This window comes from Lagenorhynchus albirostris, chromosome 5 (assembly GCF_949774975.1).
Source record: "Lagenorhynchus albirostris chromosome 5, mLagAlb1.1, whole genome shotgun sequence".
NCBI lineage: Eukaryota > Metazoa > Chordata > Mammalia > Artiodactyla > Delphinidae > Lagenorhynchus > Lagenorhynchus albirostris.
The window spans coordinates 79,399,283-79,543,461 of NC_083099.1; the positions used below are offsets into that span (position 1 = coordinate 79,399,283).

Below are 144,179 nucleotides of genomic sequence, written 5' to 3' on the forward strand. Positions count from 1 at the left end.
TAGTATAAAATGCTTTCATAGTCATTTCCCATATCATTACTAAATATTAAAATATTCTGCTCTATGTTAATTTATAAAATAAACCACATCAGTGACTTTCTACAGCATGCTATGCAGCGCTGGCCTCAGTCTCTTTGCTGCAGTAGCTCATCTGTGAATTGTGCAGCACAGGATTCCACCTGTGAGGGTAGCCGCGGAACCTCACCCTGAATCCTTCTTCCACTCTGTTCAAAGCAGCCACTGTTCTGTGGCTTCACATACACAGTTCTTCCAGAAGATGTTGCTTTCATTAAAGAAGTCATTTAATATTAAGAATGTATCTTTTCCAGCACTATAGTTTTCTGTAGTTGCTCACACACAAAAAGCAGTTCTTTGTTGATTTCATTATTGAAACAGAATCTAGCCAATCTTTAATAAGCAATGAAACATTTGAGGCATCCATATTTTCATCACTATATAGCAACTATGGATGGTGTAATTTGCTCTAATACTTGTTTTTCCTGCTGATCTTCAGGAGTGTGTGTGTGTGTGTGTGTGTGTGTGTGTGGCTTTTTGAATTTTTTTTGCCAATTCCAGTGGTGTGTGCTGACCAAAATATGCATTTTAACTTGTTATTATAGTGTTTTCCATGTACTATTTCTACTATTCCTGATTAGATCAGGAAGATAATTGTTCCCCCTCAAGGTATGTCTTTTGCTATTATGTAAGAAACCTAAAAGAGTGTCTCTAAATATTTAATATCAAATTGAGTGAAATTTTCTAAAGTACTGAATTGAGTACTGCATATCTTCAAACATCACCCCACCCCCCGCAAAAAAATGATAGGTATCTGTCTCAATGTCTTTATGTTCCAGATACCTGGTTTCTAAAGTTCTTGGTAATCCTAAGTACAACATTCCTAACAAATAACTCAAAGCATACTAGGCATGAGGATATCACTAATAATAATGAATGTGAATCCATATTTCACATAGTCTTATTGTTACTTTTGTGTTTGACTCATTGTCAGATCTAATTAAGTCGTTTGTTTTTATCTTGTTAATGTGTCAGTCAGCGAGCTCTTTTCAGAAGTAGGAAACATGTCAGCTCTGACCTTTTCTTATTAATAGGAAGAAGGTTTATCCTCAATTTATGGTTCTGTTCCTAAAATGTTTTTTTGTTTTGCGGTACGTGGGCCTCTCACTGTTGTGGGCTCTCCCGTACGCGCAGGCTCAGCGGCCATGGCTCACCGGCCCAGCCGCTCTGCGGCATGTGGGATCTTCCCGGACCGGGGCACGAACCCGTGTCCCCTGCATCGGCAGGCAGACTCTCAACCACTGTGCCACCAGGGAAGCCCCCTAAAATGTTTTTAATCTAGTTTAGTTAAAACTAGATCATATAATATGTAAATCCATTTAAGTGGGCACACTGCAGTATAACACAATATGTTAAAGGAAACGATGCCATCATCCCTTTGTGGGGAGAAGGCCCACTCTTTCCTCATGGTGTTTGGCAACAGGACATAACTCGTGACTGTCTGACATAGGGACTAAATATGGGCAACAGAGTCTATCTACATATTTGCAAAGTTAATTTCTATTTTTAGATTGGAAATAAGTAAAAATAGACATTCTAATATTTTTTCCCATGCCCTCGGGGGACCCTGCACCCCAACTTTGGAGGGTACTGGTTTCACAGTGTAGGTTGGTGATTCGTTGCTGCAGCGGACATTCTTGGCTTGGTCCCAGCATTCATTCCTGCTTTTCCTGTCAACATTACCCTTATTTTCTTTTGGGTGGGTCTTCATTGGCTCAAATTAGCCCAGACCAGCCTCCAATCAAAGTGACTGGTATGGAGATGTCAAGAAATTCAATTTATGCTTTCTTTTTTAAAAAGTGAACCCTAAGATTTTGTAGCAGCTCCCAAAAGAGGCTCTCTCCCTCACCCAGATGGGGTAGTCCAAGGGCGTGATGAGGCTGGCACTGAAACCAGTTTACCACCCTGAGAGCATAAACTGGAACTCTCAGAAGCCACCATATGGAACCCAGGGATGAAATAAGATTGCTGAAGGTAAAGAGGAGAGACGGCAAGAAACAGTATCCTTGCTGACCTTATTTGCGGTCGGATGAAGGCTTTCCTGAAGCCAGACTTACCCCTGGATCTCTCAGCTACTAGGTGAATAAATTCTGTTTAATTGCATAAGCAATTTAAGTTGGCCTCTTTGTCACCTGCAACCAAAAAATTCATCACTGATACAGCTATCAACTCCTTTGTTTTGTTGTTATTGTTGTCGGTTCAGTTTGTTTTGTTTTGTGTTTATTATAGAGAGTCAAGTTAACCATACTCTGTAGCACAGAATTATCATCAGTATCTGCAAGGTCCTTCCATTGAATTATTCCCCTAGCAGCACACATTAATTATAAGCTTATGTACCAGGCACTGTTCTAAGTAATTTACATATATTAACACATATAATCTGCAGAACAATCCTATGGAGTTACTATTATTATTATCCCCATTTTACAAATGAGGAAACTGAGACCAGAGGTAAGTAACTTGCCCAAGGTTACTCAGTAAGTAATAAAGCCAAGATTTACTACCAAGGCAAATTTGAACCAAGGTAACCTGGCTCCTAAACCCATGCTCTTAATCACTACAGTATACCAGAAAGACTACACTATGCACATACTAACATTTGGCATTGTCCAACTCTCTAATTTTTGCCACTGTAATAAGTGTAAAGTAATATTTACCATTTCTTATGTAACTTTGGACAAGTTACTTAAACTCTGTGTCTAAGTTTCCTTACCTGTAAAATGGAGGTAATAAAATAATACTGATTTTATAGGGTTGTTGTGTAGTTTAAATAATGCCAGTGACTGTGAACATCTTTTCTCTACTTGTTGGCCATTCAGGATTCCTTTTTTTGAGAAACTGCCTGTTCATGCCCTTTGACCATTTTTCTACTGAGTTTCCTGTCTTTTTCTTATTGATTTGCAGGGGTCACATATATATATTGCAGTTATGTCCATTTTAGATATTACACATCTCCTTCTAATCTATCACTTTTCTGTGGTGCCCTTGTTCAACAGGAATCTTTAATTTTGATATAATCAAATTGATCAATTGTGCTCCAGATGTGGAGAGAATGAAGACATGAAAAACAATGTTTATGCCCTCAGCAACTTAAAATCTGGCTGAAGAATCAAGACTAACAACTATTATGAACAAGTGTCAGACACCATATAACAATATGCAATAAGATGCCAAGTTGTAAGTCTATGTAATCAACTATTAACCTCGGAAAAGTACCCCAATTTTTCTGAGCTTCAGTTTCCTTACTTGGAAAGTGGACACAATAAAAAAATACTTCTCAGTTTGTTGTGATAATTAAATAAAAAAGACCTGGCTCTTGTGGTTAGTACCTGGCATATAATACCAACTGCAATTCAGATGCAAAGCAGATTAATGAAATAATAATGGCTACCATTTATGGAGGGCTGCTACCTGCCTGGCACTTTCTATAAGATACCATATTTAAATTTCACAACCCCCTGCAAGGCATTATCATCAGATGCAGAAACCTAGGTTCAGAGAGTTTCAGTAATCTGACAAAGTCACACAGCCAGTAAAAGGTGGCAACAAGATTGAAAGCCAGGTTCATTTGACCTCAAACCTCATGTGTTTTCCACTATGCCAAGTTATTGCCAGAAAAGATACCAGAAAAGCAATGAAACTTTGCTTGGATCCTGAAAATTTTTTTAAAAAGACAGAATTTGAATAGACAAAAGGAAGAAGGAAGAGAGGAGACCATGCCAGATTCTGAGAGCGTGCAGTGCATGGGCCAGGGATGAAAAGTATTGTGAGTTCTTACAGGGCAGAAGCAAAACTTGTACAACATAGTGCCCTTCAGTCCCAGCACAGAGATTGGGACGGGTAGCTGGTGGGGGAATGCCTATTCCCTACTTCTCTTACTTCCATAACGAGGAAGCAGGAGTGCATTTTCTGACTGGGAAGCTTGAAGGAGGAACTAGGGATGTGTCCCTCTGACCCCTCAATTTTGGGAAGCAGGCCTGCCCCAGGAAGCATGTATTTTCTGCTTTTCCAGAAACTGTAAAACTGCAGTCAGTTTTATACAAGCAGACTTTCCAACTCTGTTTGTGGCTGGTGGGGTATGTTCAATTCTGGGGTGAAGTACAAGCAGGTCCTTGTCCCTGCAGATCTAAAGCCACTGCCACCATTCCAGTTTTTACCAGGGACAGGCTGACATTTTGCTTTCCACCAGTCTGACTCCTGCAGCTATCTCAATGGATTCTGAACTTGTATGGGCGATATGGGTGTTATTTGAAGCCCCCTAAGACCACAACCGTCGGCACTCAATAAACCATGGTAAAAGAGTGAATGTGACAAATTCAGAGGACAATGAGAAGATGGCCTGATGTGAGCAGAGGACATATAAGTAGCTTAAGTAAGGTTAGATGGATGACTTACAAGAAAGGCTTTTGGATTTGACGTGGGAAGAGTGCTTAAGTTTCTGAGCAGGGGAAGAGCACGAGGAAGACCGTGTTTATGTAGAGATAATACGGCAGTGCGCTGCAGTGGAGACTGGCGGGGGAGAACTTGGAGCTGGAGGGAACCAGAGGTGGTTTCTATAATTCCTAAGTGAAAGAGAATGAAGGTCTGGCCTAGGGAAGTGGAAATGTGATGGCGGTGAAAGGATGAACAGGAGATTTCGAAGGAAAAACTGTCAGGATACGGTCACAACTGGGGTCTGAGAAGTAGAGATAACGTTTTTGAGGGAGGTAGATGAGCAGGCCCGGAACTGGTGGGAAGTGGGTCTCAGCCTTGGGCACATTAAATCTGAGGTGTCAAGTTGGTTTGCTCTCCGCACCAGGGACACCGGGCGCACAGTAGGAAAAAAGCTACAGTGGGAGCAGTTTGCGGAGTCAACGCTGTCAAAGACGCATCACGCATTTGAGGACCTCTGGGAAGAAGTTGGTGGAGATGTGAAGTATGAACATAGAGGGTGCACGGGATGACCGAGGTGGGAGTAGGGACACAGGTGAAGCTGGGAGGAGGAGAGCAGGGGGACCCCGGTCGCCCCTGGGCTTGAGGGAAGGACGGGATGAGGCTGCAGGCAAACGCTGGAATCAGGATCTTCTCAGCAGAGGAGGATGGCCTCCGCCTCCCACCCCCCTCCCCAGGAAATCCACAGTTGAACCCAAAGAAGCTTTCCTCAGGCTGGCTGGTCTTCTGGGCCCCGCGCCCCCTTCCTCGCGCTCTGGCGACAGTGATGCCCTGGACCCGGAGCTGCGGGGGTCCCTCTGCACCTCTGGCCCTCTATCAGCCGTAGGGGGCGACTTCAGCTCCCCACGCCGCAGGGCCTTTCCCCCAGGTTCCCGCCCCAGGGCGAGCCAGGGCCCCCAGCATTACCGCCCCACCTGGCCACTGCCGCAGCCCGCACTCGCAGCCTGCCCGAGCTGCAGCAAGCCAGCGGCCCCTCCCGGGGGTGGGGTTTCGGCTCCCACACCCACACCCCCTCCGCCTTTGTTGCAGTGTCCCCCAGGACCACCCCCTCTGTGCCTCGGTTTCCACGTCCTGGGGGCTAAACTAGGGGCCTGGGTTTCGGGAAAGGGGTTCGGCGGCGCCAGGACGCTCGCGGGCTCCAGGACGTAGCGAGGGGCTGGGAGGAGGGAGCGAAACCCTGAGCCGCGGGGGCCGCTGCTGCAGAAAGGGGAGGAGAATGGGGAGGAGCTGGGGGGCAGGCTGTCGGGGAAGGAGGGGTCTTAAGGGGCGGCGAGGCCAGGTCGGATTTCCTCTGAGGCTGGCGATCGGCGAAGCTCCCACCTTCCCTTAGAGCTCGCTGCAGCCGCCTGCCCCCGCGCCCTCCGGAGACCGGAACGGGACCATGGTGAGAGCGGGGTTCGCTGCGCGGAGCCAAGCGCACTGGCCCGAGCCTTCTGGGCGGCCGAGGGTGGCCGGGCGGAGGGAGCGAGCCTCCGAGGCACGAGGAAGTTTCCGGGGTCGACACGGGGCCCGGTGCCTTCACTCTCGCTCTTGTCTTTTCCGCAGATGTGGACACGCTGGCTCGCGCTCGCGCTGGTGGCGGTCGCCTGGGTCCACGCCGAGGTAGGTGAGCCTCTGAAGAGGTCCGAACTCAGGCGCCGGGGCCACTGGGGTCTGCGCGTCGCGCGGGCGGTGCGTGCGTCCAGGGGATGCTCTCCCCGGGTAGGACTGGGAGTTTCCATCTGCCGGGTGAGGGGGGCGCTCGGAGCAGAAATGCTGCTTACGAAACTTAAACCTAAAAATCAGGAAAAGTAGTTTGGGCCGTCAGCGGGAACCCCCCCGCGGCTAATATGGAGGGAGAGTGGGGAGGGGGAGAGAGGACGAGCAGGGCCGATTGGGATGCAGGCGGCCACAAGAGCAGGAGCCGAGTTCAAAAAGGCCCCTGAGTTCTTTCCTTCACTTAAGAGGAAATTGAGAATAGTTGGAGACTTTTCCCTTCCGAGTCTGTCTCCTGGGGGAGGGGGGTCGGGGGATCTCAAGAGACTCTTCCTTTAGGGCGGGATATTTTTTTTTTCTTTTATAAAGTAAAATGATGATTCTCTGGGTTTTTTTTTCTTTTTTTGTAAAGTGCCCTCGGATTTTGCGTTATTATCAGAGCCAAATAACGGCCTTTTAAAATCTCAATTTTTTTCTTAAACTGGCGTTGCGCAAGTATGAGTGATCCATTGCTCTGCTCTTTGAGGGCTCTGCGTTTCCAGTCAAAGTATTTCAGCGCCTTTTGGGTAATGTTTTCTTTTCAACTCCAGTGACCTTCCTGAGACACTACAAACAAACCAACAAACCCTTCGCTCACAAGCCCCTCCATTAACTCAAAGGTTTATGGACAGAAAATAAACAATTCTAAATTCCCTGGGCTCTAGTCTCCAGAAAAGTGAGGTCAGAAACCAAACATTTGATAATTATGGCAGGAAATGTGGAAGGAATTAAAAAGCATGAGGGAGAAGAAATGGAATGTACATTACAAAAGAAATAGCTCCCTGGTGGGTGGTTATTCTCCCTCTTTGAATTTTTTTTCTTCATATTACAGTTTAGCCCCACCCTTAGCATCACAGCTTGACTGCCCAGAAAAGTCATAAAAGCCTGCAAGGTCTTCACGATTAAAAAAAAAAATACACATTATACTGAACTCTCATTTAATTCACTACCACACTTTTGGTTGATCTGGAAACACGTGCTGTTTTTACTCACACTGAAATAAAAATAGCTAATGTTTTTTGGATATCTACTTTGTGTTGTAATAAAACTCCATTTGAGTGATGGGGAAACTGAGTCAGAAAGGTCATGTAATTTACCTAGTGTCCTAAGTTGTTAAATGGTAGGAGTGGGATTTGAACACAGTCAGGCATCGCACCCCAGGCTCTTAACCACTGTCTCACACAAGGACTTCATATTTGCTATGTACTTCTCATATAGCAGACATTGGTTGGGCTGCATGCCTCATTTCTTTTAAAGCTTCCCAGAACCTTGTAGGGTCAGTTTTGTTATCCACAATTTACAGAGGAAGAAACAGGTTCCGGAGACTAGGTAACCTGCCCAAGGTCTCACAGCTAGTTCTTAGGAAGGATCTGAACCCAGCTCCTTCCACTGGTGGAGCTCATCTTGAACTCCAGATCTGCTTCTAATGCATTTTGTTCTCCAGGGTTTGAGTTTGAGGGAGGATCCTTCACTGGCTGATTTAGTCCTGGCTGAGAAACAGCCTTCCATCCCTGCTGTTGCCCTCAAAAGGCTGCTGTAGTCCACTGATGGACGAGGTGAATCCCTGGTTTGTTTTACTGCAGGTTTAGGAATTGCCAGCTAGTGTGTGAAATCGCTCTGTGAACTGGAATGCACATTTGAGGAGTGAGGATGCCATAGGTTCACTCACCACAAGGCTCTGTAGCCCAAGGTCTGGGATCTATTCTCCCAAGCTGTTTGTACTATACACCCCCCCACACCCCACCCCCAGTGCATTGCAGGGAAAAGCTTAGCCCTCATAGGAAGTTCCCCCAGCAGCAATTTCCTGCTTGAGGTGGAAGAGCAGAAAGTACTCTCACAGAATTCCCAAGGCAAAATCGTGGGGAAAGAGGCAAAATCAAGAAGTGCTGAGGCATGAAAACGGAGGAAGTGGTGCAGAAAGAAGGTTGTGAACTCAGGGTATGTGAGGAGTAGGTATGATGTAGCTTTCATTTCATGACTCCAGATTATTAAGGATTATTTTTTTTATCAATACAATCTCTTGGTATCTGACCCTGGTAACATTTGGCAAGTTTTTAATCCGTGTTTCAATAATAATAAATGAAAAGGTAGATTAGCCCTAGCAATTTGGATATTACTTTCAGCATTTTATCGTGTAGTTAATGGTGCTTTTGCAGTGGAATTTTTTTCCTTGTTAGCTGCAACAACATATAGCAAACAAAGCCAAGTAATGGTATTTACTGTTTTTATTGACATGAATCCACTTTAGTAGACTTTAGGGCTGAAATCGTACAAATATTGTTGAACTTTTAAAATGAAATTTAGAAAACAAACTTAGTTTTCTTGGTGCTTTTTGATTTAATACAAGCACAAGGATTCAATTCAGCATATTTTTAAAGTATGTGATTGCACAACAAATTATGCTGATAGTTGAAGAAGCCAAGTCTTTGGAATAGTAGTAGACCTCTAGAATCAGGTGTCCCTAGCTTGAGAAAAGGTGGTTGTCGTCATTATTAGTGCCAGTCTGTAAATCCTGTTTGGTTAGATTCAAGAAACTATTAACAAATCTCATTAAGGAAAGTGTTATATTTTTAATGTTTTTCATGGTCTCTTGGCACCTCAGGGTTGATTTTTTGACTGCTTCTTCTTTTTCTTTCTTTTTGTCTTAATACTTCAGGCAGCCTCCATCAAAATTCCATCCCATCCACTTGAGCTCACAGCCATGTACTCTTTAGAGTCTGCTTGAAACGGGGTGTTGGCACATATCTCTTGATGAGCATATATTCGTATCTGCAATGGACAAGGAATGGGGGGTTGCAGCGGCAGAGCAAGCTACCTTGTTTCAGAATCTTTTGGGAGGGGGCTAGGTGGGCCTGCTCACTCTTCCTTCACCCATCCCCCTCCCATTGAGAATTACTGCAGTTCACTGCGAGGTGTGGATAGTGGAGGCTGGGAAAGGTTGACATGTGCCCTTGAGTCTCGGGAGGTGGTGGGTATGAGTCTACTTTAACACCAAAAGGCAGCGTTGGCAAGTGCCCAAGCACACTCCACTCTCCGTTGGTGGTTATCTCTGCTGGCACTCTGATTTCCAACATTCCAGGTCTATAAATTCATCATGATAAGTCACAAGTACAGGAGACTGATTCACAAATCAGAACACTCATTCCAGTAAGGGAATACTTAACCTATGAACTGTGAGCGCATCATTTAAGATAATAGCAGCAAGAACAATAACAATTATACAGATAGGCAAGAAGAGTCTTAGGGCATTGTCCCTCTGAAGCCAGGTTTCATAACCTCATTTATACCCTATTATCAACATACAGTTAAGCAACCACCAGGGGTATTATTGGCAGATGTGGGGTCTCCTCTTTATTCTTTAGAATTATTCTAATAGTGGATTCAGGAAGGCCTAGAGTGTGATTTTCCCATTTTGCCTTGATTTTCCCCACATCCTCTGACTGCTTCTTGAAGCTACAGAAAAAACTAGGATTTTAATATCCATCTTGTACATTAACCACTGTCTCTTGTTTGTTTATCCTTTGGCAAGTAAACTCCTGGCTGTGATTCTGGAGACCATTGTTAGAAACTGGGATGTTAAAACATGGCAGTGACTCTGCTGAATAGCCAGAACAGATGGACAAGCACCCTGCAAATTGAGGCCCTGGATGTTGAAAATGTCTTTAGAAAGGACATGTCACAATTCCCATAGACATCTCTGGATTGGGTAATGGAAAGCAGGAGTCCATTCTCAGGCTCAGAAGAATGAGTTTGGGAAGAGCTGTGAGGTGGGGGCATGGGCTGCTATGAATGTAATGTCGCAAAGAAAAAAATAAAGTCTTCAAAGTCAGTGAGGCAGGAAGACACATGTTTCCAGGAGAACAGGGAAAGGATGAGCTGTAAATGCCAGTGGTCACACATGGAGGATTGAAAATATCATGGTGTCTTTTTCCTGCTCCTTTTCAAATAAATGGACATCCAGACAGAAATTTCTAGTAGCCACAAATAGTATTAGCTTAAGGACACCAGATATTATAGGACTGAAAAACAACTTATACTTAGATGGGTTCATTTTGTAAGCTATGTGACTGATGTCCTGTAGGTCAAATGCATACTTTTCTCTAAGGTTCCATCTTCTGTCACTTGTGACTTTGGCATGGGGTGCTTTCTCCAGGAGTGAGTCATTAACAGCACAGGCCTTCACTTCATGGTGCCCATCAGTCAGTATTCCCTGAGGTAGGCTGAGCATGCCCTACACAGGGCAGAGTCATGGATGTCATAGCAAGCATAGCTATGTCAGAGTCATAGCAAGACATGGTCTCTGCCCTCAGGTTGCTTACAATCTAATGGTGAGCCGTTAGATTTAAACTGGCAGCTATACTGTATAATATTATAACTGCATGATGAACAACTATCTTCATTATTATTATTGCTTTTTTTTACATTAACAAGGACTTCCCCTGATTTTTAAAGTTATTTTACATTAGTACAATGCACAAATCTTTAATGTATAGTTTGATGAACTTTCACATGTGAATATACCCATGTAGCCACCACCCAATCAAGACTGAGGGAGTTGGTACAGTAAGGAGGCTATGAACTCAGGGTGTGTGGAAACAGTTAACATGAAAAAAAGTGAGGTATAGATATGATCGAGGTTACGTTTCATCACCTGATGATCATTAATTATCATTTAATTAGTCCAGTCTCTTGATGTCTGTCCCTACTAACATTTGGCGAGCTTTTAATTCATGATTTAACAATAATGAACCTTTAATAATTCATGAAAAGGTAAATGAACCCTCTCCATATGAGACTTGCACTTTGGATATTATTTTAAGCATTTTTAACTTGTAGTTAACAGTGCTTGCAGTAGACAGTTGTTTTCCTTGTTAGCTACAAAAACATAGCAAACACAGTTAAATACAGTCTTTATTGACATGAATTCATTTTAGCAGACTTTGTGTAGCTGACTTGACTGTTTTGCTGATGGATATTTCAGGGCTCCATATAATCTACGCTGAGAAACCAAATCAAGGAAAGAAACTCAGTTAATTCTGTTTGACCGCTTTGCCCTGGTCATTCATTATTACTTTTAAAGGGACTCTACATAAGACGCCTATCACATTAGGAAAGCTAAAAACTTAAAGCCTACTACCTACCTAACAAGAGGAAAAGAGTTAAGAGTTAACAGCAATATATGCCACTAAAAGTTATGTTTACAAAAAATTTAAGGCTCCGGCAAATGATGATCATTTAAATAAAAAAGCAGAACACCCCCCCACTCCAATGCCTATCCTCACAACTATGTAACAATTTATAGAGAAGTATGACAAAATGTCTTAAAATCCATCATGAGGATTCTTGTGACATCTCACCTTTTTCGAGAGGAATTTATCCTTCTAATATATGCTATTTTATTTAAATAAGAAAGTGTTATTTTCTGATAAAATATGGAAATTAAATATGTTCATAAAAAGCTCAGAGAATATAGAAAAAACTAGAGCAACGAATAAAGTTGCCCATAATTCTACCACCTAAAGATAAACTAGCCCTTCATCCCTCCTTTCAGAGAAATTATCAAAGTCAATTAACAGATGTATGTGATATGCCTACTAGACACTGTAAGCAATGAAAATTAGTGCCTCCCAACACTATGATAAATTGCCTGCAGAGATGGAACAAACATGGTGTGCATGTCACCACTACCCTCTCCCTTACTAATCAATCAGAATTCTTCCTTCTGAGCCTGGAGGAGTTTAGAAAATCCTTCTCAGCAATGCTGTAGACAGCCACTAGCAGTTACTCTGTGTGTGAGATAAAAGACATTTGCCTTTTCTGCTGGAAAAGTCAATCCAATTTGACAGACATTGGTATATCTTTAGCCAGAATTAAGACGATTAGAAGGCAGAGTTTGGGACTATGTGAAACAACAACAACATGGGGTAATAGGTGATGGAACTAGGGTAGCAAATGGATGAAAATGTCGAGAAAACAGCAGTTTGTTCCTGGCTCAAGCTTCTAAGTTCTCTAGATGAGTTCGAACACCTTAAACATGTAAGCCAAACTCTCTAATACTGGCCATCAACAAAAATATGAGAATTTTCTTGGCTCTTCTGCTGGAGTGAATAGTTGTTCTTGCTAAGGCTCTAAGAGCTGCTGCTGTCATAGATAACAGCTTCTGCATTAGCAGCCGCCTGGCAAGAAACTGCTAAATGGAAAGCTCTCTGGGTAGTTGGAGTACAAAATATATCCTGTAAATCTGCATTTTCTGCTGTGGTTGGAGGATTTCCATGTAATCTCTTTGCAGACTTTTTATATGCTCATTTGGAAGCCATCACTAGTAAGCTATTCCCAGGATTGTCTGAATTTATGACCTTTAAAATGTTTCCTGTATAATCCCAGACACTATTTGTGACCAACTAAGCTGTTGCCAAAACAAGTCATGTGACACATGGCAAAAGCATGATATGTTGCAGGCCCGGTTTATACATATGTGTGGCATGGGATATTGGCTTGAGGTAGGGAAAATGTCTTTTACTACTTTTTATCGTATTCAAGATTTAAAATCCTGTGTCTGAGGCAAAATTTGTCTTATTCCACAGTCTGTCATTCTGTCCCTCAGTGATAGTAAATGAATGTAATTTATTGATCTACAGCAGTGCCAGTTATACCAATCACTCTGCACATATACTGCTATTAAGAATAGTGTGGAACTAAAAGCAGTACCATATTGGTCCCTATTCTGAAGTAGCTGCTACCACCATAGCTACTGTACAGCTCAATGGACCTGGCCGTTAGGGGGCCAAATCTTTGGCATTCACAGAAATTACCACCCCCTTCCTCACCTCTTGCTACTGGTGCAGAAATCCCTGAAATGCAGCTGTGGGATGGATGCCTTCTCAGAATTTGAGAGGCTCCAAGGGAGCTGCTGGGGCCATTTTCAGGCTGTTCACCTTGACCACTTGACCAGTCTGTCCAGTAGGTGGCAGCTTTTTGTGTGGAACTTCATCTGAAATTGTGTCTGTTCCTGGAGTGCTAGCGCTTTTCTCTTATTTCTTGTTTTCATGTCACTCAAGCCTTCTACTGAGTTCCTTTCTTCATTCTCTTCTCTTGTTCTCATATCTGGGTGTTTCCAAGTCTTACCTTTTACATGGACCCTGTTACAGGACTTTCTTATTATTAAGAAGAACATAGTGAAAGAGTCCTTGATTTAGAAGTCCTGCTCTTTCCCTTTCTTGCTAATGTTACTTTTTTAAAGCCACCTAATTAATATCTCTGACTTGCAGCCTCAGTTAAGAGCAAGGGCTTTGGGGTAATGAATAGGTTTGAATTCTGGCCTTGTCGAGCTGTGAAACCATGAGCAAATGACTTTACCTCCCTGAGCTTACTTTCTTCATTTGTAAAATGAATAATGGCTAGACGTCTCTCTTGCCTGTCAATCCAATTAGATAATAAAAAAGCCTCTTCTCCTCATAGCACACAGTCAACACCAAACACTTGCCAAAAAAAAGTGCATCTTAAGAGTCCCTACTGGGCACTGATAAAGACTGTTTTTAACTCTAATGATTTCAACAAGAGAATTCTCAGTTTACACATTAACATTCACTAGGCATTGTCTGTATTTGTACAACCTGTGCACTGGCTCAGGTTGTTGTTCTGTTCACTGATTTATCGTTGAGAGGAAGCATAGCGTAATGGTTTAGCACTCAGGCCTTGAAGCTACATTACCTGAGTTTAAATCCTAGCGTAGCCCTTATTAGCCCTGTGAACTTGGGGAAGCTACTTAACCTCTCTGGGTGTGTTTCCTCATCTATAAAATGGGCTTAATATGGAGTATTTACCCCATAAGTTAGTTGTGAGAATCAAGTAAGCTATTCCATGTAAAGCAATTAGAAGAGTGGTTTGGCACACAGAGTACAGTAAATGTTAGCTATTATTATCAAGCTTGTGGCATCTCTACTTATTGGAAGAGCTCCAAAAGCTATGGGGTGTGTGTGTGTGTGTGTGTGTGTGTGTGTTTGCACACTCGCATGTGCTCATGGCTGGCAGAACTCCCCTTGCTTCCTTTATTCTCTCCAGAGATTAAGGATCACCTTTTAAAAGACAACTAGAATATTTATTTCAGTGGATGCTTTGACGCCCAGAATTCATATCAGAACCCTTGCCTCTACTGAGCCAATCTCGCCTTCAAACTTCCAGCATGTCCTCTGTGAAGCCACAGCTCTGTCATTCCTCCGGGAAAAGAGTTAAGGACTCATTGAGCACCTTCCTTGCACAGGCAGTGCATGTTGTAAGCCAGCATAGGTTTTCCCTGAAGACTGAGTGAACAAGGCAGAGAACTGGAAAGGGAAGAAGAGTGAGAAAAGGCAAAAAAGAGAGGTGATAAAACTCCTCTGGAATTTTTCCAGATTCAGTTTTTCTCCTGTGTCCACCCTTCTTACACATGGAGGTGGCCACCAGATATCTTGGATTTTTTGTGGGATTTGTCATTTGCATATTCTTGCTGTACCCGTAGCACAGCCTGTCCCCGTGCTACAAATACTCAATTTGGGGTTTAGAAAATAATGATCAGGCAAAGGAATAGAACCCTTTGCTTTCACTGTTTGAAAAATAAATACCGGGCTTCCCTGGTGGCGCAGTGGTTGAGAGTCCGCCTGCCGATGCAGGGGACGCAGGTTCGTGCCCCGGTCCAGGAGGATCCCACGTGCCGCGGAGCGGCTGGGCCCGTGAGCCATGGCCGCTGAGCCTGCGCATCCGGAGCCTGTGCTCCACAATGGGAGAGGCCACAACAGTGAGAGGCCCGCGTACCGCAAAAAAAAAAAAAAAGAAAAAGAAAAAGAAATACCTTCTCTCAAAGACAGGGTAGGAAATATCCCTGGAGCAGGCTGATTTGTCCATTTGGGAACCAAGGCAGTGCTTCGGGTGTTTTGCACACACACTTGAGTCCTCTGCTGCTGTGTCTGGCAGCCAGCCCTGACTGTAGCCTCACGTGGCCACCAATTCCCAGGCCCCGGAGCCTGGTCTCTTTATTGCTCCCTGCGTTGCTCTCTTCATCTTTTCCCTCTGCCTTCTTGTCTTTCCTTTTCTTTCTCATCTCCTTCCTCCACCATAACAAAGAGGTCATCGTGGAGTGTTTGGGCTGCATTTTCGGAGCTGCCAAAACATACACAGAGCACCAGGTTCACATTTCATGCAGAGAGAAAGCTGCACAAAATCTTGATGCATTATTTTGCTTCACCATCTGGGCCAAAGTAACAGTTCTCCAAGTAAACTCAAGGAAGGAAAGGTTTCCTGTTCTCTGTCAGGCACTGAGTTAATGCTGGTGACTAAGACACAGACCTGTCCCCAAGGAGCTTGCAGTCCACTGGGGGAGGCACACAGGGCGGAGTGACCCAGCATGGTAAGTGCTAGGACAGGGCTGACAACGTAACCCAGCACTGGGGGTTGCGGGAAGGCCTCACAGAGGGTGTGCCCCCAAGCTGAGCCCCAAATATGAGTGGTGTTAGCCAGACAACAGCAGGGAGAGGGAAAGAGCCTTATCTAACTCTCACAACATGATGATGCTGTTACTATAATCTTCATTTATCAGTGAAGAAACCATGGCTCAGAAGATTGTTAGTTACCCTAAATCAGTCACCTAGTAAATCGTAAAGCCAGGATACAAACCCAGGACTTCCAACTCTCAAGGAAGGCAAATACTCTGTGTTCAAGTGTGCTTAAGGTCCACTGAGTCTTACTTCTGAAAGTGACTTTGAAAACAAAGCAAAGACCTTTTCTCTCTAGGTTATGTGGACTCAAAAACAACTGCACAGGCTCTGTCATTTAACTCTTCATGCTCTATCAGCTGCAAGTGCCTGGATCAATACTTGAGGCCTGGTCATGGTCATTCTGGCCACATCAACATGGGCATGGCCTCAACTTGGTTCGGGTCCAAGTGCTTCTTTGACCCACATTGAAGTACAGTATAGTTGTTCCACCAGAGCACTTGCCTCATAATGGTCAGTGACTCAGGAGCTGCTTTAAAACAATTTCTTTGTCCTTCAGATGTATTCACAGCGATTCCACGTTGAATAAGACCAAACTTCAAGACAGCTCTAAGACTCCAGCTAAGTGTCTGGGTATGGTTGTTCAGACTGTCGACTGCACAAAAGTGGCTGGCGAAGGGAGCCAACTGGGCTGACTCCATCCTGCACTCTGCTTACCAGTCTCTGTGCCCTATCCTGGGCCTTGTCTGCCCACCCAGGGGGAGAACCACCTTTTTTCTAACTGATGTGCAGAGCTTCCCAGACCCAACATTTTCTCTCAGATATAAGATGCTTATTTGACTATGGTGGCCATTTCTCCTCTGTGCATTTTGTAAATTGATATCATTCAGAGTCTTAGAAAGCTTTCACAACAGGCTTCCACCAAAAGCCAGTTCTGTATTTTTGTGGATTTTCCTCATGGATTACCTAAGATGATACAAATGGAAATTTTAAAAAATCTGTCCTTTTACAACCAAAAATGTGCTACTTTTGGCTCTTGCCCAACTCAATTTAGTTTGGGAACTATGATTCCCCAGGAATTGAGAAAAGCATTCCTAGCTTCCCCCGGATTGCTGGATTAGCACAACTTCCCTCAGCCCACAGCTGAATTCCAGCGCCGAGGAAGAAACGTCTTAGACAGAGTGAACTCCCAGCCTGGAGCCTGTCAGAGGTTGTGTCATGTGTTTGCATTAGCTGAATAAAAAGCAAGCAAGCTTTCTGGCCTTACTCCCCCTCCTCCCCACACCCCGCTCTGGAGAGGCCGGTTAAAGTCTAGACAGTGTCTGCTTGGCAGTGAGCCTTTTCAGCACAGTCTGCACAGTTCTGCAGCTCTGACTTGGGTTGCCTCTCTTCACTCATTCCCTGCCCCCTCGCCCCCGTTTTCTTAGTTAGCCTTAAACTGTCTCAGGGGACTGGCATGAGCCTCACATGTAAGAAGCAGGTGACTGAATTTATGAGACCGTGAGGATTCAGCTGTCTTGAGAGGTTCAGAGTTGAGAAAATATCAGCAGTGCTGGCTGCAGCTGTGGCTGAGTTTACAGAGATTCCGTGATGTGAGCCAGCTTCCAACAAGCCTCCATTTATTGGCCAGAGATGGGCTGGAGGGAACCCAGGACAGACAGTGGCACCCAGGTAATGAGCCTTGGTGGAGTGAACTTGGGCAAGTCACTGGGCCCCTCATCTGCAAAATATGGGGGTTAGAGTAGGGGAGCTCTCAAACCCAGCTCTGAAATCCTATCCATATAAAAGGAGGCAGACATTTTAGGTTGGATTGTCAAAGTATTCTACTTAATGGAGTTAAGATATTTGATTAGCTCTTGTCTTAATTGACGGCCCAAGGAGGAGCAGTTTGAAAGAGAAGCTGGCCCAGGAATGGGAACAGAGAACGAGTAAAAGCAGGAGGCATTTTGTGTCCCTTGCTTTCTCCTGTGTGCGTTGAATGAAATATAAACGGTACATCACGTGGCACCCGAACAGTCTTCATGCCCAGAAATCCCAGTTGCTGTCTATTCTACAGAAAGGAATCACTTGATTTTTCCACTTTAGAAAGCAGCTAATCCACAACCCTGGGCAAGAAATGAAGGATGCTGGGTCTTCTTGGGATTGAGCAAGGAATCTTTTTTTAAAAAAGAAGACAACCCAAGATTCCAAAACGTGCAACTTGAGCTTTTACTGAACTTACAAAAAAACAAAAACAAAACTTTCTTCTGACCTTTGTAAATGTTCACGTTTTCTTTTCAAAATAATGATGCAGTATTGAAACAGCTTACAAAGATCATTGTCTGAAAGCGTTGCATGGACCCTATTTTGTTTTCCAGAACTCTTCTTGCCTTCTCACCATGTTGCCTGGCCCATGACCAGGATCCTGGGTTTCCTCAACAGGAATTGATGAAGTTCCTGCCCTGGTCCCCATGCCTTCTCTCTAAATCAGTTCAGGGCTCTTGTTACAGCTGAAGGCACTACTCTTTGGCCTTGACCTCAGTGGTTAAATCAAGTGACTTGAGAGGGTGAATGCAGTAAGGAAGCAGAGGCCGGTGCAGATGTTTTAGTCCTGTTTAATGCTTGGTACCTCAACTGCACTCTAGTTCCTGAATCCCACTAGACAATCCCAGTATGCTAAACTCTGCTGACCTTTGGTTCTGAATTGGGGGGCCAGCCCAGTGCTGTCTGTGGCTTTCCTAATAAGGCCACTTATACAGTGTCAGAATTGAATTCAAATTGGCTGTGCTCCAGGGTAGACTATATACACAGAGACACCCATAAATTTTACTACTTAACTGACTTAAGTTTCACTACTTGGAGAATGTGACCATCTACTTATAGACTACAATACACTCCCCTCACAAAAACAAATTCCTGTGGAAACTAAAGAAGAGAAGCATATATGTTATTAAATTTCCCTTAATTTGATTGTTATGTTTAATCTAGTTTGGTACTTAACTTCTGTTATAATGTCCTGATTTCTTTCTGAGCCTAGTGATATAGATCAGTGCTTATTTTTGTGGTTGTGAAGTTTGCTTGTTAACTTAATGTGTCATTCATTCATTCATTCATTCCCTACCTCATTCCAAAAATAAGAAGTATGTTTTTCTTCTCAAATTCTATGGCTAGCATGTCCTACTAGTTTTTGTTAGGGTCATGCTAAATAGACATATTTTCCATTTTGGTAAAGGACTCAAGTTTATGGCATAACAGTTGCAACAGAGAAAAATAAAATGGATGGAGAACTTAAAATTCCTGATGACTCACCATGATACCTGGCTCATCTAGATTTTAATGTGAAATTGACACACTAGTGTGGAATTCCTATTAGAGCAGCTACAACCTTTGAAGCAGAATTCCAGATGCCTGCACTGAGCCCAGACTCAGACATACCAGAGTTCCCGTCATTGTCAGGGTCCCTATCAGGAGGACCCAGGTGTGGCTTCTGGGGGGCCCAACCCAGCTCACAAAACCTTCTTGGGAATGGTGGCAGAATTCACAAATGCTCAGAACGGTCAGCTTCACTTTTCCAAGGGCGTTCCCATCCTTGGGTCTTCCCCCTATGCTGTGATTACAATGCTACAATTAATTGGAGCAGACGGAGGTCTACATCAGAAGCTGGAAATTCACCTGGCTTCTCCTCAGAGTCCTTAGGATCTTTCAGGAATCTGTTCATTTGTGCTTTGTCCCCCCTACCCCTCCTCTAGTCTTCTGTCCTTGGCATTTTCTTTCATTTCTTAGCCTGTGTGGCCTTGGCCTTGCCAGCAGCCACATGCAGAGGAGCAGACTTCCTAGTTTAGCTCTTTATTTTAAGGGTAAAGCCTTTCACTTTATGCATTAATTGGTGTCTGTATCATGTTGAACAAAAGAGTAATTTTCTGCGTGGCATCAAGGGCTGGCTAATGATCAAAGAAAACCCCAGCACAAGGATATCCACTTCAGGTATGAGTTTGTTTGGGATTTCTCAATTTCCTTTCCTGGGGGATGGGACTAGAAGGGAGAATGGGATTGGGAAGTGTTTTGAGCAGAGGCCAGACATTCAAGTCTTTGCTAAATGTTGGGTAAAATAAATTCAGTACTCACTGCAGACTTATTTCTTAATAAAATTTTCTAAGCTGTCTGTGGGCCGTATCGTTTAAAGGGCAGTTAAAAAGTTAACGGTTTTCTCTCTGAGAAATACAACTGGAAAAGAGTCTTTGTGTTTTTCTTTGTTTTCTGTAAAAGAACGGGTATAATATAACCTGGATGATAATAAGAAACTGTATTTTTTTTTTTGTTATATGTCCTATCTAGGCTTTCTCTTTTTTTACATAAAAATAAAGAAACCATGAAGGGGATATGAAATCCTGTAAGAACAACCAACGCTTGAGGATTATTAACCCTGCTATGTTGGTCATTTGACAGCTTAGGTAATTGCATTTTCCCTCTAGATTCCCTTTACACATCTGATCAAACAGAAGGCTCTTCATTTGCCTAAGTTGTTTCATTGAATTGCTGTGTGAATTAGAGAGCAAGCTGGGTTCCTCCCCGGGGGCTATATTTGGTTGGTGATTGGGTTATTTTTCTAAGTAATGCTATCATTATTTGGCCTAGGGTAAATAGCATTGTCATTTAGTGACCATAATTACTCACATTACAGTGGCCTGGAGTGCAAAGACCTCCTCATTCCCCAATGATCTGTTTAACTCCAGGAAAGTCTTCTCTCTAACCAGGTTGGTGAAGCGAGCGTGTGTGTGTGTGTGTGTGTGTGTGCGTGTGCGTGTGTGTGTGTGTGTGTGTGTGAAGCGAGCGTGTGTGTGTGTGTGTGTGAAGCGAGCGTGTGTGTGTGTGTGTGAAGCGAGCGTGTGTGTGTGTGTGTGTGTGTGTGTGTGTGTGAAGCGAGCGTGTGTGTGTGTGTGTGTGTGTGTGTGTGTGTGTGTGTGTGTGTCTACATTACCAATCTGTGGATTTACATGTGACAACAGCCATATTCAGAAAGTCATGACATTCTCTTTGGGGGAGAGACAAAGGATTCTAAGGCCAAGGGTGTTCAAGGCATGGAACTGTCCTAAAACAGTTTCTTGTTTAGAAATGCGTGGAGTAAATAGGAAGAAGGAAAGTAGTGTTGGGGAAGACTGCAGGGAGAGGAGGGAGGCGGTGGTGGGGGTGGGAGACGCTCACCGTTAGCTATAGTTGGGTACGTAAAGGAAGAAGGGGTGATAAAGTGAAGAATATCTGGCTTTTATCTTAAATGCTTTGTGAGGAAATACTGTGAGTGAACTCTGCTGATACATACAATCAGAAAAGAAAGGTGACTTTTTACTAAATGAATGTGTGGACCATAAGCAAAACTCACAACAGCAAATGATAACGCACAAGGTGTAAATTAAAACAGCACCTGTATATAGTGTGTATAGCAAGGGAGATAACGGTACAAAGTACCTTACATAAGGTAAGTGCTCAATAAATAGTAGCTACTATTCTCTTGTTGTTGCTTGAATTCCAGGGGAGAGTAGAACTACAGGGAGAGACATACAGAGCTTAAACCCATGTTTCTCAAACTGAGTACTGAGTGATGTTAATATATGTGCTTGGTTAAATGGTCTTTTAGTTGCAAGACTTCAGACCCTTATAATGTTCATGTGCATTATTTATCTTCCTCTCTAAAGAAAGTACTATAAGCAATGTTTTCCAGACATTTCACCACAGAAAACCATTTCGAAAAATACCATAAATATTTAAAGGCTAGTGGAACAGTTTGGAAGTATGGGTCAATTCTAGACAGATTTCCATAAGCAGAGTCTGTTTACCCCAGGTCTTCGTGAGCTTGGTGAACTCACTTCCTAAACTATAATTCAATTTCATGAAGAAGGCATGGGACTCATCGGGATCCCAGGGCCAGTCTGACAGAAGATTCTTCTGAGCCTGACTCTAGACGGGACCATTGGCATGTCCATGTCTATACCTACCTAGAACTGGCTGGGGTTTTTTATTATCAGCTTGAAGTATCCAGGAATCTTCTTTTTGATTTTTCACTTGCCCCATCCGTACCCAGTCAGTCCATCAGCAAATTCTGTCGGCTCTGCTGTCAGAGTATATCACCTCTCTATTGACTGTTCTGTCTCCATCACTACCACCTTAGTCCATGCCGCCATCATTTTGTACTTGGGCTATTGCAGTAGCATCCTAGCTGCTCTACCCCTTTGCCCTCTAGCTTTCTCCATCTACTTCTCTGCACAGCAACCTGAGCGATCTTCATAAAGCACTTATATAATCACGTCACTCTTCTATGTAAAACCCTCCACTAGCCCTCATCTCATTAAGAATAAAATATAAACTTCTTACCCGTGCCTACAGGGCCCTACATGCTCAAGCCCCTGCTTGCTTTTTCTAGCTCACCTCTCACTGCTCTCCCTGTTGGGCCCTGTGTCACAGCCACAGTGACCTTTCTTCTGGTCCAGGAACATGACAAATTCCACCCTGCTTCAGAACCTTCACACTTTCCTTCTGTCTGAATTGCTCCATTCATCCCTCAGGTCTCAGCTCGAAAGAGTGTTTCCTAACCACTCGATCTGAGTGGTGACCTCTCTCCCAGATTTCTCTGTCAAACATACTCTATATTCTTCTAAACATTCATCACAATCTGAAATGATCTTGTTATTTGTGTTTACTCACTGTCCTCGCTCTAGAATATGTACTCCTTCAGGACAGAGCCCTTCTTTCTCCTTTACCAATGAATCCCCAGCACCTAGAACTGAGCTTAGCATATAGTAGGTGCTCAGTAAGTAATTTGTGGAATTAATCCACTGGCCAAATGTATTGATCAAGGCACTCAAATATCTCATCTGCAGTATGAGAAGATGCATAGTATCCTGCCCACCTCAGTCATTTCTGTGCCAGATTCTGCAAGTATATTGTGCACCTGGGAAGGTGGTTGATAGCACGTGTCCATCAACACTTTGCTTAACCTTGGACGTGGTAGTAATGCTGGGCTTGCTTAGTCTGAAACCTGGATTCTGATTCTCTCAGGTCCAGGTAAAGTTGGAATTTACGCAGACACTAGCTGAATAGTAAATATTTTTATTCTTTCTTTCCATGATCAGCAATTCTGATTTAACTGGGCCTCATTCCCAGAGTAAGCAAATGTCCCAAGGAATGTAAAACAAAGCATTAAATTCTGTTATCAGTGATTCTTTGCCCCAAGGCCTCTGGTCGGTTTGTCTTCTGACCTCACCATTTGCTGAGACCTTTACTTTTCGGGAGGCTTCCTGCTTTTGTTCTTTCTTCTGTTTCATTTGAATGGCACCTGTGATGTCCCCAGTATGGGTAAAACAATGTCTCTGGATTTCCACATTAGATCTCAGAGAAGTCTTCTCTCCTGGTGAAAGTTCCACCAGAGGCACAGTGACCAGTAGTGAGTGGAGTCCCAGGGAACAGACCAGCCCCTTATCTGCAGTTTTACTCTCTAAACTCTCCTGCCATTGACCCACAGACCACGTTCCCGACTTCCGCTGCATCTTGCTCCACTTTTCAGTGAAGTCAGTTCAGTGTGTGGCATTTCTCTCGTGTTCAGTCAGTTAAAAATGAAGGAGAACAGAGCTTTAAGAACTATACCGCCACATAATACTTGGGAATGTTTTTACCACAAATGATAATCTGTGTGTAGTTACTGAGCTAGTGGGTTTGGGGTAGGGTTTCTAATGCAGCCCTTAGGGAAAACAAAATGAACAGAAAAGGAGGTCTTTGTGCATTGTTGGTATAGCTTAAGGGTCTCACAGGATTTTAATCTCTGCAAAAATAGGGAGTTTGCTACAATGGAGCAGGATACCTGGCACATTCCCACTAGTGGGCCTCCTGTCAGCTAAGGCCTGATTGGCCAGCACAAGTAGGTTTTGCAGCTCCTTCCCCCACAAGCTGTGGCTTCCCAACTGCTCCAAGGAAAGAATGCAAGGCAGGAGTATCTCAAGAAGAATAGAATGTGCATGTTTTCATTGACTTTAATCTCAAGGCACTAAAAGTGTGTGTGTGTGTGTGATATTATTGAAAGCTGACGGTAACAGAGTATAAATATATCAGTAGAGCAGAAAAATGAAAAAAAGAGTTTTGAGAAATATCCACCTCATTGCGAAAGTTCTCCATGGACTTCTATGCAAAAAAAAAAAAAAGCGTATTTAAGTAGTTAAGAGAAGGCTCAAAATATGTAGTTTAATTAGCCCTTTAACACTGTTTCATGAGATAAGCCATACAGTCCTAAAATAGGAGGTAGCCAACATTTTATCTTCCTTATAGAGGAGACCAGAAGGGTGAAGTGCCTTGTCCACAGGCATTGAAAGCTGAGTCAGAATTAGGCTTAAGCGCCCAGGATGCCTGTCCATTTTCAAAGGACTAGGTACTCTTTCAGTTTCCTGGTCTCAGACGCAGCCCAGCATGCTGCCTTCTCCGCGGGATCAGATAATATCTGTTGACTTCTGTAATACACACCACTTCTAAAACATTCCCAGTTAAAGTCTTAATCTCTCTATCTAAACTCTCCTCCTTGATTCAGCTCTCAGTAGTGTCAGAACTCAGAACTTACTGTTTAGAACTGTGCTGTTCAGTAGGAAAAGCAGTAGCCACAGGTTGGCTCTTGAGCACTTGAAATGTGGCCAGTCCCATTAAGATGTGCTGTAAGTATAAAATACATGCCGGATTTCAAAGATTTAGTATGAGAAAAAGGAGTGTAAAATGTCTCATTAATAATTATTACATGCTGAAATGGTAATCTTTTGGCTATATTGGCTTAATAAAACAAATTATTAGAATAATTTTATCTGTTTCATTTGGCTTTTTAAAATATGGCTACTAGAAAATTTTAACTCATTTATGAGCCTGGTGTTATATTTCTGTTGGACAGCACTGCTCTAGACAGTTGTCACCTAACCATATGTTGCATTTAGCCACACATTGTCTTGACTTAGCTCTTATTAGATTGTGTTGTTCTGTTATTTAAAATTCCGTCTTCTCATCTGAACTGTCACCAGCTTAGGGACGTGGACTATGCTTTATTGTTCCTTGAGTCCCTAGCGTCTAGCATGATGTTTGGTATTTTGTTGCTTGATTATTCCATATTTTGCTGACTTTCTCCAAAACAGGTTTTGTCCAGTTCCACTCTGGACAATGATAAGGAAGTGCAGATTAAATTGTGTTTGGAGTGTAGCTTTTTTCAAAAGGATTGATTTTATGTAATTCTTAATTCATTCCAGAAAGATTAACATTCCTCTAAACTGGACTATTAAAACCCAGGAAACATGCAGTGGGTGCTGGAATTTCCTGACACTCCTGCCCAGCAGAGAGCAGCAGTGTTAATTGATGATTAAGGGTCATAATTGCCACCCAAAAATCTTGGGGAAGCTCTACATTAAGCTCAGAGATTTTGAGCCCCATTTTCCAGAACCTGTCGGGGTATAGGTCCAGGTAAATAAGGCACATTGGCCCCAGTGGCTGCCAACCTTGAACCAGGGTTGAGAGGAGAGGGCTGCGACCAGCCATGATTGCTAAGTAACTGCCAGGAACTCTGACCAGATGGCTGTGATTTCCAGAGTCCCTGAGAAAATACTAGGGGATGCACCCTGGGTGGCCTTACCCTTTAAACATCCTACAATTTTGTAACTGAGGTTGTGGCTGGACCACATGCTCATAATTTCTAGGCTGGCTGTATTATACCTAAAATACAGTCATTTCTGCTGGTTGCTTGGGAGAGTCTGACCTTTCGCTGGGTTTTGTGACCAGAGGATCCCTGAGCCGCTGCTTTTGGTTCTGTTGTTAAGGAATATTTAAGAATGCACCTTTGGAAACCTCCCCTCTTCAGGGGGAGATTTATTAGGTCTCACTGCTGTGGAATGATCCCACTCCATTGACCACATTATTGCTGTAAATTCATTAGGACCGTCTCCCTTTGGCAACGATGCGTGAAATTAATGATTGTCTCTTTAGAGAAGTAGTTAGAAGGATTTGTAATGACAAAGATTTTGAAGTAAGAATGGTCTCATCTGCCCAGGTTCCCCAGCTTTGCAGCAGCAGAACCCCATGAATATCCTCATGTGGCAGTTGAATCAAGGGAGATTAAAGCTACAAGAGGCAGCTCAGGCCCAAAAGAGTATTTTCTTTGGGTTTTTCATCTTTCCTAGGTTATGCCCTAGGAAAACCGAATACCAAAATCTATAGCTGGGTTTCTAGGGTCTCATAGACACCAGGTAAGAATTCCCACATTATAAAATGAAAATAAGCATTTTCCACTTGGGCAGCCTAATAATTAAGGTGACCATGTGTCACAGTTTATGCCTGTTGTCCAAGTAATCTATTTGAAAGTTCCCCCTTTTACTCTCAAAAATGTCCCAGTTTGGCTGATAAAATGTATCATAGTCCTACTATGAGCACGTGTTCCCCCACTCAAGCTCACATACCCCTACTTGCCCTCAGCACTCATCCAGCATCCCCCTCATAGAGGAGCTAGGCTCCATAGTGATATATAAATTAAGCCTGCAGCTTCCTTCACTGGTCCTCAGACTCAGATCCAGAAAGCTCCTGGGGCCAGAGACCACCCAGAGAACAATATCACCTGCACAAACTCTTCCCCAAGAATCAACTTCCTTTGGATGCCATCTGAATGTAGCCCTTCATTTGCATGTGGAATTGCTCTGGGTATGTACCGGCCAGGTGGGAAGTGAGGAGGAACTGGGTAGGGAGAGTCCTCAAGAGTCTGGGAGTGGGTAGGCTAGAGAAATAGACCCTGCTTGTGGAGCCTGAGGGTGATGACCGCCACCTGCCTCTGGCATTTCGTTGGAAGATTGTATTCCTCAGACTCCAGGTTTTCCCCCTACTTCCCCCCCAGTGCCCCCCTCCCCCTGCCCCTGTCTGGCAGTTGCCATGACAACACAATGTCTGAGCACTTCTAATTACATCTGTCTATTTCTCCTAGAACCATACCGAGCCACACATATGGAGACTTCATTTAGTCCAGAGTTTCTTGCTGGGTTTTAACCCCTTCTGCATTCCCTGGGCTGGAGAATAATTGCCAGGATGCTGCAAACTTGACAGATGCTTTTCAGCTACACTACCCCAAAAGATTCCCAGGGCTTTGTCTATGTCTTTAAAGAGGAGACTTAGGCTGCTCTGCTATGCTGGGTCTCTGGGTCTCTCTGTTCTATTTTGTTCCAGTCAACCCTGCCTTCTTGACTTTCCCCCCACCCTCTTGCCCGCTCCATTCTGTCAAATGGTCTCAGCTCTTGGTTGGACATCACAATTCCTTTTCCCCAAGCACCAGGGGAAATAAATCACTCGGTCACAGCTAAGTCTTTGCCCTGCCCTGGCAACTCATTTCAGTGTATTCCAGCCCACTGCAAGGTCAGCCTAGTGGATGAGCCAGAGGGGAGTGGCTAGAGAGATTCTCAGACTGGAGGAGGGGTAGAACAAGGCAAGAAGCCTCTTTTTCTCATGTAGGAAGACTGACCATCTTGCCTTCCTTCTACCTCATAGGGCAGTGTCGGGTGGGGTTCCTGAGAAGAGGTAACACAAAACAGCTGCCTTGATAATAAGCCCATTTGCACAATTTCTCTTGGCCTCTTCTCACGTGCTTCTCTTCATGTCCACTTCTCCCTTTTATAGGCCACCTTGTTGGGCTGCTCTTGGGTGGCCTGTACGCTACACTCTGAAGTCCCACCCAATTTTGCCCTCCCTGAGGGACCTCATATTCCCGCATCACCTCATCTTCCACCCTCCCTCCCTCCACCAAATTCTCATTCCCTCAGCTTATCAGCTAGGTTATACATTAATTGTGAACAAGGACATGTCTGAAAGTCATTTCAGTCCCCCATTGTTCTCCTGTCCACTTTATCAAAACACACATACACACGCACCCCAATGTCTTTCTGTGGGTCTAAGGCAATCTCTAATTAGTGAAATTCCAAGCTAAATATTTATGGCCTGGTGGAAGAGTTGGGTCTTGATCCTATTTCCCCAAAAAGACTGGTCCTGGAAGGGAAGCTGGCACAGGGGCTGGCTTTCTGCCCCTGCTCCAAGTCCTTAGGGCAGTGGGATTCAGTCCCCCTTTCATACTTTCAACGAAGGTTGACTGAGTGTCACAGGGTGCTATGCCAGGGCCTGTGACAGAACTCTAAAACATAATCCTTGTCCTTTAGGAACTTATAGTTCAGCTGGGAAGACAAAATCTGCACAATTAAAAGTTTTTAAAAGTGATCAAAAGGAGTTCATACAGAGAGGAATGAACGTTCAGAGAAGGAAGGAGGAATTCATACCAATCAAAAGGAAAAAGCCACTGAGGATGGAGTGGTGTAACTTGAGCTAAGCTTTGAAGGACAGGAAGAATTGGGGCAATCCAGACGATAAATCAGACTTCCCCTCTCACTGTTGTGGCCTCTCCCGTTGCGGAGCACAGGCTCCGGACGCACAGGCTCAGCGGCCATGGCTCACGGGCCCAGCCGCTCCGCGGCATGTGGGATCCTCCCGGACCGGGGCACGAACCCGTGTCCCCTACATCGGCAGGCGGACTCTCAACCACTGCGCCACCAGGGAAGCCCGGTGACATTATTTTTTTAGCTGGTCCTGTGGGACATTCTTTGCCCATCTGAAGGTTAAAGAAGCAGATAACAATACCTCACGGTGCTGACATTTTCAAAGGGTAATGAGTTTTCTTTTCAAACATAGTACCTCAGGTGCGCCATACCCTTTATTTTAGTCTGCTTTGGCCACCTGCTCTACTCACAGACACCTCCTGAAGTGCCTATAGCCAGAGGACCTGAGAAATGGGGATTCCTGGAGGTGAGAAGGCCAAGTAAACAATGAAGTCACCCAGAAGAGAGGAAGAAGACTGAGCCACGTGCCAAAGACCTGGTTAAATGTGGCCAAGTAGGTGACGGTGTTGGCATTGGTGCCAGATCATGTGAACCACCTTGGAGAGTAGTGGATTGCCTTTCAGTTTTAGGGAGAGCCATGTGCAAACTGGGATGATGGAAAGGAGCCACAAATGGTTATCCCCCAGTTCAGGGAAGGTACCCAAGTTCTCTGCCACATTGGATTCCTTCCTTAGGAGTTATGTGATATCAGGAGCTACCTAAATTGAGAAGAGCCCAGGCCAAAAGGGCTGGTGAGGAGAACTTGTAGCTCTTAGCCTGTATTCATGTCTCTTCTGCCTTCCACCAAAGCAGGGGAATAAATCCTATATTCCACTCAGAAGTCCAAAGAATGTGAATTCTCTTTTGTTCAGGGCTTGGGAAGCCTGGGGAGGTGGAGGGTTGGCTTGCTCGGGAAGGAGTGCCGGGAATGTGTGGGGATGTTGGTCCAGATGTGGCCAGCACTGCAGGGGACACTTCTAAAACTGGCTCTCAGAACTCTTCCACAGCTGCCCTAGAGCTGTCTCCCTTCTTTAGTTGAGGGAATTGGGACTTAGGTGTGTGGGGTTTTTTTTTTTTAACCTTTAATCAACCATTTTCCTTGAACTACATGTGGAAATAATTAGAGCATGAATGCTGAGTAAATGTAAGTCCTGGCAGTCCCAGGCATACTTCAGTGACAGGTTCTTGGCAGGAATGAAGAATTGTGAATCTCATGTGAATTTCCTTTAGCCATTCTCTCCCTTCTTTTCTTCCTTTTTTTTTCTTGCAAGGCAAACACAAATAGAATAAAAATGTTATTAATGGCATTCTAGGGGAGTAGAGGGTTCCAACCAGTTAAGAGTGAAATCAGGCCACTCAGTTGGGGTCCCATTACTGCTCCCCTGATTTCCTCTGCCATGATCCAGGAGGGAATGAAAAAGCATTGCTTATGAAAATCCTTTGACTATGAAATCCAACTTTAATTCCCCCACCAAAGCCCAGCAAAAACCGTGAAACACCCTCAAGAGGGTCTATACATAACCAACATCTTTAGTTTAGGTTAGTTTCCTTGGGAGATTAAAGTTTGATATTCAGGAACATCTGAAATGGTAAATTCCTGTGCTTCCTAGGTAAGAGAATTCTAACAGTTTAAGGGACTTGGGCATCATCAACAACACTTATATTTTATAGATGGGGAATCTGAGGCCCAGAGAGGTCAAGCACCTTGCCCTAAGTCACACAGTGTGTTAGAAGCAGAGACATGTCCAAGGCCTCTCTCCAGGCTCTTGCACCAATTCTCTTTACATAGGACCTCACTGCCTCTGCCTGGTCTGACGCCTGGGTTACTGATTCAGGTTTTAGCAGAGGTTTAAAAGTTTCTTTGTGAGTTTTTTTTTTTTTTTTGCCTACTTCCCAATGTTTGCCAAAGCATTTCGCATGCAGTGCCATTCATCTTCCATTTCTAGGAGCTCTCTAGACTTCCTGGTTTTGCTCCCAGTTTTCTGAATGTGCCTACTCTGCTTTCTTGGCTGGTCCGCCTTCACAGCCCTCATACAGTTGTGCAGGCTTTTCACTGCACAAGGAGGTGAGGGGGGCTGAAATCCAACCTGCACTCTGCTTGCCAAGCCCTGTAACCTGGCCCGGTGTTGCATCTGCCCAAAGGGGAAGACACTTTTTCTGATTTGCACAAGGACCCCATGGGCAACCTGCCTTCCTTTCTGCTGCTCTCTGTGCTCATCTTGTCCCTTTGTCTCAGTTGCCCTCAGCCCTCCATTCCCACCCTTTCCTCCTGAGCTCATTTGTTCTCATTATCTACACAGATGATGTCCAGATGTGCACCTCCAATCCTTTATTTGCAACTTAGTGGGATGTTTTACTGTCCCTTTAGACTAATGTCCATAACTGACTCATCATTGCCTGCCCCTCTTTCATTCAGCCCCTTCCCAGGGCTCCACTCTGACAGACACACCAGCAGCCTTCCAGGCCTTCAAAGCCAAAGATCTTGGCAGCTCCCTGGATTTTCTCCTTCCTCTCTTCTGTCTGGTATGTTGCCAGATCCCCTTGTTCTTTAGAGATTGCTCTTGGATTTCTTCCTTTCTCTGAATCCATGTCACTACCTTCCATGACACTTATCACCCCAGACTCTTTCTAGCTGGTTTCCTTGTGCCCCCAATTCCTCCTGACCTGTTTCTTCCCACATACCACCACCCAACTGTTCTTAAAACCCTCCTGCTAGGGCTTCCCTGGTGGCGCAGTGGTTGAGAGTCCACCTGCCGATGTAGGGGACACGGGTTCGAGCCCTGGTCCGGGAAGATCCACATGCCGTGGAGCGGCTGGGCCCGTGAGCCATGGCCGCTGCGCCTGCGCGTCTGGAGCCTGTGCTCCGTAACGGGAGAGGCCACAACAGTGAGAGGCCTGCATACCGCAAAAAAAAAAAAAAAAAAAAAAAACCCTCCTGCTCAGAAACTTACAGATTTTCTGTCCAGATCCGACCATTCTTCAGGACAAGTCCCACCTCGTCCATGAAACCCATCTCCTAAGGTCAGCCCCATTGACTTCAGGACTGCATTGGTCTGTGTGTGTTAGTTTCATCTCCCGGACTACGTTAGAATCTTCTGTGAAGGCAGAGGCCACATCCTATACTCTTTTAGAGTATATGCCACAGGACTTGTACCATGCTGGTCACCGGCTGTTATCCTTTTTTCTTTTTTTTAAATAAATTTATTTATTTTATTTATTTATTTTTGGCTGTGTTGGGTCTTCGTTGCTGTGCGCAGGCTTTCTCTAGGTGCGGCAAGCAGGGGCTACTCTTCGTTGCAGTGCACGGGCTTCTTATTGCGGTGGCTTCTCTTATTGCACAGCACGGGCTCTAGGCACGCAGGCTTCAGTCGTTGTAGCACGCGGGCTCAGTAGTCGTGGCTCACGGGCTCTAGAGTGCAGGCTCAGTAGTTATGGTGCACGGGCTTAGTTGCTCCACGGCATGTGGGATCTTCCCAGACCAGGGCTCGGACCCGTGTCCCCTGCATTGGCAGGTAGAATCTTAACCACTGCGCCACCAGGGAAGCCCCTGTTATCCTTCTTGTTTGTTGTTATAGGCATTATCAAATACGCTTTCTGAGAGGTTTAAACTCCTTGCTTTGGCTTTCACTGAAGAAGACTAGAGGACTATCCATACCCTCTACTTTGTCCTTTAAAATGGACAAGTCTCAGGCAGATGGTTGGAAAACAGAAAATGAATACCATGCTCACACCCAACAGACTAATTCAGGGTGGAGAGTGGTCTGGCTTAAAAGTTTCCATTCAGGGTTCTGATGAAACTGAAGGGTGAAATTGTGAAACCAGGGAACTTACAAAAAGCACCCTTTAGGAAGACTGCCACGCTATCTTGGGAATTCCCAGGGGTCACTCTGAAGACTATTGACAGATAGTGGGGAGCCCAATAGCCCCTGTCAGAGTGGCGTCATTGCATGTGCCTGAGTTGGGGAGATAGCATGGCACTCCACAGGAAGACACCCAGCTCATTGCTGTGGACCATGACCTGAAGGCATGGGAGCAGAAATGCCTACTTACCTCACACACAGCTCAGAGTTACAGCCTCCTCACTGCCAACAGGGATGAATACTCCACCCTCATAGACCCTTGTGAGATTATTTTCAGTCCATGTGAAAGGGCCTAACATATTGCTAACTCTGTGCTTACTAAATGCCACTATTTGTTTATGCTATGACTGGACAAGACCATTGCAGAAAACTGAACTTAGCATTATATAGAAACCAAGCATCCAGTCTGCCATGCTGTATCTGGGCCACCTCCAAAAAGTCCTAACATATGGAGGGGGAGGCATTCCAGAGACGGCAGATGAGCAGCTGGGAAGGTGAAAGGGCTTCCATATGAAGATGGCAGTGTAGATCCTTGTGTGACAGGGCCAGCACTTACGAGAACGTGACAGAATCTGTAAAATAACAAAGACAGTGGTTAAGGTAAACAGCTTTGTCCCATTTGAAATTTGAAAGTAGGCATTTCCAGGCACACATTACATTATCACATAATGAGTAGAAAATGTGCTGTCCTGTAAGCTATGATAGAGGCTGAACATAGAAATTAATACAATGAAAAAATAGATAATTCTTGGATGACAGATCCATAATAGAGGTTTGTTTTTTTTTTAATCTTAAGGCTAATCCTCTTGGGGGTGTTGCAGCCCTTATTTTGATATCGTGAAGCTTAGCCATGCCTTACCCCAAACATCCTGAGTGCATTGTCGCTGGCCACTGACACTGACACCAACCTGAAGAAGCCCAAATGACATTTAATGTAAAAAACGTTTACTGAGCATTTTTCTCTGGCAAGACAATGTGGTGAGTCTGTGGGAAGCCAAAATGTGCAGGCGTTTAGTCTACTTGAGATACACTTTGTGTGCATAAAATATTAAATAGGGCTCTGACTAACAGACTAAAGGCCTCAAAGCCTTCTTGTTTATGGTGAGTCAGATTGACTGAGAAGCTAATTAAGCTTCATTTTCGGTCCTTTTACTTGTAAGGCCCACTTCCAAAGCCCTGTGCCCAATTTTGCAGTCATAGTGGTGTATTCTTTTTCTTAAGGGGAGGCCCCTCAACTTGTTTAAGCTTCAGGCCCCACAAAACCTGGGTCTGGCCCTGGTGCCTAAACCTTAAGATGAGGGATTGGCTGTGAGCACCCATGAGGGAGGGACAAACACAGTGCCTGTTGCCAAGCGCATCAGAGCAACTGCTAGAAGTCACTCCTTCCTCCTCTTTCCTGGAATATGTAGGACGCAGCAACACACTCTTCAGAGAAAAAGAATCAGAGAATTGAGCAAGGTCACGTGATGCTCCAGCCATATTTCAGGGTCCTGAAGTGGCCTTGCTTTCTTCCTGGCTTTCTCAAGCCAGTGCTACTGGGTTCCATTCCAGAACGGCCATCCCAGCCTGTGCCCCACCCAGGTCTCCTGCTCTCCCCAGTTCTGTGAATTCCTTTGTCCCCAGCTCTGGTGCTCAGCATATCTGAGGGGCCCTGGTGTTCCTGTGAAGTTTCCATGACTAATTCTGGCAAAGCAAGGAGCGCCTTTCTCATGTCAGCAAAGCCGCTCTGTCACAGAATAGTGGCAAGGGGAGCCAAAATTCCACCTTGGCATATGTAGGGCTGTTTTTTTTCAAAAAGAAAGTTGGGAAGGAGAAAAGGGATGGAGGGGACAGAGCCAACCCAGTTCACATTAGTGAAATGATGATGGTATATTAAGCTGAAAGTTTTATGGCTTTGCTTATAAGCTTCCTCCCCTGCCAAAGCACACTGTTCTTCCAGAAATTGTTTTACTTCAGAAGACTTCTTTTAAACATTCAAAGCATATTTTATATTCAGGCTTAGTGCTGGTCAGCCCAGAGACTCAGACACCCTGTCACCTCTACTGGTGGTTTTGCAAATAACTAGTTTTCCCATGGCTTGCAAAGGATCTTTTTCAAGTGCAAAGATAATTTCTGTTTTGTTTTTTTTTTTAGACCTTGGATCCAAGACAATACCTTTTCTAGCTCTGATTTGTAGAGAGGCAAAGTGGTTTAGTGGAAAGAGAACTGGAAATAAAGTCTGGAGACCTTGGGCCAGGACCCAGGTCTGTACCCATGAAGTCTTGGACCAGTCAATACAGCTGTGAGCCTCCATTTCTTCTTTATCACAGGATGTTACATCTGGAGGGGGCTTAGAAGTAACCCCTGCCTGCCTATCCTAAAAGGTTTTGAAAATAAAAGTAACAGTAAAAATTACAGACTCGTCAAAATTGCTGTTCAAACAGAAAGTATCATTATCACCATGCAGTGGCTCAGAGAGGACGTTTTTCCCTGGTAAAAGTCAGCAATGTTCCCGGTCATCTTTTACCAAGGGGAATTTGAAGTGTGCAGATGAACATGAGACCAAACCCCCAGAGCATGGCTTGCGACACATAATGAAAGCAACATAAAAGCAAGTCAAGGAGAGGATGTAGAAGGATAAAGCTAGAAACTTGATGTTTCTCCATAGGGAGCAAGTATTTTGTTGATTTTTCTCAATATATCATGGTGGCCTCACTTCCAGAACACATTCCCTCTCTCCACTCAGTCACACAGGTATATTCAGACAACCGGTTCATATACCTGCGACCTCACGCTCCCAGAGAATATTCAGATGCCAACGTCGTTATCTCTACGTAGATGAAATTCTCATACAGCTTTGGGACCTAATTCCTAAAATTGTTACGGTAGTAAAGCAGACAATTTTCTTTCCATTGTGAGAACTGCACTGCGCCTGTGACTCCTCCCTGTACCAGCCCTTGTAGCTGTACCCTCTCCCTGCAGCTCATTTGACTGTTCCCCGTAAGGGATTATCAAGACTCTGGGGTCAGGCTGATCTGTGTTCCAGTTCTAACTCAGCTCTCGCTAGTTATGTGGACTCTGCACATCACGGAGCTTTTCTGAATCTTATAATTCCTCCCTATCTGTTACATGGAACTAAAAATGTGGAAACCTACACAGACGTTGTGAGGACAAAGAGATCTGTGAAGAGCCTCACTCAGTTGTAGGTGCCCTGATTAATACTAGCCCTAGGCCCTGGTCATCCCCCACAAGATTGCGGCCTTACACCTGGCAGGTTTTTGTCTCCAGCCTCTCTCCAGGCTGCCCTGCACTTTGAGTCGGTATTTCCAAGCTGGAAGGGACCAGACGCAATATTCGAAAGCACCACCTTCATCATGTCACCTGCCCCGTCCCAAACTTCCCAGGGTCTTCACTGTGCATCAGATCCATGGAGAGCCCCTTGGATCACCTGGCCTGACCCGCCCCCTGCCACCTGTGAGCCCCACCTCATCTCTCTCTTCCTGCATTCACACACCAGGCAGCCATTGTCCTGTACCTTGAGCATGTTCCTGCAATGTTTATCCCCTCTCAAGATGTTCTCCCCCACTCAGAATCAGTCACTCAGCAGACGGGTAACAGCACCTACCCCTCTGAGGAACTTCTCAGGAGCCTCAGGGATGCTCCTGACATCCCTGCTCCCAGAAGACATAGGGCTTGGAGAAGGGCTTTCAATGACACAAAGAAAATTTTCTTCCTTATTGATTTCTACATGACAGCATGCCTGTGAATGGGCAGAATAGGGGGCTGGTGTGCTGTGAGGGCTTCAGGTTAGATGTTTTTTCCCAAGTCAGCAAATCCCTGGTTCTTGGTGTCCTGATGCCCTCAGGGCACCCGCCCATTCTCCCACCCCGCTTTGTCACATCTCGATTGGGAGGACAGAGCTGGGAGGAGCTGCTGAAGCCAAAGCTGCGCTTCTGCATTGCAGCTCCAAGCTCCGTAAGACAAAGAGAGAGATTGCCCCCTATTGACAGATGTGCCACCTGCAAAGAGGAATGCTGTTTAGCTAACATTTCTCTGTGGTCTTCAGACACGATAACAGGGTTGTTAGGCCCTTGGTTTTTTCCATTCGGTCAGTGCTGCTCTCAGTATTATCATTCAGCGTAAGGAAGGATGGTTGGGACTTGACAGACCAAGGTGATGACAGCATCACGGTGGGAAAATTGTATGAAAATCAGTTGCCCTCTGTAATAACGGCCGCTTCCTGTTGTGTGGCAGGCACTGTGCTGCGTGCAGTACATCTCATATAACCCTCCCACAGTCCTCATAGGGATTAGTGTTCCCATTTTACACACTAGAAACTGAGGTTTAAAGAGAGTACCTTGCCCACAACCATGGCAAGTAAGGAGCAGAGGTGGGAGGTGGACATCAAATCTAATTCTGTCATAGCCTTAAGCACTTTCTCCTGACATTTGCTAATTATGCAAATCAAATCCCCATCATAATTTCTTTAATTTTCAATCTTATAGATATGAAAATAAATCAAATATAAAAGAATAGTTTTCCCTTTGGTTGGGTAGAACCCTAGCTCTGCCACTTTCTACTTATTTAAGCTCTTAAGGCTTAGTTCCCTCATCTATAAAATGGGGATAGTTATGATGTCTGATTTATGGTGTTGTCGTAGAGCTTAAATAAGATCCTGTAAGATGAAATTCACTTAGCAGGGCGCCAGGCATTTATAAATAGGAGCTTAGTCATCTATTGTCTGAAGATCTGGGTTGGAATCCTAGCTCCTCATTTTTAGCTGTGGGACCTTGGGCAAGTTACTCGACCTTCCCATTTTGTTTCCTCATCTATAAAATGTGGTTAATAATACGCATGTTTTTGCAGGGCTGTCCACAGTAAGATGAAATTGTATGTATGAAAACGCTTTGTAAATTTTAATAGTACTATTCAATTATTAGTCATTATATTTTATGTAAAGGGTATCTGTTTCTTTAAATGGGTTTTTGAGAATTATTTCTGAAAAATGACTTGGGTTGAGTTCGACCTATCAGTAAAAGCTTTTATTTTTAATACTCACTAAAAACAAACATAAGAAAAAAAAAAAAAACATAAGATGAAAATAGGCTCTGTAAATGCCACAGGTTATTCTTCAGGAAACTCTATAATCATTAAAATGAATAATACTTAGCAAGCAGCTTGCTTTACAGTTTATGATGCAGTTCCAAATATATTATCTCATTTCATCTTCACAAGGTAGGGCAGGTATTTACCCCTATTTTACAGATGAAGAAAGCAAGGCTCAGAGAATTGAAGTGACTAATTATGGACATACAGCTAGTAAGTGGTAAAGGCTTGTGGGACTGTCTGCTGGTGTGTCTTTGAGTGTAGGCATATGTCTGAGCATGCTTTTTTATGCAGTAGTGTGTCTTTAACTCACGTGACACACTCACTGGGGGTATATATTTGTCTGTAGCCCTCAGCATGTTGTTTCATGAAGGGGGAGAGGAGAAGGTAGTCTTATGTGAGATTTTTTTTTACACTGGTCAGCAATAGCCTTTTCCTCTTCATTTTTAGAGCTGCTTGCCATTCCCAGGGAGTTTCCAAGAGGGCCCTGCCTGGAGAATATACTAGATTTTATCTCCACTCCTGGTTTAGGAAACAACAGCTCTCCAGTACCCCCAGCCTGCTGGGAATTACTTCCTCTTTCTTTGCTCCCTGCCAGCTTTATTGAATTCGCCTTAGCAACATCCAAAAGAGAATGGGTTTAGCAACAGCTTGTGAACCAATGAAATGTGAGCATGGCAAGGGTTTCTAGACCAATGGGAGCCCTGCATGACGGGCAAGCTGGCTCAGAGAGAAAATAACCTAGAGTTTGCAAAGCAGCCTCCAGGTGGCAGCAGACCAACTTGTATTGGACATACCCTCTCAGCCCTCAACATCCACTTTGTTTATTGCTTTCTTTGACCTTTTCTTGGATGTAAAACATTTACCGACTATAAGAATTTTACAGTTACAAGCTTTGCGGGTGTGAGTTTTCTGCATGACACGGCAGACATGGCCTGAAGGATGGAATCTTAGGTTCCATCCCCCATCTTTACTATAGCCAGCCCCACGACCCCATCCCAGCCTCTGCCATCTTTGTTGATTCTTCCACGGCCAATGCTACCCCAGTGGGCAGAAGCCTGGAGGCACTGGTGACTGCCTACCCATGCAGTCAAGAAAAGGGCTCAAGAAATCACATTCTCCTTCGTTCAGCCTCCACTACTGCTGACCTGAGTGGCAGATAAGGTGGGGCTAGCTTTCTGCCACCAATTAATAGGAGGGAAGGACTGTGTCACTGACAGATGAGTGCCTGTGAACACCCACATTGTCAGTGGCACAGACTGGGACCATTCGCTGCCTTGTCAGTTTTGCTGCACATGTCTGAACACGAATGTCTGACCACAAGTGGTTTGAGAACAGTTCTGTCTGTCACGTGATTCTTTGGCCCTCTTGGTCTTGAAGCCAGAGGCAGATATGGGCAGGGGCTGCATAAGACCATGTCGAATAATAGCAGATCCATGTTTCCAATAGTTTAGCCATCCTTCTTTTGCCTTTTGAGATGGCAGTGCCTTGAACACTGCTCAGTGAGATTTTGGTCCTTCAGATATCTGTATTTCTCTCAAGCATTTCCACTTCTGCCTAGCTTGCTCTTCTCATCCTGTAGGAGTCAGTTAAGGCATCTTATCTTCAGAAAGTCTTGTTTGAGTCTCACCTTCCTGTTGTTAACACTTGCTCATTGCTTTCTAGAGGTCTCTTTAGTCTGTTTCCTCGGATAGCCATGGAGCTTCTTGAGGACAGGGACTATGCCTTTTTATCTCCAGTCCTTAGCCTAGTAGTGGCATTTAATGGGTGCTCAATAAACGTTTTAGAAGAAAGGAAGCCTGCAAGAAAGAAGCTCTTGCTCTTTGAGAAACAATCTTAGAGATTCATAGGGAGCTGGGCCTGAGAGGGAGCAGTGCCAGCAAGACTGATGCTGGCTGTTGGGGAGAACTTCTGGCTGTTTAGGACCCTTCAGCACCATGAGCCTCGACTCTAGGCCACGGCCCGAGCCTGAGACATAATCACCACCATTGGCTCATCCGGAGATGGGCTCATCTCACTGACACAAGGGTTTCCTTGATGATTTTGTGTTTTAGGAGGAACCAAGGAGCAAATCCAAGATCTGTGCCAATGTGTTTTGTGGAGCCGGCCGGGAATGTGCAGTCACAGAGAAGGGAGAGCCCACCTGCCTCTGCATCGAGGTAAGTCCCGAGGGTGGGAGCCAGAGTGTGGTCATCTCGCTGGAGCTACCAGTCTGCAGAGCAGTGCCAACGATTTCATCATCTTTAGAAAAGCACACCTTGTCTATCTGAGAGAAGTGAAATTTTTATCTCAGAAGTTAAAAATCAGATGTGAATGTAGGGATATTTTTCCTTTTAAAAAATGTTTAGCTTTAGAAGAGTTTTCAATTACAAAATTAACAATTGCTTTTTATAAGTCAAGTAGTACAGACATTTATGCAAACATAAATATAATAATCTTCCCCATAACCCTCAAATCCCATTAGTCTGAAATAACCAGTGTAAACAGTTTGGTGTTCCACACGGGTTTTTTTTCTATGCAGCTATAAACATATATTGTTTCCCCCTATTTTATACAAAAATGGGATCGTAATATAGACAGATCTAGATACATGCAACTTGTATCTTATTAATATATAACAACAACCCTCTAGGTCAGCACATATAGTTCTAACTCATTTTTTAATAGCTCAATATTTAGTGATGTACAGGAACCAGATTTATGTAATCATTTTCCTATAGATGGACATTTAGGTTGTTTCATGGGTTGTTTACCACTACAAACAATGAAATCTTTCTACAAATGTTCTTACATGCTGCTGGCTTTATCTCTGTAGGATAAAGAGTCCCACTGGGGCATGCTAGGTCAAAGGATATGCATATTTTAAAATACTAGATGGAATGCAGATTTCTCAGGTTTGGTTTTGTTTTTAATGAAGTTTAAAAAACAAAGTGACCTTTTAAGAAATACTTCTTTTGTAGGCAGCATTCTTGCTCTTGGCAAACATAAATAACCTGGATGTGTGCCCTTTTTTCCCCTTTCTGTCAAATGAACCCAAGACTGGAAATTCATCTGTAATTCTACAAGTAAATACACCCACCTTAGTCCCCTGTTGAAAGATCCTGACCCATTGTCCCAGAAAGGAAGTCCCCAACTCAGAAACCTGCAAACCAAATCTGCTGGGGACTCTGGGATGTCCTCACTAGTGGTGTTCCTGGCCACTATGTGGCCATTTAGGGTCCAGAAACCTGGTGTCTAGCCTCAGCTCGGCCATATATCATTGTGTGATTTTAAACAAACTAGTTGCCACTGGATGCCATAAAGACAGACCATGTTTGGCTTTGCTCAGGGCCAGCACATGGTAAGAACCAAGTGGTAAGTATTGGTTAAAAGAAGTTTGTCTTTCTGGGCTTTGGTTTTCTGTTCTATAAGTTGGAAAGGTTGGGCTGCTTTCCAGTTCCAGGGTTCTGTGTTTTTACCACAGCTGCTCATTTTTACTTTAGTGCCTTTATTAGGTCTGAGCAGAACTTGCTCCCCCCTTACCCCTTTCAAAAACCATGGAAGTCTCAGGCTTCCCTCCTGCCAATGCAGGGGACACGGGTTTGAGCCCTGGTCCGGGAAGCTCCCACATGCCGCGGAGCAACTAAGCTCGTGTACGACAGCTACTGAGCCTGCACTCTAGAGCCCACGAACCACAACTACTGGGCTCACGTGCCACAACTACTGAAGCCCGCCCGCCTAGAGCCCGTGCTCCGCAACAGGAGAAGCCACCGCCCACGCACCGCAACAAAGAGTAGCCCCCGCTTGCTGCAACTAGAGAAAGCCCGTGCACAGCCAAAAATAATAAATAAATAAATTAAATTAAATTAATTTAAAAGAAACTAAAAAAAAATCATGAAGTCTAAAGAAACTGAGCTTGCCTGTCACAATGGCACTTTATATAGTATAGCCAAAGTAGAATCAGGTTGCCAAGTGAACCTTAGTTCATTTACTGTGTAGTACTTCACAAAGACCCAGGCACCCCCTGCCCCTGCCTCACAGCAACTGTTGTGAGATTAGGAGAAAAACAAAATACTAAATAAAGCCAGAGAGCAAAGATTCTTGTAGCTAGACCCTGGAATAAGTGAAGAATTGGGGTGATGGGGGGTAGGGAGCTGTATGTGCCTGTCTTTCAGTCTCTCCACATTCCCAGCTCTGGCTGTTTTGTGTCGTAGAATGTTGGAATTTAGGGCTTCCCTGGTGGCGCAGTGGTTGAGAGTCCGCCTGCCGATGCAGGAGACACGGGTTCGTGCTCCGGTCCGGGAAGATCCCACATGCCGCATAGCGGCTGGGCCCGTGAGCCATGGTCACTGAGCCTGCGCGTCCGGAGCCTGTGCTCCGCAACGGGAGAGACCACAACAGTGAGAGGCCCACGTGCCGCAAAAAAAAAAAAGAATGTTGGAATTTTAAGGGATCTTAGATCATCCAGAGACATTGATTGACTTTCTACAAAGTGATAAAGTGATAGATAATCCAGATTCCTGACTTCGAATAAAATGCCCTTCCTGCTAATTTGATAGGGTTGGAGTAGGGGAGATCTATTTCTTTTCATTGAGTAGAAGAGATGACCCTGGGCCAGGATCAGCACAGAGCACCACGAGGGGCTGCAAGGTGATGTGGTCCCTCTAACAATGAGTGGAGTAAGGTCACTGATGCCAGAGCTGAGGCTCCCTGTTGCCCTGGCAGGATAGAAGGCATCTCTGCTGGTGGGGACTCCCCTCACAAGATGGCTCTGTGTGCGTGTGCGTGTGTGTGTGTGTGCACATGCACACACACAAACTCAGCCCTAACTGCACCAACGTCCTCCGCGGTCTGTTTCAGCAATGCAAACCTCACAAGAGGCCTGTGTGTGGCAGCAACAGCAAGACCTACCTCAACCACTGCGAGCTGCATAGAGATGCCTGCCTCACTGGATCCAAAATCCAGGTCGATTACGATGGACACTGCAAAGGTAAAGAGTGCTCTCATCACCACATCACAGCTCCAGCTGGGGAGCCATGGAACGGAGCAGTGTGGCCTGGCTTCCTGGAGTCCTTTCCACCCTGAGCATAGTGCCCAAAGCTGTGGAGACCACCCAGTTGCTTGGAGAGGCATCCCCTTGGTGCTCATGAGCCTGCTGGGTTTGCCCTGGGTGGCCCAGGCCTCTGCCCTGTGCTTCCTGCATCAGATTCCCAATGTGGCTTTCAGTGCTGTCTGGAGATGGATAGTGGGTGGGGAACCACATCAACAGTCAATAATATGGTAGCATTTAACTGAATTCTGTACCTTTTTAGAAAGCAGATAAATTTCACATATCCTATGCTTTTTAAATTTGGGCACCTCTCAGCCCTGATAATATGATATTTCCTCTAATTCACACTCAAACCATTGCTATTATGGTAAGAGGGAAGGGGTCCCAAGCTTGTTGCTACCTAGACACCAGCCGCCTGGCCAGCCTTGAACTTCCTTGGAGAAATAAGAAGCTGTTTCCCACATGTTGGTCTCCATTTCTTTGTCCATAATGATTCTGTATGAATTCTCAAACCCCCAGCAGCACCGCGCCCCCCGCAAGCTAACAGTAGGAGGTGTGAGATCAGGAGGGCAACTCAGTGGCCTCAAAATGTCAAACAAAGCAGGGAAGCAAAGATCCCCAAACGTGGGACCTGGAAGGAGAGGATGTAAGGACTCAAGACGAAGTGATGGAAAGATATAAGTGGCCCCCTTAATGTGGGCAGTTTTAATCCTAGCAATACACAGAAATTTTTTTTCTTCACTTTGCATTATGCATTTTCTCCTTTTGTCTTGCAGAGAAGAAATCTGTAAGTCCATCTGCCAGCCCAGGTGAGTGCCTGTTTTTTCTACGGTGTGCATCTTAGGGAGGAAATCCCATGTTCCACAATCCCTGCCAAAGCTCACAAGATCTTCAGTGTGTCAGAACTTGTGACCCAGAACTAGTCACTTTTCAACATAGCTCACAAAAGCTGCAAAACTGCATTTTTTTGTGCTTGTCACGGGAAGCAGCTGGTTGGGTCAGAATGTTGGCTGTATTTTCCATTTTTGCTGAGTAATAATTTAACTGCAAGGATGGGAAAGCCACCAAGTCCCTCCTTTAGTGCTCTGTGAGACCTGCGGGTGTCACAGAACAAGGAGAATCAGATAGGACAACTCGTTTTGAAAGGGGTGATTGGAAACGACAGTGAGACTCTTTCCATGGTTTTCTATGAATACAAATTTAAAATTTCCTCATGATTTATAGTTACCAGACTCCTTTAGCATACAATTTTCCTTAGATCCTCACAATAACCTTGTGAAGTAGCTTTTACTATAATTACCTTATAGATGAGGAAATCTAGGCTCAGAGAAGTTAAGTGAATTTCCCTGAGTCACACAGCTAGGAAGTGGCAGAGTGGGGGAAAGTGCCCATAGTTTCATTTCCCTGCTCAGTGCCCTTTTCACATCCCAACATGTGTTGCCTCCAGGAATTCCCTTTTGCCAAGGCTTTCCCTTCTCTGCTTCCCCATCCACTGGACTCTCAGCCCCACCTGTTGTTGCCATGTGGCTTACAATGAACAGCTGTCCAGAGCAGGGCTTCAACATGCCCTTCCTTGGCCTCATTTTCTGTTGTTCATAATAAAGTATAAAATTTTAAGTGGGAGAAGTTTTTAAGTGAGAGAGACGAAAAGCTATATAGAAAGAATCAGAAATCCAGTGCATAAAGAATTGTAATGTTTTCACTTATTCGTTTATTATTTCAGCTCGTTTTTGAGCCAAGAGAGCTGTTCTATTGATTGATTGATTTTTTTTTCCCCTCAGCTTCCTAAAGTTAATGAAAATGTCCTTTATTTTTCTTTCTTTTTTCTCGCCTTAGCAACATAATCTCTGTTTCAACATTCTCAAACTTTATATTTTTAAACATGAGCTTGAATCCTGGGTTAGATACTTTCTAGTGTGTACCCTGGGCTGACTCCTCTGTACATGTGTGTGATGATCCTGTTTCCCTGGATTGCTGTGAGAATTCAGTGAGATGACACATGCAGACTCCTGGGCACTGAGTCCCCATGTACGCGGTGCTGGGTGACATTGGGGTCCTCACTGCTCGGCTGACCTCCCTCCCCTTTCCTGCAGTCGTTTGCTATCAGTCCAACCGCGATGAACTCCGGCGTCGCATCATCCAGTGGCTGGAAGCGGAGATCATCCCAGATGGCTGGTTCTCTAAAGGCAGCAACTACAGTGAAATCCTAGACAAGTACTTTAAGGTAAACCAGAGTTGGAGTCAAAGACCGTTCAGCCCGGAGAAAGGGAGTCTTCCTCTCCCATTACCTGATCACATCTTCCCAGACCACAAGGAAACATAAACCTGCATAGAGTCCCTGAGTTTCTTCATAGATCATTCCATGAAGCTGAGACAGACAGTGGGACTCCAGGAGTCCAGCCTTTGGGATCTAACACACATGGGCTGCTCCCTTTGGGCAATTAAAGCCACAAAGGTCTTGGAGAGCCTGTCCATGAAAAATATGGCCAGGCTGTATCCCCATCCTCCATATGACACCTTGTAGAGCTGCCTGCCAATACCCAGACCCAGGCCACTTCAGCCTCTTTTCTACCCAGTTTGGCTTTTCTCTAAGTCTTTTTTTTTTTTTTTTTTTTTTGCGGTACGCGGGCCTCTCACCGCCGTGGCCCCTCCTGTTGCGGAGCACAGGCCCCGGACGCGCAGCCCCAGCGGCCATGGCCCACGGGCCCAGCCGCTCCGAGGCATGTGGGATCTTCCCGGACCGGGGCGCAAACCCGTGTCCCCTGCATCGGCAGGCGGACTCTCAACCACTGTGCCACCAGGGAAGCCCTTCTCTAAGTCTTTAACTTGACCATCCATGGCCTGCAGAGTTTCTCTTCATCTGAGGAGAGTCAATGGACTGGTGTTTCATGGGTCCAGAATTCTTCATGAACCTAGATATTGCTGTTCCCATTGTGTTTAGCTGAAGAAACAGATCGTTCCAGTTGGAGGGAGGAAAGATGCTGCTTTCAAAGAGGAAAACGTGAGAGGGAATAGTATTTAGCAATGAGTAAGGCTGCCACGATGTGGAGATCTTTCAGAGAGCTTGAGACAGTTGTTGGAAGAAGCAGTTAATGGCGCTCTTCCTGCTGACTGATAAGGACATAGTCGCACACATAGGTACATCACACTCATAAACATAACACACACAGAAACACAGACGTACACACACCACATACAGAGATGTGCATGCCACACAGAGACACATCCTACACACACGTTCAGGTGCCCGCATTCCCACACCTGCACAAAAGACCCCCTCACTTACAGACACACACATCTCTGGGTAGATGCCCTTGGAGGCTCATCCCCAGACGGATGCCCTCACATGCCCCCAGGGTGTGTCGCAGGCCTAGCCAGCCTGGACTCGGGGGCAACGCACACACACACAAGGGACTTCTTGGCACCTCTGTGGCCACTGAATGTGGTCAACACCTGCCTAGTCTGTGGCTTCCTCTTTCTAACTGGCATCATGGACCCCACAGATGGAAACATACCAGGTTGGGTTGAAGTAGGATATTGGTCATTTAGGACTTCATTTGCGTTACCGTCCTTGGGTAGAAGTTTCTCTCTGTGACAGAAAGTAAATCTCTCTGGATTCCAAGTGTTTGAGAAGAGAAAGCACAGCCTCTCACTCTGTCTTCTCTCTCAACTACTCCCACATTAGAGAGCCCTGGGGGCAGGGGTGTTTCCTTGTCTACAGAAAGGAGCCAGGAGAGTCAGACAGGAGCAGAAGGTTACTTAAAAGAAAATGATTTTTCAAAAGCCAAGTGAACAGCACCTGCTGGGTCGGTCGTGAGCAGTGACTTTGCCGTGGTCATTACAGCCCAGGAGCCATGGGGCCCAGGACGCTCTTTCCAGGAGACCTCCTGGGACCTTGTAACCGTTCTGGTGGCCCCTTGATGGTACCCTGCCGTGGGCATCACTGGCAGGTGCTGTTAATTTGATTCTCAAGGACCAGGGCCACACACCCCCTCCACACATCTCCACCTCCTCTGGCAGTAACTCTCTCTAATAGGCTCCCATCTAAACACTGCAAGGCCACTTGAGAAAGTAGCTTTTCTGTAGGGCATTCTCATGCTAACCAAGAAAGCTTACTCCTGACTGACAAACAAATGCTCACTCTTCCCCGTGTCTTCTGAGAAAACAGGGTTTTCACTATCTCCTTGTTGATGATTATCAAAGAACCATATGGTGCAATCTTCAAAGGGAAGCTTCTTCCCACTAGGCAGACAGCTGCCCGTTGCTGAGAGATCAGTATCTCACAGAGACTGTTTCTGAACCAGTGAATTGCCCTCTAGCCCAGTCGGCATTCCTTACATCAAAATCAGTTGCAAAACAAATCTAATCGGAATTTGGATAAAACCAGAATCAGACTCTCATCTCAACTGGTGTTTCAGTCACAATTTTTAGACAAAAGCATAACAGAGTGAAGAGGGGAAGACCGGGTAGAAAGAGCCTTTTATGACCGTGTCTCACACACACACACACCCTGAATTCCTGGTGGCCAGGGCTGAAATTGGAGCCAGGGTATAAGTATAGTGACCAGAGATCTGAGACCTTTTCCTAGGAACTAGGATGAGAATGATAACTAGGGATTAAGCAAAGGCCTACAGGGTTGTTTTATACGTACCCGTCATACATACCACGGAAAGATTTACAACCTTAGTGTAGAATGCACATGACACATGAGTCATGCAAGGAGAGTCAGTAGCTCTATCTTTCCCTTCCACCTGGTCAGACTTTTCTTCCAGAATCCCTTCCACCGCCTGGGAGCCACTTTGAAAGTAACATGGGGGTGCAGACTATTTCCCAGGGTAGCAATATGAGGCAGCCTAGGGAAAGAATTTTGAAAAAAAAATTTTTTCCACTAGAACTATTTAGGAGAGCAGCAGTTATCCAACTTGGACTTTGATCAGAGCCTTGAAATTGCCACCCTCCTCCTGCAGCTAGGGCCTGGGCATCCTGAATTGTCCCAGATGGCTAAGGTCTCAGTTTAGCATCTTGCCAAAGGGAGGACAGTACTGAACTCACTACACCCTTGCCTTGTGCTCATGGGGTGTGAGCTGGGTCATGAGGACAGGCTGCACCATCTACAGTGTAGCCTGCAGCATAGGGTGGAGGGGTAGGGGGCTTGCACCACCTCCACGGGCAGGTTAACAATGCAAATAACATGCAGGGGCCTTTGCCTTTGACTTCTCACTGATGAGTTCAGCTAGGTGTACCAGTGTGAGAAGTAAGCACTGAGAGCAGGCCAGGGAGGCTGGAATTCAAGCAGCAAGAAATGGTCCTGTGATTCCCAAAGTGAGCTCTGAGGGTCACCTGCACCATTGTTCCCAAGCAGCTTGTTAGAAATACACATCCTGGGCTCCAACACAGATTCTGATTCACAAGTTTGTTCCATGATCATTAGGGTTTGAGAACATGGAGTGGTGGAGTGAAGTCAAGAATGTTTGGAACAGGTCAGGGATGCGGCTACAGAGACCTCTTAAGCACCCCCAGGCTCCTTGGACAGTGCAGGCCTAGGTTCAGGCTGCCATCCTGAGCAGGGTCTAGGACTGAAAGGCCCTCAGTGACCTCTGCCCAGACACTTTGACTCTCTCATCTTGGGGCACAGTGCCTTCCTTCTCTGGGTGCCCCAGGGCTTTGAACCTTTTTTGCTCAAAGGGCAGAGCAGGGTTGGACAGTGTCAAGCACAAGATGAACCAGAGATGGGTCAAGCTGAATGGGGGAATGATAGAGCTGGGGTTTTACAAAACATTCCTGAAAGATCACTTTGTCCCCTTTCTAGAACTTTGATAATGGTGACTCTCGCTTGGACTCCAGCGAATTTTTGAAATTTGTGGAGCAAAATGAAACCGCCATCAACATCACTACCTATGCAGACCAGGGGAACAACAAGCTGCTTAGGTGAGTGGAGTGAGCTGGTAAGGGAGAGGTCCACGAGGGAAGGCTGGATAAGAGAAGAGCTTTGAACCCCTTCCTACCTGCAAAGGAGCCACCAGTGTCAAAGTCGATGTGAAGTAAGAAGCAAAATAGGGATTCTGTCCTGGTCTCTTCTGTGAACGTTATGATATCGGATCAAGTAGTTACTGTTTTTGGCCAGAAATTGCAAGGGATGGAAGAATTTAATTTTAAAATAAATGATCACATCAGACCAAAGTTGTTTCTGAGTGTCATGGGTGATGTTTTAATGTTTAATTTTCTTAAGGAATTACTTTAATGTTCTATTTAACGATAGGTCTAAAATAGCTTTAGTTCTGATTTTAAGATAACCAGTGCTATTTCATGTAGAGAACTCTAATTGTTACAAATGTAAGCACGTTCCTCTCCTTTTCTGGTATTATTCCAGAGTAAATATTAATAAAAATTAACCCCTAAGAAACTTCTGGTGTGGTTCCAGTATACTGGTAAGAATTAAAAATAGGAAAAGCACCTATTTGTTCAAAAGATTTCAAAGCATGAAACCCAGATTCTAGGATTCTTTCCTAATAATAGCCCATGACCTTAAAGTATAATATCTGTAAATCCTTCATATTTTGATAACCTGAAATGAGGTAATATTTTACAAGTTCAACATCTGATCCCCATAATATCCCAGTGAAGGAGGGCTCCTCGTTCCCATTTTACAGATGAGAAAACAGGTGCGGGAAGGTTGAATAACTAGCCCAAGGCCATTTGGGTTGTAAGTGGTTGAGCCAGAACTCAAATCCAGGCCAAGGGGAGACGGAGGGAGCTGGAGTTCTAGAAAACTTTTCTGAAAGATCTCTTTGGAGAAGGGTGATAGTGGTGATGCTGGCTTCAACTCATGTTCTTTCAAATCACACATGCATTTCATATCATCTGTTCCTACCACTTCTGTTTGATTTTTCTAGTTGGGTTGACTTGACATGCATAGCATGGGGAAAGGCAACTGCTAGTGGAAGGTATGCAGGTGGTGAAACATTTGCCAATCCAAGTGGACAAAACCATCCAGGAAACTTTAGTCATCTTGGGCATATTTGAACAGCTTGAGTGATCTGACATCCCATATAATAAACTAAAGATTGTATGCTTACAGGAGTCGGGTCGCATAATGGTTGTAGGAGGTCAGTGTAGAAATGTTCTCTTTAAATAGTCCCCTTGGCCACCTGCGGAGGCCTAGGTCTATGTAATCCTGATGCTTAATTCCTTTCTTTGGGACTGAAGCTGAGGTCTTGCTGACACGTTTCTCCTGTGTTTCATTTCAGAGGACTCTGTATCGATGCTCTCATTGAACTGTCTGATGAAAATGCTGACTGGAAACTCAGCTTCCAAGAGTTCCTCAAGTGTCTCAATCCAGCCTTCAACCCTCCAGAGAAGAGTATGCCTAACCTAAGAAATAGGGAGGGGGTTGTAGGGAGTGGGGACATTTAGAGGGGGCCAAGATAGAGGGGATCATGGAACTCTGCAGAGCTTACTAAGAAAATTCCCTTCCATGATTCTAGACTGGGCGCCAGCCCAGCATCTCCGAGCTGAGATTCAGGTCCAGAAATCTTCAGGTTGTTGGTGGCGTTTGCTCAGATATGGTGCCTCTGAGGGACAAGCAGGTCTTGTCTGGGAAAGGGGTAACATGCACAGACTATAGCCAAGACGTCCTGTTCCACCCTCGCCCTAAACTCTTGCCTCTTATTTCTGGTCCCACAGAGTGTGCTCTGGAGGACGAAACATATGCTGATGGAGCTGAGACCGAGGTGGACTGTAACCGCTGTGTGTGTGCCTGTGGAAACTGGGTCTGCACAGCCATGACCTGTGACGGTGAGCTGTGCACCTCACGCAGAAAGAAGGGACGGCACGGAGACAACTTCCGTCGTGAAATCACCATGAGAGAAGTCAGGGTGGGGATGGTGGGGAAGAGTGCAGTGGCTGGGTCCCAGCAGGGAAACTGGGGAGCAAGAGACTGGCTCATACTTGTAATGTCAGAGCTCTCAGGGGGCAGCACTGAGGGCAAAGCACTTATGCCAGATGCATTATGTTGGAAAGTCACTCCAGAGGTTTGGAACAAGAGAGGTTCGAGACCCAGGACAAGATCAAATGTTGATAAGAGATTAGAATGGTAATAATAATAAAGCAAATGCATAAGAGTGAGAACTACATGCATTTCTTCTAAGCACTTTACATATTAACCCACTTAATCCTTATGACAGCTTAGGAAATCCTATATGTCAAAGACTTAGGTGGTTGGAAGACAAAATGACTCTTGCTTGCCATCCATGCCAAGCAGGAAAAGGAGGCATGTTCATAGACATGTTTGAATTAACAGCATTGGGTCCCCCAAAAAAGAGAAAGTTGAGATAGTTGAGACATGGGCAGGGTGGGTTGGGAGATAGAGATGTCAGGGAGAGTTTGGGGAGGAGGGGGCCATGCACAAGCCAGCATCACCACTGTCACCCTTCTACAAAGAGATGTTTCAGAAAAGTTTTCTAGAACCCCAGCTCCATCTGTCTCCCCTTGGCCTGGATTTGGGCCCTGGCCCAGTCACTTACTACCCACGCACATTACTTTGGAGGTGTCCATTGCACTGGGACACTTTATAGTTAGAGAAATGTGGGTAATTCACCTCGCCTTCCATATGGTAAATGGGAAATGAAATTGAGAGCCTAAAAGGTAGATATTAGTGGGGATCCCTAACTGGCCTCCCTCAGCCACCACTGCTCTGAGCCTTGGTTCTTCTTACAGGAAAGAATCAGAAGGGGGCCCAGACCCATACAGAGGAGGAAATGACCAGATATGTTGAGGAGCTCCAAAAGCACCAGGTGAGTTGCAGCCTCCACGCTGGTTCAGGTATCCCTGTTGCCACCAGGCCCTTCCACCACTCAGACACTGCCTAACTCCCCAGGTGACCAAGGAGATGTGCTCTGTCCCATACATTAGGTCCCGAACGATATACCTGTATACCTGTATTACGCAAACCATGATACATATAGCTCCCTGACGGAGTCCTCGTGGGGCCAGTATGCCCCAACAGATATAGGTTACAACTTGGTAAATTGCTTTATAAGTTAGAATCAGCTGAGTGGTGGTTTGCAAATGTGTTGGAAGTGGTTTGCAAATGAGCATAGTCTAAAAAACCTCCTATTTCTTTTCACCACCAGTGCCCAGACCCAAAGACTGTGAGCTTCTTGAGGGCAGGCTCTATGACTTGCTCACCATTGTAGCCCTGCATTTAGCACACGGTCTGGTGTACAGTTGGCTCTCAGTGAGCATGAAATTAGTGGATTTGGGCCACAGCAGAAAGGATTTAAGTTAAATGCCAAGCTAGCTAGAACATAGCCTGGAAACTTAGAGATTCTGCTTCCTAGAGACTTGAGAAAATAATAAATCAGTATTCTATGTCATTAAGTTGAAGGCCTTCTTGGGGAAAAGGTTCTTAGCAGAATAGTGATCCCCTGACATACTTTTCTGAGGGCCTAGGGAGAAAACATGGATATGCTGGACTTCTGGGCCTGTCTTTCCACTGGTTTACCTGTAGTTTTAACAGAGGATGTTGCTCCTTGAATCATCTGTCTGTAAACTGGGTCTGGTAATATGGGCCTTCTCTCTGACATATAAGTTTTTAAGGAATATAATGGTCACAAGAACTATTGACATTAAATATTTGAATTGAAAATCAAGAATTATTAGTATTAATAATAAATGCTCATATTTATTGATGCTTTTTCATATGCATTGTCATTATTGTCACTGATAGTGTAGAAACCTCATGTCATTTTTTAAAACAAATGCAGAAGCTCCTAGCCCTTTGTTTTTCCATATTTCAGCAGCCTTGAGCCTCCAGATGAGTATAAACCCTTAAAAGCAAAAAGAACTTAATAGGAATTCCTTTCATCTAGGGTGGAGAAATGATCAGAGTAGACAGTGGGGAGTGAATGATAATAGCTAACATTTTTTAGCGGCTCTGTTTTATGTGAGTTGCCTCGGAAGCAGACGCCAAGGCAAGGACTCAAGTACAAATAGTTTATTTGGGAGGCAGTCCCAGGAAACACCAGAAGGGGAGTTGGGAAGAGAGCCCATGAAGGGAAGGAAACAATAAAGAGTGCGTATCCAGGCATGTTACCACCGGGAGCAAGTGGAGCTTAGTCCTGTTGCAGAACTCCAGGAATAGTTACTGTGCACAAGGGAGCAGGGAGCTGGGCTATGCCTGTATGAACTCCCATCAGCCATTGGCTGAGAGCAGCCACCGGCAAACATGAATTCCCTGGCATTTCTGCCCTGTCAGCATGTGTGGGCAGAGCAGGCTCCAGCGGCCAGAGAAAGCCTCAGGCAAAGAGATGCAGCTGCTGGCAGTAAGAAGCCAGGCCAGTGTACTGAAACGTTAAAGGCACAGGCTATGGATGGGGCACCAACAGTGTGTACTAGATGCCAGACACTTGTTTTTTATTCCCTATTTAATTTTTTTATTGAGATGTAATTCACGTACCATAAAACTCACCCTTTTAAAGTATACAATCCAATGGTTTTTAATATATTCACAAGATTGTCAACCATCACCACTGTCTAATTCCAGAGCATTTTCATCTTCCCTAAAAGAAACCCCATACCCATTTGAAGTCACTTACATTCTCCCCTCCCCCAGCCCCTGGCAGCCACTAATCTACTTTCTATTTCTATAGATTTGCCTATTATGGACACATATAAATGGAATCATATGATATATGGCATTTTCTGTCTGACTTTTTTCATTTAGTATAATGTTTTCAAGGTTTATCCTTGTTGTAGCATGAATCAGGACTTCATTCCTTTTTATGGTGAAATAACATTTCATGGTGTGGATATACCACATTTTATATATCCATTCATCAGTTGATGTATATTTAGGTTGTTTCTACTTTTTGGCTATGATAAACAATACTGCTATGAACATTCTTCTACAGGTTTCTGTGTGGACTTATGTTTTCAGTTCTATTGGGTATATACCTAGGAGTGAGATTTGCTGGATCATATGGAAACTTTGTGTTTAATCTTTTGAGGAACTTCCAGACCATTTTCCAAAGTGACTGTACCATTTTATATCCTCACCAGCACTATTCCAATTCCTCCACAAACTCACCAACATTTGTCATGGTCGTTATTTTTTATTAGCCATCCTAGTGGGTGTGAAGTGGCATCTCATTGTAGTTTTGATTTTCATCTCCCTAATGACTAAAGATGTTGAGCATCTTCTCATGTGCTTTTTGGCTATAAGTAAGAATGTCTTCTTTGGAGAAATGGGCTACTGGTATAAGAGGTAGTACTCATTTTGTAGTTGAAGACATTGAGACAGAAGATTTCATAATATGCCCAAAGTCCCCCAGAAAGTCACACAGCCATGATTCAAGCTCAGGCAATCTGCCTCCAGAGCCTGTTGCTCTTTTGTGTGTGTGTGTGTGTGTGTGTGTGTGTGTGTGTGTGTGTGTGTGTGTGTGTGTGTTTTGGGCTGCATTAGGTCTTCGTTGCTGCCTGTGGGCTTTCTCTAGTTGCAGTGAGTGAGGGCTACTCTTCGTTGCCCTGCGCAGGCTTCTCAGGACTTCTCATTGCAGTGGCTTCTCTTGTTGCAGAGCATGGGCTTCAGTAGTTGTGGCACGTGGGCTTAGTAGTGGCTCATGGGCTTAGTTGCTCCGCAGCATGTGGGATCTTGCCGGACCAGGGCTCAAACCCATGTCCCCTGAGTTGGCAGATGGATTCTTAACCACTGCGCCACCAGGGAAGTCCCGAGCCTGTTGCTCTTAATGCTTCTCCCAACTTGGATTCAGAACATTTTGTAGCACCTCCATTTAGCGTCCTTTTCTTCATTTTCTTCACTTCGTCATGAATATAATAATGTCTGACGTTATTGTTTCATAGGAGTTTAAATGGGGTCAGCTCTTAATTTAGCAACAGTTCCTATACAGCCGTGTCACGAGTAAGACATGATCCTTGTCCTCAAGTTGTTCATCATCCACAGAGGAGATAGACAAGCAAACAGAACTCGGCATAAGCATGTATCTGTCATGCTATGTAAAGTCTTGAAGACTAGATAAATGCCAATATTTTTTTTTTTATTCCATAACGCTTATTTTCTCTTGCTTCTCAAAGGAAACAGCTGAAAAGACCAAGAGAGTGAGCACCAAAGAGATCTAATGAGGAGGCATCTGGGAAAGGTGTCCAGAGCCTGGCACCTTCTCTTCCACTTCAGCGCTGAGTCCAGTATATGCAAGTGTCTGCTACAATCGCCAAATCACCAGTATTTGCTTGTATAGCAATGAGTTTTATTTTGTCTATTTGTTTTGCAGTAAAAGAAATGAGGGTGGCTGGCTAGGAGGGGAAGGGCCATAGCCTTCATTTCTAGGTGTACTTTGAGAGAAACTGTAAATGGTGCTCGGGGGCTGGAGGGAAACTGCATCGGTGTTGGGAGAGTGTACCCAGATCTGGAACACTTCTGAGTCTACCACAGCTGTGAACATGCTGCAGGGGGTGCAGGCAGTGAGAAAGAGCTTAGCAGGCTGTCCCCAGAGGAGGGATTTGGGAAGCTCAGTGGAGAAGACTGCATTCGGCTTCCAGCCCTTCCTGCTGCCATCAGCATAACAGACCTCTAGCATCTGTGCTTCTCCTCATGGCCCCAGCCACTGGCTCTAGATACACGGCCATCCTCCTAGTTACCCAGTGTCTGGGAGGGTGCACCCAAATGAGGCAGATACTTGTAGACTTTGAGCCCCTTAGAGACCTAACCAAATTTTTAAAATACTTTTTACCAAAGGTGCTATTTTTCTGTAAACTTTTTTGGCAAGTTGATTTCATTCTTCAGTTATTATCATTATATTATTGTTGTTGTTGTTTAATATTTTATTTTCTTGACTAGAAATTAAGCTTTTGTAATTATTTTTCATTAGTCCTGCCATTTCAGAGGTGGGAGAGTTTGGGGTTCTTCCTTGTGCAGGGACTGCTATCACCCGGACTCCCCCCAGCCCTGCCACATACTAGATGCAGCCCAGAGTTTGCCCCCTGGCTTCCAGTGGGTCAGCAGTCTGTCAGAGGAGCAGGGAGTACCTCAGACAGCAGCCAGGAGAAGTGTCTCCATACAAAGCTTTTAAGATCCAAAAAGCTAATTTGTTTTCATTCATTCTCATAGATCCATGCAAATCAGTATTCCAAAGGATTGAGACCAGTGCAGCTAAGCAAGCCTTAGATGTCCCAGCCTATCAATATGCTCACTGATCCTCCACTAACTAGGAGAGTGACTCTGTCCCTGTCTCTTCCTATTTCTGGGCCTCAGTTTCCTCAGCAGGTAGGAATGCATTAAACTTTTGACTTGAGAAATTGTAAATTCTGTGGTTCTGATAATTGGTCCAGAAGGAGACAATGTGATTTTCCTCCTTCTGCTTAAGATAAATGAAACCTTGTCATTATATAAGAGTCAGACAGCCAAAAACAAGCTGACCAAATCTGACCTCGGTCTGAATGGCCCCACGGGTTGTGCTGTGATGTAGAGCCTTCTGGTAAAGCCTGCCCAGGAAGAGAGTGGGAAAGAGAACCACTTCACTTTGTCTTCACTTTTGCATGTCATCTTTAACCTTCGTGGGAACAGAAATGGCTTTCCCTTTAGAGATGAGGATGAAAGAAGGTTTCACATTTCGAGAGGGAAAAAAATGGACATTGAATCTTAAAACTGTGACTGGGGAGAAGTCAGTCATTCCTGTGTCTTTCGGCCTCTGTGATAATTAACTCCACTCAATACAATGTTTAGGATGCATTTGGAATAACAAAATTAAAAACTTGACATAAGATCTCATTTTCAGAAAGCAGATTACAGACCACCAAAGGGAAATGAGGTAGACTGTACTGCACAGGCAACTCTGAGACAGTTGTGCTGAAAATGGAATTCCTTCTAAACAGATTTCCTTTTTCTCCTTTGAAAACATTCTACTTTGTTTAGAATTCTGAGCTTTTGTAAATCATCCCACTTAAAAGCTGTCTTCCAACCCAACTTGTGTGGTCTGAAATGTACCTCCCTGTCAAAGTGCCTTGGAGAACTCCCAACAGCACGCCTTGATCAAGATTTGCCAGCCCTTGGACACTATGGAAGAGAGGGCAGGAGTACCAGTCTGTTTAAAGCAAGAAGGCAGAGTGTCTCCTCACCAGTTACATTTAGGTCAGTGGTTGCTATCCAAGACAACCCTCCCCTGCAACATTGAATTCCCAAGAGCAAAATCTGCATTCCTCCTGTAAATAGGGAAGCTACTGTCTGCACCACAGGATCATGTGATCTGACAATCATTCACGGAAAGCTGCTAAATAGCCTAGTCTGGGGAGTCTTGCGTGAAGCTTTGCATGGAGCAAATAAACAGGATTCAATTGGGTTCAGTTCTTCCAGCTCTCTAAAAGCACAGGGCTCAGACTGCAAGCTTCCTTGGGCTTTCTCTGTGTGTGTATGGTTTTTATAAACATATTACAGCATCTGTTAAGATTCAGTGTCCATGGAAACCTTCTCACATGCCATGACTCTGGACTCCATCACTGCTTTTGGAAAGCAGGGCTCCTCCACCTGCTAATAAGCCCATGTGGACTAGTCTGAATGTCTTCCCTTTATACTTGTGTTTTTAAACAGTCAAATTCCAAGAAGCAATTTGGACAGGTTTCTGTTGCCTGTGTATTTGTGAAATGTATTTGTATTTAGTAGGCTTCCTTATTGCATTTAACTTGTTTTTTGTTAACTCTTGATTTTTTTTTTGGATACTATTGATAAATAAAGAAATTAAAATAATAGTTGTATTGTTTTCTTTCCCCCAAATTAAGGCCAAATAAAGTTGCAAGAACATTAACCATTTACCTAATAAAAGTAGATTTGAGTTTCAGGAGGCTTAAAAGAGGCCTGAAAAGTTTCTCCTAATCTGGGGACTGCAGCTGCAGGGGGAAAGGTTTACTCAAGGACTGATAGAACAAGTTTATTTAAAAGAATCACCAATGGTGGGTCTGGGTAGGAAGTAATGAGAAGTCAGGGAACAGTATTGGGTAGAGGTTAAACTAAATGACTCCAAAAACTGCCATGGACCTTATGAGACTGAATGGCATCGGGTGAGGCTGGCTGCAGGTAAACCTGTATGAGAAGCCAAACAAACCTGGGAAGGTGGCACAGGGAGCATGTGAAGATCTGGTAGGATAATCTTAGTGGCTGTTTACCAGGTACACGTGTATACCATAGGGATAAGCATTTCCAAGTGGACTGAATGTTGGCTAGTTAAGACCCTCTGCTTTGCTCTATCTTGGAGACACATGACCAATACTCGTTCTCCATCTCCCTGTCCAAGTGATTCTTACAGATATCATGTACTCCCCACCAGCAATAATTAATTCTGTCTTCCAAGAGAACTCATTACAGTTGGTTTAAGCTTTCTTAATTTTAGTCATAATGTATAGAAGTCTTGCTTCTCTCAAATTATAGCCAGGTCACCTTGATTGGATTTGGAGTATTATTCAAATGCTAATCAGATATTAAAATGTCATCTCTGGTTGTGTTATTGCTACAAATTACTGATCTCATTAATCACCGTTTGATTCTTTAAACTTTCATTCTCAGAATTCTTAAACCCAATTTGAAGGGTACCTTGTCCACAACCACTTTTAAATGCTGGCTGGCCTCTCCCAACCTTCTACCATGCTCTGGGAGCACTTCTCCTGCTATTACAGTATGCATGTGTTCAGGAAATGAAAATGAATTAAAAGAGCCTGAAAGAAACATAATTTAGAAGGTAAGTTTCCTATAATCAAAATGTAACATTATGAGCTCTGTAAATTAGAACAAATTACCGTGATTAACTTTAGTTTTGGAGTGCCTGTGTCAAGTCCCCAACAGTCCTCTTAAATTACTTCTGAAATAAGAGGGAGGAGGGAGTAAAAAAAGTCTATTGAACGAGTAGATCTAAGCAGATGCCCTCAGAGCCCTGGAGTAAATGTAGCATAGGTGGAAGACATGAAGAACGTAAACCCTGGGCTACTGCTGCTGAAGGCTGATTCATGAAGTAACTAGGAAGTATCATGTTGCTGTCTGAATGAGAGGTCTTCCTGTCAATAGGAGTTCACTTTTAAAAATTATTTAACACATTTCTTATTGATAAACTAATACATGCACATGGTAAAAGAAAAAATTCAAATTGTATCAAAGAAAATACAGTGAAAAAAATTCATCCTCTTAGAGGGTGTGTACACTTATAAATTTGCTTATAATTGCCACTTGTCCTTCAAAGAGATTGCATGCATTTACCTACAATTGCACCAAAAATACATACACTGAACATATCTATTTTCCCAAATTTTTGCAAGCACTGTGTCTTCAAACTTTGGGGTGTCTAACAGAGGAAAAATGGTAACTCATTGACTTATTTTTAATTATTTTATTATTCCTTATGTGAGATTGAGCATCTTTTCGTGAATTATTGGTCCTTGTTCTTTTCTTCCATTACCTTTGTTCATTTTCTGTTGGTTGCTGGCCTTTGCTTACTGGTTTATAATAGTTCTTCATGTATTATTATTAGCCCTTTGTCATGAGGGTGGCAAGATCTGGCAGTAGTGGACCAGCTAGAAGGCTACTTCAGGAATGAGGTGAGAAATAATGGTGACTTGAATTTTAAGATAATGGCAGTGGGGATTAATAGAAGGTTAATGAGGTAACATTGACAAGAGCTGGCTAATGACTAGCTATGGGAGTTAAGGAGGAGGTAATGGTCATGAATGACCCTAAGGTTCCAGCTTGGAAGACTTGGTAGATAATGGTGCCATTTTCTAGCGTTGGTAAGAGAGCAGGAGAAACCAGTTGGCTGGGGAAAGGAGGAAGGAATGGGAGATGATGAATTCAGTTTTTCACAGGTTGAATCTGAGTTTGGAGGTATGAGTAGTTGGATAGGAAGGTTTTGGAAGAGATCTGGGCTGGAGATAAAGATCTTGGAATAGACAGTATGGAGATAGTGTTCCTTTGTGTAGACAAGATGGCCTATGGAGAATATATCAAGTGAGAAAAAAAAGAAAATGTTGAGTTGGGAAGGTCCATAATAAAGACAGAACCCTTTTGAGAAACTCTGGGTACGTGTATTTCTCCTGCTTCCTTGTGGCATCGTTAACAAACAGTGTACACAGTTAGAAAAATGGTACAATGGGTTGGATTCATAGATGAAAACATAGCATGTAGAGAGTTCAGATGGGAAATGGTACCATGGATTCTATAGAGAGGTCAAAACTGAGAAGGAAACACCATGAATGTATGGAATGGAGTAACACAACTTGCTGGAAAACGGGTTAAATGAATTTAGGAGAAAGGAACAGGAAATGCACCCTGATCTGATCACTGGAATGCACAGGTCTCAACTGACCTGATGTGGTCAGATAAGAAACTTAGGAAACTTGACCGTGTTAGGGTCTGTAAAAATAATATATTGCCAGGAAAATAAGAGGCAAGATTGTTAATGGATAAGAATAAAATATTTAACCAGGAAACCTGTATAAAATTGTCAAGAGGATGATGAAAGGAAATTTCTGCCGCCAAAAGAGAAGGGACTTTATCCTTCTAGTGCCTTGCCTCATTTTAAATTATATAAGTTAGCAGAATTTGTCATTTTCCAAGGAGCAGTGACAACTCAAAACAAAATGCTTGCTCCAAAATCCTTCCACTAGACTCCATAGTTAAAGCTGGCAGCCAGTAATATTTATAACTTTATATATTCTTTGTCTTTCATAAATGCCATTCTTAGTTTCATGTTTCAACTTCTTTCTAATTTATCTGTATCATAACATTGTTCTTATTGTGACTGATAACTTACTGAGAGACGATATCATGTAATGTTTAACAACCAGGCTTCCTGAGTTTATATCCTGGTTCTGCCTCTGCCCTTTATATTCCAGGAGTTATTTAATCTCTCTGTGTCTCAGTTTCCTTTTTTTTTTTTTTTTTTTAAATTTTTTTGGCTTCATCGGGTCTTAGTTGCGGCACGTGGGATATTCGTTGAGGCATGCGGGATCTTTTGTTGTGGCACACAGGTTCTTCATTGCGGCACACACTCTCCTCTCGAGTTGTGGCGTGCGGCTTTTCTCTCTCGAGTTGTGGCGTGCGGCTTTTCTCGAGTTGTGGCGTGAGGCTTTTCTCTCTGTAGTTGTGGCGTGCGGGTTTTCTCTCTGTAGTTGTGGCGTGCGGGTTTTCTCTCTCTAGTTGTGGTGTGCGGGCTCTGTAGTTTGCGGCACACGGGCTCTCTAGTTGAGGAGCGTGGGCTCAGTAGTTGTGGCACATGGGCTTAGTTGCCCCGTGGCATGTGGGATCTTAGTTCCCTGACCAGGGATCAAACCCACCTCCCCTGCATTAGAAGGCAGATTCTTTACCACTGGACCACCAGGGAAGTCCCTCAGTTTCCTCTTTAAAGTGGCATAACAAGAGTACCTACCTCATTTTGTTCTTCTTTCGAGGATTCAATGAGCTAATGTATATAATTTTTTCAAATAGTCTCTGGCACATAGAAAGTGCTGTGTAAATGTCAAATTATCACCAATTATTTTCTATTATACATTCTTATAACTCACAATGACTTGGTGAAAAAGATATTTTACAGATAAGGAACAGAAAGTTTGTAAAGTTTAAGGAATTTATGTAATACCACACAATTTGCAAAGAACAGAGTGAGGATTCAAACCCGGGTCCCTCTCATACTCATTCTACTTTGCCACCGTCTTTCCCTTTATTTTAAAAATTATTACATCCACATGAGCCATTAATTCCTCATTCGTGTTCTCTAATTATGTAACTGCTGAGCACGTATAAGCAATTAATAAGTTTTTTCATTTAGTTCTAATAACTGTCTGCACGTCTTCTCACTCTTAAGTGAGTGCGGATCAGGCCGGGCCTCTGAAGTTCCCCGAGGCGTGATCCACAATCCAACTTGGTTTCCCCAGAAACGATGCATCCAGGAGTCATGCCAGCCGGTGTGGGACCCCAGCAACCTCCAGCATACACCTCAGAGGTCTGGCCCAGTAAACCTCTCTGAGATGCCTTCTTTTTGTGACATTCTATGTGGACGTTTTAGAGGCAGATATATGTCTTATCTCCAAAATTATTTTATCACCTGAGTCCAGTAATTCAAAAAATTTGGGTTTTAACCCAATTAAAATCTCTGGCTCCTGGATGATTTTCTGAATTCCCTTTTCTCTTACATGCCTTTTTCTCCTCTCTCCCATAACCTAAGCTTGATTCCTACAAGGCCCGGGACAGATATCACCCCCACCCCCTTCCAAAAGGAACAAAGGAGGAGATTCTGTTCAGAAAGTATAGAGATAGGAGAGATTTGGAAGGTGAGTTTTAGGAATAATAAAGACTCTGAAATCAGTTGGGCAAATCAGAAACGTTCAAGAGTGAGTCTCACCTTCTTTGACTTTCCAAGATTTCCATAGCCTTTGCTCAGTTATGCTATGTAAAAGAAGGCTTTTACAGATATAGTGATTCCCATTCATAATCAGTTTTAGGAAGATGTCTCTCTCAACTTCGTATCAGCAAAGTGCCCATGTAATAATATCGATACCAAAACCCAAAAAATCTGGCTTAGAGAAATCCTGCTCTGCCCTGAAGTCTCCAACAAATCGTCTGTCACTGCAGCACCACATCAATGAAACATACACAGAGTAGAAAGTTCATCAGGTTTTTGGTCATCTTTCATCTCACAGTAAAGATTTTAAAATTTTATTCAGAGAACTTGACATATGAGAGGCATGAGGTCAAATAAAAGTAAATCTTATAAATAAGAGACTTAGAGATAAAGAAACAAGACTTTATAAATATACAGACCTAAGAGAGACAAAATAGGGATGCTCCTATAGTTTTAGTCAACATCCAGTACACTGGACCTGTTACCTCCTTATCTTTTAGGTTTATGACAGGTAGGTGCCTAAGACAAAGAGAATATAGTCCACAAGAGAAAACCAGGAGCTCCAGTGGCTAAAGGCAAGACAGTTTGGTCCTCGGGCAGATGTTATTCAAATCTCTTAATAGTAGTCATATGTACGGGGATACTTTCTCCCTGTAAAAAAGAAAGCAAGCATGGAAGGCTGGAGTTTTATATTAGAGGCAAACCTGCATTCAGCTACAATGCATTCCTGAAAGTCACACAGGAAGGAACAGTCGTGAAAAATGAGTTCTCTCTGTTCCTCCTAAGAGCAGTAGCCCACAAATAACTCATTCACCATTAGTAACTCTCCTTCATTTTTAAGGCAGAATCCTGGTGTACTCATTCATTAATTCAACACTATTGTTAGGGGAACAATGACAGAAGCAAAAAGAGAAAAGGGAAGTGAATGGGATATTTCCCACCAACTTTCAGAGAGAGGGGAAATACAGAAGCAAAATAGGCCCAGGGCTTTGGAATAGACTATACTACTGTGTCTGTTAGGTTTGTGGGACTGAGATACATGTCAGAGGAACTGATACCATCAGTCACCAGATCCCACCGCATTCCAGTATACACCGGAAAGAATACATCCCAGGCCAAGGAATGACTGCAGAGTCTGCTTATTAGATCTGAGCCTGCAGGGGGAGGAGGGAGGAAGATGCTCCTGATGTGTCCTGAGAAAAGGAACAAGAGTTGTGCGTTTCCATTTCAAGATTCAAGGTTATTTTGCATCTCTGGGGCCATGACGATGAGACTCAAAAACTAAGAGCTAACACCACCTATTCCAAGAGCCTGCTGTGTATCAGGAGCCAGAAAAGAGGGATAGAGGAACATGGCTCCTGCCTGTGAGGGATTCGCAGTCTTGGGACAAGACTTAGATGACTTAAATCTGTTCATGGAGTGTATAATCTTAGATACATAAATGCTGGGTGGTGTAAGAAAATAAAGTATATGAGCTTTGGATTCAGAAAGAACGGATTTGAATTCTAACTCACGTGCTTATAGCCATGTCCTTGGTCAAATTCTTTGCCGTCTTGCTTCCCTCACACAGGAGGGGGACAGCAATAACAACTACCTTGCAGGGTTGAGGCAAGGACTTAATATGACGTATGTAAAGTGCCAGGCACATGGTAAGAGACTGATAAAGGGCAGCTATGCTTATTCAGCCTGTCACATCATAAAGCTGACGCCCGTAGCAGAGGGAGAGAAGCCTTACCAATAGGAACAGACACATCGATTGGGATGAAAGCTGTAAGTTCCTGAAGTGTGGTCTTTTTTCAAACACAGAGAAACTCCCACCTCCCCACCTTCTCTTGCCCCAAGCTACAACCTTCTCTTCCTGTGTTTCTTTAAATCTCCAAAGTGCCCAGAAGTGCCTGATACATTTGGCATTTGGTAAATATTACTGAATAATGACTTCTTTGTGGGGAAATACACCCTGCTTTAACTCACTTACTTGGGTACTTGCAGATGATTCTGAAGGGCTGGTTGTTCACATCTGTCTCTGTTATGTGGCAGACATATTTCTCATTTAACTTGACCGGGTATTTCAGGACAGAGAACACCCGGTAGAAGCCATTCATCTGCTCCTCCAGGACCTCCACGGTACTGTGGTTGCTGAGGTCCCTCTCTGCCCGATCCAGCCAGGTCACACTGGGCGTGAGGTACCAGCCCCTGGAGACGCACGTGGCCACATCCTCATCATTAATCTTATCAAACCGCACCTGGGGCGTTTCAGAGTCTGGTTGGAAAAAATAACAAAACAATTAGTTCCTTTTTTAATTCCAGCCCCAAGAGGATCAGGCTAGCAGAAATCTTGCCCTGAGTTTTTACATTAACCCTTATGTAGGCAACACATCTTGAGGTTCACCGTAGTTAAAGTTTTGATCCAGGCACAGCGAGAGAATATCAGGATACACACATATGCCTGCCCTCCAGGTCTCATCTACCGCTGCTGTCTTTATTTTTGGAACCTTCCTCTACATGAGGGGGTTCATTTCAGACTCTCTGCTGCACTCAGATAGCCCTGCTGAGGATCATAGAAGGAAAATGACTCTCAGCACCCCCCTGGCATCTCTTCCAACTCCTACCCAGAGGAATTCTGCCATGCCTCCCTCCACCTTTGTGAGATCTCTGATGAGGAAAAGACCACTCCCCATGTCATCCTGAAAAAGGTGAGGATCCTTGGGGCACTATGGAGATCCACTGGTCCCGTCCAATCTTACATTTTAATAGTGAGAAAATGAAACCTGGAAAATCTAAATGGTTTGTCCAGAGTCACACAATTAGAACCTGGGCCTCCTGACTCCCAGCACAGGGCTCTCTTCTCACCAAATCACACATCATATCTCAGAGTTTTCATGTAGGAGTCTTTTGGTTTTTCAGTCTTACAATTTGTTTAGTAAGTTTGGGATAGGACCAGGGTTTTGGATTTTGGTGTTTTTTTTTTTTTATGTTTTGTTTGCTTGTTTGAATGAATGAATGATGTAGTCAGGTACAGATTAACACCTTTGGTTCAGAGCAATATTTTTAGCTAAGATGAATTGACATTCCAAATACCTGACTCTCATAATGGGAATAAGAAGTACCTGTAATGATTTGAGTAGAAGAGAAAAAGTGAGAACACAAGAAGAGAAAACGTGTAGTTTATCTTTGTGAACAGAAACAGAGCTTGAAACCAAGTTAATCCAATAAATTCCCTTACCTTCTCCTATTAGCTTAATTGTACTTTTGCCTCTTCCATTTGGTGTGATGGCTGAGCATTTGTAGATAGCTTCATCCATGAAATCCACATTTCTTGATAAGAGTGATAGAGTCCACTCAGAAATTTCCTCCCAATCCATGGAGACTTTTCCCTCATACAAGGAGTTTTGGTCCTCTAGTTGCTCTGTGTTACTGCTAAACTGGCAAACCAGCTTCGAGAAAACTTCCAAAAAATCATAGTACCTAAAAAATTGGTAATATTCTTTATCATCCTCTACCTCATACTCCTGTCTTATGTCTTCTCTCTTCCAAGGAAACTCAAGATTTTCTGTGCCCTCCACAAAGGAGAAATGACAGGAAAGGGTAACATCAGTGAAAGGATGGGCCCGCAACTCTTCTATAGACACTGAGGATGTCAAAGAAGAAATGAAGTCAACAAAGTATTTGTAAAGACCAGTGAACACTGCATCAGGTAGGGTTTAATAACAGATAAAATAAATCACTCTAACTATGTCAAACAGAAAGAGGTTTAGTACAGGGAATTAGACATTTACAAAATCATGGGGAGCCTAGAGGAATGAGCCCAAAGAAGGTCACGGAAGGTAAGACGTGCAATGTCTTATGTATTAAGTCCTTCCCTGAATTATGCTCAGAACAACAGGCTGAGCTGGTCTGCCAGTGGAACTGCTGCCTCTGCCACATCAGGAAGCTGGTAAATCACGAAGTTGTCACTGCAGGTATTGGCTCCAGAGTCAAACTGCACCTGCTAGATTCACACTGGGAACAGAAAGGATGCCTCATGCACTATCACCATTCTCCTCACTTAAATCAGTTGCTAACTTGGTCCTTTAGCAAATGTATCTGATTGGCAGAGCCTACGTCATTTCCAGAACCCAAAATACAAAGGAATCTTGGAAATACAGTTTTTTACTCTGTAGTCTCAGCAGTTCAGGAAGGCATGTTAAAAAGGCAAAAATAGAATTTCAGTAAGTCAGTCTATTCTACCTGCCACAAATATCTACTGGTCTGGGCAGAGTTATCAACAGAAGGGGCTGAGGGCTATGGGGAATAGAGCCATTGCACTATGTACCGTTCATAGAATCATGACCTAGAATAGAATCCTGATATATTAGAGCTGAAAGAAAGCTTAGAGGTCATTTGATTCAATCTTTCCAAACTATTTTCCCCAAAGCCCACCTCATTGACAGCCAGGTAAAAGACCAAATCAGTGAGATCTGTATTCCTTTATCACTTCAATCAGAAAAATCCCTCTATAATTTAATTTATAAATGGGACTTCCAAGTAAGAATTCTTCTGTTAAGTGTCTCTGCTACTAAAAGACAAAATTGAAACCCAGGGAGCAATGTTGCTTGGGGTCACAAAGTAAGATACTGTTAGCACAACAGAAAGAAACAAGACGTCTCAGAATTTAAAAAGAACCTTTTGGGTCATAGTTATCAAACTTTTGAGCCTAAAAGACTTATTAAATTCCCAACTTGAGTAAGACAGAATAATGAAACTTCTGCATTATGAAAGTAGGGACTCCATCTTTTTTTTCTCCTAGAGACACTATGCAAGTAAGAAGCATCCTAAAGGAAGAACTTATCATATAAGCCTAAGTAAGGATATTGTTTGATATAATGAGGTGAGATCAAATAGAAGAAAGGAATACGTGAGGCACCAAGGAAAACCCAAATGGTGAAAGTTAATAGGCAAGGAAGCTTCTAAGCCATCAGCCCAGCAAAGAGCAGCCAGAGAGACATCTGGTAGGGGACATTCCAGCTGAATAATAGATGCAATCTGCTCATTTCAGCAGTGGCAACCACATGGCTAATGATGGCGCTGGGTATAGACTGTACACAGAGGGCAGAGACCATATCTTAACCACCCTGTTTCACCAGTGCCTAGCACAGGACTTGACACAGTAAGAAAACATCAGGTGTAATGGTAAATTTTATGTCAACTTGACTGGGTCACTGGGTACCCAGATATTTGGTCAAACATTATTCTGGGCATGTCTGTGATGAGATGAGATTTTTAGATGAGATTAACATTTGAATCAGTAGACTGAGTAAAGTTGACTGTTCTCTCCAATGTGGGGGGCCCTCATCCAATCAGTTAAAGGTCTGAAAAGAACAAAAAGACCAGCCCTCCCTTGAGTAATAGGGAACTCTTCCTGCCCAGCTGTTTGAACTGAGACTTTGGTCCTTTCCTGCTCAGACTTGAACTGAAATATAGGCTCTTCTTGGGTCGTGAGCCTTCGGACTTGCACCGGAAATATACCATGGGCTTTCCTGGGTCTCCAGCTTGGTCAACACTGTAGTTCTGGGGACTTCTCACCTCCATAATCACTTGATCTCTTTATATAGATTTTATTCTGTTTCCCTGGAGAACTCTAACTAATACGTTGGGTAACATTTAAGTTTTTCAATGTCCTAGGCGTATTCAAAGAGCTTTTCCTGAATTAATTCATTTAATCTGTATACTAACACCGAGGTAGGTACTGCTATTATTCTCAATGTACTACTGGGAAAACCAAGGCACAGTGAGTGAGGTGAAGTAAGTTGTTCAGGGACACACGGCTAGTGAGAAATAGGGCTATGATTCAAACCCAGACAGTTTGGCTCCAGAGCCCTCCATCTGAACTGGGTTCTGTCTTCTAACAGTAGGCACTCGTTCTAAGTTTGATGAATGAAAAAATGACTGATGAAATAAATGACTGAATGAATATAAAGGAAGACAGATGACAATGGAAAAAAAGGAGGCAGGGAGAAACAACTTGTCCACCCTTTGGAAGGATGGATTTGCATACCAAAAAAACTAAGTGCTTTCCTGCTCAGATTGTTATTTGTCTGACGTGGTTATAATCAAGAAGCAGTGGATTACAGGTACAAAAAAATCTTGGTAGATTTGTAAATCCAAGTTCTAGTTCTAAGTTTTCTTTATTAGTCATTTGGAATTGGGCAAGTCACTTAATCTCTCTTATGTTACAGTTTCCTTATGTATAATTAGGGTAAGAACACCTGCCCCAGGGCTGTTATGAAATACCTTGGGATCTTAGGGATTGTTTTTATATGACATGGTTTAGTCATTTTCCAGAGGGACAGAAGGAGTGGACCAGATGGGTGGATACCTTAGTAAACTGCCCCTCTTCCCAAACTCTCTCATAAAAATATGAGAGGTCCTTGATTCTAGCTTTTCAGTTTATATCCAGGAGGTCTTGCTACAGCTGTACACTTTCTGTCCCCATGGGAAAGGATCTCAGACTCAGGAATCCAAAGACTCTAGCCAATGAATCATGAAACAGGATCTGCCAATGATGTAATTGTTAATATAAAAGCCAACTTCTGAGTGATGTGTCTGCAGATGGTCCTACTTGAATCTGAATAACTCTTTTGTCTATTTCAATCTGTATTATTTCTAGACCTTTGTATCTTTAGCTTCCCAAGGCCTAAGAAGCTGAGGCAAAAGCTCAGCAAAAAGTTAATAATATGGGAAAACACTTTGAAAACTATAGAAAGATACTACATCTAAAGCACCTAATATAGTACCTAGCACCTAGTATTAGGTTGTCACTATTGCTATAAAATATAAGATATTATTAGAACTAACACAGCTCTCTCTTTCTCACTTACATATATACCCATTCCTTTAATCTGTTTGATTGGGTTGTTCCTAACTATGAGTGGATTACCATCTCACTTTGCCTTACTGCTCCCTTCTACACACACACACACACACACACACACACACACACACAGAGGAACCAAGCATCAAAAGAAAAGAGCCAGTAAATATAATCTGGGTGGACCAGGCCTTGCACTAACTCCTAAGTAGATCTCTGGATGCATCTCCTGAGGATGCCTTCCAGCTTCTGCCAGCTTTAAGAGACTGGCAGAACTGCCATATGTCTCTGAGACACTGCATATACCTAAAACCGATTAATGTGTTTGACCACTTTTTGAGTAGTTATATTGCAGGTTTGGGATATTTTTTTTTAAAGAAATTTTTGCATATATATTTTTGGCTAGCTGAATTACATTAACATTATCAACATCTATATACTATTCATCTCAACATTTTTGAAGAAATGAGTATAAAAATTATACAAACTCTGTGTTGACTGCCCATCCAGATTTTTCAGGACAGACCTGCTCTCAAATATTCTGTGATGCTATACTCTGAATCAGCACTAATCAGGCACTTGAAGTGGGGAGGACTGTCTAGATTTTTTTTAATTGGGGGAGTTCAAATTATAGATGTGAATAAGTGTAGTTATCCAGATATGGCCTCAAATGGGCAATTCAAATTGGCAGTGGGGGTGGGAAGGCTTTTCTCATTTAAAAACATGAAAATAGAATAAACAAGAATGCTTTACAATTTGGGTCTATTTGCCCATCTGTCTTCACCATTTCCTGTTAAACAAATATAACATTGTTACTCCCATCTAAAAAAAATGAAAAGACTGAGGTTCAGAGAGATTAAGTAATTTGCTTGTTTTTTTTTAATCTCCAAATCACTATTTCCCTCACTATCCCCAAAGTTTTCTCAGAAATACCCACAAAGATTTTTTGAAAAGTGACTCATCTACATTATGAATAAGTAGAAGTATGTTGACAGTCACCAAAAAGAAAGACATTCTGTAAGGAACAAAAAGAAAGGGAGAAAATTTGCTTCAGCTGAGAAACAGTGTGAAGCAGCACAACGCTGCTGGGTCCAAGGAAGGCCCCACCAACAGGCTCCACCACCAGACTCCACGCCCACCAGATGCACTCTTAGCAGACAGAGGCTTCCAGCACTTCAACATTCTGTGTGGGATTGTCCACTGAGTCAAGTTCACCCGGGCTGATTCTATGCAGATTTGTTTGACTTGCTATATGAACCTGGAGCTCTATTTCTGTAATATGCAAATCTATCTCTAGAGGTGAGTCACATTGGAATTCATCTGGATCAGACTTAGCCCTGACATGATGTTTGAGGGATCAGTGACAGCTTCCCAAGCAATTGTCATTGACCTTTCTGGATGTTGCTTGGGGAAAGTCAGCAGTGGGGGAGATATAACTAGTAGATATACAGATGTATCTGGGAAGTTATGGAGCGATGCTTCCCCAAACAGAGAAAAATAACCAAGAGACAGTACTAAACACGTCTGCCCTGCCAGGGCTGCACATTAATGGAAATGGTACTAACAAGCCTGGGACATCTCTGGAGGCGGTGGGAGAAAGGTATCGGGGAACAGTCAGCCCCTTTAAGAAGCTCTGACATAAATGTACATCTACAGCAGGTAAAGGCAATCTTATGGTCTGGATGCTGCCTCCCTCTCTGGTCTCATCTCTCACTACTCCCCCACACCTCAAGTTCCACCAGTGTCATCCCTGAGTCATGGTGCTGTTCAAAGCCTCCTCGCCTGGCACATCCCCCATCACGACCGCCCTCATCTGCCCTCCACTACTCACTTAACATTCAAAATTCTGCCTCTTCCTATAATCTGTTAAGGAGAAAAATAAAACTCCACAATCCCCCAGGTCCGTGATACATTATAATAATAGCTACTATAGATCAAATGTTAACAAATGCCAAATTTAATCTTCAAAATAAGCCTATAAAATGGGCACTATTATTATCTCCATTTTTTCTCTTTTTTACTATCTCCATTTTATAAGTGAGGAAAATAAGGCATAGAGAGGGTAAATAATTCATCAGGGGCACACAGAACAAAGACACTCATCTTTCAGGTTAGCCGAAACCTGTCACGTCACCTAAATTCTGTCTTGACAAACCCCTGCACTGTCGCCACATACCATGGGAAGTCCCATCACCCAGGGTGCCCACCAAAAGAACAGGAAGCTCCTGGTCGATGAAGCAGATGGCTTGTGGAATATTACAATAAGTCTCTTTCCTAGAGGCCTATTGGACCCTGGAGAATATGTGCTCTGTGGGTTGAATATTAACAGATACAGAATTCTTCAGAAGAACAAGAGGATAGAGGAGCCCCTGCCAGCAGATGTCCAAGTAAAGCATTTCTGGGGTCATTGGGACAAGTGGAAAGATTCTTTGCCAAAAGTATATACTCTGACTAGGAATATGACTAGTGATTGACAACAACTACTGATTTAGAAAATATTTCTCTGTGGTATATGTAGGAAAAAATTTTAAAGACATATCTAAAATAATAAAAAATATAAAAGGTAATATGCCAGATAGCAGCTACTAGAGCTACAGATAGTCAATAGAGACTGTAGTCAAATGTCATAGAGATAAGAAGTTGTAGGAATATAAAATGCCTTTTCAACTCAATGAAATTTCATTATCTATTTTCAAGATTGAAAGTTTTGCATCATTATTAAAGACATAAATCCTAAAGCCTTCCCAATTCCCCCACCTCAGTGAGATATAATCTTTGCTCCTCCATAATTCCACTGTATTTTGTACTTTTATGCAGTACTCTCACACATTTAATAGAGCGTATTTTTTAATGATTCTAGTAGTAACACATAGTCATTGTTTTAAAATGTTAGAAAAATGGAAAAGAATAAAGAAGAATACTACAACCACTTTTAAGTCCATCCAGACAACCACTGCTACCATTTTGGTAGTACGTACACATACTCAGTATGTGTAATTTTTTTTTTTTTTTTTTTTTTTTTTTTTTTGCGGTACGCGGGCCTCTCACTGTTGTGGCCTCTCCCGTTGCGGAGCACAGGCTCCGGACGCGCAGGCTCAGTGGCCATGGCTCACGGGCCCAGCCGCTCCGCGGCATGTGGGACCTTCCCGGACCGGGGCACGAACCCGCATCCCCTGCATCGGCAGGCGGACTCTCAACCACTGCACCACCAGGGAAGCCCAGTATGTGTACTTTTTAAGAGAACTAAATTTGTATACAGTTTAGTGTCCAGTTTAATTTTCCTCTTGACACTGTTTTGTGAGCATTTCTTCATCATTAAAAATATCCCTATAATCTGGTCTACTCTGTTTTATAGTTATGTGTGTGCATATCTTATCATGCCTACTAGACTGTAAGTTCCCTAAGGGCCTGCCTAGGTCCTCTTTGTCTTTCATATGTCCATCATTGTGTTCCATATGTCGTAGAGGCCCAATACGTGTTTAATGCATTAACTAAATTAAATTTAATTTGGTGTAACATTCTTACAAATTTTCACTCTATAACAGAAAAATGAAAAAAAAAAGAAGAAATTCATACACTACTAAAGATGAGCATCAACTATGCCAAAGCAGAAAATTCCAGCAGTGCAGCCCGGTATTGTCTCCAGGGCTTGTACCCTTTTCACCTCTCGTCTACGGAAAAACTATGAGAAGACTATGAACTAGCTTGATATAGAGGCACATGTGTAAAGGGACCACATACAGTTGGAGTAGATACCTAACTACTTCAGTCACATTATCCAACATTTGACTCTCCAGTTCACAATCAAGGCCAACACTTTCTCGCAAATAGTCTATTTATTGAAAGAGCTTACCTGTATCACAGCTGGTCCCTCTGATCAGCCAGGTGAGAAGCAAGTGAGGTGGAGTCAGCATGTCTTTCAGAGGGATGGTTGTGTGGCAGTCCCCAGAGAGAAGGCTTGGTGATTCTGTTATTACCAAGCTGTTGCAGCAAAAGCTCAGCAAAGAACCTTGTGAGATTTAATATTTCTAATGGCTATATTTGTTGGCTAAAAAGTGCTTGCAAGGCATTATGGCTGAAGAGCGGAACTAGTAGAACACCATAATGTCCAATATTGGAGAATCATTCTACACGCAGTTTTTAAAAGTCACATTTTTGGAGAATAATAACACGGAAAATGCTCACTATACAATTTTTAGTGAGAAAAATCAAAATACAAAACTTAATGTATGTTTATACACATGCATAATTTCAACTTTGTGGGAAAAAATATGTGCACATAGAAAAGGGAGGAAATACACCAAAACGTCAGCAGTGGCTACTTCTGAATGGTCAGATTATGTGTGATTTTAGTTGTTTTCATTACACAGCTCTGAATTTTCTGTAATGACCTTTTACATTTACATTACAATAAATACTTTATAACTGGAAAAAATAATGAAATGGACAGACAGAACTTACACACATAATGCGGTTCAGAGAGTGAGGGTACAGGAAGGAGAGCAAATGAGATTTATTCTCTATTCTCTTCCTCTTAGGGATGAGTACGGCTTGTGTCTCCTGTTTAAAACCTTTCTGATTAACCTTTAAGCTCAAGTTCAGTGGTGGCCAGCTCTTTATTAGGGTGCCTTTCCCTCTCCCATCACCACAGCAAATGAATTACTGGGTCTGGGTCTCAACTGGATTGCCCTAGTTCTTACACTCAGCATGCAACCCAGGTGAACTACAGACAAGGGTTTGAGGGAACACTTGGCAAGTAAGATAAAGACATAAACAGGAGGTTTCCTGCTGGGGATCAGTGCCAGAGGCATCTGGATCCCTGACCTCTTCTGACTGCTAATGAAGCAGTTAGTTCCTCCCTTTGCATCTCCAGAACCTCTCAGTTCTAATCATCTTTAGTGGTTGAGTGAAGGCAACACCCATGACATGTCGAAGTGAACTTAAAGCTACACCCACAAACATGAACTGTTGAAGAATGTCGTTTTTTTTTTTTTTTGAAAGCTCCTACAACATCTAACATAGAGTTTTTATGCAGTTGCTCAATAAAATAACCCTGGAATGGAACATAATGGAATGAAATAATTGTGATCAGTTCATATCACTTCTCTAATTCCTGTTATGGGGCTTGAGGCTTTGTCTATTGGGCTGGCCAAAAAGTGCCTTCGGTTTTTAAGTAAAAGTAAAAGACACATTTTTCATTTTCACCAAGAACTTTATTGAACAACATATTCACCCTTTTGTTTCACTACCTTCTGCCATTTTTCAGGCAACTTCAAAATTCCATCTTCCCAAAACTTTTTACCTTTTTGAGCAAAGAACTGTCCCAGGTGCCTTTTACAGTCTTCCAGGGAATTGAAATTTTTCCATTGACAAAATTTTGTAAAGACTGAAGTAAATGGAAATCCGAAGGTGCAATGTCTGGTGAATGTGGTGGATGAATCAGAATTTCCCAGCCAAGCTGTAACAGTTTTTGCCTGATCATCAAAGAAACATGCGGTCTTGTGTTATGCTGATGGAAGATTATGTGTTTTCTCTTGACTAATTCTGGATGCTTTTCGTTGAGTGCTGCTTTCAGTTGGTCTAATTGGGAGCAGTACTTGTTGGAATTAATCATTTGGTTTTCTGGAAGGAGCTCATAATAGAGGACTCCCTTCCAATCCCACCATTTACACATCACCTTCTTTGGATGAAGACTGCCTTTGGTGTGGTTGGTAGTGGTTCATTTCGCTTGCCCCACGATCTTTTCTGTTCCACATTATTGTACAGTATCCACTTTTCATTGCCCATCACACATTTGTTTTAAAAATGGAACATTTTCCTTACATTTCAGTAGAGAATCGCCCTCGGAAGTACAGTCAAGTAGGTTTTTTTCACTTAAACTTATGTGGAACCCAAACATCAAAGCAATTAACATAACCAAGCTGGTGCAAATGATTTTCAGCCCTTGATTTGGATAGGATGTTTTGAGTATGTCAGCTATCTCTCACATGGTATAACATTGATTGTTCTCAATTAATGTCTTGATTTGATCACTATCAACTTCAACTGGTCTACCCTAAATCTCCAGCATGAAACTTCACAAACCACTTTTGACACATTCGATCAGTCACAGCACCTTCTCCATACACTGCACAAATCTTTTTTTTTTGCGTTTTGGTTTCATTTTCACCTTTGTTGAAATAATAAAGCATAGTATGCTGAAATTGTTGCTTTTTATCTTCCATTTTCAAAATGAAAATGGCTACACAAAAATTCACCAATTTTGATGTCTTTTTTTAAATGCACGCTGATATGACAGCTATCACATACAATCTAACAAAATTGTTTTGAATGAAGTTAAAGACAACTAAGTGCAACTAGAGCCATCTTACAGAAAAAGATGAACGAACTTTTCGGCCAACCCAATACATTTGATTTCCCCTCTGCGGCAGAGGAGAAACATCCTGATGTTACTACAGTCTTGAGAAATGGGGAAGAATACTTTGTCTTCATATATAAAGCTCTTTCTACAGGTGCCACACTCCATAGACTCCCCCAAGCCTGGGAGTTTTTCATGCGTGTCTACACAAGCTAATAAGGAAATGGGATTTCGAGCTTCCAGTAAGGAAAGAACTAGAGATGCTCTCTTCACCTGGTATTCATACCTCTCCCATCATGATCTAGACCAGCTTATCATTTCAAGCATTACCCTTCCTTTATACAAAATAATAACAGTACACCTTAGATTTGGGGGGCAAAGTTACAATTTAAAATATTTTCTCCCATTATTCTCCAAAGTACACCAATACCAGGCTATCGAAACCACCAGCACCAAGCACCTCAGCCGTCAGACCCTTCACCGTTTCCCAGACATAAGCTTTCCTTCTTGTTTTTGCCATTCTTTCTCAAGAAATACCTTCTTCGTTTCTTTCTCTCCAATTTCGTATGCCTCATCCCATCTCTACCAAAACCCCACCACCCAATGAAGGCTTTCCTAACTGCAGGAGCCTGAAATGGTCTCTTTCCTCTGAATTTTCATAGTATTTGTTTAGGCCTCTATTCGACAGTTACCAAATGCTACTTAATATTTTAATTGCTTTGGGTTTATAACAGCTTTATTGAGATAAAATCCACATATCATACAATTCATCTAGTTAAAGTGTAGAATTCAATGGTTTTAGTATATTTACAGAGTTGTACGACCCCCATCACAATCAACTTTAGAATATTTTTATCACCCCAGAAAGAAACTCTGTACCAGTCACTCCGCATTCCCCCCTCTCTCCAGCCCCTGACAAACATTGATCTATTTTTTGTTTCTATAGATTTGCCTATTTTGGACATTTCATTTAAATGGAATCATATATCATGTGGTCTTTTGTGACTGGTTTCTTCCACTTATGTGTTCTCTCATAATGTTTTCAAGATTTACCCACGTTGTAACACATATCAGTACTTCATGTTTATTGCTAAATATTCTATTTTATGGATAAACACGTTTTTTAATCCATTCATCAGTTGATAGAAATTTGGCTTGCTTCCACTTTTTGGCTATGATGAATAATGCTGCTATGAACATTTGTGCACAAGTTTTTGTTGGATATATTTTTTTCGGTTCTCTGGGATACATACCTAAGAGTGGGATTGCTGGGTCATACAGTAATTCTATTTTTTTAACCTTTTGAGGAACTATCAGACTGTTTTCCGAAGTGGCTGCACCATTTTACATCCCCACCAGCAGTGTATGAGGGTTCCAATTTCTCCACATCCTCGTGAGCACTCATTATCTATCTTTTGGTTTTAGCCATCCTAATAACTGTGAGTGGTATCTCTTTGTGGTTTTGAAACCGTGCACCTCAGATTGGGACTTGAACCCATGTGCTGGGACTTGAACCCGGCCAAAACTCACAGTCTTCCAACTGAGATCACACACCTGGTTTCAGGACTTAATGAAGCTCAGGCTCTTGATGTCTCATTGCAGAAAGAATTCGGTGAGAGACAAAGTGATAGGTAAGAAGTGGATTTATTTAGATAGAAACACACTCCACAGACAGAGTGTGGGCCACCTCAGAAGGTGAGAAAGGCACCAGGGTATGGGGTTTTCAGTTTTCATAGGGATGGGTAATCTCATAGGCTAATGAGTGAGAAGAGTATTCCAGCTATTTTGGGAAGAGGCGGGCATTTCCAGGAATTGGGCCACCGCCCACTCTTTGATCAAGGTTGGTCTTGGAACTGTCACGGTGCCTGTGGGTCATTTAGTGTGCTGATGTGTTACAGTGAGGTATACTGAGGCTCAAGATCTAGTGGAAGTTGACTTGTCTGCCATCTTGGACCCATTTGGTTCTAATCAGTTTATGTCATGTCCTTGGGCTATGTCATTCTTTCAATGCCCTGCCCCCTTCCCTCCTGTTTCAGTTTTGATTTGCATTTGCTAATGATATTGAGCATCTTTTCATGTACTTATTGGCTATCTGCAAATCTTCTTTGGAGAAATGTATATAGATTTTTTGCCCAATTTTAAATTGGATTATTTGGGATTTTATGGGTTCATGTTTAGTCTGTTACTATACTATAAATCCCTTGAAGGCAGTGATTGTATTTCAACAAAATCATAAACTTTGGAGTCATATTCTACTATGCTGGTATCCAGCCCCTTCATAACTGTGACGTGGCAAGTTACTTAATTTTTCCACACCTCAGTTTTCTTGTCTGTAAAATGGGGATAATACCTTACAGAATGAGTATGAGAATTAAATAAAATAATGACTACAAAGCCTCTAGGACAGTGCCTGGCACTGAGAAAACACTCAATAAATGTTAGCCATTATTTTTGGATATACATCTTTAATGCATAGTTCAGCTTCTTACACATAAGACGTGCTCAATAAGTATTTACAAATGAATAAATTGGGGACTAGAAGTATTTTAGCTTGTTTATAGTTGATGTTATGACTAGCTATCTATGAAAAGGTAAAACAACCCAAATATGGAACATAGGCTGAACAAGTGGATAAAATTTAAAAGATGTATATACACTACCAAATGTAAAATAGCTAGCTAGTGGGAAGCAGCTGCATAGCACAGGGAGATTAGCTCTGTGCTTTGTGACCACCTAGAGGGGTGGGATAGGGAGGATGGGATGGAGACGCAAGAGGGAGGAGATATGGGGATATATGTATATGTATAGCTGATTCACTTTGTTATACAGCGGAAACTAACATACCATTGTAAAGCAATTATACTCCAATAAAGATGTTAAAAATAAATAAAAGTTGCATAGCTACTCAAATTCCCAAAACAATCACCAAGGAAAACACCTCAACTGGTGTGAGAAAACCCCTACATGAAGTGAATTCAATGGAAGTAGTCATGAGGATGCTTTTATATCTCTCACTGAAAGACACCCAGATCCAAAAATATCATGTCATTATTTGAATCTTCAAAATAAAGAGAGCCCATACTTCAGTAAAGACTCATTTGGGGAAAGGTATTGAGGAAAGCTTAATCTACCAATTAATACTGATCTGTCAATTCTATAGCAAGAATACACTGAAGCAGAGGAAGGAACCTGCTACTAACCAAACTGTAGACCTTAAATTACAAAACTGTCTGCAGATTCACTCTAGGCTCCTGTAAACATAGAGGCGGACTGCTCCTCATGATGGATTGAAAGATTACAGCTCCCTCTGCCTTCAATGCTGCCTGGAACAGAGAGTAACTGTTGTTTGATATTTGGACTACAGCTGGTAGGTAGATGGCAGAACTTTAAACCATCCCAGGCCAGACTGGATAAACCACTCTGAGAGTGACTCAGCAATAGTAATAATCCAAAACCCTGCATGCCAGGATAAGCAATTGTCCTTCATCTGATAATGAAGAGACATGGGGTTAGGAGAGGTAGGAGAAAGATGGCTTGAAATAATAAAAGCAGTGCTTCATCAGAGGTAGCTGGAATGGAGGTAGGAGTCCAGTTTAGGAGGGATGAGGTCTTGATATATAACTTGAAGATAGACAGGGTAATAGGCATAAATCTTGGATGTCAAGACCAAGGGCAAGGAGAGTTCACACCAACCTCTCAAATTCTAATCCCCCAAACACTGCCTGGCCCAGAACAGAAAGCCACGGTTTATGCAGTAAATTGTGCCATCATAGTAAAGGTTGTTCTCAACTTTGTTCATCTTTACCCTGATCATGATCTAAAAAGGGGGAGAGGGTAATAGTTATAACAATAACTGCTATTACTATTATTGCTAATAATAGTCACTACTTATGGATTATTTACTTCATGCTACATACCTACTAAGCTGAACTCTTTAGATTTAACCCATATAATGACCCCACAAAACAGATAATAATCAGATAATGAGATCAAGGCTTAAAGAGATTAAGTAACAAAATCAAGATTAAATAAGAGAAATTTGATTTCCAGAGGTGGGATTTGAAACCTATATGTGATAAAAGCCAAAGCCCACGCTTTATATACTTAGTACACTGCCTCCTGGCTAGTATGGTTTATGAAAGGATTCTTCACTCAGCTTATTCTTGTTTCTTCTGCAGTCAGTTGGGCAATAGTGGCCATCCTAGTCAGGTATACCAAAGCCTATTCATGCATTTATTTTCTTCACTTACTATTTACTGAGTGTCTACTATGCCTCAGGGGTGGTGCCAAGGTAAATAGACACAGCTCCTGCCCTCAGGAAACCTGGACAGGGTGGCTGAAGGAGGACCTGCTCTTCATTTGGTCTCCCTTTTTTTCAGTAACACTCTAGTCAGGAGACTTATCCTGAAACAGTCAGTTTGACCCAAAAGTGACTCAATGGTGAAGTTTTGATAAGTGTGCAAGTGTGCCATGTTTCTTCCCAACTCCCTGTAATCCATCTCCCTTTCCCTAGATAACTCATCATGTCTCCTTTTCCCTTTACACTTTCTGGTGCCCCAACTGCATCCATCACTGTGAAGGTTCACAAGCCACCAAAGCTCCTTCACCTCCCAGGGAGTTTTCAAAACTCTCCAAGCTCACTGGACAGTTTCAAGGCCCACTGTAGTGTTGAGGGATGCTGCTTTATTTAGACCCACCTGGCTTCAACAAAGAGATGCACCCATGGTAGCTGAGATAGAGAGGGTTCTTATAATGAGCAATGGGGGGGGCGGGGATCCTCCCATCACTCTCAACATATCTCCAAAACTTTCTACCAGGTAGCTTTATTCTCTAATACTGAGACTATTTCTATCTCTTCCCCCTTAATTTCACCAATTTGTGACGTTAACTCTATTTCTGAATCATATTTGAATTATGTTTTCTCATTTTACATTACATTCCCGTCAGTTTATTTTTATCACAGACACATACACATTTTTAAAAGCATAAAACTGGGTCTTCCCTGGTGGCGCAGTGGTTGAGAGTCCGCCTGCCAATGCAGAGGACACGGGTTCGTGTCCCGATCCGCGAAGATCCCACATGCCGCGGAGCGGCCGGGCCCGTGAGCCATGGCCGCTGAGCCTGCGCGTCCGGAGCCTGCGCTCCGCAACGGGAGAGGCCACAACAGTGAGAGGCCCGCGTAACGCAAAAAAAAAAAAAAAAAAAAAAAAAAGCATAAAACTATATTACTTTACACATTTGCAATTTTCACATATTAGGTTCCTGCCAGAATGTAATCTTGATCCAAAATAAGGAAGGTCTCATTTTTAAAAGGGCCCTTTCAAAACAGGCTTCAAATTCAGGACACTCCAGCGGTTTTAAAAACATTCCATCCCTGGTTTAAACTCACAATGTGTAACCTCCCACAGCTATAACTCAATCAGAAATTAAGGTGAAGTTTGGCAGGGGGTGGGGGGCGGTAAGAAGCATAAAGTTTCTCACACTAACTGGAAAGAAAAAAGTTACTTTATCCTCCTTTTTAGGAAGAAGGCAATTTAATGGCATCGGTTATACACAATCTTTTAACGTTTTTGTGCATGACTTTGTAAAAAATACGCTGAATATTTTCATTTCTATTAATGACTTTTCAACATTATAAAAAGTAATTTCAGAAAAGACTGAATTTAGGGCAAGGCAAAAAATATGTTAATTAGAAGTACTGAGTTAAAGCCAGAGTGTGGATTTTCCCAGTTACATTGTAGTTTTAACCTGAACTAAAATCTCAATGCTTTCTGCCTTCTTAAACTGATCAATTAATCTGAGCTATCTCAAATTAACGAAAACTTCTCCATGGCCCCCAAATTCTTTTCTAGCCACTAAAACAAACCAAAAAACCACAGAAGTGCTTCTACAGCTAAAATGGCGAAACGTCCTTATTTGACACCTCCTTTTAAAACGGTTTTTTAAAAAAAATGCTGTAGGGCAAGCAGGGCAACGATTATACATATTTTATGGATGGAGAAACTGAAATCAAATCCCATATCTGAGGAAACAAGGCTATTTAACAGCTGAACCCGAGGTAAAATCCAAGAGTTCTGATTTCTAGTCCAGCTGCCTTCGCACTTCAAAGTCGGCTTGGTTAATCCCGGGACTTGAAATTCCTGGGGCTTGCTGTCATGGAGCTGAATCACCACTAAATTCCTGTGTTCTTGCTTAATCCCTTAGACCAGGGGCCCCACTCCTAAACTGGAAACCAAGAGGGCGGGGCACCGTGACGCGCGAATTCTCAACGCCAAATAGCAAAACTGTCCTCGGGCTGTTTACCGAGGCGGTCCTGGACTCCGGGGACAGGTCACCAGACTCCAGGGACCATAAGCCGCGGCTACCCAAACCCGGCCGCGTTCAGAGGGTAACTGGGGGCCGCCTGGTCTCCGCCCCCGCCGGCAAGCCCGCTCCGCGCCGCGGGCCGCGTGAAGCGGAGCCCAGCCCCCGAGCGGCGCAGCCCGGCCCCCGAGCGGCGCGCGCACCCCGCCGCCTCGCGTCGCGTGACTCGGCGGGCGCGCGCGGGCTTAGCGCGCGCGCGTCCGCCCGTCCGCGCCACTTCCGACGCAGCGCTTGGTTCAGGTTCCGGGGCGCCGCGGAGCTCCCGGCCTGTGGGTAGCGCGCGGCGCTCTGTGGCGGCCGGGATGGAGGAGGCCGGAGCGGTGGTGGCCACGGCCGGGGAGTCCGAACTGAACTTGTCCCGCCTCAGCGTGTCCCCCGAGACCCTGGAGTCGGAGCTGGAGGCGCGGGGCGAGGAGCGGCGCGGCGCGCGGGAGGCGCTGCTGCGGCTGCTGCTGCCGCACAACCGTCTGGTGTCGCTGCCGCGGGCGCTGGGCAGCGGCTTTCCGCACCTCCAGCTGTTGGACGTGAGCGGCAACGCGTTGACCGCGTTGGGGCCGGAGCTGCTGGCGCTGCGCGGCCTGCGCACGCTGCTGGCCAAGAACAACCGGCTCGGCGGGCCCGGCTCGCTGCCCAAGGGCCTGGCCCAGTCGCCGCTCTGCCGCAGCCTCCACGTGCTCAACCTTAGCGGGAACTGCTTCCAAGAGGTTCCAGCCTCGCTGCTGGACCTGCGCGCGCTGCACACCCTCAGCCTCGGTGGCAACCAGCTTCAGAACATCCCAGCCGAGATCGAGAACTTGAGGAGGTGAGCGGGTGCCTGCCTGAGAGTAGGGAGGCCCGGGGCGGTGTCCGGGAGCCCCGGGGCCCCGCGCCAGGTCTTGGGGCGCCGTTCGGTTGTCACGTACCTGTCTTAGTCTAGGCTCTTCTTCAACTCTTTGGCTGTGAGTATTGCCCTGCAAACTCAGGGAGTTGTAGTGAAGATCTAATAAGATGCTGGTCGTGACAGCATTTGGTTTGTTGTGTTTGCCCTGTGCAGATCTTCCAGGCAGTTTTTCTGTCGTCTTCTGGGGTCTGGGGGAGTGATCCCCACTGAGTACATACTCAAACAAATGTAAATCTGAGGTTGCCTCTTGCAACATTGCTCCGAAGGTTCCTTCCTTGCTCCGAAGTCTTGGGTGGTTTTCCATGCCTGTAGATCAAATTTATGTCTTGTAGCGTGACAGACAAGGTACTCCGATCTGATCCTTGCTTTCCACTACATTTCCTGCTCCATCTTTTCTGTAGCGATAAACTATTTGTGGAATTCACTGAGCTGTGCACTTTACCGGCACAAAACTATTTGTGGAAACTATTTGTGGAATAATAAAGCTGTGCACTTTACCGGCACCTTGTAAGCACTGACTAAATATGTGTTGAATGGATACAATGCCTCTGTGTTGCTGTTCCCTTTCTCTGGAATGTTGCTTGCATCTGGCAAACTCGTGTTCATCCTTCAAAACCTGTTTTGAGGGTCATTTCTTTGTTTCCTTTCTTTACTGCTTCTTGGACAACAGTTAATTATTGTCTAAACTGTACTTCTTCTGTACCTCATTCACTCTGCCATTGCACTTATTGATTATGATTATTGCCTACAGATCTGCCTCATCTACTAGATTGTTCGGTAAATATATGTTGAATTAAATGGAAGAAGGAAGCAGAGAAGCAGGGTAACAAAAGTCCCCTAAAGGTGCCCTGTAGGGGAGTGAGAAATAAAGTAAGAGCAAGTGTATTGTCCAAAGTGAAAAAAAAGAATTTTCTATCTGTAAAATATTTTCACATCCTTTATTGAATTTTCTGAGATAACAGAATATTAGAGCTGAAAGGGACCTCAGAGTTAAGTGTAGTGAAAAGAACATTGACCTGAGAATAAGAGCAAAGGAAACCGTAAACAAGACAAAAAGACAACCCTCAGAATAGGAGAAAATATTTGCAAATGAAGCAACTGACAAAGGATTAATCTACAAAATTTACAAGCAGCTTATGCAGCTCAATATCAAAAAAACAACCTGATTCAAAAAATGGGCAGAAGACCTAAATAGACATTTCTCCAAAGAAGATATACAGATTGCCAACAAACACATGAAAGAATGCTCAATATCATTAATCATTAGAGAAATGCAAATCAAAACTACAATGAGATATCATCTCACACAGGTCAGAATGGCCATCATCAAAAAATCTACAAACAGTAAATGCTGGAGAGGGTGTGGAGAAAAGGGAACCCTCTTGCACTGTTGGTGGGAATGTAAATTGATACAGCCACTATGGAGAACAGTATGGAGGTTCCTTAAAAAACTAAAAATAGAACTACCATATGACCCAGCATTCCCACTACTGGGCGTATACCCTGAGAAAACCATAATTCTAAGAGAGTCATGTACCAAAATGTTCATTGCAGCTCTGTTTGCAATAGCCAGGACATGGAAGCAACCTAAGTGTCCATCAACATATAAATGGATAAAGAAGATGTGGCACATATATACAATGGAATATTACTCAGCCATAAAAAGAAACGAATTGAGTTATTTGTAATGAGGTGGATGGACCTAGAGTCTGTCATACAGAGTGAAGTAAGTTAGAAAGAGAAAACAAATACCGTATGCTAACACATATATATGGAATCTAAAAAAAAAACAACAAAAAAACGGTCTTGAAGAACCTAGGGGCAAGATGGGAGTAAAGACACAGACCTACTAGAGAATGGACTTGAGGATATGGGGAGGGGGAAGGGTAAGCTGGGACAAAGTGAGAGAGTGGCATGGACATATATACACTACCAGATGTAAAATAGATAGCAAGTAGGAAGCAGCCACATAGCACAGGGAGATCAGCTCCGTGCTTTGTGACCACCTAGAGGGGTGGGATAGGGAGGGTGGGAGGGAGGGAGACGCAAGAGGGAAGAGATATGGGAACATATGTATATGTATAACTGATTCACTTTGTTATAAAGCAGAAACTAACATACCATTTTAAAGCATTTATACTCCAATAAAGATGTTAAAAAAAAGGTAATGAGCCTAAATCTATGCTTGACATGTAATAAGCACTAAATAAATGTTTATTATTGTTAAAAAAAAAAAAAGAACTCTTGGTGTCCCAGCCTTATGCAAGTCACTTTAACATATCCTGACTACAGCTTCCTAATCAGCTAAATGAGGCATTTGGACAAGATGTCCCTTTGTTTACTCACCAACAGATTTTTATTGAGTACCTACCCAGTGTCAGGCACTGTCCTAGGTGCTGGGGTGGGGATACAGTGGTGAACAGGATCCTGCCCTCATGGAGCATTCTAACAGAGGAGACATTAAACACCTGTTAACTTCATTATTTAATTACAGTTGTCATAAGTTCTGTGAAGAAGTACAGAGTGCCTTGAAACAAAGTAACTTAGTTTGGTCTTTGAGCAAGTAACATTTGAATTGAACTTTTAAAGGAAGAGTAAGAATTAACCAGGAGAGGGTGGGATGGGATCAGTCCAGATTGAAGGAACAGCATGCATGAAAACCCAGAGACAAGAAGGACTGAAGGCCAAAATTTTGAAAGGAGGACATTGTACTAGAGCATAGTGAGGAAGTGACCAACAGGGAAAGTGGCAAATATAAATTTGGACCAGATCCCAGGCCATGTCATATCTTGAAGGCCATGGTAAAGCTTGAATTTTATTCTAAGTACGCATGGAAGAGTTTTTAAAAAGCACATCTGTCTTGTTGCTGTGCAAGAATGGAGCGGGGAGCAGGTGGAGAGATGAGAAGACATTTTGAAGGCTGGATGGAAGGAGGCTATTCTAATAGAATGAGAGATGATGGTAGCTTATACCAGGGTGATGCTAGGAGAGATAGTAAGAAATACTGATAGAAGGGTTGGAGAGAGATTTAGATGTAAAATTGTCAAGCCTTAGTTCCTTCTAATTTTGATGTTAATTCCAGCATTCTCATTTGAATTTTTTTAATGTACTGAGAAAAACTTAGAGCAAATATTACCATCACATGGGTAGAAAGGTAGGCAAAAATCTCATTTATTGAATCCTTACAATGCAGTAAGCCCTGTGGTAGGTCCTCTAAATATGCTTTTCAATTTTCACAATGACTCTGTGACATGAGAAGAAGAAACTGAAGCCCTAAGAAGTAAAGTCTTAAGATCACAAAGCCAATGAGTGGTAGAACTGGATTTGACCTTTGGATCAAACTGGATCTCTGACTTCAAACCCATGAATTTTCCACAGTGACAGAGTAAGGGCTAGAACCTAATTCTTCTGACTTATGTTCTGTTGAATATGTGATCAGGAGGATTGGCTAAAGCCATTTTCCTGATTGACCTGATTTTCTGGGCTGTTTACTGTGGTTTTTGGACATTGTACCTTTGTCTCCAATTGTATGTAGGCTCTTTTATGTCATTGTTTTCATTCTTCAGTTGTCTGCTGTATTTCTCTTTACTGATAAGAATCAGTAAAGGTTTAGGTTATATGCTCCAAATATAAACTCTAGTTGAATGTAGGCTGAAAGGGTCATGTAGGAAGATACTCTTAGAAGTAGAGACAGCCTAGGCAATTGGCCTGAGTCACCCCCTTCTTTTTACAGATGAAGAAACTGAGATTTAGTATCAGTGACTTGCTTGAGGCCAGATAGCGACAGGGAGATTCATGTGCTTCAACCCTCAAAGGCTGCTTACTACTTACTACTTACTACTAAAATAATACATTAAAGCTTCAAAAATGTAGAGGTAGAGGTTCAGTTACTCAAACCCTAAGGTACCTGCCCAGGAACACCATCTTCTCTTAGAATATACGTGGACTCCCTAGACCTCATTGGTAACATTGATGTATATTGTTTACTATGCCATGTTGCTTTTAAAACCAAGTGAGGTGTTTCTGGGCATTTGGAATCTATCTACCCTCTTTAACGGAAGTTTAAAAAATAATGCAGAGTATATAATCCATATAGAGGTCCCCTTTCTCCCCACCCTCCATCCTTCCAGGAGGGAATAACAAATAAATACTCCTAGCTTAATTGGTGTATTTGATCCTCCAGATTTAGCAGGGTATTTTCATGTATATTTTCTGTATTCTGTTGATCCTTTTCCCTGGTGATAAAATTTTTGAAAAGTGGTTTTTGAAAGATGATTTTAAAGTATAACAAATAAGTAGATGGTGAAAATCTTATTTTTATGATTAACTTCATTCCCCTGGAGTAAATTAGGCTCAGTGTGAATCATGAGGTTGTGGGTGTAGATTCTTTCCATCAAAATATGAGGTTCTTCTTCAACAAGTAGGTATAATAACTTGCTAGTAGATGGACAAACTTGCTTTTGTCTTACAGTGTTGGAAAAGTAGGTGTAATTCATATTTTGACCTGTTTCTTTTTCTGAACTCTTAACTTTTATTCCTCTCAACTAGCTCAGACATTAACTGAGGAAGAGCTTAATAACTTATCACCCAACGGGTAATAGACTTTGTTAAAGAAAACAAAAGCTCCAGGATTCTTTGGCATCCAGGATGCTAGACACTGGGAGAGTAGGTTTGAGCACAAGTGAGTTTCGTTGGCTCCATTCCCCACAGTCTTTTCTTCTCAGGTAAGAAAAGATTACCTTCCTTTTTCTGTTCATGATGCCTCTTTCACTGTCTGCCTGATGTGGTTTTAGAAATTAAAGATATGAGAATTGTGATGGAAATAAAAGCTAAATATTAATGTCCTGGACTGTTTTGAAGCTAGTGTGCAATAGGTTGATATCTTACAAAAGAGACGACCTAACCAGATGATAAATAGAATGCAGCAGTAAAGTTTAAATAAAAACTCTTTTCCCCATTTAGAGTCATATTGAGTTTTTCTCTGGCTCTCAATTCTTCCTTCTGACTTCTTTCAATGCCTTAGTCTGGGGCAAGAACCAAGAGATGATTCCTCCATTTGTGCTTCTACTTTTGAATATATAACGGACCTTAAAATCCTGTAGTGAGTATATTTGAAAATGATTTAGTATGGGGATGCTGTCTCAAGAAAACTACTTTCTTTATCCACAGACGTATGGTTCTTATCTTTCTGTGTTTCTCTTATTTTCTATTTTCTGCCTCTTTAGGTACAAACCTGTCTCACTTTAATTCCATCTCCCTTTAACCAATCATAACATGGGACTAATGTATATTTTTGTTATATTGAATGTCATTTTTGTTTGGGTGGAGAAACAAAACATTTCCTACTTACACCTGTGGTTAAGTTGATTGGCACTAAGTGGACCCTAGTGTATTATTCCAGTGGGTCACTGGCCCTTCCTATAGGAAAGGTACCCACTTCAGTATCCCTAAGGATTGGAGAGGTGAGATACTTTTCAGGAAACAAATTTAAGGTTGGTCTGTTAACCTTAGACAAAAAAGAAAGGAAGAATTCTTTAAATTTTGTGAATGATTTTCATGTTTTTTGTATTTGTCAAACATCAAAAGAATAGAATTGTTTCACGTCTGATTAACAGAGGTGTAATTTTGACAAATACAAGAACTTTTAAACACTACGGTTTTGCTTTAAATTCAACAGTAGTTTCATTTCTCCTTATAGAAAAGCGTGTTTGGAAACAGTAGAGTGTGTTTTAGAAATTTAATTCCCACAAATCATTGAAAGGCTTTAAGTCCAAGAACTTTGGAAATTATTTGAGTTTCAAAGTGGTACATAAGCCTGAAAATGTAAATTGAATATGCTGGTTGTATACTCTAATTAATGATACCCATCAGCTGCAAAAGAGATTTATATGGTTTTGAAGTCATGAACTTGGTTATATTTTAGAACATCAGATCTTTCTCTGCCAAAGTCACAGTAACAACTAAGGTTTGGCGTCCTTTCTGTCTGTTTACCTCCCCACCAACTCCAAAACACTGAGAGAAGACATTGAGTAGTGACTGACCACCAGACACTAATTTCTCTTGGTTCCTGACTTAACCATATAGGAAGGGCAGTATTTATATTTGCTCTCAGACTCACTCTTCCCTTTCATCACTTTCTTTTCTCCCTCACTAGACTAAATTGCAAGTTGTTATGTAACTATTGAATCCTTTATAAAGGAACTTCCAAGTTTGCTAAAAATTTTTCCCAACTGTCTCATTAAAATTTTTTTTTTTCCAGAGAAGTTTCTGTTTTGGACTCCAAATATTCTTTTCTACTCTCTTCTATTCTATTCTAGTAGCTCTCATCATTGAAAAATAGAAATTTCTCAGTAACTGAGCAGTAACTTATAATCTGTAAGCTCAAAAAATCCTGCCTAGGAACTTTTTTCACCAGTGTTTAAACACTTATATGTAGGGGAATTCAGTTTTGTATCCAGACCATTGATTTTTGCCACAAGGTAATCCTTAAAGGAGAAAAAAATAGCCTATCAGGGTTAAGTGTGTTCTGCTTACTTTTACTGAGCATTGTAAATCTAAAGAGAGAAATGCAGTCTTGAAAAGATTTACACAATAAGAAATAGAGAGTAGCATTAATATATTTTGTTTTCATTAATATATTTTTAGAATGACAAAACTTCAGATTCAAATTGGCTTTTTGAATCACCACACATCAAGGAAGGCTGAGATTATGAAATACAGATAAGAAAGTCAACAAATGGAAGAAATTGTATCTGAGAAACTATGTATAAAGGCCATCTGTAAAGGACTTCAAAATAAGTTTGTTTCCTAACTTCAGAGAGATAAAGGAGGGAACTTCATCAGTGAAAGAAGAATAAGAAGTTTTAAAACTGACAACTATGAAAACCCCAATCGGAATTTCTAGAAATAAAAATATATAATTAGGAACTCAGTGGGCTGAATGGTAGACTGGAGTCAGCTGATGTGTAGTGAATCAGTAAGCTAAAAGATCTTACTGAGGCATTCTGGAATGCAGCACAAAAAAATAAAGAAACGGAACGTATGAAAGAAATGTTAAGAGAAATGGAAAATAGACTCTGAAGTTCAAAGTGCTGTTTGCTAGGAATTCCAGAAGGAGAATAGAGAGAATGTAGGAAAGGCAATGCCAGAAGTAATAGTAGCTGAGAATTTCCCACGATTAAAGAAAGAGAGCACTCTGAACTGGTATCTTGACACATCATAATAAAACTGTAGAACAAGAAGGATAAAGAAAAAAGACCCTAAAAATTCCTAATAAGAAAAAAAACAGATTACCTACAAAGGAATATGGGCTGTAATAAGATAGTACAACAGTATCTTCCTCCTGGTAAGGAAAAGTAACTGTCAACCTAGAATTTTATGCCCAGCCAAGCTATTACTCAGGTGTGAAGGGAAAAAATAAGAACATCAGAGACAAAGGACTCAAACATTAACAACTGTAAGTCCTTACTGAAAGAACTTCTACAGGCTGTACTCCAAGAAAAATGAACTTTAAAAGAAATAGCAAGTGCCCAGAACAGTGGTGAGCAGAGAATTTGGTAAAACATATTGATGACTGAGTAATTATTGATTGGGAATAAATAAGTTTCAATTTATTTTCAAATCAAGGTAGAACTAATCCTGGATGATGATATGAAGATGACAGAGAAGTGAGCATGGTTGTATATTTGGGAGTGAGAGGGAGAGCAAAGGAAATTGAAGGGGCAACTACTAACAAAATACATGTAGCATGTGCAGTTCAAAATAATGGAGTGGGACAAAAGGAAACTTGATGAACACAACAGAAGGCAGACAGAAGAGAAAAAGATATTGAGATATACCATGGTAAAGAAAACACAAGTGCAAATATATCAACAATCAGGTTGTGCACTGTTTGCAAGAGTTACACTTAAAATAGAAATACCCCAATGTGTTTAAAGTTAAGGTGTAGAAAAAGATGTACGAAGCAAATCTCTATCATTTCATACCTGGATTCAACTGCCTTAGGCTCCAGTCTGGTCTTCCTGCTTCCACTCCTCCCATTGCACTCGCCTGTCCCTGCCACTTCTCCTGCTGTTTTCCAAACAATAACCAAAGTGATCCTTCTAAAGTGTAAGTCAAGTTACACAACTGGCCTTTGTTCAAACCCCTTCTACCTAGGATAAATTCAGAATCCTTGCTAAGGCCTGAAGGGCCCTCTGTGATCTGGCTTTCCCAGGCTACCTTTCTGACTTCTCTGACCACCACTCTCCCCACCTGTCACCCTGATGTACCCACACTGGCTGTGTTGCTCTTTCACAGCACACCAAGCTTTTTTCCACTGCAGGGATTTGTACTCACTCAGTCATTCCATTCAGATCTCTGTTAAAGTGTCATCTCCTAAGAGAAACCTTTTCTGACCACCCTATCTACAGTATCACTTCCATCAACATCTGATTACCTGTTTTCCTTTGTAGCACTTAAAGCTATCTGGCATAATATATATACATTCATTGACTTACTGTCTCTCTCACTAAAATGTAGGCTTCTTAAGGTCAAGAACTTGGTCTTATTTACATTATATTCCCTGGAATAGTGCCTGGCACATGGTCGGTGCCTAGTTCATATTTATTGCCTATATGATATATAGTCATGTTATTCAATTTTAAAGAAGAGGAAACTGGGGCATAATGAGATTTAGTAATGGGCCCAAGTTCTCGTACTGGTAAATGGTGGGGCTAGGATTAAATAAATACTAACAAAAACAGGTAGGCAGTATTGATAATCAGAGGCGATAGATTTTACGGCAAAATGGATTAGAAGGAAGAATGAGAAATGCTTCATGTGAATTAAGGAACGATGCAACAAGAAGTTTTAACCATCATGAACCTGAATGTATCTTCAATATAGCTTCCATATTTTGAGGAGAAAGAGAGCAAAAATTGACAGAACTATAAAGGGAAAACCATGGTTCAGGTAGGAAACTAACCACCAGAGTAAGAAGGTGAAATAATGAGACACTATAAAAAATTTGAATTGCACAGCTAACAAGCTCAATCCTAATAACTGCACATTCTTTTTACACATATAAAATGTGAACAAAAATAGACCATGCTCTAGACCACAGAGGAACAAGGTTATGCAGAACATATGTTTAACAACAACAAAGCTCTCAGCAAGCTAAGAGAAAGCCATATAACCCATGAGAAAAATGGGTAAAGGATAGAAACGCAATTCTCTAAAGATGTACGAATGGTCAAAACATAAAAAGATGCTAAACGTCACTAATAATTAGAGATTACTAGTACAGAATGGTATCATTTTTCACACCAGCTAAATAGTAAAAAGTAGAATAAAAACGTTAAAGCAGGTGATGATATTAAGTGCTGGCAGGGCTGTAGGGTAAAGAGTGCTCTTAAATGCTAATTGTGGATTGTAATTAGCTATAACTCTGCAGGGTAATTTGGCTTTTTCTTTTAACATTACAGCTTGTACCCTAAAATCTGCCACTTCTCAGGCCCTTCCCCTGGAACTCTGATTTACTGGATCTGAGCAGGGCCTAGATTTTGTAGCTTTAAAAGTATCCCAGTTAATTCTTATCCTGGAAGTTTGGGTAACAGTTTAGTAGGCTGTTTTTCCCTACATTTAAAGGTGTCTTAAAAGAATGATAATGTCTACTGAGCAGATTTAACAGGAAGACAAAAGTAACATAGTTATGGGAAAGATCTATATGTATACATTTCATTGATATTTATATAGTAAGAACTGATTCTGCCACCCCCCCATCAACTGAAAAAAATCTTTTGGAGAGAGTCTTTCTACAGTCATCACCACAAGGAGCAGCAGTACATTTTGGTGCAATATATGCTATGTCTAAAATGTTACTTATTATTAGAAAACTGGATAATTATCTAGAACTTTAATTTCATAATAGTGGTCAGTTTTACATAATTTAGTTAGCCTCTTAAAGACTGCATTTGCCATAATAAGAGCAAAGAAGAAACATAAACTTGAGCTGTGTTTTTCCACTCTTCAAAAAAAAGCTAGTGGTTTTCGCCTTCCCATTGCCTAGTAATGCATTGAATCCAAACCCACCAGCGCGAATACAGGGCTCCTGTAATTTGGCCTTTATCCGGCTGTATCTCTGGGTTCCTCAACATGAATTCTCTTCTTATGTGTTAAAAGGTATACTCATTATCCCATAAAAACCCTTCTTCCGACCTGAAGGTCCTCTTTCCTCCTACCCTAAATGGGCTAAATTCATAGTCCAGCTGAAATCACAACACTTTTGGGAGCCTTTCCAATCAGAACTAATGTCTTTTTTTTTAATTTCTCTACTTTTAAAACTCCTATATCATTTATGGATTGTTCTGCTTATTTTGGTATTTTAATCATGTTATGCTTATTTGGGATCTTGTTTTGCATTTAATTATAAATGTGGTGTGTCTTGTCTGCTTACCTATAATATAACCTCCCTGAAGATTGCATTATTCCTCCAGAGACTGTATAGGACATAGAAAGCCTGAGTAAAACATTTGCGGAATGAATAAACGATATATGTTCATTGTAATAAAGATAATGGGGTACTTGTTCAAATTTTGGTTTTTTTGTTTTTTTCATTTATTTTTGCAGTTTAGAGTGTTTATATCTTGGAGGAAACTTCATCAAAGAAATCCCGCCAGAATTAGGAAATTTGCCTTCTCTAAATTACTTGGTATTATGTGACAACAAAATCCAAAGTGTGCCTCCTCAGCTTTCACAGTGAGTATTTTCAGGCAGTTTATGTACACACAGAGATACGTGCTTAGGAATTATCATCCTGCATTCACCAACATGATTTGTATGTGGAAAAGAATTAAGTGTTCTCAAAGTAAATGATACATGAGAATGAAAGTTCTGAGGTGTGTTATGAATTGGGTGGCTTAATTTTACTTTTAAATGCTCTGATATATTCCTCAAAATCGTTGAGCCTCTTTTCTTTTTATTAATTATCTTCTTAAAATTTTATTGACGTATAGTTGATTTACAATGTTGTATTAATTTCTGCTGTACAGTAAAGTGATTCAGTTATACATACATTTTTTTTTCATATTCTATTCTGTTATGGTTTAGCACAGAATATTGAATATAGCTCCCTGTGCTATACAGTATGACTTTGTTGTTTATCCATCCTATATATAATAGTTTGCATCTGCTAATCCCAAACTCCCAATCCTTCCCTCCCTCACCCCTCCTTCCCCTTGGCAACGAGAAGTCTGTTCTCTGTCTGTGAGTCTGTTTCTGTTTTGTAGATAGGTTCATTTGTGTCGTATTTTAGATTCCACATATAAGTGATATCATACGGTGTTTGTCTTTCTGTTTGTCTTACTTCACTTAGTATGATAATGTCTAGGTCCATCCATGTTGCTGCAAATGGCATTATTTCATTCTTTTATAGGGCTGAGTAGTATTCCACTGTGTATATATACCACATCTTCTTTATCCAGTCATCTGTCAATGGACATTTAGGTTGTTTCCATGTCTTGGCTATTGCAAATAGTGCTACTATGAACATAGAGGTGCATGTATCTTTTTGAATTATAGTTTTGTCTGAATATATGTTCAGGAGTGTGATTGTTGGATCATATGGCAACTCTATTTTTAGTTTTTTGAGGAACCTCCATACTGTTTTCCATAGTTGTTGAGCCTCTTTTCTGTAATCAAAAACAGAGTATTACTTTGGCATAGATTCCCCAAGGTTTTATGGGATTTTATTGATTTATATTTGATATGAAGCATTCCTATCCTAATGAGATAATGTGAAGGATCTTTATTCCTGTTGCATTTGAAATCTTTCCTTTTTTAGGTATCTGAATGATAAAGCATGCCAAAAAAAAAAACCCTTTAAATCTAGCATTTAAATCAGCTAACACATCAGAATACTCTCTAAGTATTTTAAGCTCTCTAAGATTCCATGGGCAAAAGTCCTTCATGATATATACAAGTATGGGCTCTAATTTAGTTTCAGCACCTTTTAATTTTACTTCCATTGACCTTAATCTTAATTGCTCATTCTTGCGGGGAAATTGAGTCCTTCCCTTAACTTTCTGAGTAGTTTGTTTTCTTGCTTATGGTGGTTGATTTTTGTATTGCATTCATTCTAGGTTGCATTCACTTCGTTCCCTCAGTCTTCACAATAACTTGCTGACATACCTGCCTCGAGAGATCCTCAACCTTATTCATTTGGAAGAATTGAGTTTGCGAGGAAATCCATTGGTTGTTCGTTTTGTTAGAGATTTAACGTATGATCCTCCAACTCTCCTGGAGTTAGCTGCACGGACCATTAAAATTCGAAATATTTCCTATACTCCCTATGATCTTCCTGGGAATCTTCTTAGATACTTGAGTTTAGCCAGCAATTGCCCAAACCCAAAGTGTGGAGGTAAGTTAATTCAGTGTCCTTGTTTCCCATTCATTTAGTTACTTTTAAATTATGATCTAAATGTTGTTTTAATTAGCTGTCTTCTTTCAGAGAAAGGCAGTTTGTTTGTTTGCCTTATTTCACCCTTTTACCAGAAAGTAAGACATTTCACCCTCTCTGGATTCCTTCCTTCCTTCTTCCCTCCCTTCCTCCCTCCCTCCCTTCCTCCCTCCCTCCCTCCCTCCCTCCTTCCTTCCCTCCCTCCTTTTCTTCTTTCTTTCCTTATTTCTTCTTTTCATGGTACTTCAGGATTCATACACAGGGAAAATACCCAGAAAGTCTCGTCTTTCTTGGAACTGTCATAGGATAAGGTAAATTGGTAACATGAGAGGAAACAGAAAGAAAGCATAAACAGTTCTAATTGCTTTAGAAGAGTCTCTAAAATGTTTGGCCACCTTTCATATTTATTTGAAGGACATTTTCTTAGACTCACCATTCTGAGTGTCAGGTACCTTTTTAGAGTACAATTCAAGGTGTACGAGAATAGGCTGAATGTGTGCCAGTTTCAGAATGTACCCTGGAATTCTCCATTCTTTTAAATCCATGCTTCAAAATTTCTTGAGTTTAGAGCATTTAGAGAGAACTAAACAAATAATATAATGTAAGACAGTGTAAAGTAGGAATCCAAAATACTGTTGGAAACCAAAGGAGGGAGAGAGCACATTTATTAGATCTGGAAAAGATGAGACAATTCTTGAAGTATGAGTTGAATTTTGATATGGTTTGATTGAGGATAGAAGACTTTTCAGATGGAGAGAGTAAAATAGGAAACAAAACAATATGGGGCAGAATGTTGGTTGAGTAATAATTTGGTTCAAATGTACAGTTAAGGGAGTAATGAGAGCAGAGTGAAAGATACATTGAGGCCAGATTTTGAAGGGCCTGAAGTGCCAGTGTGTGGAGGGGAGTTGGTGAATGATAGCAGGTCATTCTATCTTGGCTCTCTCATAAAAGACTACTTTTTTAAAAATCCAATTTAATGGGGGTACAGAAAGGTTTTTATTATTGTAGGATAATTGTAGGTGCCAGGGAAATGCTGCATAAATATGATCAGAGCCAGCTGAGGTTTTCCCCAGATGTCCCGTCAGGCCTTGAAAATGGTTATAATGTTAAACAGAGAGAAGGTGATTTAAGTTTCTCAAAGAATATTAAAAGGTAAAAAAGATACTACTAGTTTAAAAAAGAAAAATGACACTACTCTGAGCCATTTCTGGCCACTTACTTTTACAAGTAGAGACTGCCGTGCCAAGTTAGAAGTACTTAGATTTTCTCTGTGAACTCTCCTTCTGAAGTTGGCTTTAAGAGTGGCAAGAGACAACACTGTCACCAGACCTTCAGGCTTCATAGTCTGTATCTAATCTCTTGGAATCTATCCTTTTCTAGAAATAGACCTCTACAAGAAGTCTCTTTTCTCTCTTAAATGGTTTCTTTCTTTCTTAAATGAGTTCTTTAGTATACTGCTGTGTTATTTGTCTTAGGAACTAAAATACTTTTTAAATTATTAGCTTAAAATTTTGTAATATCTAAAGTGAATTCCCCCTCAGATTCCCTAGTTACTGAACTCTAAGTTAAACAAAAGTAATTTTCTATTTTGTGAGATATTGCCTTTGTATAGTCTGAGATCTTACAGATGACAAGATAGTATTATACTATTTTAGCTCTTGGTAACTATAATTATTTTATTACTTCCATTTGTTTCAGAAAGCTAACTCATTTGGGGGGATTTATTGTTAATGATTGATCAGTTTACTGAATCTGTCTACTTTTCTGAATTGTTCGAAGTAACATACCATGAATTTCCCTTTTTAAACTACGAATTATACTTACTACAGGATCAAAAAATTAGAAAGTTAATGGAGAAGTAACAGGAAAAAAAATAATAGGAGAAAAATTGTTTCTCCTTTGCTTGGACCACATCTTTTTATTTTGTTCCCTTATGTGATATACAGGGTAGTTGGTGCCAGAGGAATCCTAGGTAGAGTATAAAGGTTGAGATTCTTCTCCAGAGATGTGATGGGACGCAGGGGTCTAGGGGTTCCGGTTATACTGCAACCATTGTGACAGCCTTCATGGATTAGAGATGTGCAATATCTAGTAGGAGGAGCAGCTAGAAGCCCACGAAACAGCAACCTCTGCTTTCCTGTCATCTCTAGCTGTATTTTTACTTAGCTGAAGGGCCACAGTTCAGGAGCACTAAATTAGGACTCAAAAGAGCTGAATACTAGTTTCAGTTTACTTAGCAATATATAATTGCATGAAAGTCAAGTGAGATCAGTAGTGAAACAGCTTTGAAGCTGTAGATTTAGACCCTATGGAAATAGGATGGCATTTTGTTACTTTTAATTTTTCCTTCCCAATACATAAAGACAGGGGTACTAAAAGTCGTCTCCTTTCTGCAAATTTTGGGTATGACAACTAATTCTTTAAGATCATTATCAAGACTCTAGGGTAGTACCAAGGAGGGGCTTGGGGGATGGAGAAAGGGCACTTTAGGTATCCTGTAATCTCCATCAACCACTGTCCACCAAGTCACCCAGAGAAAACAAGCCAAGTAAATAGTGTCCTTTTTGTTTGTTTGTTTTTTGTTTTATGCGGTACGCGGGCCTCTCACTGTTGTGGCCTCTCCCGTTGCGGAGCACAGGCTCCGGACGCGCAGGCTCAGCAGCCATGGTTCACAGGCCCAGCCGCTCCATGGCATGTGGGATCTTCCCGGACCGGGGCACGAACCTGTGTCCCCTGCATCGGCAGGCGGACTCTCAACCACTGCGGCACCAGGGAAGCCCAATAGTGTCCTTTTAACGCCAGCTCTCTTTAAGATAAATCCCCTAGCCTTCTCTTTGTAGTCCATCCCTAAGACCTTCCAGTATTTCTATAAACAATTATGGGAGCAGCCACTACCTCTGCTTAAGATTCTCAAAAGAGAAGACTATAAGACATTTCTTCAGAATGCTGGAGATAGGATTGAAAAAGAAAATGTGGGTCTTTGCTTTGTAATGATTACTTTGTCCTCATTCCTTCTTCTCTCCAGGAGTCTACTTTGATTGCTGCGTCAGACAAATTAAATTTGTGGACTTCTGTGGGAAATACCGTCTCCCCCTGATGCACTACCTGTGTTCACCGGAATGCTCTTCCCCTTGCAGCTCTGCCTCTCACAGCTCCACATCCCAGAGCGAATCTGACTCAGAAGATGAAGCCAGTGTGGCTGCACACAGAATGCAGAAAGTTCTTCTTGGTTGAAAAGGGAAGCAGGGTGGTGTGAAACACTAAAAGACTGAGCAGAGGTGGTTAGAAAAGAGAATAGACTTGGAAGTTCACTAGAAACCGTACCTTCATCTTAAATGTCCATGACGGAGTTGGAGATGGTGTAAAAGATTTTGTGTTTCTAGCCATTCAGCAGGAATGAGTCCAGTTCCATGTTTGGATTCTTTTAAATTCACTCTGAATGGCAGTTTCAGATTTAACTGATTGTTTGCAGTTTTCACTCAAGTTTTGCATGAATCACACAGCAGAATGGAACATCCTGAAGAGCAGTGCTATAATAAACCATGAGTGTTAACTTGTGATAGTTGATATGAAGATAGAAATGATCAAAGATGTCATTTTTACCAGAGTTGTCCTTGAGTTTAGGTTGAACACTATACCGTAACAGGATTAGCCCTACATTCTTGTATTGCCCATATGTCTAGATTACAGAGTTATTCAGATAAGCTCACAGATGGTTACATAGGACCTAAACCTTTCTCAGCTACTGACTGGTGAAGTAAGGGATATAACTTTCATGTGGGGTTTTAAAACTCTTCACTTCTGCTCCTTTGTTCTATACGATTGTTGTTACCCTTGTATAATCCAGCAATGACTGTAATAGTGCCTTAATCATAACAAGGATTTAGAAATTTATTCAAGAAATGATACCAGAGCAGCCTATAACCTGACATACTATGCAGAACACTTTAAAATATGCTTTAATGGGACTAGGTAAACAGCTGTATATCTGACATCTGAGCTCATAGCCACCTTAACCTCATTTTTTGTTTAAACAAATCACTTTTATAATTAATGGGAGGCCACGATCTTGATCAGTCTGTTCATCATAAGACAGAATAATAGTTTTGTTTTGTTTTGTTTTTGTGGTACGCGGGCCTCTCACTGTTGTGGCCTCTCCCGTTGCGGAGCACAGGTTCCGGACGCACAGGCTCAGCGGCCATGGCTCACGGGCCCAGCCGCTCCGCGGCGTGTGGGATCTTCCCGGACCGGGGCATGAACCCGTGTTCCCTGCATCGGCATGCAGACTCTCAACCACTGCGCCACCAGGGAAGCCCAGAATAATAGTTTTTAATGGAAAAATCTGTCAGATTTCTTTTAACAGAAAAGAGATGTAAGATAGGAAACTTCTTTATGTCTTGCGTTAAAGGAGTGGGAAAATGATTTTAAAGGTTTTAGCAGTCCAGTATGACTCCTTTGCCTGTGTGTACTGAACTGTAACTTCCTCTAATTTTAAAGAAAAACTAGAGAAACATTACAAGTGAAATAAAATTGGGCACAGCAGTCGTTGTGTTTTTACACAATAGAACAGTTTCCAAAACAAGTTTAACCATGGAGTAGTTTTTGAAAATAATATATTGATAAAATATTTTAAATGTATTAAATATACCCTTAAAGTACAGCAGAAAAATGGTTTCACAAATTGCCAGTAGAAATGACAAATGTTTACTAACTAGTATGCAGTAAAAATTGAGTAACAGTACAACTGTAAGTTGACATTGTAAAATAAAATACATAGCACACATTAGCAATCGTTAGCTAACTAATCTGTAATAACGTAATGGTTTGTTGGTAAATACTACCTGTAGAGTAATACAAAGGTCAGAAACACATTGGAACATCAGATGATCTCCCTTCTGACTTCTGGCATTCATGACTGGGGCACACCATTTCCTAAAAGCAAGTTGTATAATAATGATATGTACATATGTTAGGTTTTTGTCACATATATTTTTTATTTTAGAAGAAAATATACTGTAGGATAGTTTGTTTGTTTATTATATGTTAAATCATGAAACATCATGAGAGTTTCATGACTGCAGTTGTGAAACGCTGCTATAGAGTGATTCCCTTCACTCTGTTGTAATAAGATTCTTTTTTCCTTTTGATCCAGAAATTTTCTGACTATGTCTGTAGAAGTAATGTAGTATCTTTCTACTGCCTAGCAGAGTAGTACATGGGTGATTATATCATAAAATGGAGGTAATAAAAAGTCTTTGTTTACTTCTCCGTTTGAGCCACAGCAGGCTGCGTATTACAAAATTATAAAAGATAAAAGATGATTTAGGCAGTGCCTAAATGGCAAGCCCAAAGTGTTTTGTAAGTAAGTGATTTAGGTAAGATACATAAAATATTTTCATAGAAAATAATGTATTCATAGTAAAATAAATTGATAGGAGCAAATTTTTCTGGCTTAAATTCCTCGGTTTACTTCCTAATTAATTACCAGTTTGATCTAAGTAACAGCTTGGGTAATCTTCTAAGAGTTAGTCTTTGTGAAATAAACAGGTAGATATGTAAATAGATGCTTAACCTTGCCAGAAGATACACTGATTGATCTTTTACAGATGTAAATAGATCCAACCAGAAACAGTTTCTAGCCTTTGCTGTGTAATGTAGATATATACATTGTATACAGCAAAATGTCTTTCAACAAAATGTTTGTTATGCTTCTCTATATGTACATTTGAAAATCTCTGATCAGTATGCAGCTCTCTTTGGTGACTTTTACTGAAGTCTACATTTTAGCTGTTAGTTCTATCTTTTTTTTTTTTATCTTTGACCTAACCTTTTATAAGAGCTGCTAATAATTTCTAAGCTTTTCCTGAGCTGCTAATAATTTCTAAGCTTTCCCGTTTCTTTTCTCTACCTTCCCTGTTTTCATAACTGGTGACTGTAGAAATTAACCAGAAGTGAGTTACAGTTCCAGAGTCATATAGCTAACTATGTATTTAAATTGAAAGTCTCTCTAGTTGCTGAGTCACTTGTTTGTGTGTAAGTTTTTGATACTGCTCTACTTGGACAATTTTAGTGACCAAAACTTCTGTGGATAAAACTACTTAACCAAAGCATAAATGGGTTTAGAATGGAATTCTTCAGTGCTAATATTTGGAATTGAAATGGAACATTGAATATTCTTAGTAATCTTTATTCCTAGAATCCAATTCTCTCAGTGTCACCAAACTGAGTCAGTGAAATGGTCCTAGGATTTTAGGAAATAGGAAGATTAGCTACTATAACGTTTTGCTTCCATGGTGCCAGGGATTGGCTGACCTGAGGACAAGCTAGTCAGGGTTCTCAGCATTCTCTGTATTTGTGTAGTAGAGGTAGATCTGAGGGTTACTGTTCATATTTTACTTCTAAATGCTTCCTGGGGGAGTCTCTTACTCTAAAATTCTTGATATTTGGAACTTAAAGTTAACAAATGTAAAAGTAAAGACTTGTATTATAAACTGTACCTCAAACTTGAGAAATTTTTGTACTAATGTAAAGTTAAAAGCAGTCCACACTAGTGCAGGGTAATACTGCAGACCAGTTCTACCAAACATTGTAAATACCAATTTAAACAAAAGAAGACAAGGGAAAGGCTGATGGTTGGAGTGTAAAATGAAAGAAATCTTTAAAAACCACAAAAGGCAGGGAAAGAGAAGTCACCAGACACCCAAGGAGATCCCTGAGCCAAAAAAGTTTTTTAAAGTAATACTGAATTGTTTTGAAATTAAGTGGCCCACTACCTACCATCTGAAAGCCTGTTTATCACTAAATTTCTTCAGTTTCTGCTAGTGGGAGATTGTCCACATCCCTCCATAATGAAGGGCTAGCAAATAATTGGATTTTCTTACACCCAGCCTTGCTCTTTCCAAAGGGAGAAAGTAATACCTCGTTAACCTGGAATTTGTGGTACACCTTTGGTTAATGTTTACCTTTTCACTATGTAAAAGAGAAAAAATACTAAGCAAATGATTACTGCAAATTAAGTTTGATCTTAAAAAACATTTTAGCAGTAGCTATTTATAAAAAAAAGTTATTCTAAATAAGACCCTTTGTGGGCAGAACTTTTTATCAGTTATAATATGTATATATAGTATATAAAATTAGTTAAGCTGCATTTATTTAGAAATACCTAATTTTTACCTAAATGACTCCCTTTATTCTCATCCAAAGTAGAGATTTTATTATGACAGTATAACTATCACTCCCCATTTAGTCCAAAATAGTCAGTTTTGAAGTTATGTTGAGCATTAACAACAGTAAAGGCTGCTGTATAGGTTTTAGGCAACGTGACCTGGAATTCATAGTTCTGATCCCCGCTGTACAGAAAAGAAGTATTTGACCTTCACTGTTCCTGTATTAAGCACTATACTCTATAACATTAATCTGATGAATTTAATAGCATCCAATTTTGTATTTTATAGTCATGATCTTTTTAAAGGTAGCAGTGCCTTCAGTTGTGCTTTGAAAGTATGTGCCTTAAATCTTCCTCGCTGGAGCCAAAGTTTGGGGAACTATGTCATTTAATAAGTTGTGTGTGACAGCCTCATGATGCTTTGCTTTGAGTTGAAGGAGAATGACTGTGATCCTGAAGGACTCCTTCCACTAAAACTAGACCTAATGTCTCTGAGTCTAGGGCTTTTGGAGAAGGAATCCCAATCATACATACTGTCATAGAAGGATTAGAGTCCCTGAAATAAAATCAGTGAAAAAGTATATTCTCGTTCATATAAAGAAAATATATCTGCTACCACTAAGGGATGACAAGTTCCTAACGAATTCATATTAATAGCATCATATAAAGATATTATTGCCATGAAGCCTAGCACGTTTTGTGCTTTCTTTGTAATACCAGGTTAAAAAGGGGGTGTGGTTTAATATTTTTGCATGTAAATATCCCCATTCTTTTTATGTCTCTACTTGGTTCATATTTGCTAAGAATTGATGTAGAAAATAACAGTTCACTAACAACAAACATGACACATTATTGAACACTCACAGGGTAATATTGATTTGGGTGCTACTAGACTTTTACCTAGCACTTGCTGGTCAGTCTCAGTTTATCGTAAGGGACAGTATTCAATCTAGTTAATATTAAGATTTGTTAGTATGAAGAAGATTATTTATATACCATTATACTAGAAAGCCATGGTTGGAGAGACCATCTGCATTCAACAGAAGTTACTTTCTTCCTTTTGCTGTGAATAAATTGGGTAAAACTCTTATTTTCAATTCCAGTTTTGGGAAGAAACTGGGGATAAGCTTGACATCACTATTGCTGGTACTACAGAAGCATTACTAAATTGGTTAATTCTGTCTACAACCGGTGTTTTAAGAGAATCCTTTCACTAACTTAAATGGTTGACAATGATGTGTTACTGAGAAGGATTATTAACCTCAACAATCACTTTACAACAATTATGGAGCAAATGGTGTGCCTGCAATTGGTGTCTGTTGCATTTCTGAGCCCACTTTGTATTCATGAGAAACAAAAATATAATGGGAGAAATATTTTAACCAGTATTTTAACTTTTTATAAAGTTTGGGACTTTAAAGTATCAACAAAGGATATCAAAAATATATGTACTTTTACTTTAGTCAAATTATTTTTTATTACCTGATTTCTTAATTTTCTGTATTTGCATTCTTGTGACTTAAGAATATCTATATCTGTAGGTATATATATATATATATATATTTAAAACAATGGTTACAATAAATGTAATTCAGCAGTGTGACTCAATTACATTTTATTTTTGGGACAAGATATAGTTTATTGCATCAAATTTATGTATTACCTTGTAATGGTAAATGCTCTAAAAAGAGTATTTAAGCTACTTCAATTCTATACCTCCTTTTCTTCCCCCAGGACACACAAAAGAATGTGATCTAATATTAACCGTCTGTGTGAATTTTGCCTTATCAAACATTGTGCCTTATTTTATTAAAAGTGTTTTGTTGGAATCTAATTCTGTATTCTGGAAAAGCAAAAGTATTTTAGTTTTAATTGGCAAGCATTTACTTAAAAAATCTAAAATCCTTATACTGTTGGTTTTTGCCTGATTACTTGCTATACCATTGCTCATCTATTCATTGAATTTTTTCAATACATGAATAATACATTAAGCGTGTATTAGTATTTATACTCTCTGTGCTAGATGCAAAGGATGAAAGATGAACTAGACCAGATCCTTTCTACCATAGTTCCTTCTGCTTCCACAGTCTTAACAGGCTTACGGATACATACTCTAAAAAAAAAATTGGTGAGGTCACATTGCTACTGAGGGTCAGTTACTTCTTGCATTTAGTCCAGAATCATACAATCTTGATGCAAAATAGTATAGTATTAACTGAGCACGTTGATATTGCAGTACTTATTTAGTGCCATTATTTTGGTGACCCTAGAACACTTGACATATTTCTAGATTCCAGAATTTGGAAGAATATCATGGTTGGTTATGAGTTGAGGTAAACAGAGTGGGTAGGAAAGACACACTCTGCAAAACAGCTGATGTTTCAGAATTGCTGAAATGGAAAAAGCTCAGCACTTCCCTGGTTGGTATATAGGAAGTCCTCTTGATGAAGATGGGCTCAGAAATTTGAGGGCACAAGAGAAGAAACATTGGGTGTAACTGATCTTTCCTGAGAATAAAACTGCTCCCTAACCTGCCCTGTTGTGGATGTTCTCCTTAGAACAAGTGTTGGAAGAAACTTCTTTAATGGCTTGTCTAACTCTGTAGAATACTACATGGGACGCCAGAACATTTCAGGGGCTATGTAAGACTTGGATGTGTCCCGTTCATAACATCAGTCATTGCCAGCTTCATGAGCAGTTCCATCAGCATGCCCTAGAATGTTAGAGCTTAAGGAAACGTCAAAGGTCTGAAGGTAACTCATGTTTGAGAGATGAAAAAATTTAAGCCCAGAGAGATGTGTTCAAGACTTCACATGGTGGACTAGAGGGGTGGGATAGGGAGGGTGGGAGGAAGACGTAAGAGGGAGGAGATATGGGGATATATGTATACGTATAACTGGTTCACTTTGTCATAGAGCAGAAACTAACACACCATTGTAAAGCAATTATACTCCAATAAAGATGTTAAAAAGAAAAGACTTCACATGGTGGAATCTTGAATCCAAGCCTCTGGATTCCCAGGTCAGTGCTGTCTCCACTACAGTATGCTGCTTTCTTTAATACTCTGTCGTGTGACAGGAAATCAGTAACAGCATTGGTACCGCATTGTAATTTGCCAACGGGCATCAAAGTGATGCTGTCCGCACCATCTCTTCAGAACTTTACATCTAGTGGGAAACCTTAGATAAGAGTAGATATCTGGGTAGCTCGTTATGTTTACAAAGCATACTCAAGAGTCTACCTTATTTAATCGTCATGACACTGTGAGGTAGGACTAGACTTGGTGAAATTTGTTGGTGTGGTTTTGTCACACCCTTTCCCCTCCTCTGAGTTTGAAATCAATTAAGAAATTGACATAGATTTGAGGAAGGGATATAAATATCAGCTTTATCAAATCCAAATTGAACTTCTACGTAAATTGAGTATTACCAACCAAAATCAGACTCCCTCTACTCCCAGATAGCATTTCACAAGACTGACCCTAACACACCACAGATCCAAAGGAGGTCTAGTCAAATCTTAAGCCTTGTAGTGCTGCCCAATTGGTATTTCTCCCACAGGGTGGAAAAAGATCTAAAAAGATTTCTTCTGGGCAGCTGTTCTCAACCCTGGTTGCACTTTAGAATCACTATGGGAGCTTTCACAATATACAAAAGTTGGGCCCATCCCCAGAACAATTGAAACCTGATCTCTAGAGGTGGAGTCTGGGCATCAATAATTATTGATGCCCACTGAGCTCTTCTCTGTGACTCAGTTACCCAGCAAGGATGATGATTCTTCTGTGAAAATCCCTTCATGATAACTTGAGGTCAGTGAAGTAGGATTTTTACAGATGAAGAAATGGGCCCAAAGTGATGAAGTGACTTGCCCAGGTTCTCTTAAGGTAAATCGTGACAGAGTTGGAGCTAGAATCCATTCATCTATTTTTAAAAAGTATTTTTTTTAATTGAATGCCTACTTCAGACCAGGCGCTGATTACTAACCCAATGTTCTTTGCTTCTCCCTGTCAGTTACCTTTTCTTCAACCGAAATGTAAGATGGATGTACGTTTGCTGGACCTAAGATGGTATGTTCAAGTGGAATACTGAATTGGCTGTATTGAAACCAGCTTCAACTAAATCGGAGTACCTGCCGAATCATGGAGCACAAAAGCAGCAAAACAGATCAACGTGACTAGAAACATTCGTAAAAGGATGGCTTGGTCAAATATTTCAGGATAAAGCCACAAGGCAGGAGACAGCCTTTCCATGGGCGAGGAAAACCTCATCAAGTCACTGTACACTGCTTCTTTTGACCACAGGTAAACAAATGGCTAACATCCTAAGCAGCGGTGATGAACAAGTTGACATTACCACGAAAGATAAGAAAATGTAGACATCTGCCTAGAAGAAAACACTATAGTTCATCCATAAACATAGATTCTCTTGCTAAGAAACAGTAAGAAAAGCTCAACTCAACTACACATTTTTATAAGCACTATGCATAATTTCTACCCCAGTTTCTTTTAGGTCTAGCTATAAGATTACATGATTATTTCATTGCTTAAATCTGAATAGTACTGCAATCTTAAGACCTCTGTAAATATATGGAAGACTTAAATGGAAAAGTAAACTTGCTCATGATGCCATGGAAACTCAAAGAAAAAATATTCTTAAAATGTTACTATGGGTATTTTCTTTCTATGAATAAAGACAGGATTTAATGTTGCTTTGGGTTTTTTTTAAGCTGAATTAAATAAAGATTTGTGAAATAAGTTTAACTTCTTGGAAATTAAGCTTATGTAACAGCTAGAAAGCTTCTACAATTTTAGAACTTTGTCATTATTTGTAATTTTAACCTGTTTGTTAACTCAACAATGATCTCTGAGTTTTTTCCTTACTTTGAGTCTACAATTATCTGTGTTCAAAACTCCTTTCCATTTTTGTAGCTCTCAAATATTTATAAGTTCTTGGCTTCACTCACCCCACCCTTTTTAATCACCTCTATTTGGGTTTTTTAATCTTTCCTCCTAAACCAGTGCACAAGCAGCCAGGGGCAGTGTTAGTGGAATAATGAGAACTTTGCCCCTGAATCTGCAATTAAAATTCTACCCTTTAGATTACTTCCAGGGGTTCGTTGTAGTGGATAAGTCAATAGGCAGCTTTGAAACAAACTATCTGTTTTTTATTTCTGCTGAGGGCAGCATCTCATAAAAGAAAGATGTGTGTAAATGACCAATGGATAAAAACGAATCAGATGATTGCTAGATCCCTATGACAAGCTTTGGTATGACTGTAATTACATTTTTAACCCTGGCTGAAATTGAACAGTACCGCCTGCAGAGGGAGAAGGAGTTCAAGGCTAAGGAAGCTGCAGCTCTGGGATCCCACGGCAGTTGCAGCACTGAAGTGGAGAAGGACACCCAGGAGAAGATGACCATCCTTCAGACCTACTTCTGGCAGAACAAGGATGAAGTCCTGGATAACCTCACCAGGGAAGCCCGTACCACATCTTATTTATTCATTCGGCTGTCGATGGGCATTTAGGTTGCTTCCATGACCTGGCTATTGCAAATAGTGCTGCAATGAACATTGGGGTGCATGTGTCTTTTTGAATTATGGTTTTCTCTGGGTATATGCCCAGTAGTGGGATTGCTGGGTCATATGGTAATTCTATTTTTAGTTTTTTAAGGAACCTCCATACTGTTCTCCATAGTGGCTGTATCAATCTACATTCCCACCAACAGTGTAAGAGGGTTCCCTTTTCTCCACACCCTCTCCAACATTTGTATTTATAGATTTTCTGATGATGCCCATTCTAACCGGTGTGAGGTGATACCTCATGGTAGTTTTGATTTGCATTTCTCTAATAATTAGTGATGTTGAGCAGCTTTTCATGTGCTTCTTGGCCATCTGTATGTCCTCTTTGGAGAAATGTCTATTTAGGTATTCTGCCCATTTTTGGATTGGGTTGTTTGTTTTTTAATATTGAGCTGCATGAGCTGTTTATATATTTTGGAGATTAATCCTTTGTCCATTGATTCATTTGTAAATAGTTTCTCCCATTCTGAGGGTTGTCTTTTCGTCTTGTTTATGGTTTCCTTTGCTGTGCAAAAGCTTTTAAGTTTCATTAGGTCCCATGTGTTTATTTTTCTTTTTATTTCCATTACTCTAGTAGGTGGATCAAAAAAGATCTTGCTGTGATTTATGTCAAAGAGTGTTCTTCCTATGTTTTCCTCCAAGAGTTTTATAGTGTCTGGCCTTACATTTAGGTCTCTAATCCATTTGGAGTTTATTTTTGTGTATGGTGTTAAGGAGTGTTCTAATTTCATTCTTTTACATGTAGCTGTCCAGTTTTCCCAGCATCACTTATTGAAGAGACTGTCTTTTCTCCATTGTATATCCTTGCCTCCTTTGTCACAGATTAGGACCATAGGTGCATGGGTTTATCTCTGGGCTTTCTATCCTGTTCCATTGATCTATAGTTCTGTTTCTGTGCCAGTAACATATTGTTTTGATTACTGTAGCTTTGTAGTATAGTCTGAAGTCAAGGAGCCTGATTCCTCCAGCTCTGTTTTTTTCCCTCAAGACTGCTTTGACTATTCGGGGTCTTTTGTGTCTCCATACAAATTTTAAGATTTTCTGTTCTAGTTCTGTAAAAAATGCCATTGGAAATTTGATAGGGATTGCATTGAATCTGTGGATTGCTTTGGGTATTATAGTCATTTCCACAGTATTGATTCTTCCAGTCCACGAACTTGGTATATCTCTCCATCTGTTGGTATCATCTTTAATTTCTTTCAACAGTGTCTTATAGTTTTCTGCATAGGTCTTTTGTCTCCCTATGTAGGTTTATTCCTAGGTACTTTATTCTTTTTGTTGCAATGGTAAATGGGAGTGTTTCCTTAATTTCTCTTTCAGATTTTTCATCATTAGTGTATAGGAATGCAAGAGATTTCTGTGCATTAATTTTGTATCCTGCAGCTTTACCAAATTCATTGATTACCTCTAGTAGTTTTCTGGTGACATCTTTAGGATTCTCTATGTATAGTATCACGTCATCTGCAAACAGTGACAGTTTTACTTCTTCTTTTCCAATTTATATTCCTTTTATTTCTTTTTCTACTCTGATTGCCATGGCTAGGACTTCCAAAACTATGTTGAATAATAGTGGTGAGAATGGACATCCTTGTCTTGTTTCTGATCTTAGAGGAAATGCCTTCAGTTTTTCAACATTGAGAATGATGTTGGCTGTGGGTTTGTCATATATGACCTTTATTATGTTGAGGTAGGTTCCCTCTATGCCCACTTTCTGGAGAGTTTTTATCATAAACGGGTGTTGAATTTTGTCAAAAGCTTTTTTGCATCTATTGAAATGATCATATGGTTTTTATCCTTCAGTTTGTTAAAATGGTTTATCACATTGATTGATTTGCATATATTGAAGAATCCTTGCATCGCTGGGATAAATCCCACTTGATCATGGTATATGATCCTTTTAATGTGTTGTTGGATTCTGTTTGCTAGTATTTTGTTGAGGATTTTTGTATCTATATTCATCAGTGATATTGGTCTATAATTTTCTTTTCTTGTGATATATTTTTCTGGTTGTGGTATCAGGGTGATGGTGGCCTTGTAGAATGAGTTTGGGAGTGTTCCTTCCTTTGCAATTTTTTGGAAGAGTTTGAGAAAGATGGGTGTTAGCTCTTCTCTAAATGTTTGATAGAATTCACCTGTGAAGCCATCTGGTCCTGAACTATTGTTTGTTGAGAGATTTTTAATCAAAGTTTCAATTTCATTACTTCTGATTGATCTGTTCATATTTTCTATTTCTTCTTGGTTCAGTCTTGAAAGGTAATACTTTTCTAAGAATTTTTCCATTTCTTCCAACTTGTCCATTTTATTGGCATAGAGTTGTTTGTAGTAGTCTCTTAGGATGCTTTGTATTTCTGTGGTGTCTGTTGTAACTTCTCCTGTTTCATTTCTAATTTTATTGATTTGAGTCCTCTCCCTCTTTTTCTTGATCAGTCTGGCTAATGGTTTATCAATTTTGTTATCTTCTCAAAGAACCAGCTTTTAGTTTTATTGATCTTTGCTATTCTTTTCTTTGTTTCTATTTCATTTTTTTGTGCTCTGATCTTTATGATTTCTTTCCTTCTGCTAACTTTGGGTTTTGCTCTTTCTTCTTTCTCTAGTTCCTTTAGGTAAGGTTAGATTGTTTATTTGAGATTTTTCTTGTTTCTTGAGGTAAGCTTATATATCTATAAACTTCCCTCTTAGAACTGCTTTTGCTGCATCCCATAGGTTTTGGATCATCGTGTTTTCATTGTAATTTGTCTCCAGGTATTTTTTGATTTCCTCTTTGATTTCTTCAGTGATCTCTTGGTTATTTAGTAACGTATTGTTTAGCCTTCATGTGGTTATGTTTTTTACAGTTTTTTCCCTGTAATTGATTTCTAATCTCATAGCGTTGTAGTCAGAAAAGATGCTTGGTCTGATTTCAATTTTCTTAAATTTACTGAGGCTTGATGTGTGACCCAAGATGTGATCTATCCTGGAGAATGTTCCATGTGCACTTGAGAAGAAAGTGTAATCTGCTTTTTTTGGATGGAATGTCCTATAAATATCAGTTAAATCTCTCCGGTCTATTGTGTCATTTAAAGCTTGTGTTTCCTTATTAATTTTCTGTTTGGATGATATGTCCATTGGTGTAAGTGAGGTGTTAAAGTCACCCACTATTACTGTGTTACTGTTGATTTCCTCTTTTATAGTTGCTAGCAGTTGCCTTATGTATTGAGGTGCTCCTATGTTGGATGCATATATATTTATACTTGTTATATCTTCTTCTTGGATTGATCCCTTGATCATTATGTAGTGTCATTCCTTGTCTCTTGTAATATTCTTTACTTTAAAGTGTATTTGATCTGATATGAGTATTGCTACTCCAGCTTTCTTTTGATTTCCATTTGCATGGAATATATTTTTCCATCCCCTCACTTTCAGTCTGCATGTGTCCCTAGATATGAAGTGGGTCTCTTGTAGACAGCATATATATGGGTCTTGTTTTTGTATCCATTCAGCAAGCCTGTGTCTTTTGGTTGGAGCATTTAATCCATTCATGTTTAAGGTAATTATCGATATGTTATGTTCCTATTCCCATTTTCTTAATTGTTATGGGTTTGTTTTTGTAGATCCTTTTCTCCTCTTGTGTTTCCCACTTAGAGAAGTTCCTTTTAGCATTTGTTGTAGAGTTGGTTTGGTGGTGCTGAATTCTCTTAGCTTTTGCTTGTCTGTAAAGCTTTTGATTTCTCCATCGTATCTGAATGAGATCCTTGCTGTGTAGAGTAATCTTGGTTGTAGGTTCTTCCCTTTCATCACTTTAAGTATATCATGCCACTCCCTTCTGGCTTGTAGAGTTTCTGCTGAGAAATCAGCTGTTAACCTTATGGGAGTTCCCTTGTATGTTATTTGTCATTTTTCCCTTGTTGTTTTCAATAATTGATCTTTGTCTTTAATTTTTGCCAATTTGATTACTATGTGTCTTGGCGTGTTTCTCCTTGGGTTTGTCCTGTATGGGAGTCTCTGCACTTCCTGGACTTGGGTGGCTATTTCCTTTCCCATGTTAGGGAAATTTTGACTATAATCTCTTCAAATATTTTCTTGGGTCCTTTCTCTCTCTCTTCTCCTTCTGGGACCCCTAAATGCGAATGTTGTTGCATTTAATGTTGTCCCAGAGGTCTCTTAGGCTGTCTTCATTTCTTTTCATTCTTTTTTCTTTATTTTGTTCTGCAGCAGTGAATTCCACCATTCTGTCTTCCAGGTCACTTATCCATTCTTCTGCCTCAGTTATTCTGCTATTGATTCCTTCTAGTCTATTTTTCATTTCAGTTATTGTGTTGTTCATCTCTGTTTGTTTGTTCTTGAATTCTTCTAGATCTTTGTTAAACATTGCTTGCAACTTCTCAACCTTTGCCTCCATTCTTTTTCGAAGGTCCTGGATCATCTTCACTATCATTATTCTGAATTCTTTTTCCTGAAGGTTGCCTATCTCCACTTCATTTAGTTGTTTTTCTGGGGTTATATCTTGTTCCTTCATCTGGTACATAGCGCTCTGCCTTTTCATCTTGTCTATCTTTCTGTGAATGTGGTTTTTGTTCCACAGGCTGCAGGATTGTAGTTCTTGCTTCTGCTGTCTCTCCTCTGGTGGATGAGGCTATCTAAGAAGCTTATGCAATTTTCCTGATGGGAGGGACTGTTGGTGGGTACAGCTGGCTGTTGCTTTGGTGGGCAGTGCTCAGTAAAACTTTAATCCACTTGTCTGCTGATGGGTGGGGCTGGGTTCCCTCCCTGTTGGTTGTTTGGCCTGAGGCGACCCAACACTGGAGCCTACCCGGGCTCCCTTGTGGTGCTAATGGCGGACTCTCTGAGGGCTCACGCCAAGGAGTACCTCCCAGAACTTCTGCTGCCAGTGTCCTCGTCCCCACAGTGAGAGACAGCCACCCCCTGCCTCCGCAGGAGACCCTCTAACACCAGCAGGTAGGTCTGATTCAGTCTCCTATGGGGTCACTGCTCCTTCCCCTGGGTCCTGATGCGCACACTACTTTGTGTGTCCCCTCCAAGAATGGAGTCTCTGTTTCCCCCAGTCCTGTCGAAGTCCTGCAGTCAAGTCCCACTAGCCTTCAAAGTCTGATTCTTTAGGAATTCCTACTCCCACTGCCAGACCCCCAAATTGGGATGCCTGACGTGTGGCTCAGAACCTTCATTCCAGTGGGTGGGCTTCTGTGGTATAAATGTTCTCCAGTTTGTGAGTCACCCACGCAGCAGTTATGGGATTTGATTTTATTGTGATTGCGCCCCTCCTACCATCTCATTGTAGCTTCTCCTTTGTCTTTGGATATGGGGTATCTTTTTTGGTGAGTTCCAATGTCTTCCTGTCGATGATTATTCAGCAGTTAGTTGTGATTCTGGTGTTCTCACAAGAGGGGGTGAGAGCACATCCTTCTACTCCGCTATCTTGAACCAATCTTGGTAGGATTTTTTTTCACTAATTTATTATTTTAATGTCTGGATGTCAGAACATGAGACCAGGTTGGCAGGGCTGGAATCTCCGGGAGAGAGTCCATTTCCTTGCCTTTTCTCACTTCTAGAGGTTGCCTGTGATGCCACATCACTCTGACCTCTCCTTTCATCCTCACATTGTCTTCTCTCACCAGTATCCAATTGATAGCATCATATTGTTCCTAGTTTTTTGTTGCTATTGTTTTTTTTTCTTTTTGTTACTGCTGTCTTTGCTATTACAAATAATGCTGCAGTAACCATCCTTGTATATATAATGTGTCATACATTAGCTACTATATCTTTAGTCTCAATTCCTAACTGTGGAATTCCAGAATCAAAGAGCATATGCATGTAACTGGTTTATTTAAAAGACTCTCTTCTTTGTAGAGTCTAAACGTGAAATGGTTTTGTTTCTCAAACCATCATTTTCAACTGTGTTATTTTGAATACCCTTCAGGCTTTTAAGGCATCTTGAGCAGATTCCATAACGTTCCAGTCCATTTAAAACTTCAAAGTTGATTCAAAGCTCTCCATTTCCCTTGAGATACTTGGAAGGGCTCCTTCAATGAGAGAAGCAGAGGAGGAATGTTGGTGGGAACAAAGCAAACACTTCTTGACTTTAATTGTATCTTGTTGGCTGTGTTGTTTCTCTGGCTGACCAGGCAGATAGTTGATGTTATTTGTATGGCAGGCATCAAGATTTTTGTGTGTCTTGTGTCTTGTAAGGCCTCCTTCTCTGTTGCACATTCCCCAGTGTGGGCGACATGGCTCTAGCTCAGCTTCTTCCTGAGCTCCCACCACTGGACCACTAGAGTCCGCTTCACAGCTGTTGCTCCCTGAATGGGTAACCTTTTTGGATGCAGTACTGGAAAGATATTTCAAGCCCAGAAACCTTGTGTAGGGTCCTCTCCTCTCAATCCATAGAACAATAAAGTCCCCTTGCCACCCTTGGGGTCCACACTCATTTGGATTCAGGGAGGGGAAAACATCCCTCCTTTCCTCTCACAAAGAAGGGAAAAGACTCTCATGGTGATTATGGTAGTCTTTTCTCACAAGACCACCACTCATCATTCATCCCACTCTTTTCCAGTCTTCTTAACTTGACTCAGCATGGTTGTTGAGGTGTGTTGATGATAGTATTGCCAGTTTTGCTTCCTTCCAGAAGCCCTAGGGAGGTATTTGACCCCATCTTAAGGTGATCAGTTGATGGCTGTCTTAAAAATGTATATATATATATATAGGTAGATATAGTTTTTCTTACCTAGTGTCTAATAGTGTAAGTTTTCAGTTTTAAATGCAATTTAGGAAGGGAAAAAGTCCCTCTCAATTTCTTGTTACATGCATTTAGCTACTTACAAATTACTCTCCAAAAAGGTTATATTGATCTACACTACCATCAACAGCAAATGGGAATGCCTGTTTACCAAACCCTGCCTAATACTCCCTTCAACATCTTTGAAGACCAAAACTCCTGGTAGAACCAAACTTCTCAGTTTACTTTGTCTTCTGCAGGAGCAGGAAGAAAAAGAAATCTGAGTGGGAATACACAGCCCCAATTCCCCTGCTATCATATGAGTATTTGCTGTGTAGATGTTGGACTATTTTATGTGGATATACTTGACCTCTAATAATTAGCTACAGAGTAATGTCTTGCCTCTGTCAGCCCTGAGAACAGGTACTACCAGAAGGCAGTGGATCTGTTGTGAATACTGAGCCTGAAGGGTAGAGGAGAAGCTAGCACCCCTTGAGGCTAATGTTTAGTTGCCTGGGGAGAGACCCCAAGGGGGTTGTATTTTTAAAAATTTAACTGGCCTTTTTCCCCAGGTCCTGGGAATCCACCTCCAAATCCTTGAAAATTTCAGAGTCATAAAAGTGTCTTTGTTATTTGTGGTTGGCTCCCCAGATCATACCTGATAGTTTATGCTAATGAACACCAATTTGCCGCTGGTGTTTGTAGCAAAGACAGTCTTATGGAGGACTGTACCCTTAACCTGTGAAGTTTGCACTAACTCTAGGTAGTTGGTGTCAGAACTCCTTACACGGAGGGAGAATCTCTAGGCAAAACTAGAACTGAGACGCAAGAGGGAAGAGATATGGGAACATATGTATATGTATAACTGATTCACTTTGTTATAAAGCAGAAACTAACACACCATTGTAAAGCAATTATACTCCAATAAAGATGTAAAAAAAAAAAACAACAAAACTAGAACTGTGAGGTCTAATAACCCTCACCCTTGCAGAGAATCTACTTCCATGACAAAAAGAGTTAAGAAAATTAATTTCTATTTATGTTCATTACTGAAGAGTCAAACAGCCCTGTGGCCTAGCAAAGAGATTATCCACCTAGAATGTCTTCTTTGATCTCTGCTCTAAACACTTGGCCCAGGGGGCTACTTCTACAGGCCAAGCAAAGAGAATAGTAGGTTCATCAGGGATCATAAGTTATTCAACTATGTGTCCCTCTCTGAGAACCTACAATGGTGCTTCCCTATGGTAGATACTTAAAATAATAATAGTGTTGGTAATAATCACAATAATAATTTAGTGAAACAGGAAGGTCCACCTCTGGTAGCCAAAAGGCTTGAGAATCATCCATCTAATGGGTTAAAAAGAAATAGACCAAGGGCTTCTCTGGTGGTCCACTGGCTAGACTCCACGCTTGCACTGCAGGTGGCACGGGTTCGATCCCTGGTCGGGGAATTAAGATCCCACATGCCACACACCTTGGCCAAAAGATAAAAAATAAATTAAAAAAAAAAAGGAATAGACCAGGCCAAAACAATGAAGACTGAAAGGAGATGTGATAAAATGTTTATGAAATCATGAAGGGTGTGGATGAGATAACCAGACAATGCTTACTCTCCATTATAACCAGACAATGCTTACTCTCCATTACATTTCAAAGTATTTAAAGCTTGAAGCAGAAAAATTGAAAACATGAAGTATACACAGTGGGAAATGGAATGAGAGAATCCATTACTCAGTGAAATAGTGCAAGCTAAAAATATCTATAAAGTTTAGAGGAAACTTAAGAGGGAAAAACCAAAATAAATTATTTCTTTTATTTCTTATTTTTTAACTTAATTTTTATTTTATATTGGGGTATAGTTGATTTACAATGCTGTGTTAGTTTCAGGTGTACAGCAAAGTGATTCAGTTATACATATACATATATCCATTCTTTTTCAGATTCTTTTCCCATGTAGGTTATTACAGAATACTGAATAGAGTTCCTCCCTATGCTATACAGTAGATACTTGTTGATTATCTATTTTATTTATTTTATTTTTTTAAACATCTTTATTGGAGTATAATTGTTTTACTATGGTGTGTTAGTTTCTGCTTTATAACAAAGTGAATCAGCTATACATATACATATATCCCCATATCGCCTCCCTCTTGCATCTCCCTCCAACCCTCCCTATCCCACCCCTCTAGGTGGTCACAAAGCACCGAGCTGATCTCCCTGTGCTATGTGGATGCTTCCCACTAGCTATCTGTTTTACATTTGGTAGTGTATATATGTCCATGCCACCCTCTCACTTCGTCCCAGCTTACCCTTCCCCCTCCCCATGTCCTCAAGTCCATTCTCTACGTCTGTGTCTTTATTCCTGTCCTGCCCCTACGTTCTTCTTAAGAAAAAATAAAAATTTAGGAAATTTATCGTAACTTTCTGAGGTCACGGAGCAGAGCCAAGCATTCACACAACATGTGCTTAGAATTCACTCCAAAAGTAGAGCCCTCGGCTGAGTGGACAATGGAGATGACTCAGTCTCATCTCCCAAAAGGAGTGGACCCGTTACATCAGATCCTGGTTCAGCCTGCTTAGGATTCTTGGGCTCATCCCATTGCCCAGTCGTGCTGGAACTCTTTGTCCTGCCCTCAGATGTCAGTTTATACACCCCAAAAGAAATCATTTGTCTTCTCTACTGGGTCCCTGACAAACTACCATTTCTACTGGCACTCTCGCATACTCTGGTGGGAAGGGGATACTGGACAAGTTTCGGCAGTTTGTCATTATTTATTGAAGAGTCCAGCTCCAGGCCAAAATCGTATGTGTGATCGTTTAGAACTGATCATTGAAAATTACAGGGCTTTGCCTGGCAGGCCTCACGGGGCGAAGCTGCCCTCCCCACACCAGACTTGATGCACTGCCAATCCATTGCAATTTTCTGGAGGGGTTGTGGTCCAGGACTCAGCCTGCCTTCTCCCTAATCCAACCAGCCATGGTCATACACATATCTACATTCCTAACCCAGATGTCTCCATTCAGAGTCCTCCTTGTTGGGGGCCTTGGCTGAAGCACTTTTCTCTACTTTGAGTCAGTACCTTTGCACTACTAGCCCTTCTCTCTCTCTCCTTCCCCCTGGCTCACAGATCCACAAAAAGGCAGGAAGCTTTTGCTCAGGGCTTCTTGACAGTGAGATGATTGCCCCTGTAGGTACTGCATTCACCTGAAAAGTTTTCAAAATATGTACATTAAGAACCTAAATGCCCAGCAATAAGGACTGTGCAAATACATTTTGGCCCATTTATAAGCTAGAACACTGTGCAGATGTTAAAAGTGATAATGGAGATAAATGAAAGCATGCTTATCATAGGTAGTTCAAAGCAGCATATACTCTCTATTTGCATTTGTGTAAAGAAAAAGTATGCAGACAAAATAGTTACCAATGGTTACCTCCACATCGTTACCAATGGTTACCTCTGGGTGATGAGGTTATTCATGTTTGATTTTCTTGCCTATCAATATTCTTCTAATCTAGAATGACTATGTATTATTTCTGTAATGTACATACTCCTTGAATGAGCAATTCTATACCTAAGAATTCATCTTAAGAGTATAATTTTAAGCTGCGTGCAAAGATTTAGCTAAAGTAATGTTTAAAGCAAAGTTGGTTTTTTGTTCTTTTTTTTTTGCGGTACGCGGGCCTCTCACTGTTGTGGCCTCTCCCGTTGCGGAGCACAGGCTCCGGATGCGCAGGCTCAGCGGCCATGGCTCATGGGACCAGCCGCTCCGAGGCATGTGGGATCTTCCCGGACCGGGGCACGAACCCGTGTGCCCTGCATCGGCAGGCAGACTCTCAACCACTGCGCCGCCAGGGAAGCCACTAAAGCAAAGTTTTTTATAATCAAACAATCTAGTGAAGATCTAGAAATAACTCAATTTCTAATGTTAGGAGATTGGAAAAATAAAATTTAATACATCCATAAATTATATTGGGCAGCTAAATTAAATATTTAATGACCTGAAAAGAGGATCATAATATATTAATAAGTTTTTTTAAAAAAGCAGGTTACACAACACTGTATTTCCATAACCTTTGACTCAGAAATCCCACTTCCAGGAAACACTAGCACAAAGAAAGAGTGTAAATATCTTGATTGTGTCATTTCAGTGAAAAAGTAGAAGCTACACAAATTTTATCAATGGAGAATGCTAAAACAAATAATGGCACATTCATATAATGGACTACAGTACTGAGCAACTGTTAAAAACAATGAAATAAATTCTTGTGAGCTAACATGAAAAATGTCATGATATATTCTTAAGTGAAGATATATCTGTATGAGGAATTATGAAATACATTCTAAATTTTATATTTCCATACTGTTTCAGTAACCTTACCACAAGCACCTATCATCATTCTACTTCTGTCTCTATGAACTTGACTATGCTAGATCCTGCATATAAGTAAAATCACACAATATTTGTCATTTTGTAACTGGCTTATTTCCCTTAGCATAATATTTTCATCCATGTTGTAGCATGTATCAGACTTTTATTCTTTTATAAGGCTGTTGTATGTGTATACAATATTTTGTTTATCCATTCATTTGCTGATGGACATTTAGGTTGCTTCCACCTTTTGCCTCATGTGAATAATGCTACTATGAACACGAATATACAAATATCTGTTCGAGTTCCTGCTTTCAATTCATTTGGGCATATACATAGAATTGCAATTGCTGGATCATATAGTAATTCTACATTTCATTCTCATCATCTAGGGTTTCTTTCTGAGGTAATAAAATTATTCTAAAATTGACTATGATGATATGATGGTTGTACATATCTGTGGATATACTAAAAACTACTGAACTGTAAAGTTTGAATGGGTAAATTGTATGTTATGTGAATTAATAAATTTGTTTTTTAAAAAAGCAAAAAAGACATTTGCCTAAGAGCACTAAGGATGAGCCCTTCTCAACTTCTATCCCCAAGAAGTACTGGACAACCAGAAAGCTTCTCAACCTCAAAGGACTGGCAGCTTGCGTCAACTGTGTTGGATTCTGGACATCTAGTTTCAAGGAGTCTTATGCTCATTAAAACTCTCCCTCTGGCTATGTGGGGCCACAGTGCATTAAACATTTGGGGACAAAAGTAGTTTGCAGAATGTCCATTTTATTAATTTAATTATTCTTAATATAGTGTTTACTTCTGTTTCCCACAGGTGTTCCTCTCTGTATCTTGTTCCTGCCTGTTCCACAGAACTGACTGTTTGACAAGTAAGGCCTAGGAGACAGGTTCCCTGCTAAGACTCATAATGGCAACCCTTTCCAGTGGCCACCCATCATCCCAGCAAGCACCAACAAAAGATGTCTATTACCTTTTAAAGGCTTATTGGAGATTGAAAAGTTAACCTAAGAGTCATTTAGGGGCATGACTATAACATGAAAAAAAAAAAAAACCTAAAAATAATCTACTAATTACTGTGACTCAGTCCCTCTGGTTCACACAAGACCAGTATCCACAAATATAAGGACCAGAAATCTTCCCACTTGCTTTATAGGAAATTATTCAAGTTGTGTTCCTGAAACAGTTCTTACCCGTTGTGTTATTGGAATTCTGGAGAGCATCTGCCCTTCTTTTTCAATAATGATGCTGTTGCTGCTTTTATTTCTTGGGATAGATTTCTGACATAAGCATCATCTTTAAGGTTTTTAGGTATGAATATTTACTTCATCTCTCTGAGCTTCTTTATTCGTTTTAAAAATGAGAATGTTGAACTAGCATATTTCTAAAGTCATTGCCAGTTTTGATATTCTATAACTGTGCACCAAGTAAATTGTAGAGGAAAGTATTTATTTGGGGGACATCTCCCTCCTCTTAAGACATTTAGAGCCTCTATTGGGAGCCTTTCTTTCTACCTGGAGGCACTGACACTTAACCGTTAGGCTCTAATGCCTCTGATTAGGCCAGAAATCAAGAAACCACACAATCTAGTTCCAATTACCTGTCTAGTTATCTTCCATTGCTTTGCTCAAAGATCCCTCCAGTTTTAACAAAAATGGACTGCTTGCCTTGATTCCTGCCTCTGAGTTCGTGCTCATGTTATTTCCTCTACCTGGCATATCTTCTCCCATCTCTGCCCTTTGAAATCTTATCCTTCTTAAATGAGGTCAAATTCCCTTTTCTCTGTGAAGATTGCTCTGTGTGGTCTTTGAAAGCAGAAACCATAACATATCTGTATCCTTAGTACCTATCACAAAACCTTAAACCAGAAAATGATTCCAAAATATTTTATGATGATATTCTCATTTGAATTGTTATTATTTGTTTGTGTCTTAGATCTACAGTACTACAAAACTACAAATTTCTTAAAGGGCAGGGACCATGTACATAATCCTTTGAATTCCTCATAGCTCCTAGCAATATATTGTACAAAATGAACACCAATAATTGGAGTGCTAGAAGGAGAATCATATCCCTTTTGCCTCTGAGTTCTGAGAAAATAGAAATATAAATCCAGGAACCAGACTATAATTCAAATATCAGCTTTTATTTATTTTTTTTTTTTTGGCTGTGCTGTGCAGCTTGTGGGATCTTAGTTTCCCAACCAGAGATCGAACCCAGGCCCTCAGCAGTGAACGTGTGGAGCCCTAACCACAGGACCGCCAGGAAATTCCCCAAATTTCAGCTTTTTATGGTAATGTTAGATTGGAGAACACAGCCTGGATTAGAAATCAAAATGTGTTTCACACTCCTTCCTCCCAAACTGAACTGAACCACCCAAGCACAGGCAGAACTTGTACAAACACAGGCCATCTAAAGAAGCAGGGTCTGTTCTAGTTAGTCTACCATATGAAGAAGAACGTATACCTCCTGAGAGCAGGATCATTCCACAGAAAGTCAAAGAAGGACTTGGCTATGTAAATGCAAAGATCCTTTTTCTAAAATAACAATCACACAAATCATTGTATTTCCCGTAAGAAACAAGTGGGAGGTGAAAGAACAAAGGATTGACACTTTCTCCTTAACACTTCTGAGAAAGCAGAACTATGTTTTGGACCAAGGCAAGAAGTTATGGAAAGGGAGAGGCTGTTATCTCCTACACTTGATAGGTAGTTGTTGAAAAAATAATAACAAAAGTATGCATGGGGCTTCCCTGGTGGCGCAGTGGTTGAGAGTCCGTCTGCCGATGCAGAGGACATGGGTTCGTGCCCCAGTCCGGGAAGATCCCACATGCCGCAGAGCAGCTGGGCCCATGAGCCATGGCCGCTGAGCCTGCACGTCCGGAGCCTGTGCTCTGCAACGGGAGAGGCCACAAGAGAGAGAGGCCTGTGTACCGCAAAAAAAAAAAAAAAAGTATGCATGCTATTCTGATAATAGTCCATTTTTAGAATGTACCATTCACAAACCAGCCACAGCCCTCTACATGGTAGAGCAAATTGGAGCCAACCCTTGGAGGTCAATTTGAGGTCAGGCAGGGAGCATCTTAGGGAACTGAGCTGGATGCTGAGTCTTAATTCTTTTTTTTTTTTTTTTTTCTGAGTCTTAATTCCTGATGCTACTAGTTGGTTAAAGTGTGGGAAGTCTGGAAATTCTGGTGGCTTTCAAGCCAATTTCAAGGTAAAAATTCTGGGACCTTATTTTAAATTCCTTGTGGAACAAAATTAAAAGGGAGTCAAGATGAGGAGCCTAGAGGGTGAAGTATGGAGGGTATCTTTTTCTTAAGAAGGATTAGCATGAATGACCTTTAGGGGCTTAACTTGGTCAGAGTTCCAGTGCTAACTTTAATCCATTTTGGATTTACTAGACAAAGTTTTCAAGTCAGCTATTATAAATATGTTCAAAGAATGAAAAGAAATCACACATAAAGATTTAAAAAAAAGAATGAGGATGATGTCTCACAAAACCTAGAATATCAATAAGGAGACAGAAGTTATTAAAATAAAAGAACCAAGTTGAAAATTACAAATGAAATAACAAATTAGAGGGGCTTAACAGCAGATTTAATAGGTAGAAGAAAGAGTCAGCACACTTGAAGATAAGTCACTTGAGATAATGCAATCTGAAGAACAGAAAGAAGAAAAGAGAAAAATGAAGAAAGCCTCAAAGACTTGTGCAACACCATCAAGCGTACCAACATAAGCATAATGGGAGTCCCAGAAGGAGAGGAGAGGGAGAAAAAGGGCAAGAACAATATTTGAAGAAATGATGGCTTAAAACTTCCCAAATTTGATGAAAAGAATTAACCTACACATCCAAGAGGATCAACACACTGTAAGTAGGATAAACACAAAGATCCATACCTGGACACATCATAGTCAAACTTTAGAAAACCAAAGATAGAATCTTTAAAGCAGAAAGAGAAAAAGGGCTCTTCACATCCAAGGGATCCTCAATAAAAATTAACAGCTGACTTTTCATCAGAAACTATGGAGACCAGAAGGAAGTGGGATAACATATTCAAAGTAATAAAAGGAAAAAACTGTCAACCAAAAATTCTATATCCAGCAAAACTGTCCTTAAAAGTGAAGGAGAAATTCAATCATTCCAAGAAAACAAAAACTGAAAGAGTTTGTGGTTAGCAGACCTGACCTCAACAAATGCTAAAAGAAGTCCTTCAAGCTATAATAAAAGGACACTAGACAGTAGCTCAAATCCACACGGAGAAATAAAGAGCACTGGAAAACATACTACACAAATACAAAAGACGGTATAAATATATTTTTGTTTGTAACTCTCTTTTCCTATTTGATTTTTAAATAAACTGCATGAAAAAAGTAATTAATTTTAAAACTGTGTTGATGAGCTTATAGTACAAAAAGGATACAAATACTTGTGTGAAAATAATATCACAAAAGTAGGTATGGAGCTATACTGGAGCAAAACTTTGTATGCTATTGAAATTAAGTTGGTCTTACTCCAAATTAGATTATTTTAAGCACAGATGTTAACTACAATGCCAGGGCACGCACTAAGAAAATTACTGAATACATACAATCGAAAGAAGCAAGGCAGATCTGAGGATTTTAGTGGCTGGGATTAGGACAGTTATTTTAAGAGAGTGTCAATCTAAAATTCAAGATTCAAAAAATAAATAAAATAAAAAATAAAATTCAAGATTCAAATTCCTGGGACATAGAGTCTATCTGTTCTAGTGTGGGTCATGCCCACTATTATGTTCAAAAGAGTGGGATTGCAAGATTGGCAGACCTCTAGAATTACATGGGAGGCATTTTCCCAAATAAGTAGGTTTGGGCAAAAATAAATAAGTGATGACCACTAAATGAGTTAACATTTTGTTAACCATAATTTTAGTGAATCAAAATGGTCTATTTAATGTGACTCTGCCAGATAATAATATATAGCAAATTTATATTATACTATAAACAGAATTATATTTGTGAATGGGGCAATGTGATTAATAGTGACTGAGTATGGGATTACAGAGTAGGATGGTATGTCAAATTTTTTAAATACTGAAATAGAAGATTGGTTTCCCAAGGAAGTTTGAAACAGCAAAATCTATTTTAGTTTCCTAAGTGCTATGTTGACTTGTTATAAGACATGTGATATTAACTTGACACCAACTGGAATTAGTTGTAGTTGGTTTTTAAATTCCAAACAAAGTTAAAAGATAAATGAGAGATTGGGGAAAGTACAATACTTGCAAAACATACAACATATATAGGATTACTATCTATAATATACAAGAAATTCTTACACTTTGAAAAGACCAGTAACTCAAAAAGAAAAATGAACTAAGTATATGATTAAGCAATTTACCGAACAGAAAATCCAAAAGGGGAAAGAAAGAGAAAACATGAACAGCTTCACTAGTAGTCAGTGAAATAAAGGAACAACAAATTATCACTATTCACTTACCAGAATGGCTAAATTATGCAAAGTACATTGTTACAGTCTTTAAGAAGGCAATCTATTAACATTTTAAATAGACCAATCTCATACCTGGGAATCAGTCCCTCAGAAATTAAAGTACCAGGGCATTTGGATATACACATAAGGATGTTTATTGAAATGTTGGTGGCAGTGACAATTTTTTTTAAAAGAATTTGAATGTCATGAATAGGGAAACTTGAATAAATCATGGTACATCCATACTGTGGAACATTATGCAGTCTCTAAGATAAAAGAACGAATCAGAGCTATACCAGTTGAACTGGAAGGATTTATATAACATTGTTTAATGAGAAAAGCAAGAAGCAGAGAAATGTTTACACTATAATTACTCACTTTGTAAAATATATAGATAGATATCAATATATATGGTTATATTAGCATGCTTAACTTTTTAAATAGTTGAGAATGAGGGAGAGTAGTGAGGGGAGAAAACTAAAACAGAGGGTGTCCTAAACATAGCATACATGAAATCATTCCGTTTGTGCATATATGGTGGAGGGACATATGCATAAAGATATTCATGAAAATACGATCATCAAAACATTAACAGTGGTTATTTCAGTGTGTTGCGGGTTAATTTCCTTCCTTATACATTTAAGTATTTGAATTTTTACAATAAGCACAGTTTATATACAACCAAAGAATGGTTATTTATTTTAAAACGTGTGTGGCCAATCGCCATGGGGGATGAAGTTGAGTCAGAAACACCTCCTGCCTTGCAAGCTCTGACACTGGGGAGACAAGAAAACACGGCCAGCTGTAGCATACAGACCAACTTAGTGAGTGCTGTAACAGAAGCACAGAGTGCTGGGAAAGGGAATTATTTGATCTCCCAGATCTGACTGGGAAGATCTGGAAGAACTTCGTTAAAGGAGAAGGCAGCTGGGTCTTGAAGGCTTGGGAGCAATTCAGCAGGTAAAGAAGGGGATAAAGAGAAATCCAGGATAAGGGAACAGAGTGACCAAAACACACAGGGGCATTAAACAACCAGGGTATATTCAAAGAATGGCAATTGGTGCAACTCAGTATAACTGGAACACAGGTGTTGAGTGGACCGAAGGTTGGAAAGGTAAGCTGGTTTCCAATTGGGAAAGTAGTTTGGACTGTATTCCAATTGCAGAGGGGGTTTACTGCAGGTCTGTGGCAGAGGAGGGGAGGTATGTTTTGCTTATTTTGTCAGGAGAGCAACATTCTTAGTTCTGTTTTGGGAGTGGGGAGAGATAGGAGGCAAGGAAACTTAAAATGATTCGGGCCAAGGTAATCAAAGTCTAACAGGAGCAGCAATATGGGAATGCAGAGGAGGGGAAAGGTTCCAGAAACATTTCTGAGGTAAATAGGGCAGGCCTTGGTGGAAGATGGAAAACCTTCTGCGCCTGGCCAACTGAGGGCTTGGGGATACTTCAATTTGAGAAAAAGAACACTGGGACTGAAGGTGGGGACCACGTTGGAAGAAAAATTCCAATATCTTGCAGAATATGGTGAGAATAATGGGCTAAAAGCAAGGAGAAATTCTGAGGAAAAATAAAAGCCCCACAGAGATGGGAAGGACAAATCCTCAATCTGAACCACAGAAGTGAAGCCCTGGTTCTGGTCTCGTAAGTCAGCTGTCCTAAGGGGAAGATAAACCCACGTGCCTTCTTAACTAAAGCAGCCCCCAAGGAGGAGGATCAAACTGGTTCCGCTCACTGTCCGCATGTTCCAAATGAAAGGGCCTGGCTGAATCGAATGAGAGATCTGGGAAGAGTCCTGGATAAAATCTCGGACATAATTCCTGCTCCTGGGAAACAGAGCGTAAGCGTCCTCCTCCCCGCTCCGCCGCGGAGTCCCCAGGGGAAGCCCCGCTCACGCGCAGCCCGGCGCGGCGCACGGGTACGCGTGGCCCCGTGGCGTACGGGGCCCTAAGGGGCCGACCCGCCCTCCCGGCCAGACCGCCGGGTCCGGCGCGGCGCGCGGGGCGGTGCCAGGGGAGGGGCAGGAGGCCCGGCCCCGCCCTAGCCGGCCAGGGGCGGCCCCGAAGGCACCGCGCGCCCAGTGCAGATATCAGGGCCTCGCGCCGCTGCGCCGCTGTCCCGCCGTCCCGCCGCCTCCGCGCCCGCCTCCTGGCTCCTGGCTCGGAGATGGGCGCGGCGCCCTGCGGTGCTGCCCCCGCCCCTCCCCGTCCCTTCCGGCCCCGCGAACCCGCGAGAGACCCGGGCGCCGCGGGCGTCCCGCCGCCGGCCGTGGGCTAGGCGCTCCTCGGCGGTCCGGGACCTGGTTGAGGTGAGCAGCGCGCCCTGGAGGATCCCAAATTCGGGAGTTTGCAGGACCTCTCTGTGGACACGATATATCCACAAAGCATTAAACACTTAAATTCTAAAGTAAAATATGGAAAGGGGGGAAGAGCGTTCTCTCCTCTCCAGAATCTGGGCAGCTTCTTTGGAAACGGTAAAGAAACTATCTTAGAAATTGGAGGCGAGCCGTGGTCCCTGACCAGGGATGCCCGTGGCAGCTTCCTGAGAAGGGTTACTGGTATTTGTCGGGAAGAGGGGCTGCGGCTGTTTGTTTTGTTAAACGAACGACAGTGCTGAATCGGAGGGATCCGGGAACAGCGAGAACCTCCTCACCGAGCTTGTCCCCAAACCTGCCTGGTGGCGGAGGGCGGGGGTACGTGCACCCCAGGGTGCCGGGTGGCGGATAGGGTGGACTCTCTCACGGGCACTGTGAGGTCCTGAACAGAGAAAGTTTTTTTGTACTGCGGTCTGTCGAACTGCCTTGTTCTGGGCAGAGGAGAGTCGCCCGGGAGCTGCCGCATCCTTGTAGCTCTCTCCGAAACTAGAGGCCACTTGTTAGAACTTGGATGGTGTATGTCTAGTTATACGTGCTACGCTGCGAAATATGAACCGTGAGGTTTTTCTTAAAATTGAGATTTGTTGTTAACATTTTCGAATAGGAATCTGTGGGGGAGAGACGTCATTACTTGCTCTCTTACTCTTCCCTTTGTTGGTTTCCTAGGTACATGCGTGCATGAATAATAGGCAAATTATGTCCTAGCCTATAATGAAATGTCTTTGCTGGTGTAGTCCTTTAACCAGGATATGGAGGGCAACATTAAATTATTGCACCCCTAAGTGAAAGATTTTCAGGTGGGGATTAAAAGCTGGGAAATTTGTTGATATAATTGTATGAGGCAGCAAGGCCTGCAAAGGAAAACTAATTTTTCTCCACCAATGGCTAAATGCAGCATAGAAGGCCTCCCTGCAGGCTGGGTAGCAGCCAGGCTTGCAAAACAGTAGCTTCTTCCCCTGCTGCAGTTGTAGCAAATGTGTAAATGGCTAAATAAATGGAGATAAATGGCTGAGGAAGTGGTTGTACATAGTGTAAGGCAGTTTGAGTCTGGAGAAGAAAATGCCTTGGCAGGCTTTGCTTGAGTTAGGGATCTCTTGGGAGGGGACTGGTGCCTCTCTGGTCCCCATTTTGCCAACCTAATTCCACTTCAGGGCCACCACTGTCTCTGGAGTGCTCCCTGTATTCCCCTTTCTCTTTCCCCTCCAGCTTTTAGCTTTCCCCTGTTCCCCAGTAAAGGCTAGCAATGAGCTTGGCAGAGGCAGAGTTATGGTGGCCTGGGGATAGAGAACTTACAAGTCTAGTGAAAGCAGAGTTGTGGCCTAGGGGAGACTTGGGGTGGGTGGGGTGAAGCAACTTCCAGCCTAGACTTCCAGCCTAGAAGGCTCTCAAAAGAGTGGGAGGGTAATGATGGAGGGAAAGAGATTCTCTGGGGAGGACAGTAGGTGCTTGACAGTTTGTTTCCTGCTGAGGGTTTTACTATTTCCTTTTTGTTGTTTGACCATAAGGGCATTTCCAGATGGAGTTGGGGGAGTATAGAACTTCTCTGAAAAGTCCCTCCTTTTCCCAAATTTGTATTTCTTTCAACTCCCTTGTAGGTTTTCAGAGAGTAAGTGAGGGCAGGGGGAGAGAGAAGAAGCACTGAGGCTCTGCCTTTCCACAGAGACAATGGAACGTGGACTGACTTGGGCCCAGAAGGTGGATTTGAAAGTTGAAAAGAATGTTCCACATTTAGTTAAAAGTCAGAGCCTTTATTTTGCAGAAGGGCATTGAGAACCATAACATTTACCTTTAGTTACTGATGAGTTTTGCCTGATAAAGGATCCAAGTTCCTACCTCTCTTTTTTTTTTCTCCAGCATTTTATTGTGAAAAATTTCAGACGTACAGAACTCGAATCAGAAGGTGGTTAAGAAATAGGTGAGTGAAAGATATTGACATTTCGGGGTGGGGGGAGGATCTTATTCTTCTGACTCTTCCCTAAGAATCCTAGGTACATCTCTTCATTGCTTCCTTTTTCCCATTCTTAAAACATCAGTTGGATGATCTCACTCCCCTGCTTAACACCCTCCAATGGAATAAAATCCCTCACACTTGGAAGAAAATCCAACTCTCTACCAGGACTTAGCAAAGCCCTATGTGATCTGGCCTCTTTGCCCTTCTATTCTGTCACTCTCCCCTCACTTTACTGTCTTCCTTGCTTTTCTTTGCCTGAACACTCTTCCCTCAAATACTGGCAGTGCTTCTTTCCTTAGTTCATTTAGGGCTCTTTTCAAATGTGACCTCCTCCATCAGGTCTTCCTTGACCACCTGATCCCAAACGGCACTTTGTCACTCCCTGTCCTCTGACCCTGCTTTAGCTTTTTTCACTGTACTTACCATTACCCAGCATTAAATAGTATATGTTTCTTTATTAATCATCCATATATCCCCCACTCAAGTGTAAGCTTCAGTAAGGACAAGAAATTTTTTGTTTTATTCATGGCGATGTTCCTGTTTGGCATATTGTAGGCAATTAATAAATAATTGTTGAATTAATTAGATAATTAAATGACACAGACAAGACATTGCCTCCCATAAGGGTTACAGAACCCTTGGTAAAATATTAGAAGTCCTTGTAAGTAATTCAGGTTAATCAATATTTTATAGGTAAATGGTGATCCTAGAGATCAGTGGCCACTCTTGTCTCCACAGTGCTTTGAAGCTGAATCCTGTGTTAGGAGCTGGGCTAGTTTTGACAAACCCTTATCCCAAACAAGATATAAAAAATTTCTATCCTAGAAATTTACCCCTTGCCCCTTTCTAGTTACTCCCAATCCCCAGAAGCAACTTTTGTTATGATTTCTTTTATCATAGATTAGTCTTGCTGGTTCCTGAACATATAAACGCATTCACACTGTATGTACTTTTGTGTCTGGCTTCTTTTTGCTTGGCACAATGTCTGTGAGATTCAGCCATGTGGTTGAGTATAACAGTTGTTTATTTTTATTTCAAGATAGTATTCCACAATATGAATATCTACCTTCTGTTTATCCATTCTCTTATTGATGGACACTTGGGTTGTTTCCAGTTTGGAGCTATTTTGAATAAAGCTGCCATGAATATTCTTATAGAGTCTGCCTCATTTTGGCTTCTATGTACTTCTTTGAAAATCTTTGTGCCACCAGTGCTGAGAGAAGTATGGCAAGGTTATGGTGGCTATGACTGATGTGGCAGCCTGCCTGCAGCCCAACAGTGCCCTTCCTAGACAGCCCCACTGGGTGCTGACTTCCACTGCAGAGGGAAAGCACTTGGAAAAGGAGTGCGCAGGCAAACTGGGGAGCCCTCCGGTGCACTTTTAGTGTTTCTAGATCCTTAAAAGAGACTGTAGAATGCCTGCCGCCATTGCTGTTGTATTCACCTCCTCCTCTCAGCTCCCCATCCCAGTACAAGTTGACTCTAATTAGCCATCGAGCATTCTGTTCTCGAGGGGTTTAAATATTTATGAGTAAGAGTCTTGTTCAGAGCCTGATAAAATATTTATGTGTTTCCATGGGGCATTGGTTTCCATCTAGACTTCTCAAGGTGTTTTTTTGGAGACACTTGTCATAATTATGAGCTGCTCAGACAGAGATAGATGATACGGCCAGAGAACATTGGTAATGCTGAACCCACCTTGCTTTCTAGGGATGGGGACAAATGAGGCTTCAGAAGAATGAGCATTAATAATATCTGGATCGGGAGAAAGACTGACAACAATGACTTGGGAAAAGCAGAGCCTGTTAATGGAGTGCCCCTGAGGGTGTGAGTCCAGAGGGGATGGTGGAAAAGAGCTTGTCAGCGTGAGGAGGGATTAATTAAGATGGAATGCATTCGTTCCAAATAGAAGAATAAAGAAATCAGCCCTTAAAGGACACAGTTCCTTTGACAGCAATGTAGACAAGGCCTGTATAAGGCAGCTGTGCTGAGTGCTATAATTATCACACCTGCTATGAAAATATGGGCGAAGGAGTGGAGGCTAGCCAGCGTTTCCAGGGGTGGGGGGGCCGGGGGAGAAAACTAGCTATTTCAGGAGGAGTTGTTATTTTCATCCAAGGAAGAAGTGCGTTTTCAGTCAAGTTTTGAAGGAGGTGTGGCTCTCTGACTGGCAGCTGTGGTGTGGAAGGGCATTTCCAGACAGACAGAGTAACTTAAGCAGACGTTTGAGTCAGGGCCAAAGTGCTGGTGTGGCTTTGAGTGAGGTGAAGACGGGGGTCAGGGAGGGGTAGGGCAGGTTGCAGTAAGAGGTAGAGCAGGAGAGCTAAAGGCCAATGGTAAAGGACACAGGGGCCTGGACTTTAGTCTGTTCATTGTAGGGAGCCATGTAACTTTTGATTGGGTCGGATTTTGAGCAATTCTTGGGCAGTGCCTCCAGCCCAAGCAAGGCCTTGAGGTCTGTTTATGTCCAAGTCACTTCCAGAATATTCTCCTGTGTCCAATCCAGTCTAGAGACTTTGTACAATCTACTCTAAGGGATGTAAACAAGAGGAGGTCAGATTCATTCAGTATACTCCTGGGATTAACCAGAGACAGATCTCACCCATCACACAAATACTGAGAACGCTCCAAGTCACACTGAATTCATGGGCTGTATGCTGCATCCTCTGATCTCTTTCATGGCCACTTTGCCTCAATGGGAGGGAATTGAGAGGGTCTCAGTACCCCTTTATCACCTGAACCTATATCTGGGTCAGTATACTTCAGGCTGGGTTGCCAAGCAACAGAGGACCAAGCGATGAGGCCGGCAGACCATCTCTGCAAGATTAAGGCCTGCTTCAACCCGGTTCCTGGGCTGTGACTAGAGAGGCAACTGGCAGTAGAGGGCTGAGGCCATGCAGATTGACAAACCATAGACAGGACTGCTCGGCCACCTTCCACATGTGTTCTCCCGTCAGAACACAGATTCCTATTCAAAAGTGCCTCAGGATGTTTATTTTTAATCCATAATAAAAAGAAAGAGGTCAGGAGGGGTGTGAAACCTCTCGGTCATCTCCACTTTATGGTGTTTGTGATAAGGAAGAGAGAATTGTAGACGTGATGGTCTGGGGATAGTCAGTCTTCAGTGTTGTGGTGAGGAACTTTGCATATGTGTAGATTAGCTGGAGAGCTCTGGATGGGGAGAAGCGATTTCTTGGTGTGAGGACAGAATAAGGCATGGGAGGACCTCTTAGAGAAACTTCATGATTCTGCCCAGGGCCTTGCTATTTGGAACTGCTCTCTTGCTGCTGTGGGTACCTGTTCTAGAGTGCCACTGGGAACACCCAAGAAAGAATTCTCTGGGCCTTCCCACTGCCGTCTGCCTATGCTGCAATATCACACTATCAATCAGCACTGTCAGCTCACCATCCTGATTTTCCAAGGGTAATTGGGGAGACCTTGGGAGAGGAGGCAGAAGCGAAAGTCTTAACTAGGGAAATGGCAAGACTCCGGACCAACAACGTCCTTCTTGGTTCTTATTTAAGACATTCCTGATTTTTTGCATGAAGTGGAATCTTCCAAGGGCCACATTAGCTGTAGTATTTCCTCTGAACAGGTGAACAATGTACATCCTTAATTGAGTGCCTTTTCCAAATGGACATTTCAGTGATTCTGTGTTGTGCCCTGGCTGGTGATGGTTGCCTGCTTTTGGATGCAGTTTAGATAAACCCAGGAGATTGGAGTGAAGAGGAAGCAGGAAAGATGATGGCAGGAGACAGGAAAGGGAAGAGAGTAGTGACTTGCTGGGGTCCTAGGCAGCCAGTTATCTGCAAATGAAAGACTGGGATGAAAGAACATCAAATAACCACCCATGGGAATCTTTATGTGCAAATATTGCTGCCTTTCAAGGCAGCTGTGAGGAGAAAAGAAGGGCGGAGACATGAGGCTGCTTTCAGTCAGTTTGAGGAATATTAATACAGGCTTGACACACCAGAACACATAGCCACACCACAACCGTGCAGATCCCAGCAGTAATACACTGTCCAAACCCCCTTCGCGCTTCCATCACATTCTCTCATATTCATTCATAATATTAGTTATGTATGTGAGACATTTCAGCTGTACTTGCAAAGATGCACAAATGCAGACTGACTTTATAAAGTAAGTATAAAGATAAGAAGAAACTATTCTAAAATATTACCAGCAGTGGGATTATAAATGATTCCTTTTCTTTTTTTTAAACTTATCCCTATTTTCCATGATTGCTGTTATAAGTACGGATTTCTATGATAATCAGCAAAACATTAAGTAAAAAAATCTTTTAAGGGTCTAAGTAGGGAGAAAGAAGAAGAGGCATAGATGGAGGACAGTTAGGATTGTACAAGAATAGAAAAAAAAATGTTGGAAGATGAATGAACAAAAAAGTTAATTCTTTTCAGGCTGCTAACTTCTGCATATTTTTTTGTTCATTATTGAATATCATATCTCCTGCCCCCTGCCCCAAGGATCTGGAAGCTTCTATTAGCATGAAACCAAATTGCAAATACTAAGCCAAGTGTCATACCTCCAAGGCCTTAATGCAGTCCTGTGGGTGACAATTGGAAGTCCCACAACTGGCTTACAGATGTCGACCAAGGTGCTAACATAGAACACTTCAACCTGGGCGGCAGCATCTTTTCCACAGAGTTTAATATTTATTCCTGCAATGGCCGGACCAGCCTTGTGCATCTCATCTCTGGAATATGGAACAGGGACCAACAAAAGCTGTCTCTAGTTGGAGTAGTGGAATTTTCCCAGACAAAACCCTGTTCTATTCTCATCCATGCCTCTGCCTGCTGCTCAATGGCTCAGGCAACCCCTTGGGAAGGTCTGCAGCTGAGCCTTTGGAGAGGTAGACGTAGTTTTCATTGCACAACCACTGGCCTTTTCTAGAGGCACTGTCGAGTCTGTGCTTTAATTGGCTTCTACTGAGGGACACGTGGTGAGGCCTCTGTCCGGGAGCAGAAGTTGCTGTCTACCTTTACCCACCAGGATCAATTTAAAGCAAATGCCAGAGAACTATATACCCCACTGAACTCTGGGGTCTGGCATTACTTGTAATATTACAGTCTCAATAAATCCTTTTTATATTTTTAATTTATTACTTTTTTAAATTATAAAAGTAATACACACTCATTATAACAAGTCTAGTAAATAGCAGTATAGAAAGAAAATGTTACTAATCTCCACCTACTTTCCATCTTCCTGACAAAACCACTTCTTCACCCCTTTTCTACTTTCAGACAAACATAGGTAGAGTTATTTTCTATTCTATATGTAAATGGGATCATATAATACAAGTTATTCTGTTTCATTTTATTATATTCCTTTATTTATTTATAATATTCCTTTGCAGAAAAGTTCTGTAATTTTTCCCATTATTTTTGTATTGATAGATATTTTCCTCCAGTGTTTTTTTGTTTTGTTTTTTTACACAACAAACTATGCCACAGTAAACATTCTACATATATCCTTACATTTTGGTTTTTATTTCCATAGGAAAATCCCCCAAATTGGCATTTCTGAGTCAAAGGGAACACACACAATTCTACTGCTCACTGTGGGTTTCCCCTACAGCAGTTGTTTCCCTCCCTCCTTCTGTCTTGCTCTCCCCTCTCCCACCGCCTTTCTCCAGGAGAGCCCTGCAGTGAGACCTCATCCTTGCCAAGTGTGGATTATATCAGCTCAGTGGGGAGCAGGGTCTGCAGTGTCTTGGTTGCATTGTGTCTCTATTGCTTCTGGTTGGCCAGACTGTTTACAATTCCCCTTGCTCATTTATTCCATGCTGAGGAATTATACATGGTCTTCATCTGTGGCAGGAGCAGCATGATCAGTGGGGAGGAGGCCGCTTTCAGAGAGAATAAGCTGTTACAATGCTTTCTCACAACGCGGTATCTGCTAATGTTTTTGTTATGTCCTTCCCTTAATAGTTGGATTGAGAAAAGTTCTTTGATTCCATCCCGGTCTTCTCCCTGTATTTTGAGGGATTTGGGATCTGGGGATTTTTATGAGCATATAGTCAATCAACTACAATTGATTACTTGACATGAGGATAATTAGTTGAGAAGGTAGGGGTCTCGGAGCTTAAGGATCAGTGCCAAGCAACAGATGCGAACATTTTTAAACAAATGATTTTACTCAACCTGTTATTAGTAGTGAGCTTCCCAGGACTACTTGGCTTTCATTTTTATTTTTGCTCTTGTTTGCATGTAAAAATTCAGTCTAGCCCATAAGACTGGAGAGGAGTGGGATTCCTCACCATACCAGGGCTGGAGAAAATATCAGAGAAGCATTAAGGGAAGCTGGTGAGTATGAACAAGTGAAATATAAATGGTGAACTGACAAAGTAGCAAGAAATATGAGATTTTTAAATCCTCAGCTGAAGGCTGCTGTGTAGGCCTGTGAGTTCGTGGACACGCTGTGGAAATCTGTGATCTCTAATCTGTATTACAAACCCAGTTGTGATTCTGTGTTCAGAATGCAAACATAAGCTGAGTGGAGGGAACAAAATCATGAAGTCCTATGGCAGACATTTTGCTGTTGGCTTCTATAACACATGCTGCAATTTTTGCTCAGTAGCTTTGAAATGGATTTTTATGTCCTAGATTGAAAACTAAAGAAAGAAATGAAAACCAGAATAGAAGTTATTGTGATTAATTTCTAAGGAGAAATTTTAACTTTAGGTTGGACATATATAAACCAGAAGCATAAGCATCATCCTTTGTGTTAATACTTTTAACATCAACTTTTATTTTCAAGTATGCACTGATGGAGTAATAATGATAGTTAAACCAATCCCTATTATAGGTTTGTCTCTTATAACTTAGGGATTCTAAAATGTATCTTAATTGGTCTCACAGGTAATAGTAAGGATAGTTATGTCTTATACTGTTTGCACTGTGATTTGCATCTGTAAAGATTATCTTTAAACAGTTTGGTCTTGACAGTAAAAAAAATTTAAGGTTAAACATATTACAAGACATTAAGCATCTGCTTCTGGCCATAATGGTCTACCTGGTAGTAAACGATTGCTCCCAGAGGGGACATCTAGAAAAGCTGGATTTCAAAAATCTATTTGAAGGCGTAAAAGACCTACCAAGGCAGCCAGTGCTTGAGAGCTAAGACCTTAGAAAGAAGAGAAATTCATTGAGTGCCCTACATTCTAGGTTGCATTTTTCCTTGAGACATTTACCATTTAGTAAGTAGCATGTGTGGAGAAGCTAAGAACCCAAGCAAAAAGCAGCTGCTAAGACTCAGAGAAGCTGAGCAGAACATTCTGCAGCCTGATAGGGCTGGGGAAGGAAAAAAGGGGGAATTCAAGGATACTAAGTGAGCCGGGACGTAAGAGGCCATGCTCATGGAAAGAAAAGAGGCACAGAGGAATCAGCCCGATAAGTTTGAACCATTTTCCTTATAAGTCATTCACCAATGTATAAGTAGCACAGACCAAGAGGTAAGAAAGCCAAACAGAAAGCAGGTGCTGAAAAGCTAAGGTAACCAGAGCTATTACAGTCTTACTGTGCTGGGGAGATTAAAATGGGAGTGTTAGGCCCACCAAAGTGGAAGAGCCTGAAAAACACTGCAACAGTTAATTTTATGTGTCTATTTGTGTCGGCCACAGGATGACCAGATATCTGGTTAGACATTATTTTGGGGTGTATCTGTGGGGTGCTTCTGGAAGAGATTAGCATTTGAATTAGGGAACTAAGTAAAGCAGTTGGCCTTCCTCAATGTGGATGGACATCACCCAGTCTGTTGAAGGCCTGCATAGAGCAAAATGGCTGAGGAAGGTTGAAATTTCTCTGCCTGACTACTGAGCTGGGACATCGATCTTCTCTTGCCCTTGGCACTCCTGGTTTTCAGGCTTTCGGACACAGACAGGCACCTACATCATGAGCTCTCTGGCTCTCAGGCCTTTGAACTACACCACTGGCTTTCCTGTGTCTCCAGCTTGTGGATGACAGATCGTGGGACTTCTCAGCCTTCATAGTTAATTGTGTGAGCCAGAACCTTGTAATAAATCTTTTTAATTTATATATAAAATATTACTTCTGTTTCTCTGGAGGACCCTGACTAGTACAAATACCCTAAGCTTTTGGTTGGGACTCCTGAAGGACTGTGCCTGAGGAGTTAGCCCAGAAATAGACCTGATCTTATAAACAATTGACCAGTCCCCAATCAGATTAGCCACTGACTGGATTAACATGATCAGTTTTGGCTCCGGCTGGAGCAGGCGCAGGAGCATGGGGGCCGCGGTGGGTGGCCCGGTGGCCTTCTCGCACAACCCCCAACCCCCTCGTCCGGCCCCTCGGTCAGAGCCCTCCAGGAAACCTCTGTTTTTTGCTCTGAAGGCCTTCAACTGATTGGATGTGGCCCACCCACATTGTGGAAGGCAAACCCTATCAAACCTTGCACTGCACTCATTTAATGACCTTGCCCTTTGTTGCAGCATGCAGGATCTAGTTCCTGGACCAGGGATTGAACCCGGGCCCCCTGAATTGGGAACACGGAGTCTTAACCACTGGACCACCCTATTCTTGTTTTTAAATACGGTCCCCTCCCTCTCTCAATGGAAGATAAGCTTGGAGCAAAGGTGTCCAGTAGAAATGTTCTCAAAAATCCTGGGCATGTTCTCAAAACACTTTTTTTTTTAACAGCTATTTAATTGCCACTGTACTGCCAAGGATTAAATCAGTTTTTTACTTTGCTTCTTCACAGTGTTTTCCTTATAAAAAATTAAAGTAAGTAAATGACTGCCAGGTGGAGAAAACTGTCTGCTAAAGAATTGTATAAAGGCATCATAATGGCAGTATAAAAGAGTTGATCTTGGAATCAAGGCCTTGGGTTCATGTTATAGCATCTGCTACTTTCTAGCCATATGACAGTGATTTTATCTCTCTGGTTCTACAAAGTGGCCATACTTCATGTTACTTGTTGTAACGGCAAGAAAAATAGACCACAGGGTGTGAAGGGTTACAGTTAGTCCTCTGGTAGTGCTCTGGTTTCACAAGTCTTTTCTAAAGTTCTTAGAATGATTAGTAGGAGGTAATATTCATGTAATACCACCAGCACTGTGCCTGCTTAATAGAAGACATTCAATTATTTCTTGAGTGGAGTTAGTTTCAGTTGATACTATACCCTTTAAATTAAAAAAAAGCCAACTTATTTTACCATATACACAATTGTTTACTGTTAAAAGTGTTTAAATTAATTGTACCCTTGGTTACATGTTGAAAAACAGAACTGAAATGTTAAGTGGTGACCAAGTAATTATACTTCCATCATGCTAATGTTGTAGGGAAGAATAAAGAAAAATCAAACAGCAAAGGCATACCCAATAATTAAGTTGCACAATAAAGGTTAATATTTTCTCAACACAAAAATGCAGGTTTCTACTTCATCCTACTCTCTTACAGTTAATCTTTGATAACTCGAGACACACTGAAAATATTAAAGCCAACTAGGTCTTAACTGATTACGTTTTCCTTAGTAAAGGTGGAAGTGTAGAGAATTATTCTTAGTACTACTGATACAAATAAAATTGGCTGGTTATTAGATGCCTTTCAGTGTAGTGGTTATGGTATATGAAGCTCTCTTGCCAATGAAAGTTTTGTCCAAATCACTTCCTGGTTGCCTCAAAATCCCCCATTTGTTAAGTTCTCCTTTCCCTATTCTTACTGGCTTTCTACCTTCATACCTTTTTACGAAATAAACATTTTCTTCCAACTAAAATAAAAAAAGATAGGGGCTTCCCTGGTGGCGCAGTGGTTGAGAGTCTGCCTGCCGATTCAGGGGACACGGGTTCATGCCCCGGTCCGGGAAGATCCCACATGCCGCGGAGCGGCTGGGCCCGTGAGCCATGGCCGCTGAGCCTGCGCGTCTGGAGCCTGTGCTCCGCAACGGGAGAGACCACAACAGTGAGAGGCCCGCATACCGCAAAAAAAAAAACAGTTTTATTCTAACACCCTAACAGAAGCTAAAAAACATACCCTTTGGAAAAGAGAAAATGATCCAGAGCTTCTGTATTCTTAACTTATGGTCTCTGATATTAAGTGAAATAAAACAAAACAAAACAAAAGGGGGCATACCAAAATATTCTTTCCAGAATACGGTGCAGAAAGGGAGAATGTAGAGTCCCTGAGCTGAGAAGACAGTTTCAAGTCTAGGGAGGCCAAAGGCAGCTGGAGTTTGCAAAACGGAGTATTGAAGAGGAGAAAGCTGCTCAGAGAGAACTCCAGAGATTCTCACAGAGTATACCTCAAGTACAAAGCTGAGTACTAATGAGCACGTGAGTGTGAGGAAGCTACCTAGGGAGGGAAGAAGAACCACTCAAAAGGATTAGAGGAACCAGTACTTGCCAGTCACACAGGGCTGGGAACAGAGATTTCATCAGGAAAAAGTGCAAGCAAAAAGACAATGGAACAACATCTTTAAAGTACTGGAAAGACAAAAAACAAAAAAACCCCTTCAACCTAGAATTCTATGCCGAGTGAAAATATCTTTCAAAACAAAGGCAAAAGACTTTTTCAGGTATATAAAAGCTGAAAGAATTCTTTACTGGCAGATGTTCACTACAAGAAATGTTAAAGGAAGTGCTTTCAGCAGAAGGAAAATGATACAAGGAGGAAATATGGATAATACAAAAAAGTGAAGAGCACCAGACATGGTAACTACATGGGAAAATATGTAAGATTTTTATTATTTAAACTTCTTTTCAGTAAAATTGACAGTTTAAAGAAAAATAAAAACAATGTATTGTGGGGTTTATAACATATTTAAAAGGAAATGTATGACAATGACTGTACAGAGGCTATTAGTGGAAACATGGAAATATATTCTTGGTCACATTCTTATACTACATGTGAAGTCATGTGATATCACTTGAAGGTAGACTGCAATAGGTTAAAGATGTATCTATAAACACAAAAACAGTCACAAAAAAGAAGTATAACTAATAAGCCAAAAGAGAGATAAAATGGAATCATAAAAAATACTCAATTCAGGGCTTCCCTGGTAGCACAGTGTTTGAGAGTCCGCCTGCCGTTGCAGGGGACATGGGTTCGTGCCCCGGTCCGGGAAGATCCCACATGCCGCGGAGCGGCTGGGCCCGTGAGCCATGGCCGCTGAGCCTGCATGTCTGGAGCCTGTGCTCCGCAACGGGAGAGGCCACAACAGTGAGAGGACCGCGTACCGCCAAAAAAAAAAAAAAAAAAAAATTCACTTTCAAAAAGACAAAAAAGGAGGAAAAGGGAAAGAAGAATAAAAAACAATACAATATGATACATTTAAACCTAAAAATACCAATATACCAATAACTACTTTAGATATAAAGGATCTCAACACCTCAACTAAAAGGTAGGAATTTCCAGATAGGATAAAAAAGCAAAGCTAATTATATACTATGTATAAGAAACAGACTTTACATATCAAGACAAAAATAAATTAAAAGGGTGGAAACATTTAACCGTGTTAACACCAATCAAAATATAGATGAGTAGCAATATTAGATAAAGTAGATCGCAGAGCAAAGAATATTATACACCTAATCACAGAGCTCCAAAATACATGAAGTAGAGATGATATGACTTCAAGGAGAAGTAGACAAATCCATAATTGTGGTCCAAAATTTCGTTAGCTTTCTTTAATGCATGTAGCAAGAAGACAAAATAATTAAGGATATAGAAGAAGGAAACAACATAATCAGCTCGACCTCATTGATCTAGATATAGAGCTCTAGATATTGATATAGAGCATTTTACCTATTGACAGCAAAATATTCATTCATTTCAAGTACACACGGAACATTTATCAAGAGAGACCATATTCTGGGCTGTAGGACAAGTCTCGATACAGTTAAAAGGATTCAAGTCATACAAAGTATGTTCTTGACCACAGTAGAATTAATTAAGAAATCAATAATAACAATCTTCAAATATTTGAAAACAGTAATGCATTTCAAAATAGCTCTTAAGGCAAAGAAGAAATCAAAAGGGAAATGAGAAATTAGTTTGGACTGAATGAAAATGAAAAGTTACATATAAAAAGCAGTATAGGTATACCTCATTTTATTGCATTTGGCAGATACTGAGTTTTTTACAAATTGAAGGTTTGTGGCAACCCTGCCTTGAGCAAGTCCATTGGTGCTATTTTTCCAATGGCATTTGCTCACTTAGTGTCTCTGTGTCACATTTTGGTAATTCTTGCAATATTTCATACTTTTTCATTATTAGTATATTTGTTGTGGTGATCTGTGATCAGTGGTGTTTGATGTTACAATTGCAAAAAGAATACATCTTGCTGAAGGTTCAGATGATGGTTAACATTTTTTAGCAATAAAGTATTTTTAAATTAAGGTATATACGTTGGTTTTTTAAGACATAATGCTATTGCACACTCAGTTGACTATAGAATAATGTAAACATAACTTTTATATGTGCTGGGAAATCAAAAAATTCATTTGACTCACTTTGTTGTAATATTCACTTTATTGTCATAGTCTGGAACTGAAACTCTCAGTATCTCTGAGGTATGCCTGTACTTAGGTGGAAATTTATAGTGCTGAGGACTTACAAGAAGAAAAGTCTCAATGTCCTCAACTTCCATCCCAAGCAACTAGAACAAAAAAGAGTAAATGAGACCCAAAGTAAGCAGAAGAAAGGAAATAATAAATATCAGAGCAGAAATCAATAAAATAGATACACAAAAATGTAGAGAAAATCAAAGTGAATGCTGATTTATTGAGAATATCAATAAAATCAGTAAGCCTCTAGTGAGCCTGATCAAGATAAAAAGAGAACAGATACAATTTACTAACACCATGAATTAAAGAGGTGACAACACTACAAATTCTATAAATATTATAAACAGCTTTCTTCTAATAATTCCATCAACTTAGATGAAAAGAACAAATACCTTGAAAGACACAAACTACCAAAGTTTATTAAATATGTCTTAGAGTTCGTGAAAGCCCACATCTATTAAAGAAAAAGTCTTAGCAAACTAGAAGAGAATTTCCTTAACCTGATAAAGGGAATCTATGGAAAACCTACATCTAACATCATATTTAATAGTAAAAGACCTTGCTCCTAAGATCAAGAACGAGACAAAGATGTCCACTGTCACCAATTCTATTCAACACTGTTCTGGAGGTCCTAGCCAGTGCAGTAAAGTAAGAAAAAGAAATGAAAGGCATCCAGTTTGGAAAGGAAGAAGTAAAACTGTCTTTATTTGCACATGACCTGATCATCTATTTAGAATATTAAATGGAATCTACAGAAGAGCCACTAGAACTAATGAATGAGTTGAGCATAAAAATACAGTATCAATATACAAACATCGTTTGTGCATATAAATACCAATGTTGAACAATCAAAATTGCAAGTTAAAATAATAGCATCAAAAATATGAAATACTCAGGGATAAATCTGATAAAAATTGTGCAAGACCTATATACTGAGAATTACAAAACCTTACTGAGAGAAATTTAAGAAGACCTAAATAAATGGAGAGATATACCTTGTTCATGGGTACTATTGATTGAATGTTTATGTCCTCCCCAAAATTTATATGTTGAAATCTTGTCCTCAGTGTAATGGTATTTGGAGACAGGGCCTTTGGGAGATGATTAGGTCATGAGGGGGAAGCCTTCATGAATGAGATTAGTGCCCTTATAAAAAGAGGCCAGAGAGCTAGGTAGCTCTCTTTCCATCATGTTAGGATATAACAAGAAGTCAGCCATCTGCAGACTGGAAGAGGACTGTCACCAGACCATGATCATGCTGGCACCATTATCTTGAACTTCTAGTCTTCAGAACTGTGAGAAATAAATTTATGTTGTTTATAAGCCACTTAGTCTATGGTATTTTGTTAGAGCAGGTGAGCTGAAAGACAATGGGTTAGAAGGTTCAATATTGTTAAGACGTTAATTCTCTCCTAATTGATCTATAGATTCAATACAATCCCAATCAGAATCCCAGATGACCTTCTTGTAAAAATGATAACCTCACTTTAAAATTCATGGGAAAATGTGCAGTATCTAGAATAGCCAAAACAGCTTTCAAAAAAGGAACAAAGTTGGAGGATTATTGCTCTCTGTTCGTTATTTTGAATGCAAGAGTGTTTTCAGAGGTTTATGCATATGTCAAAACTTATCAAATTGACACTTTAAATATGTGCAGTTTATGGTGTACAATTTATACCTCAATAGAGCCGTTTATTTAAAAGCCTAATAGGAAAATGGGATAAAATACAAATACAAAATAGTCTAAAATAACCCAAAAAACCCATAAGACAGATTGAGAAAGTAAAACAAATAGTAACATAATAGATTTTAACTCATTTATGTCAGTAATTATCTTAAGAATAAATAGAATACTCCAGAACATATATACACTACCAAATATAAAATCGATAGCTAGTGGGAAACAGCCACATAGCACAGGGAGATCAGCTCGGTGCTTTGTGATCACCTAGAGGGGTGGGATAGGGAGGGTGGGAGGGAGATGCAAGAGGGAGGAGATATGGGGATATACATATATGTATGGCTAATTCACTTTGTTATAAAGCAGAAACTAACACCATTGTAGAGCAATTATACTCCAATAAAGATGTTAAAAAAAAAGAACGAATAGAATACTCCAATTAAAAGACAGAGATTATTGTACTAGATAAAGAACAGACATATTAAAAAGGATTATTAAAATGTTATAATTGGTGACAGAGTTTTTCATAGCCTTCATCATTTTTTTTTTTTTTTTTTTTTTGGTGGTACGCGGGCCTCTCACTGTTGTGGCCTCTCCGGTTGTGGAGCACAGGCTCCGGACGCGCAGACTCAGCGGCCATGGCTCACGGGCCTAGCCGCTCCGCAGCATGTGGGATCTTCCCCGACCGGGGCACAAACCCGTGTCCCCTGCATTGGCAGGCGGACTCTCAACCTCTGCGCCACCAGGGAAGCCCAGCCTTCATCATTTTAATGCACCATGCTTTACTTGTGGGTAGCCACAAAGAAATGTTTGATTTATGAGACCAATATAAAGAGAAACCTTAATTAAAAAAAATTTTATCCCTAGCTTCACCTGAGTTGTGGTTTGAAATGAGCCTCTTCACTTGACATGAGTGGGGTTTGTAGGAGGGGTTAATGGGTGGGCTATGATTCCCCCCTCCTGATTTTGTATGTAAAGTATTACATATTTATATATGTTTTTCAGGAGAGGATCAGTAGTTTTCATCAGTATTTCATGTCCAAAAAACTATTTAAGAATCATGGTTTGAAGAATGAATAAATTGAGTGCTGCACTAGGTGTCTAATTTCTTTTTTTTTTTATACAGCAGGTTTTTATTGGTTATCTATTTTGTATATATTAGTGTATATATGTCAATCCCAATCTCCCAGTTTATCCCCCCGACCCACTTTCCCCGCTTGGTGTCCATATGTTTGTTCTCTATATCTGTCTCTATTTCTGCCTTGCAAACTGGTTCATCTGTACCATTTTTCTAGATTCCACATGTATGCGTTAATATACAATATTTGTTTTTCTCCTTCTGACTTACTTCACTCTGTATGACAGTCTCTAGGTTCATCCATGTCTCTACAAATGACCCAATTTCGTTCCTTTTTATGGCTGAGTAATATTATATTATATATATGTACCACATCTTCCTAATACATTCGTCTGTCAATGGACATTGAGGTTGCTTCCATGACCTGTCTACTGTAAATAGTGCTGCAATGAACATTGGGGTGCATGTGTCTTTTTGAATTATGGTTTTCTCTGGGTATTTGCCCAGTAGTGGGATTGCTGGGTCATATGGTAATTCTATTTTTAGTTTTTTAAGGAACCTCCATACTGTTATCCATAGTGGCTGTATCAATTTATATTCCCACCAACAGTGTAAGAGGATTCCCTTTTCTCCACACCCTCTCCAGCATTTGTGGTTTGTAGATTTTCTGATGATGCTCATTCTAACTGGTATGAGGTGATACCTCATTGTAGTTTTGATTTGCATTTCTCTAATAATTAGTGATGTTGAGCAGCTTTTCATGTGCTTCTTGGCCATCTGTATGTCTTCTTTGGAGAAATGTTTATTTAGGTCTTCTGCCCATTTTTTAATTGGGTTGTTCGTTTTTCTGATATTGTGCTGCATAAGCTGTTTATATATTTTGGAGATTAATCCTTTGTCCATTG

The 144,179-nt window shown here is 41.5% G+C and overlaps 2 protein-coding genes and 1 long non-coding RNA gene across 5 annotated transcripts; all 3 read left to right on the forward strand.

Annotated features, from left to right (window-relative positions):
• The first annotated feature begins 5,759 nt into the window (after window positions 1-5,759).
• FSTL1 (follistatin like 1) lies at window positions 5,760-56,825 on the forward strand. Its single transcript, XM_060150518.1, has 11 exons — window positions 5,760-5,890; window positions 6,052-6,108; window positions 39,096-39,200; window positions 41,881-42,010; window positions 42,847-42,879; window positions 44,164-44,294; window positions 47,880-47,998; window positions 49,318-49,430; window positions 49,754-49,864; window positions 50,786-50,862; window positions 54,161-56,825. Exons 1-11 carry the CDS (start codon window positions 5,888-5,890, stop codon window positions 54,203-54,205), a joined length of 924 nt encoding a protein of 307 aa, XP_060006501.1. The 5' UTR covers window positions 5,760-5,887; the 3' UTR covers window positions 54,206-56,825.
• An 839-nt stretch (window positions 56,826-57,664) lies between these two features.
• On the forward strand, window positions 57,665-72,645 carry LOC132520585 (uncharacterized). Of its 2 annotated transcripts, none has more exons than XR_009540576.1 (3): window positions 57,665-57,810; window positions 64,994-65,152; window positions 71,851-72,645. It is a non-coding gene; the product is annotated as an uncharacterized LOC132520585 (long non-coding RNA). The 2 variants fall into 2 exon arrangements; XR_009540577.1 differs by lacking the exon at window positions 71,851-72,645 and adding an exon at window positions 69,224-69,316.
• Window positions 72,646-81,262: 8,617 nt separating this feature from the next.
• Window positions 81,263-103,418, forward strand: LRRC58 (leucine rich repeat containing 58). 2 transcript variants are annotated; one of them, XM_060150519.1, is made up of 4 exons: window positions 81,263-81,828; window positions 92,515-92,643; window positions 94,026-94,303; window positions 97,371-103,418. In XM_060150519.1, the coding sequence occupies exons 1-4, from the start codon at window positions 81,329-81,331 to the stop codon at window positions 97,577-97,579; spliced, it is 1,116 nt and encodes a 371-aa protein (XP_060006502.1). In that variant the 5' UTR covers window positions 81,263-81,328; the 3' UTR covers window positions 97,580-103,418. The 2 variants fall into 2 exon arrangements, with proteins under 2 accessions (XP_060006502.1, XP_060006503.1); XM_060150520.1 differs by lacking the exon at window positions 92,515-92,643.
• The last annotated feature ends 40,761 nt before the right edge of the window (window positions 103,419-144,179 follow it).

Excerpts from the sequence above, each read along its gene's own strand:
- LRRC58 (XM_060150519.1), top strand. The coding sequence starts at position 81,329 with ATGGAGGAGGCCGGAGCGGTGGTGGCCACGGCCGGGGAGTCCGAACTG. Across the intron at positions 81,829-92,514 it reads GAGATCGAGAACTTGAGGAG|TTTAGAGTGTTTATATCTTG; the intron begins GTGAGCGGGTGC and ends TTATTTTTGCAG. Across the intron at positions 94,304-97,370 it reads CCCAAACCCAAAGTGTGGAG|GAGTCTACTTTGATTGCTGC; the intron begins GTAAGTTAATTC and ends TCTTCTCTCCAG.
- FSTL1 (XM_060150518.1), top strand. Across the intron at positions 6,109-39,095 it reads TCGCCTGGGTCCACGCCGAG|GAGGAACCAAGGAGCAAATC; the intron begins GTAGGTGAGCCT and ends TTTGTGTTTTAG. Across the intron at positions 44,295-47,879 it reads TCCTAGACAAGTACTTTAAG|AACTTTGATAATGGTGACTC; the intron begins GTAAACCAGAGT and ends TCCCCTTTCTAG.